Source organism: Lonchura striata, chromosome 1, assembly GCF_050655825.1.
Source record: "Lonchura striata isolate lonStrDom1 chromosome 1, ASM5065582v1, whole genome shotgun sequence".
Classification (NCBI taxonomy): domain Eukaryota; kingdom Metazoa; phylum Chordata; class Aves; order Passeriformes; family Estrildidae; genus Lonchura; species Lonchura striata.
The window spans coordinates 45305427-45420628 of NC_140703.1; the positions used below are offsets into that span (position 1 = coordinate 45305427).

The 115202-nt window shown below is 38.2% G+C and overlaps 3 protein-coding genes across 12 annotated transcripts; 1 reads left to right on the forward strand and 2 right to left on the reverse strand.

The window, feature by feature from the left end:
- Positions 1-1819: 1819 nt before the first annotated feature.
- On the reverse strand, positions 1820-9875 carry MSANTD4 (Myb/SANT DNA binding domain containing 4 with coiled-coils). Of its 3 annotated transcripts, none has more exons than XM_021529351.4 (4): positions 9847-9875; positions 6817-6929; positions 5491-6119; positions 1820-3736 (listed from the first exon to the last, which is right to left on the reverse strand). In XM_021529351.4, the coding sequence occupies exons 3-4, from the start codon at positions 5950-5952 to the stop codon at positions 3161-3163; spliced, it is 1038 nt and encodes a 345-aa protein (XP_021385026.1). In that variant the 5' UTR covers positions 5953-6119; positions 6817-6929; positions 9847-9875; the 3' UTR covers positions 1820-3160. The 3 variants fall into 3 exon arrangements, with proteins under 3 accessions (XP_021385026.1, XP_085449623.1, XP_021385027.1); XM_085593497.1 differs by having other exon boundaries at positions 8284-9875; XM_021529352.4 differs by lacking the exon at positions 6817-6929.
- A 1338-nt stretch (positions 9876-11213) lies between these two features.
- Positions 11214-27981, reverse strand: KBTBD3 (kelch repeat and BTB domain containing 3). 7 transcript variants are annotated; one of them, XM_085593431.1, is made up of 5 exons: positions 27842-27966; positions 26900-26975; positions 21069-21201; positions 19550-19791; positions 11214-16819 (listed from the first exon to the last, which is right to left on the reverse strand). In XM_085593431.1, exons 4-5 carry the CDS (start codon positions 19771-19773, stop codon positions 15199-15201), a joined length of 1845 nt encoding a protein of 614 aa, XP_085449557.1. In that variant the 5' UTR covers positions 19774-19791; positions 21069-21201; positions 26900-26975; positions 27842-27966; the 3' UTR covers positions 11214-15198. The 7 variants fall into 7 exon arrangements, with proteins under 7 accessions (XP_085449557.1, XP_021385031.1, XP_085449569.1 ...); XM_021529356.4 differs by lacking the exon at positions 21069-21201; XM_085593443.1 differs by lacking the exons at positions 26900-26975; positions 27842-27966 and adding an exon at positions 27081-27460.
- AASDHPPT (aminoadipate-semialdehyde dehydrogenase-phosphopantetheinyl transferase) lies at positions 27839-60850 on the forward strand. Of its 2 annotated transcripts, none has more exons than XM_077781344.2 (6): positions 27839-27974; positions 29130-29355; positions 45399-45520; positions 46191-46352; positions 52625-52702; positions 57376-60850. In XM_077781344.2, exons 2-6 carry the CDS (start codon positions 29145-29147, stop codon positions 57532-57534), a joined length of 732 nt encoding a protein of 243 aa, XP_077637470.2. In that variant the 5' UTR covers positions 27839-27974; positions 29130-29144; the 3' UTR covers positions 57535-60850. The 2 variants fall into 2 exon arrangements, with proteins under 2 accessions (XP_077637470.2, XP_021385033.3); XM_021529358.3 differs by lacking the exon at positions 27839-27974 and adding an exon at positions 28177-28344.
- Positions 60851-115202: the final 54352 nt, after the last annotated feature.

Here is a 115202-nt window from a genome sequence, read left to right on the forward strand (position 1 = left end):
GCTAAATGGAGTAATTCACAAAGACAGAGGTGCTGGGATCAAGCAGCAGCTCAAATACCTGTCAAAATGGGTTGGACTCTATGATCTTTAAGGTCTCTTCCAACCTAGTCACTCTGAATTCTGTGAAAACAAGAGCCAGAATCCACATCTGCTCCCTCCTGGCAAAACACATCTTCCAGATAAGATTGTAGGAACATTCTCTCTCTTCTGGTTTGGTCCTTCTGGTCAGTAACACTTGCAGAGGTGGCTATGTTGCCCCTTATTCCTACTCTGACCCTGTTTGGCAGTCAGAATATTTATCTAGAAAATTGGTCACCTCAGGGCACACAATCATAAAATCCATGCTATCCCACTATCTTGGTCAATGTTCTATGCACTAGACACCTGACTAACACTGCCTCTTTCATGCTTTAAAAGGAAAAGGTAAGTATTTTCTCCAAATCACAGAAAGTTACTTTTAATATCAATTTGCATGATGCATATCAGAGAGTTGCCAATTTGTCCCTTTATTTTGGTGTATTGGATTTGTGAGGCAATGTCTTGGTAGCAGGAGGGACTACAGGAGCGGCTGCTGAGAGAAAGTGCCAACAGAGCCAATCCCTGAGGGCTCCAAGATGAACCTGTTCTTGATCATGGCCAAGTCCATCAGTGATGGTGCTAGTGACACTGAGATAATGTATTTAACATGGGGAAAATGCACAGAGGAAATGCAGCCAAAGAATGACAATATGCAAGCAAAAAAAGCCCCAGACACCAAGGTCAGTGCACAAGGAGGGGCAGAGGCACCCCAGGTGCTGGAGCCGAGGTTTCCCTGCAGCCCATGCTGCAGACCATGGCAAGGCAGATGTGCCCCTGCAGCCTGTGGGGGAGCAGAGATCCACCTGCAGCCCATGGAGGAGCCCATGCTGGAGCATGTGGAAACATCTCAAGGAGGCTGTGACTCTGGGGAAAGCCTGCACTGGAGCAGGCTCCTGGCAGGACTTGTGGAGAGAGGAGCTCACACTGCAGCAGGTTTGCTGGCAAGACTTGAGACTCCACAGGGTACCCACACTGCAGCAGCCTGCTCCTCAAGAACTGCACCCTGTAGGAACCACACCAGGACATTTCAGAAAAAACTGCTGCATGTGGGAAGGACTCCTGTTACAAAAACTAACGGAAGACTGTCTCCCAAGGGAAGAACCCCATGCTGGAGTAGGGGAAGAGTGTGAGGAGTCCTCCCCATGAGGAAGAAGGGGAAGAGGCAGTGGGTGCCGAAGTGACCACAGTCCCCATTCTCCATCCTCCTGCACCACTTGCAGGGAGAGGTAGAGAAAATCAGGAGTGAAGTTAAGCCTGGGAAGATGGGAATGCTGTGGGAAAGGCGGTTAGATTGGGTTTTATTTCTCATTACTATACTCTTAACTGATTGATAGCAAACTAATTTCCAGTTTTGCTCATGACTGTAATTGCTGAGTGATCTCTCCCTGCTCTTATCTCCACCCCTTAACCTTTTGTTATGTCTCTCTCCTGTCCAGAAGAAGAGTGATGGAACAATACTGGTGTGCATCTGGAATCCCATTGAGCTCAGCCCACATTTAGGAAGAAAAGTTCAGGGAAACTTTCCCCAGGGCATTTTTATCTAACTGATTGGTATTTCCCTCCTTTTTCCTTACTCAAGTAATTCCCAGGTGATTTAAGTCCAGCTCTGAGATGCCTCATCTTTTTGACTGACTACACAGGGAATACAGGCATCACCAACTTTGGGGTGCTGCAGCATTCAGTATCCAGGTTTGTCTTCAGATGTAGCCTAGTTCCTCTGTCAAGAAAGCCTCAAGAGCCATTTTGGAGTGTAGTAGTCAAATTTATTTCCACTGTAGAAGCACACTTGTTTCAGTAATAAAAAAATAATCTTTGCAGAATAAAAGTAAACCTGTAGTGGTATAAATATTATTTACTTGCACACGAATTAATCTAAGTCACTCAACATATGTTTAGACTTAGTATTCCCACAGTTCTACATTTCCAATGGAGTTAAAAAGACAGTTATTTGCAGAAAGATGAGAAAGGCGAAGTCTGGCTCAGTTGGGATTTAAACATATATGAAATAATAGAAAGCTTCTTTCCTTGGCTGGTTGTTTTGGTTTGGTGGGTTTTTTTTGTTTTGTTTTGTTTTATTGTTATATGACTACATTGCCTATGAAAAATACTAACAGCCTTCAGCACTGACCATTTCTGTTTGTCTAATTAAAATATATTACATAGAGAGACAAAGAAGCCTCTTCTGGCTGCCTTGCAGACATGACCTTGGCACTGGCCAGGCAGAACCAGCAATGAGTGTAGCAGAGGTTCTTAGGTTGTGCTCAGTCTCCATGTCTCCATTTCTGAGATTCTTATCAGCAGCTGCTGCCTACCAAGAACAAACAAGGTCTAGCAATTTCCTTCAGGGGGTCATCACAGACTCATTAGACAGAATGCTGGATCAATCAGTAAATACCCTGTGCTATGCTAACACAAGTGCTCTACTCCATAAAGCATTATTGATGGCCTGGTGAAACCAACAGGCCAGCTTATAGCAAACCTATTTTCTGCATTCCCATTCAGTTCAAGCCATGGAACAATAGTAAACACAACTGCAACAAATTTAACTTGCACTTTAACTTCTAGATAACTCTTTCAACTGCTATTCTCACTTGTGGGAGTGGAGAAAAAAAGCAGGGGGCAATAAAATTTAATGAATTACTCTCATGACTCTGTATTCCTGTGCTCTGCCAAAATTACACTTCCTTACCATATAGCCTATTGTCAGCACCATGTCCTCACAGCAAACACTGATTTATTCTGTTCCTTCCTTCCTGCTAGTACAGTGACAAATACAAGGTTCAGCCTGGATTATTTTCAAGGCCTCTATGAGAGGAGGACACTGAACTAATACAGCACAATACTGAAGACAAGAGAATATAACACGTAAGTTCTGATACACTGAAAGGCAATTTCACACATAAGATCATTTATAGTGTAGGCACACTGACATATGGAGCACCATTTTTTTTTCAGTTTAACATCAACATTCAACTGTGAACAGAAGAATGTTAAGCCTCTAGGCCAGTTTCAGTATCAAGGAAAGAACTACTTCTAATTTAGAAACATCAAAACACTAACGTTGACACCTTAGCTGAGACATTTACTGCAAGTGACCCTCTCTCTGAATTCGAAGGCGCTCCTTCTCTACTTGTAAGCGCTCCTTCTCAATCTGCAGCTTTTCTGACTCAAACTTCAGGAACTGCAGCCTCTCTTTCTCTAACTGCAAACGTTCTTTTTCAAGTTTTAACTTTTCAGTTTCTAGATCCAGAGGCTGCATGATGGGTTTTTCAGTTTGGGTGAGGTCATTTTCCAGAGCAGGTTTTTCAGCATGCAGAGTCTCTAGCCTGAGTTTCTCCCACTCTATCTGAAGTCGCTCCTTCTCAATCTGAAGCCGCTCACGCTCCAAGTCAACGTGCCGCAAGCGCTCCTTCTCAATCTGCAGGCGCTCCTTCTCCACTTGCAACCTTTCAGCTTCAATGTCCAGTCGCTGTTTCTCCAGCTCCACCTTTTGCTTCTCCAGATTCATGAGCAAGTGAGAATCTTCATAGGCTAGCCTAGCTTGAGCAGAGCTCAGATTTCCAAATTCTTCAATGTGGGGGAAGTCTGGTAGGTCATTTTCCTTTTTTGAATCTGGCAGAACTGATGACAATATTTCTTCTTCTTCCTCAATAGGAAACTGCAGAGAGGAATGCAACAGGCAAGAATGACATTCCAGTCATTACGCCAGAATAAATTTTTTGCATATAACTTTACTGAACAGAACATACTGCATTTTTTCATCATCTTTAAAGCTATTCAAAAGTGTTTAACTTGTATGTTGTGAAATAACCATGCTACATCGGAAGATTTTTTTATCATTACACAGGAAGAGAAACAGGTTTTATCTGCAAGTTAATATCTGGTAAGGAAATATAAAAAATCTTGTCTGGAAAAACATCCAGAAAATACAGCAGAGTAGTTATTACAGATCATTCAGAACAACTGACAGAAAACTGGATCTAGAAGACCATATGTTGTTCTTACCTTTCATAGAGCTGAGTGACATTTATGTAAGCCACCAGGCATTTGTTGTGACTAATTATTTATCAGAGCAGATGGATCCATAGGCTATGTGTTATGTAAGCTAGCCTAACCTTCAATAACTTGGGCTATTCCATTCCTAAAAAACATTTTAACACTGACATTTTTCACATGCTCCTAACTCTTCCAACTCTATTAAGTGGGTCAATAAGCAGGATTTCTTTAACCATTTTGTATTATCACATTTGCTGTAAAGCTATTTGTGACACATGATGAGGTGGTTAGGACCACTGCTCTCAGCAGACTGTACTATTTTGTGTAGTATCACAGCCCTTACAAATTCATAGTACAAAAGAGATAAATTGTCTTCCAATAGGTATGCTGCAAGAGAAAGGCAAACTGAGGAAGGTTAAGTGTTCAGAAAAACCTTAGGACCAGGAAAGTCATTGCCAGTCCTCTAGCATTAGAGAAGACACACACTGTTCTTCAGCTCTGTCTGACAGTAGTTCTCACTGCCATCTAACAGCTTACACTGGTTTTCTCCCAGCATATGTATCTGCCATCTAACAGCTTGCACTGGTTTTCTCCCAGCATATATATCAACAGAGTTAAGACAGGAGTTGCCTCCCCACTCCTCCTACTCAAAAAAAAAACCCCAAAAATCAACAAAAATCTCCCCCCAAAAAACCCAAAGCAATAAAATACCCCAAACAAAACTGTTTGAGTACTCCTTTCGGAAAAGAGAACTATAAACCCCTTTTGTTTAAAGAGGAACAGCAAAACTATTCCAACATTTGACTGTACTCCAGCTGGTTGCCTATCCCAAGACTGTCACAGTACTACTAAGAGTATCAACTTGTCTAAATAATCCGCTACTGCTTGTCAAATTCACACTAAAATTCTGACAAAGAGGAAAAGCTGACTAATTAAAGTAATGTTTTTGTCTCCTCTCGGTTAATTTCAAGAAATGCAGGCAGTATATTTCTTTCTGTATTCTATTTCTTTCTGTACCTGCACGTAACATTTACTTTCATTTGTTAAAGATGTGCACTTTTCCATTCATCCATCGAGGCACTCTGAATACTAAAATGACCAATTTCCTTCAACAGCATATTTTCCTTGCATTGACTCAACTAATTCTTATCTGTGGCACATGCAAATGGAAAATGCATGTGTAAAGACATACTCAAAGTTTAGGGGTATCAAACCAGTAATCAACATCCAAGACCTTACAGACAATTCCAAATTGCTAGAGTTGAATACCATGTCTGAATTATATTTATTTCTACAGCTTAATTCACACATTCAGAAAAAAACAGAAACATATGCTATGAAGAAACAGTAAAAAGCCTTATCCTGAAATGAAGCAAAGGTCATATTGCATATAGTTCATATATATCAGTCACTCACTTCAAAATTCTGCGGATCTTCCTCTTCCTCCTCTACTTTGATTTCTGTTAAAGATCCACCGGCTTCTCTGAAGTCAGTGATATTTTGCCACTCAAAACTAGATTCAATTGCAAATCCCATTTTCTCATCCATGTCTTCATTGAGAGAGTCATCTAAATTGGATGAAGGAAGGTGAAACCCAGCACCTACTACTTTGATGTTTGCATTCAGACGTTTTCTCTTCATGAGTGCTCTCCAGTCAAGGTATCGCCTTTTCACTTCTGTCCCCGTTCTCTGCTCTCCTTCACCTACAGCATTGACACACTCTGCTATTTCCTCCCAAGCTTTCCGCTTCATCTCATTAATTGTTGTATTAAGTTGCTTTGAAAAGAGTACTTCTCTCCTTTTTCTGATTTCCTTAAGGAGAGTCTGAGTTTCCTGAACACTAAAATTGCTTTTTCTTTTTCTTTTTAACTGTTTCATTTTTTCCAGGCTTAACCTAGTAATTTTACCACAGCAGACTACAAAGATGATCTGACACTAATCAGCTACTAATATAAATAAATTTAAAAGCAAATGAAAGCAGAGTTCAGTTCTCATGAAATGAATTTTCTCTTCACTTTGTTGTATTTTTCTATTTGTCAGGCTTCCTAAGAGAAAAAGAGCAAACAAGATAAATCTCCAGTATACACCAGATATTTTCATTTAACAACTTAACTCCTAAGTCATCATTTAAGGAATGCACAGTTTGAACTGTTATTTGATAAAGGAAAGCCATTTTGTTAAACTTTCAATACCAAGTAGTCAGATACTTCCTCTAATCTCCAATAAATTATAAAACATAGATATATGAATATATCCAAGTCATGAACTGTTAAGGTTGATTTAGTATTTCCTTTACAAAAGTACAGACATTTTCCTTTAGCTCTTAAGAGTTTTGTCAATCAGGATTTCCTTACAACTGAAATTTGACACACATATTTCAGTTTGAATGTTTAAGTATTTACAAAAGAAGCAAAAGAAGCTGAAATTATTACATCATTGCTTCAAAAATATCTAATGTTTGGGGTACTGAAATTTCTGAGACACGTATTAAGTAAGAAACCATTTTCATTTTAAAAAAAGTAAACTAATATGAAAAGTTTATATTTTCAAGGGTCTTCTAATTTAACATAATCATAAAGTAAAGGAACTGAAGCAATCTTGTTGAATGTCATAAAATAACTACTAAAACAAATGTCATTCATTAGAGAGATTTTAACAGGAAATAGATTTAAGTCATTTTACATGCCCATGGTAAAACCCTCCCGTATCCTTCTCAGGCTGCTGAACATCTCATGTTCTTACCATGGCAGCTTTACAGTTCATCCAGTGCTCTACCCTCAGCACCAGCTGGTCCCATGCCTGATGCTGAAGAGAACATGAATCTCCATAATTCACCTGACAGAATGTGTGCAACTCTGCAGGAGTGGAGAGTGAGGGGACTATTATCACAGTAATGAATATTATTATTGCACTAGTAACAGATCATGTTACAAAAAAAAAAACCAAAAAACCACCAGAACAACCCACCAAATCTGGGAAGCAAAGACTAAGAATCAAAAATGGTTCTTGGTTGCAGACTGCTGGGCAATAGGTTCAATTTAGGATTATTCTGATCAGTCTTTTGTACCATGTTACCTACCACTGCAGGTAGGTTTAAAAGGCTTTAAGTCAAGTGGGCCAGGGATTCACTATACATTACAGATAGCTTCAAGCTGCTGTTTGTTCACTGTTCATGCAGTAAAGAAATTTGTCCACATGAAGGGAAATGGCTTCCAGATTTTAGATTCAATTGTTACTAACTAATGGGCTTAATTCTTAGATAACTCCCTCCCAGCTATACAGGATTCTTAAATTAGTAAGTATTTTCCCTCCTATTATTCTCCCTACATTTGGTTAAAGCATACACATCAGCACACTGCACTACAACTCCCCACTTGGGGAATAATGTCTGGTAGTTTAGACATTGTTCTTCACCTCCAATACACTACTGACTGTAAATAAGTGGCTCATTTGCAATTTTCCATGTCAAGCAACATTCTTTCATAGACAACAAACACAGAAAAACAAACAAAAATAAACTGGGCTTTCAAGTCAAATTTTCATCGTCTTCCAAATACAATTCTACATCAATATGGAAAATGCTGACAGATAAGCTTCCTCCTTAGGTCTGGAGAGGGATGAGAGTTAAAACATGCAAATGCCAGGCCACCCTGTGGGCCAGCCCACTGTTCTTTGCACCAGTGCTCCACATCACCTGACTGACCTGCCCAGCCATGCTTGTTAAGTGTCTCATCTTGGTTTTGGATCTTATGCCATAAGGCAAGGACATAACCTTTAAGAACTACAATACTAACTTTGAAGCTATTGGTATATAATTCCTTTACTAGGTAAAATTTTCTTTTAGACTTTAAAATTTTTGCTAGAACACATCTGATTTTCCCAGTCAAACATCAGTAAAACCTATATATTTTAAAACTCATGACTACCAACTTCCAATTGGTAAGGACACTGTGCCTCTTTAACTCATTGCTTTTTGAAAGCACATTGCTTTGTTAAGGACAACTCCTTTCCAATTAATACATATGGAGTTAGTGAATTGTCTTAACAGTGCATTTACTCCCAAAGATAGTTCTGTGTATCTATCTGATATATTAGCTAAGAAGAATTATTATCTAACTAAAGCTGAGGCTTTGGATATTCTGTTCTTAGCCATTGCCAGATGTCTCCAGGATATTACTCTTTAATGAGGAAATATGAGCTGTTACATACCTAATATTCCAAACCTCAGCAGCTGGGATAGCGTTAATGCTCATCCTAGTAGCTGGGACAACGCTGTTTTTTGGATTAGCATGCCAATGTTGGCTACACACCAATGTGTTGGTTGTGGTTAGGCAGTGCTTACTTTAAACCAAGGACTTCTCAGTTTCCACCAATGAAGAGATGCACAAGAAACTGGGGAGAACTGCACTGAAAAATGCATACTTTGACAGTTTGGGTAGAAATGTAAAGTGCTCGCTAAAAAAAAAAAACAATTCTGATGACATCATAAAGACTTCAAGGTCTTCCACAAAAGATGGCAACATGGAGCTTTGACTTTGGGCCTGTCAGGCCAAAAGCAACCTGTGATCAAGAAGGCTCTCATCACCGCACTAAACAAACTGTTGGGGTTGAAAAGAAACAAGTACTGTAAAACTAAGCTGGAAAATCCATAAACAGAATGTGCATACACTGAATACCTTTGGCATAGTTAAAAACAGGAGCATCCTCATTCTGCCTCTATCTTCTGTTTCCTTTGCTCACACTTTATTGTCGGACCAACAAAAAAATATTATCGAATGCTCCAACCAAAGAGTGAGGCAAACAAAAAAATCCCTGCATTCACCAGGAGTGAAAAACTGTTTCTTTCTTTTTACAAAAGATGACGTCTTGATTTTATTTTAAAAAAGCATTTAGGGCTTATGCTTGAATAAAAAAACCCCCCTACAACATTCAAATTAAAGGATCTGCTATCTCTAAGTTTTCTTAAATTTTCTTAATTATATAAAATTCTTCTAAATTTTCTTAGAGTCTTGAGTATCTTCTGCCTAAGGCTTTCTAGAAAACTTTTTTGTGATTCCTAACAGATGGGTACATTGGCTTGGAGCAACTTATGCTTTTGTACAAAGGTTTTTAGTACAGGAGGATCTGGGCGCTGCACAATACATCATCCAGCACAGAACCGCAAGAAGCCCGCGATTTACACAAACGAAAAAGCAGGCACAGCAGGGAACCAAAGGATAATTCAACGAAGCAGGGAGAAAGCGCGGAAGATGGGAAGCAGCTGAGGATGCAGGCAATTGAAGCACAGAGGTACCAGGCCGAAGCTCCCCTTCCCCGGGACGAGCCACGGCCACGGGGGGAACAGAGGGCCTCGGCCCTGCGCGGGCAGCGCGCCTGGAGCCGGGAGGGCGGGCCCACCCGAGCGCCTCAGGGAAAGCAAGGCAGCAACAAAGAGAGGCGGGGACACGGCCGGCCGCGCGGCCAGCACAGCCCGAGGCCCAGCGCGCAGATGGGCCCCTGGGCCCTGCCCAAGCCAGGGTCGCTCCGGCCGGCAGAGCGCTGCGACCCTCCCGGGAGAAGGAGAAATGAGAACAGGACCTCCCCGTGGGGGGATAAGAGGGTGGGCAATCGCCTCATCACCCCCAGGGGCCGAGGGCGGCGCAGCCCCACCGCTGAAGCCCCGCCAGGACGGCGGGGGCTGCCCGCACGCCGCGGGGGCAGCGGCCGCCCCATCCCCGGGCCGCTCCCGCCGCCCGCCCCGCCCGGTCCCCGGGGGCCGCGCGCGCGACTCACCTGCGCCCGGCGCTCCCCTCCGGGCCGCCGGCCCTTTAACGGCCACCGCTCTCCCATTGGGCGAGCTACCTGCCTGTCACTCTTCTCCTCACGCCTATTGGTGCTCCGCGTCCGCCGCTTCCCCCGCCCCGCCCCTCCGCCGGGCGGCCATTGGCTGCAGCCGCCGCTTGTCTGCCGCAGACGCGCCGGTGATTGGCTGCGGGCTGCCGCGGCCCGCCCCCTCTGCGCGGGACCGTCCGCGGGGCGGGCGCGGCGCGGGGGGTGCGCGGTGCCGCTGGGGGCGGCCTGCCAGGGAGGGATGGATGGAGGGAGGAGCGCGGGCAGCCCGAACGTGCGGGATAACCCGGGGTGAGCCACCGGTTTGGCCGCCAGGTTTGCGATGCTGCTGCCCAGAGCGAGCTCTGAACTGCGCGGGTTCTGATTAAAGTGGAGAAGTGACGTTTATTACATCCTGTCATTAAAGAAGTAAAAATAAACCATATGGTCTGCATCAGACGCAAACTGTTTTAAATCCGTGGTGAATTCCTTGGGTCTGTAGAACACACATGTACAATGTCCTTCTGATTGTGCACAGGGTTACACAACTTAAACTCTCAGATTTGGTCTGTGAATCGCTTCATTGTTCAGTATAACTTTTTAATATTGTGAATGTTGCTGGAATGCTTTGTACATGTCTCCAAAAGGCTTTTGCTAGCTGAAAGGATTTTGGGGCAAAGGCCTTGGAGTGTTGGAAAGTTAATTTGTATTGGCATAACTTTATCTCTAGAAGAGTCTCGGGGTTAGAGAATTTTAAGTTTTGGAAGGACACGAGACAACACTGGGCTCCGTCACTTTGTATCGATGCCACTTATGCAAGCCTTGGCATGCAATTTTGGACTTTGTAGCTTTTATCTACTTCTATATAAATCTCTTTCTACTAGTATGGAAGGTCCATTTCAATAACAATAAACACCCAATCATTTGCAATACTTCAACTGTTAAAAAACCCTGTGTATCAATCTGACCTAATTTTTAAAAAATATACCAATTTAAATATACCTTACCATGGTAAACTTAAGAACTTTTCAGCAGACAATTAAAATTAGCATGGGAACAGTAATTCAGTATGCAAATTATATACAAATGCAAGGTCCAAGGATAATTATAAACCCCCCTCACTCCAGTTTTCATCTATGCTAACTGCATTCTTGGGTTATGGCATTCAAAATGTTCTCCAATTGAAAAAAAAAAAACCAAACCAACAAACCCCAAGTGATTACCTGCATTAGAAACTTAGAAACACTGTAGTCCCTGCAGTTCTGCAGTTTGAAACTCACTGAGGAAAAAAGAAAAAAAAAAAAAAGAAAAAAAAAGAGACCCAAGAAGGATTCAGTTGCTCAGTGCTTTATTTCACAAAAGAATGAACATCTCAGCAAACGTGAAGTATTGTACTTTCCACATATCAGCAGAGCCCAGGCAGCAGTGAAATGTTACTGTTCTCTATGCTTTACTGGGTGTTAGAAGGAAAAAAGTAAATTGAGCATAATGTTCAACTATAAATATTGTCAAATACATCCCTGTTTTCAGTCTATTTTAATTAAAATAGATCTTATGCTGCCTCCTGTTGGTCACCTACAAACAGAAACATCTAAAATTAACCTCCACATTAGGAACTGCAGTCAGCACACTCTATAGCTATACCTTACCTACTACCCTATACTAACCAGAGGAGCTAAACAGTTAGAAAACTGTTTATCACAGAATAATACTATAAATAAATCTGACCCAGAAAATGCACCCCATTTTGTGAATATAACAAATTTTTAACAGTAGTAAACTTACTACAAATGTACTTAGACTATATGAAACAAATTAATTAGTCCTTAAATAATAATCATCAGGTTTGTGCAAACATAATCAATAAACACCCGAATAAGTGATATTTATTGTAACAACTAAACCAGTATGATAATATTACCAAAGTGCCATAATGTTTTGATAGCATTCTTTAAAAATTGAGATTATCCAATATAATCATCACTGGATATTAAAATCCCACATACAATATATATTATCTTTGTGTATATTATACTGGTCATGCTTATAATGTATTGTGTGACATAAAATAGAATACTATTAGAAATGTTTTGGTTACATCATTTAAGTGCAAATAGTAGATTATAATTTTACATGCATTTTGTATGTTTAAACATCACTGTATTTCAGTGAGAACATACATAATCATTAATCTAGTTACTATTTTTAGAGGAAGGTACTTTTTCATAAAGCTTTGATTCAAAGAGCTTTGAAAAGTCATAAAAGATTAAAAAACTCACTTTGCATTAATTTTGTGACTTTTGTTTTTAAATGCATAAATGCTCTGTAGACTGAAAAATCTGTTTGATCCAGACTACAACAGTTACTCATGCAAGTCATTCATACTCTTTTGTGTAGTTCACTGAGATTTCTTACATCTTTAGCAATTAATAACACGGTTTGGAACATAGGTCCTTTCTTCTATCATAAAGCCTTGTTTTTAACCATGACTTTCTAACACTTCTGCTTCTTCTGCATTCAGTTCTGCTACCAGATTTAATACTTTGTATGTGAAGATGTGGCAAATGATCCGTTTTCTTTCTGTGAGAGCTGTAGTAGAGGCTTATCTGCCTAACTGCAGAAGAACAGTACCACTTCACAGTAACTTTTGTGTAAGCAAAGCTAGGAAGTAACTGACATTACTACATTATTTCCTGATCACTGAGTAAGAGCTCAGCTCCCTGTGAAATCCATGAATGATTTGTCAGACTGGGAACTGACATTAGTTCCTGCACAAGTATAGTGTAGAATATTAAAGAAGCATGTCCATTTTCCCAATTCAGCTTCAGTCAGTTTTCACTGTATACTGAAGAATTTCTCACATACGTCATTGCTCTGTCTGATGTCAGATGCCAGAGTCTTATAGCAAGTAGCTGGGTGGAAGACTGCCAAAAAATCTGCTGTAGGGAAAAACTTAGAGGAAAGAGCATCACCTCCATGACTCACTCACTTGCTGTTTATGTAAGCCAGCAATTTGATCCTGACAGTGGCAATTAAAACACCCTTGCAATTCTCTGGTATCTTCCAATTTGCATAGCTGTTTATACCCATGTACTATGGGCATGTTTCTTTTCTCAATGCATAAATTGCATACTCATGTACTCAGGTATAAGCACAACACAAATACACAAGCAAAGGTGAATTGGGCCTTGTATTCCAATGATGTGACAAGTTGCCATAATTAATGGTTAATGAAGTCTCTATGCTACCCTGAGTAGCTTCATTAAAACTAAAACTACCATTTTCCTATGTGTTTGGTTTTTTCCTATTGTTTCAGTAAGAGGACTAGTATTCTTCCTCTCTCTACTCAATACATTTGCTTTGCACTAACAAAAAGTAGTTGTGTCCCAATATAGAAGTACTTGTATTTTTGCAAGGTGATTGTAAAGGTTACCTAGCTATGTTTAGTTAAAATATGATTTGGAGTCTTACTATGAAGAAAAAAAAAAAAAAAGTGGAAGTTGCCTGAAATATTGTAGCAAGCTACTTACTTCTACAGAACTGATATACATATTAATATACAGAAATTACTGAGTGGAAGGGTCTTGCTCTAGTAACATCTTCTCCAAATGTACATGATTTTATTTTACATACTTATGAAAATTGTTATGATGAATATTATCTAAATTTGTAAAGATATCTGATAACAAATTATAGTCAGTCACAGAACTTGAACCTTCCATTGTTTACTGTTTAAAACAAAAGCCTGTTCTAGGCAATATTAAGATCTAAGCATTAATATTCAGCTTGGGTTTTGCAAAAAGTACATGCAGTAGTGATGTGACAATGAACTTACCAGTTGTCTCAAGACATATGAAAGATGTCTCTGATGCCTCACTACATTTTATTCATTATTTAAACTACTTGACAAGATGTGATTAAATGTTTAGAACTATTATTCTGTGTGGCAAAAGACAACCTTACTGCTTTCACAATACTTATATGGAACATAAGGGCTCTCATTGTCTTATCTGGATACCTGGTAAGCAAGGAAATTCTCAGGCTGTGGAAGATTACAAATCAATTTATGAAACCTAGCTGGTTTCAGTGTCCTCCTGTCAGAAAGAAGACTGACTTTGTAAGCATGAGATCAAATTTACTGCAGAACGTACGGCTAGACTAATATTAGCACTAAAAGTCCATTACAATTTTAACATTATCATAGCTGACTATTTAAATTTTACCAAGCAATATATTGTGTAGTGTTTGCTGCATAATATTTTAACATCTAAAAATACAATGACGTTCAAGATGAAGTGTTTTAATTAATTTCAACCACAGATGATTGATGACCTCAGAAATACTATTTACTATTGACTTTTAATATGGAGGTGTAGTTTTGTAACTTTGTATGTGATGTATGACAAGCTACAAACTTTTCCCATAGTTAACAGAAGCAACAGCAATGGTTCAGTTTACAGCTTGCTGCTATAAGCAGCCTAGTGACTGCTTAGTAGGTAGCACTGAAAACTTCAGAGATGAAGACTTCTGTTAGAAAACATCCTGAAGTGTTTTTTCTTCAGTTGAAGAAAACATATGACTGATGCAAAAATATCACATGAAGCATCTGTCCTGTATAAATCTTACTTACCCTGCAGTATTTTATTGAAATTTACTTTGCCACAGTTAATGGGATGGAAACACAAACTAAAGCTACTACTAAGGCACAAGGATGGAGAAAAACTGGTAAAACTGAAGAGCTGAAGTAAGATGACAGGAATTATCAGTCTCTTCAAATTAGATACCTGGTTTTAATACTGTGAAGGTCACTTTGGCTCTTGTCCTTGCTAAGGTCATTGTGATAAGATAAAGCTGACAATTAATTCCTCTTACAGGTTTGTTTATGAACACAGAAAATCTAAATAACACTAGCAAAAATGTCTTTTAAACTTCAGTAACATAAGGAAAACAGTATCACAGTCAGTTTTCTCATTTAGCAATTTGTCTGTTAGGACAACTGAATAGTTACGGAAATAATGACACATACTACAAAACTAATTCCTCATTAATATTCTTTTTGGAAAATTAATATAATTTGGAAAATTATTCTGATAATTACATAGAAGAGTTGTATATAAAATTAAATATAGAATACTGTCTATGTAACGACTAGCATGAATGACATTTTAATGGAGTCTTCCAAAAGCAATCCTACAGCATTTTTAATCTGAACTGAAAATTTAAACAAACAAGTACGTATTTCTCCATCTGTAAACTAATACTTAAAAACTGTTTTACAATTTGTGCATTTCAATAGACTTTTTTGACTTGGGAGTTTCAAATTTCTCCAGAGCAAATTGTCAGTACAGGTGACCAGGGGTCCCTATATCTATTAAACTGAATGACCTGACAGTAAAACTCAGTTAAGGCTCTTGGCATTGGTGAAACTTCTTCCCACTCAGACCTGCTACTGTGGTAGACTTGAACTTCATCTGTGATTTCTTCTGGAGCATAATCACCACCTAGTATATAAATTTTGTCTTCTGTCCCAACTGCCCCTGCATTAAAGCCAGCACACTCAAAAGACCCTTCTCCTTTCCAAACACAGGTTTCTGGGCAAAAACTGTAAACCTTGTAGGTGGAGAGATCACATATGTACAATGTACAGTTCACTGGAACAGCTTTGATTAGAGTCGCATGGAAAAACTGCCCAAATTCTGCTACAAGCTCAGACCATTGATCAGTCACAGCGTTATACTTAAAGAAACAGTCAAGGGATGGATTAAAGGCATCAGTAATCTCTACTTCTGAGCCAAGGACATAAATTATATTCTGGCATGCACTTGCTTCTGGATAGTAGATACCTCTTGGTAACTGGCTTACAGATTTCCAGTCTTTGGAAAGAGGGTTATAGGATTCTACATCCAAAAGACTCCGAGTCTCTTGAGCTCCTCTGGTCTTTCCACCTATTACAAAGAGCTGATTTAAGGTTACAACAGATGTGTGCATTGTCCTCGGTTTTTTCATAGCTGACACTATGGAGAATTCATTGCTGACTGGACAGTAGCACCAGGTTTGGTCAGTGGCATCATGAAATGGCTCAGCAATATGAAGCCTGACAGTTCTGTAGCAATTACCCTTGCATCCTCCAGTTATAAATATTTTTTCTCCATAGCTAGACAAACTTGACCCTGGCAGATCAATCATATGAGTATGTGGTAGCTCTTTCCATTTATCTGTTTTGATGTTGTAGCAGAATGTATGTCTGTTTTCTCCATCTTCATCAGTTTTATGAACAAATATATATTTTTCTGTTGTTGAAGGACGTGCATCTGGAAACAATCCACTGAAGTTCTGCACACTTTGAACTGCATCATTGATTATTACTGAGCAATTAGCACTCTTAAGTAAATGTTCTTCAGAATGCAGAAAGTCCTGCAAAGTCTTTTCAGGTAACTGGTGTAATCTCACTTTTTTCATCAAATTAGGCAGGTATTTCTGCCGTGTCTCTAGGTTGTGTTTGGTCCATTGGAGGACAGCTTTCAACACTGATTCTTCCTCAGGGACATTTAGTTCATCAGCCTCGAGACATTTTTGTAATATCTCAAAATTAATCTCCAAGAAGTCACTTGATCTGAGCAGCAATGAAAAGTGGTGTTGTACAAAATCTAGTGCATGATCAAACAAGCGGACAGACCCGTAACTTTCTGATAGAGAAAGCAACTGTAAGCAATTCACAAGATCAATACTTTTTATTAGGAAGTCACTGCAAGCTTTGGAAAGGAGTGAAACTTGAAGAAATGATGACAGTTGGAAGAGCATTTCCACATTATCATTGGTTATCTCTGTTTTTCCTGTGTAAGCATAATCAAGAAAAGCTTTCACTGCCTTGGGTGATAGATTACTAATAGTAACATTGCCATCATCCCGTTCTTTCATATTAACTTCAAACATGGCTCTGTGAATAGAATACAGAAGATATACACACAAATTAAAGATTTAGCAAACAGATGAGAATGCTGATGTGGAAGGAGACAATTAGGGGCATGTAATAATGTGGGCTGGTCTAAAATAGGTCTAAAATGTGGAAGTTCTTATATGAACAATGAATTTACTTGGTGTGTTTGAAAAAAAAAAGATTGGTGATAAGAACATATTCAAAGTGATGGCTTAACTAAATCATAGCATCACCTGTGTTTTGTATGGATTTTCACAAATGGTGATGAAATCTGCAGCTCTCAGTGTGACAGAAAATGTGAAAATTTTCAGGACAGCATCAGTTCCAACTTCAGGTAAGAAAGCCTGATTTAAAAAAATACATAGTAAAAAAGCCCCATGAGTTAGGTCATGCAATGTGGATGAGTACATAAAATTATGTGAAAAAAAAAACCCTTCCAAATTGCAGGCTGAGCAAGTGGCCAGACATGATGGGTGTAGTCCTCAGAAATAAAAGTAGGTAAGGGATAAATGAGGAGAAAAAAACACAAGGAAACTTAATTCTTGCTTTAGAGTTGACAGAGAGAGGTATAAGTACAGGCCAATGTCAGAGAAAAAATGAGATTTTTATATGATTGCATGACACAATGAAACTGTGCAGAAAGTAGAATATGACTGAATAAAAGATGATGGTTGAAATTGGGGAATGAGCTACTGACCAGGAGATTTGTGGAAATTTTATTACAACTTTAACTGCTTTATTCTAACTATGTAATAACATTTAACTCTTTCACACAATCTAACATGGCAAGATAAAATAATTAAAGTTTTATAAGTGGGTAAGTGCTGGCAACAGAACAGTGCTGCAATATCTCTTGCCCTGCCCTCCCAGAAACTAAGCCTCAAGCTAGGATAGCAGTGGCTTCTGAATAAGACACAATATAATAGTGGAGGAAGAGTCATATAAATCATCAAATGGGAAGTAGAAAATGTGGATATTAATACATCATAGTTAATTCATATTTAAAAAAGTCTTATATCATAGCTCAGTTATGCCACTTAGTATCTTTGTGGTATGGGATTTTGAAAATATCATCCTTTTCTGAAGCCAAAGAGGAAAAAACCCATCCCTGTGTACAGCACATACTCTTTGGGATGTGAACATCTGGTAAAGCAGGAACTTGTCTGACTTCCCAAACAAGAACCTAAAATTACAATAAAACACCTGTGTCCCAAAGACCTCTTTGCATACTAAGGGATGACCCTTATAATTCTTTCATCATTAACCCATGAGCTATGAAATCTCTAATTAGGGAGTAAAATAGCAACTGAACAATACTAGTAGAAGAGCAATGTAGGCAAAGGTTTTGACTCTGAAAGCTAACAAGTGAGGATCAAAATTTTGCTGATTCTTTCATTTCCACAATGAAGCCAAAACTAAGAGAAGTCCAAAGGCCAAGGAAGACAAAAGGTGCTCAATTTCAAATGTATGTAGTGGACCTAGGTACTTTTTACTCCTTGAACTCTTTGCATTCCAGGACAACTTTTGAATCTGATGGCTGCTATTATACGCCACATCAACTGTTAGGAGCAGGGAGAGACCTCTCCCAGCAGATTTTAATCTTAAGAGTCTGTAGGTAATGAAAAGGACACATGCATTTCCATGTGCTTAACTTCAGTTCTAAAAATTACCACTGGAAGTTATTTCATCCGAGTATTTCTTCCTACCAGTTCATCTCGGTGCTGTCAAGCAGTTAAAGAAATGAAAGTAGTCCTGTGTGTCAGAGAAAAAAAAACAAATCTGCTCCTACAGTGGAGCAAGTGCTCATTTCATCTGCATTTCTTCTTTTTTCAGTAACTCTAAGAACACATCTAGCTATCTTCTGTCATATATGGCAGATTCACTTAGACCATGGGATCTTCCAGGACATTTGAAAATAACATTCACCTATGTATGGGCAACTGAATTGAGGCTATTAACTCGTTCCCAAGAGTCCATTTTTTCATTGTTAGAGTCTTAGCTTTGTTTTGAGTAAACTCTATTCAGAAACACTTTCAGTGTGGAACTGTAAGTTTGAACCTGTCTAAAAAGGTTAGCAAGTCTTATTTATATTAATATTCTGTATGTGAATGAAAGCTGTCCCTTAAAAACACAAGCTTTAAGCACAAGGAGGAAGATCCATTTCATGCTGAAAGATTGAAATCTGTAGTTTAGGAAAAGTATGCATATCTGTTTAAATACCTCTGAAGCCAATCTCTACTATACTGACCACTCTTCCTGGACAAGCAAAAACTAGTTCCATTCCAAAGTTATGTATAGTTTATCCACAACTGCTCAGTACAAGATGTATTTGTAATCTGTTACGTTTCACAATATAAATGTGTCAAAGTACATAGACTATCATATTAAAAGTCAAGCAATATCCTTGCAGACCTTCAAGTAGTGATACAGTAGGCAACAGGTAACTCTTATAACCTGTGTCAGCTCAACCTAACAGCAAAACCACACATTTATAACTTGAAACTTGTATTTCAGAGTCTCCACTGCTGTCATAATCTGATTCATAAAGTCTTCATAACAAGGAGCTGTATCTGGCATACCCTTAAAATGATGTTTGAATGCTGTGCTCAAAACTCTGCAGATATATGTAAATTGTGATAATTTTTTAACTTTTTATAATCCTGTTCTTCTCCTCCCTCCGAGAGAACTTAGAATGTATTTCCTGCAAACTCATGCCAAAATTAGGTTTACCTGAAAAAATCACTGCATGCAGCCAGTACGCAACGATGACAGGGAATTATTTCATCTTTCACACGAATTTTAAAATCAAAAAATATATTTTGTTCTCTGAACTTTTGTAGTACTTTTAGAATTTGTTGTCCATGACCTTCAGCCACTAAGGAATTGATTTTATTTTCAGGAACAGAAATTCCGTTGCAAATAGGTCTGCTAATGTAATCCCGTTGATTGGCCATGTTTTCTTCAATCTATTCCTGAAATGGAAAAATAAGTAATTGATTCTACAGTCTTATTATTAAAAAAGCCAAACAAAATCAATACACCACAAAGAAGTTCCCAGCATTGAATTTAGTTTGTGTATCATATGCACAGTTAGAAATTTGTGTTACAAGTGACTTTTACACTGAATTTGATACTACTACTGTGTAAAATATATTCACATGGCAAATTTTGTAAAGTAAATTATCTGCCATATATCAGAGAACAATTCTACAGATAATACCCACCTGTAGGAATTTTTTCAGTAAAGTCCACAGCACATCAAGGAGTGTGTTTAATTGTCATTTATGAGAAAGACTAGTCCTAGGCTTACCCTCAAAAACCCCCAAATTCTTATTATTTTATGTAAAATTAAGATAAAAAAAGAAAACTTTGTTACATATTTTACATTCCAAAAGGCTGATCACTCTACATCTTGTAGTGGAAGGGAGACACGGGCTATTAGACTGCATCCTAAGTGGATTCCCATGAGGGACTCTGGACTGCAATAATGGAATACAAACAACACCAACAGCTTGGCTGAATAACAGGATTGCTAGGGCTTACCAAACAGGGTCATGTAGAGACAGTTTGGTGACAATACACCTTTGAGTGTTTAATCAATTGAAACTGATTTTGTCATGTACCTTTAGTCTTGTTAGGAAGCTTTATGTTTGCCCACCTGAGTTTCACTTACAATGGCATAAATTAACTGGCTTTAGAACACATTTAAATTTCCATCTCCCTTTCAGCAGCCAAGTTTTTTTTCTGACGAAAACCCCTACACTGAAGTGTGTTTTTTTCTACAGTAAATTGGTTTGAACTATTTTTTACAATGAAAATATTTTATTCCATTAGTCAATATAAAGAAACTTTAAACATGAGTATATTTTATTTAGACCTATTTAAAGAGCTAGTTATACATTGCAGATGCATAAACTGCCCTTACTGCAAATCTGAGTCAAGATTGCCTATTTTAAAGCTTAAAGATACATTCCATTTTTTTTTATTCCAGGATTTTGCTTCTGCAATTCCAGTTAAAATCAGCAACAGATAATGGCCCACCTGAATTGACAGGGGACAAAAAATTCCAAACAAAACCCAGAAACAAGAAAATACTGGTTTTGGTTTTTAATTTTCTGAAAAGGCTCATCTGATGACACAACACATTCAAAGGAAACTAAACCATCAGGCAGTCTTCTTCATGTGAGTTACTTTCACAGCAGACTGATCTATACTTTAGCTAGTCAGGTAGCTCCAACAACAAATAGACCTCCATGTCTCCTGGAAGAGAAGAGATCCAGTGATCTTGCTGCCAGCACTGGCACGCTTGGAGCAGGCATCTTCTCCTTCCCATGGCCAGACAATCTCAACGTATTCACTCTTTCCATTCTAAGCCTGAGGAACTAGGAAAATACAGAAGAACAAGACCACCATTTATTCTGATAATGTATGGCCTCATAATCCCCAACTTCCATAAATCATGAAACTTTTTGGTATGCCAGAATACTCTAGAATACCCTTTTCTTATTAATTTAAAAGCCTGCTCCTCAAAAGGCTGAATCTTCAAAACCAGAGTTGCTTCAATAACATTAGTTTCCCATATTTGAATGATACTTTTTTTAAAAAATAAATTAATTTCAAAGTTTATTTGGCATCACATCAAATAATACTTCTTCGATATTAGACATCTTTCTCCACTTACATGTAATTTCTATAGCAAGCTCCAAACTACAATGTGCTTTCTGATGACAAAATTACTAATTTCAGTCATACCTGTATTTGTATTATGAACATGGAAACATCTACTTTAATCAAGTCAAACTATGCTATTTTAGGCAAGACATCATATGATCACTTTCATACAAGCAATCAATGTTTCAGAAAGTTTTCTTTTACCATGCTATTACCACAAAAACTCTATTCCAGTACATGGTGCAGAGATTGTAAACCTCTTAATTACACATCAATTTATTAATGCTTACATATACTTGTTTTTCTCTTAAAATTGTTATTTGACTTAATTTTCCTTTGTATATTTATTCATTCTTAAAATTATCAAGAGTGTTGATATCCTCTCTCAACTGTCATTAGAATGAATAATTGGTAAACTTTCCAAGGACCACTTGATAAGGCTGAGTTTCTGGTTTTCCTTATTATTCCTTGCAGTTTTCTCTTTACTCTAGTTTGATCCTCAATTTCTTTCACTGATACAAGATTTGTTGTACAACATTTATGGTTCAGACCTCATCACTGTCACACTAGACCGATTTCCAAGTCATCTAGTGCTCCTAATCCTAATCTCTAATAGCAGTATCTCACTATTTTCTTAAAAGCAAAATTCAGCAATGTATCTTTAATGTTTTTGTCCACAATTAAGGAACATAGTAATGAACACTGTGCAATGACTTAGTTGAATTAACCCTTCTCTCCATTAAAAAAATACATATTAAAAAATTCAATTTCCAGCTGTCTTGTAGTCAATTCCTGATTTACTTTATAATTTTGGTATTAATGCACCGCTTCACTGAATCTGTTGATGATTTTATAGCCCTCCAAAGTCTCTTAACAATTCAGCTAAAACTTGGTATGTTAAACAAGGCATTTATAATTATTTCATGCATTCTTCTACAAAGCCATATTATCAGTAGGGGTTTTTATAAATATTTGATTAACTCTGACAAAAGGGTAACAAATGTAGGGGGTGTGGATATATGTTGAAGAGCTCTGCAGTTCAGGAATACTGGGGAACACCCCTCCTTTTATTTGCTCCATAAACTCCCAAAGGATTCCAATTACAAAGCCTGTCTTTATGTGGATTACTAAGAACCAAGTTCCAGTAAATGGTTCATTAGAACTTGGATCTCTTACTTTTGCTTTTTAAGACACATCTGTGTGCTGTTCAGCAACCAGCCTTGCAGCCTCTCCTGGTAAATGACACAAGTACTGTCGTTCATGATCCAATCTCTCACCACCTGACAAAACCTCCCTGCTCATGTACTGGACCTTTACAATCTTACACTGGCAAATGCCCCCGTAGCTATTAGCCTGCTTTTCTGAAAAAAAAAAACAAAAAAACCCAAAAATCAACAAAGCAACAACTGGTTGACAAAGACAACTGAAAACTATTCCAAAACTAAACTCCCCTAAAGTTAAACATTTGCCTTGGCTTTTTTCTATTGTAAGACACCTCAAACACAAGGCCAGTTGGCTGCTACAGTGAAAACTCGTAAAAACTTTACAGTTATTAAGGTCAACCTCATATAACACGTTTGGAGAACATATATGTACCTCTCAAAACTATCTGTACAGGTCTCCAGTTGAGAGGCCAGGCATTCTGCATGCCTGACAGTCAAGTGGCAAGCAATGGCCAGTCTGTGTAGGGCCACAGAGCAGCCAGCGGTTGAACAGAAGGCTAGGGATAGTAAGTTACTTTGGTCATTATGGTGGATGAAATAAGGGACCACCTGGGAGCTCGGACGTTAAGAGCATTCCTATGATCTGTCACAAAATCCAGTAATAAGGGCCCAGACCTCATTAGTTGTACTGTTTTATAAGACCCCTCTGCTGTAGAAGCATAGAGTGGTTTGGGTTGGAAGGGCCCAATTGGGTTTGCATCCCCAATTAGGGATCAGCTAATTACAAACCTTTGCCACTTTCAACACTGTCCTTTTTCCAGGACACTAAGGGACAGAGTAATCTAAAACATAATGAGTTAATTGACCTGGATGCCAGGTAACTACACTGAGAACACTGTTAAGACAATAGTCAAAATATGAGATATACACATGTTCTTCTTAGTATCTAAGCATTTGTAAAAACTACAAGAAAGTGTTTAACTGACCTTGATTCTATGCAAACAGCTGTCAAAATCTCACTGAATTTCTAGTGGAACTTTCCACATCACCAATCCTAATGCTCCCTTTCCAAAGATATATGGAGGATGTAACATATTTATGATTGTCTTTTAGTTAGCACCATCAACAATCCTTCTTAAGTGTTCTTATAATTCTGGACTTAGAAGATACCAAAATGTGTAATTAATTTTCTTATACTTTTTCTTTGGGAAGTTCAAATTACCTTTAGACATTAATTTAATAATCTGGATATATGTTGAATCCTAGATATTATATTAGGAGACTATAAACACAGCATACTGTTAAACTCATAAAGGAGACCAAAAACATCCAGGACAGACATTTTCAGAACATACAGGCATACACTAAAATCATAACCACTGCAATACGCCTCCTAAAAATGACTTTCACATCCATTCCACCAGATCTGAAACAGTAAAGTAAATAGAAGTGTGAAGTGACCTTTGGGCAAAGATGAACTTTTGTTTGTGCAGAATCTGTTGTAGTTTCTACCAAAGCACTGATGTGAACATACTCACATAATGTACATATATTAATAAACACTTCTGCTGAAAAGAGAGCCTTGGCTGCTACAACTGATAAATAAAATGGTTACAGAAGCTTAAATATGATAATGAAGTCGAGAATGGTGGAAGATGTGCACTTATTTTTTGGTGAATAACCAAGTAAAAGATACGAACTAGGGAAAAAATGTGTAATAACAGTGAAGCATGAACACCCAAATGAGGGTAGAGAAAGATAGTGGTAAAGACACCAAACTGTTTGATCACTTTATAATAGTGAGATAAAAATATACATACAAATATGTGTAACTTTTTAATAGCCTAGGGAATTCTGTTTTGTGGAAGTACTGAGCACACATAAGTATCACACATAGCTCAGCTCCTGCTTAGCCAGGAAAAGCCCCTAAGGGCTGTGTCTGCCTGACAATAAACAGAACCAAACCCTTGGAATGGGACTGAGGCTCAAGACTGTACCCAGCACAAGGGAGTGGCCATTCCAAAATGACAAGTAACACTGTGCAGGTAGACATTCTCTCCTCTTCCAACACAGCCAGCAAAACCAGTCTAAACTCAACCCTGATTTGGTAGTTTATTATTTACAACCAATTGTAAAACAATCTATCTGCTTTTATCTGAAAGCACAATACAGCTGTGCTACAGCACTCACCAATTGAAAAAAAATTAATCTTTGAACTTCATAGCAGGTAACTTATGAGAAATAAATCGTTCTTTAATGGAACATGATATTTATTGCATGGCCTTCTCCCAGCTTGGATACCATGTCTTACTAGGGACCAGGATTTTACAAAAGGGAAATCCAGGACTTATTTTACAGAACACTTTAGGTACCTAGGATGAAAGACTCAAGCACAATGAAGACGAAGAAATTGTATAGATTTCACTAGAGAACTTTCTAGAAGATCAGCATTCTAAGATTTAATATTAAAAGTACTATATTATTGAGTCTAGTGTATACCCATTAAGATGATTTCCTATTCTCATTCCTTGCCTATTCAAAATGAAATTGATGACTTGTTAATAAGTTTTAAAGACACCACTCAACACTATGCATCTAATTTAACATTCATTAAGATGAGTATGTGTAGAACACATATCTGTAGGATTTGGTGACACTTCTAATTACTGACTAAAAAGACAAGGGTGGTTTAAAATGTAATTAAACTATAAATACTGAGTTCAAGTTCTGTGCTTTTATATTTCATTAATGCGTTGATTGTCACTGATTGCCTAAGATTGAAAACACTAAGAGAATTCCAAGTTCCTGCCTGGAAATTTCAATGCAACTGAGTCTCACAGGTTTTTCAAAAATAACTGAACTTCAGAGAAAAATAATATACAGTCAATCATTTTAGGACAAGCAAAAAAAGAATGCTCAGAATATTTTGAGACATTTAATCCACAAAAATGACATTTATCAATAATAGATGTTAAGACAGTATTCTCAGATTGAAAGGTGACAGAGTCTTTAAAGCTTTGTGCTCTTTAGAAGTGATTAAAAAAAAAAATCAACATGGAAAGAAACCTAGCATGGTATCAGTAGGAAGTAAGGAAATTGCAGTAATTCCTGGAGGCATTCCCAAAATGGAAGATTCCCATTCTTCAAGCAGTGATCATTAAATGCATGTCCCCATAAAGATAAAACAGTAATCACGTAAAACAAGTAAAACTGGCTGGATTTTCTCTTAAAATTAAATTTCTCCAATTCACCAAGTTACTTTGCAAATTATTTCCTTAGCCAAAAAAGATCAAGAACTGTAATCTTAATTTTCATTTAAAAAAAGGAAATAAAATGACACACTGTACTTCTGCTGAAAATAACTGCAAATTTTGTAGAAGAAAATGACAGCTTTTAATGGTTTCTGCAGTCTGTCACTTTTGCATATGAATAAAATGTGGGTTTTCTTCAAAACATGCATGCAATTTTGAGCATCTTTAGAGAATGATTTAGCATGCCTTATTATAAGATCATGTTTTACTTAAAAAGTGTGGGTTTATATTGAATACATCCATAATTACATTACATATCATACAATGCATCTTGAGTTTCAGTTTGCATTTACACACAAAGCTCATTAAAAAAAAAAAAAATAATCCACTAGTGAAAAGTGCTACATGTTTAAATCTCTTAAGTAGAGAGTATGGACAAGCTAAACCTTTCAATCAAACCAGAGGCGTTTTTCTGGAACTAGGTAAGATCCACAGTCCATTAGTATTGTCATCTATCAGTAACTAAATATATAAATGCCACAATTTTCTCTTCAAAGTGCAGAGAACACAAAGTTTGAAATGTAAGCCTCAGCTACAGTTTGATATTGGTGAAGAGCATTTTCCTGGGATTTTTTCCTGACTGTGTTAAATCCTCCTCTGCTGTCAGTTAACATTGTCTATGGTTTGCATAATGCATAAGATTATGCCATTCCTTGCTTCATTAAATCATAGAGGAAAATAGGAATACTATTTTGAAGTAAGTCAAATACCCAATTGATTCCTTGATTAAACATTATTAATAATAATAATAAACAATAAAATTATTCAATGTTACTTCTGTGTTTTAAATATTTTGCAAAGATCAATCTATACTCAGCTATAACAGACTTATTGTGCACAAAAAGACTTTCTGGCCTGTGGAGAAACAGCAGTTTTCCATATTAACAGCGAGTTAGCAATGCTAAACAACAAAAAAGGAGGATTGCAATAAATACCTGAAATAATAAAATTTTCAGCATTTTTCCATCATTTGTACATAGTCAATAGAGGATGGATTTTCATTGTGTATTTCTAAAGGCAAGCAACAGAAAGATGGGTTTTAAATTTTCAAATAGGTGCTTTGGCTCAACTCTAGAACCATAGGGCAAGCAAATTTATTACCTTCTGAGGACTTACTGATAGCTTATAATTGAGAAAAATAGGAATCCTGTTGACAGCTATTGGAATTCTTAACAGAACAATCAGCACGGGATACAAGAGGCTTTTGTTTGCACAGATCCTTTGGAGCCAGAACCCTGCTAGGGTAATGCAGCACTCTGCATCTGCTCTCGGGACTATCAGCTCCTCTTTATAGTCAATAACAGGCAAACAGAGCCCAGCCCGCTGCGACAGCTCTGCCAGGGGCCCGAACGGCTCTGCGGCAGGATGGATGCGCTGAGGGCAGCACCTCAGCAGGATGCGCTGAGGGCACAGATGGGCCGCGCATCACCTGTCCGCAACGCGGCGCGCTGCCACGAACCACCTCCCCCGGCCCCCGCTCGAGGGTGTAACCCCTCCCAGTGCTCACAGAGCCGAGAGGGGCAGAACTTAGCGGGCATCTCCGCCCCGTGCCACGGCCAGGTTACCGGCCGCCCCCAGCCTCCCCAGGCCCAGCCCCGCAGCGGCGGCGCCATCGCCCCGCCCCGCCCGCCGCGGGAGGGCAGCGCCGTCCCGCCCCGACTGCGCATGCTCATGCCGCCGCGCCTGCGCCCCGCGGCGCCCCGTTCATTCTAAGGGAGGACTAATTGTGACGGGCGGGCGGGATGGGGCAAAGGGATCCCCTTCCCTCACGGCGCGACCCGGCCGCGGCACGCGGCGCTCCCTGCCACTGCCGCCTCTCCGCAGGCGGCGAAGCGCTAGTCCCCCCTGAGCGCTCGCTCCGAGCAGCGCACACCCACCTGCAGCCAACACCCGCAGCTCACCGACCGGTCTGGCCCACCCTCCGCAGCAGCCGCGCCGGCAGATTGGCTCCTTCCGGCGTCATTCTCCTGCTCCGCGCACTCGGAATGGCCCCGCCGGCCGCCACTCCAGGTGAGAGCCCGCCCGTCTGTCCCCGCTGACGACAGCGCGGGCGCCGCTCCGCCGCAGGCGCCGCCTTTCCCCTGATAGGCCGCTACCTGGCGCATTGCGCTGTCACTCACTGGGCACTCTGACAGCGGATAGGTTGTTGCGCTCGGGGGCGGGGCCCTCCGTGCGTCCCGCACGCCGATAGGCTGCCGCCAGGGCGAAGGGCGGGCGCGGGGAGCGCGGCCGGGCCATGGGCAGCGTGCGCTGGGCCTTCCCCTGCGGGGCATGGCGGCCCCGCCGCCCCGAGTGGCTGCTGGCCGCGCAGCTGGTGCAGCCCGAGGAGAAGGAGCGCATCGGCCAGTTCGTGTTTGCCCGCGATGCCAAAGCCGCCTTGGTACATGGGGAGCCGGGACGCGGTTGTCTCTCTGCACAGTCAGCGCTGCCCTGGTTCCTGATTTGTCAGGAAAACATGCCGTGCGAGGGCGTTTCAGGGATGTAAGGCTAGAGGATAAGGGCTGTATAAAAGTATGAAGCTCTCACTGAGAGGCCAAGAGGGACGGCAGGCTGCTGTCAGTAGCTACTCTGAAAGACTTCACAACTTCTAAATCGTGATACCAAGTCAGGAGACAAAATCAGCGTACCCTGAGGGACTGTACCTAGGACATCGGGGTAACGACTAGGAGAATAAAGCTGTTTTACAGGATCCAGGGTCTAAATATCGCTTAATAATACAGTAATACGTGTCTGCTCACTAGTCTGGAAGGAGTTACTCATCGCTTTTAGGTCTTCAGTGTGTCATTTAGCACCTAGGTAGTGAACGGATGTACTGAAAGGAAGGCTGTTGAGATAATGTTACTACTGGGGTGGTGTAAAAAGTATTTATTTGTGCCATAAAGTATCATAAATAAGTTACTAAGATAGAAAAGAACTACTGTGATTTGTCTAGGCTGGGACTTGTGTTAATTGTGCTAATAGTGACAATGTATTTGATACTCTGATGGACTTTACGTCTTAAACTTACTTGACACAGCTTTTACAAAAGGGAGAAATTTAAATTATTTTGCTAAAATACATGACTTGATATCAACAGTAATAAACCAACATTTTTTAGGCAGGTGATTTCTTAGCAACCACGTAGCACAATAGTTCTGTATGAATTATTTCCATTTTATTTCATAGGCTGGTCGCCTACTGATGAGGAAATTAATTGCAGAAGAGCTGTGCATACCTTGGAATGAAGTACACTTGCAAAGGACACCAAAAGGAAAACCTTTCCTGGCCAGTAACTTACTCAGCATCAACTCAAATTACAACTTCAATATCTCTCATCAAGGAGATTATGCAGTCCTTGCAGCTGAGCCTGAGCTTCAAGTTGGCATTGATATTATGAAGACTGATTTACCAGGTAATTCATTATGGTGACTAAAGCAGATTCTGCTGTGTTTGAGTACTGGACATTTTCACATTTCCCAGAGAACCAATCTGTGTCCTAGAAATTCAGTGTAATTAGAAGAGAGTGTATGAATGTATTGTGTGTTTGGGATTTCTAGCTGTAAAATGCACTCCTCATTGTTTATTTTGGGGTGCATTGTAGGACAGATATGGATATATTTCTCATTTAGAGAAGTAGAACCCTGGGAAAATAAAATCATTAACCATTCTATCATATGGGCACTACCAGCATCTGCAGATACTTTAATTATGGATTTGCTGTGTGTGAGGCAGAAGGAGGGACATCTTCCCAAACAGGGACAATGGGCTCCATCCCCATGAGAACTCCACAGACTGTGTTACTCAGTTATCCCATATGTATGTCCCACATTTTATGTGTCAGGCAACTGGCAACACAGATTCACTGTGAATATGCTCTAATCCTCACTGAGAGGGGATCATGAGGAGGGAACATGTTATCGGCTTATTTATTTGCATTAAATGATTAGTGAACTAAAGGGTCAAAATTAGGATTGTAGCAAAGTGTATTTTTAAATACAGTTTTATGGAGATGATTTAGTTTTCAAGTGTTCACTAGAGCACAACTGGGTTCAAGGAGAAATATATGAGAACTTACGATTCACTGGAACTCTGTTTTTTATAGAATCATCCTTTAACGTTTAACCAGATATGACAGTAGTAGTTGTGTTCTTAGAGAATGTTTCTTCACAGTTTTTGGAGTTACCCAGCATTTTATGCTGCAAAGTATGTTGTGTTGTGAGAGATTCAGGTGAACCCTGACTGGATAACTTTCTGTCTGATCACTTTATATCTTTTTAACAGCAACTACAAGTGTACAGTTTTGGATTATCATGTTTAGCTAGGATGCACAGAAGCTTTACTGCAACCAGAAGTTCTTTCCTGTGACTCACACCTGCTGTAGATTCTCACTCTGAACACAGTGGTCAGCATATGGAGCCACAGGACAACCTTAGGAGGGTCCTGCACCAGAGCTGTTGTGTGTTTTGTGACAGGAATATCATAACTCTCTCAGGCAAGGCAAGCAAGGTGATGTCCCAGCTGTGTCTCCTCACAGCATCTGGCACACCCTCTGCCCGTTTGCTGGGGGAGCAGAGTTACAGAGAAGGCCTTGATGCCATGCAAACACTGCTGATACCAGTGTGGTATCAACACTGGGTTAGGCATAGACCTAAAACACAGCACTCCACAGGCTGCCATGGAAAAGGTAATACCTGGACCCAGTACCCATGGAAACACTCTGGTTGGCCTGCCTCTGGCCTTACCACAGGACGCACTCATTTTAATTCCTCATTCCAAAACGTTTCAAGTTTCAGTGGGTAAATAGTGAAAACCAAAACATTCAAGCACTTGTATTTGAAGCTTTTCTTTGGAACTGTAAAATTCAAATTTATACAGAAAAAACAAAAAATTTATATGTGGAAGTAGGGATATCTTACATCCTCTGCTGGTATTTTATGCAGGTGTAAATGTAGCTGGCATTTTAAAGGCATATTGTCAATGTCTAGCTGACAAGCTTTATGAAGCATGTTAAGTTTTATCTCTGAAGTCTAAAGACTTAAGTAATACTTTGAGATCTGATACAGTCAGGCTTTAGTGTTTTTGGGAGATGGTGATTCCAAAAACTGAACAGTGGCAGGTGACTCTGTGTCTTCCTTTTTGTAATTATAATTTATATTTTTGGAAAATGAAATAAGATACTAATGGAAATGTAATTTCATGTACCTTCAACTCGTTTTTGTTGCTGGGCTATGAATAGGTAACACAGACTTTAGCAGTATTATTTTCTCTGATAGTTCCACTGAGTGGTGCTCTTGTTCTGCACTTGCCAAGTACGTTATATTTCTGAAGGTGGACCCACTATAAATCTCTTTCCTTGGAACAGCTAGAAGGACAAAGAGTTCCCTATGAACAAAGTACATTTGAGTCGGTTTGTTTGTTTTCTTCAAGCACTTGTTTAAATACAGAGTTCTTCATCTTGGGGTGTTCTCCAACAGCATCTTGATTGACGTCTCTAGTATTGTAGCTCTTATATTCCTTTATTGTTCAACCAGTGAGCATACAAAATCTGCAGTGTAGATATACATGAGTATCATGCAGCTGAAAGTTTTGAGAAGTCTGCTGTTTGTGTGCTACTATGTAACGAGGAGTCCTGGTGCACGTAAACATTTTATGTCACTTCTTCATCCACCCTATGTATGTTTGTTTTACTTTATGTTCGTAAGATGCTGCTTCTTTCCATATTACTTGTGCTTCCTTATTAAAATCTGAGAAATGAAATTACTGCAAGACACGGCCTTCTTTAAAGGTCACGCTAAAAGCTCTTCTTACCACTGCAAAAAGCAGCAGTTCTATAGAAGTTCCACAGGTGTGCTACAGTTTATCACCTTTTTTCCTCTATTTAAATAATGAAGTAAATACTGTAGTGATGGTAAAAAAGGAAAATATCCTCTTCAGGTATTGTGTGTTGCTGCCTTTTGGTTATCTGGCAGGTTATTGTAGATTTAAATCAGTCTTTCAGTCTATTTTTGAAGAATTACTGAGATCAATTATTATTTTTCTTCACTTTAGATCAGTTTAAGATGAACTCTTGAGTCATTTAGAAAAATGCACGCTGTAAATTTGTTTGTCCTATAAATTTGTTTGTAGAAGTGTCTGGACATTATTTGGCCAGGTAAAGTGTATGAATTTATTTTAAGCCTTTCAAAAAAGAAATGAGAAGGATTCTCACAGTACTCTTATCTCCTCTGGAAAAAACTGAGCTTGTGTTTGATTTTTTAGCTTATGGAAAAGAAATTCTGCAACAAGTGTTGACTTGGTTTGAGTGGTATGTTGATTGACCAGTCACGTAAGCTCTGTAAAGTAGAATGTTTTCAGAGACTTAGGAAATAATTATAGCTTAATAAAGATTTCCTTGAGCATTTGAAAAAAGTTTAGATCTTAGGCTCAAGAGCTTTCCAGCTGTGCAAGTGCATTTCTTTTCACTAATGAATTTTTTTAACAGCTCATTCCATATCTTTGAAAATCATTCTGAAATCTTTCTTACATATCCCACTATATTGACTTTGATCCAGGAGTCTCCAATATCAATTCCAGAGTTAAATATTTGACATGCAGTAGAATTAGCTTTTCTCATTAATATTTGATTTTATGCTAGGCTTGCTTGCTAAAAAACACAAAAGGGTAAATTTTCTGCATGTGACTTTCACAGAAAAAGTAATTTGATCTAAAAATACTCAAACAAATCCTTTTTTAAGAAAATAGGCTATTATGTGTAAACACCTAATTATTTGAAACTAGTTTTCTCTGAGGCAAGGAAATATAAAAAGAACTTGGCTTATTTTTCTCTTTTTATTCTCATTATTGCATTATTGAGGTGAGGTAATGCAGATGATAGAGTTCTTCAAATCAGAGACATGTCTAATGTCTATAGAAATCCCACATGAAGAAGCTAAATACCATACTTCAGTCCAGCTAGTGGAGGAAAGCTCTCTCCAAATAGTTTTGAAATTTGTGTTGTTAATTTTGGTGTATCCCTGAGCCTAATTGAGTTAGGCTCACCTACATCATAGTTCAGATATTTGGCATGTCTTTTAGCTAGCAGCCATGTTCAATTTTTTTGAATTGCAATCCTTATTTAATTGCTTCATTTCAGCTTTTCAATAAAAATTTCCTGACCTAGAAACAAATTCCAAATCAGATTGTACTTTAGAGTGCTCTTGTCCTTAAGGTGATTTACCTTTACCTTAAACAAAGTTTTTACTGTTTTTAGTTTTATTGTTGTATTTCAGTATATCTTGTAGCAGCAATCAGTGTCTAATCTTTTACTGCTAGAGGACACCGAAACACCAAATTGTTAGCTAATGGTGCAGCTTTAGGTGTGTAGGTGCACTGCTTGGAATGAAGAAATTAACAAAGGGTTTGATTTAAATGTTACTTCTTACAAATCAAAGAAGTTGTAATTTATACTTATGTAAGAACATCATTTTTAGATGTGAAGGATGTTAAAACAGCTGATACCCTTGTTGAGCTAAAGAATCACAGGGATGTTTTGCACTTAACACTGAGTAAACAGGGAGGCATTTCTTTGTTCTTGCTCTGTTTGCAACTGGGAAGAAACAGCCATCTTAAATGCATTCTTAAAGAATGTATAATATATAGCAATTTCATTGCTGTGATTTATTCATGTTTCTAGCACAGTTTTAAGTGAGAATTACACAATTCTGTAATTGATAAAGCACCAATGCTTGAAAAACTGTGAAAGAAAGTTGATATTGTGATTAAATCTCCTCTTTAAAGGAAAATTTCTTTATTTTCCAAAGCAACACTAATAATCTTTTATGACTATTTCCTTAATAGAAAAATGTAAAACCATTTGGATTAAAATATAAACTGATGGCAAAATGCAGAACTATAAAATTTGGCTGTGAAGAATATATGCTTAAAATGAGGAAAAAACTAGCAATTAGGAAAAGAAAAATCCTAAACTAGGAGCTTTTATTAAAAATAATGGTTGTAATAAAGAGTAACTATAAAAATGCTGGTCAGATTGTTTTGGTGTTGTGTTTTTTTTTTTCCGCTGCTCTGCACGTTGAATTTACAATAAACACAATTTATTGCTAAATAGGTGTTTTGGGAAATTAAGTTAAACAGTCACAAAGAGCAGCTACATAGAACTGATTTTTTTAAAAAAACCTAAAAGTGCTTCTCAGCCTTGGGCAGTTAGCTTTGGCTTTCCAAATTAAGACAGTGTAGCAGAAAAATCTGATCCAAAGACTAAGGTTATGTAATTACTATGTAGGTGTTTAAAAATTGCCTTTTGAGGAGTTTCTTGCTACCACTGCCCAGTTCCAATAGCTTCAGCTCTACAGATACATGTATTTGTTCCAAGACTGCAACATAGAAGTCAATTTTATTTTGTGTTGTCAGAAGTTTATTTGGATGTTGACTGTGCAGGTGTTAGGATTTGGAGTCCTTACTGGTTTCAAAGTTGTGAGAAAATCTTTTAGAGACAGACTTGCAGATTTTTTTTATACTGACTTATGAAATGCTAGTAACTTATCTTAAATATGTCAACTTTTCTCAATAACTGTAATATAAATAGGCTCAGCTGTATCTTCCTGATGTATTTTCTTTCTAAGAGAAATTCTGATTTTCAACAAGGCAAATATTTTTTATATTTCCTAAATAAAGATGACAGATTGCTTGTCAGGTTTTCAGGAGCTTTTAGGATTGGGAGACATTTGGTAGTTCCAAAGGTAGATGTTTTATTGCCATTTATTGGTTTGGTGTTGGGAAATCTAAGCATTCATAGCCATTATGTGCTCTGTTATATTTTGATAGAAAATCAAATTTTATAGTGTATTAAAAAGTTATTACTTGCCCTGCACAGTTTTCCGGTTTGTTCATCAGACTTGTTGGGCTCTGTGTTAAGCATGTATATCTTCCTTTTTCTTTCTTAGTAAAAACAAATTTAATAAAAGCAAAGCAGACACTTGGAGATTATATCCACAAGAGTAGATACAGCTGATACAGGTGAATAGACTATTGAAGGTCATCGGTTTTTCATCTGTGAGCCTCTGCTTTTGCCATGATGCAGCACATTTATCTTCCACTTGTATCTTTCCTTGTATATTTTGGCTGGATAAAAGACAGCTCCTGTAGAGGCTAAATTTAGTTTGTGTGATGTTAAGGGGAGGGATATGGGGGGACAACATGCCAGTGACCAGTTGACTGCTGTCTTTTCTCTGTGGGAACACCAAACAAAGCAAAACATGCTGGGTTTTAGCTGTCAAGTGGGACAAACAGTCTTTCATCTGCTGGCAAGCCAAACAAATGGCTTTATAAGGTTTTGGTTTCTTTGGATTTTTGTTCATTTGTTTTTAAAGAATGTCTTTATGTAGGAGAGATTGATTCCCAAATTTAAATAATACTACTTAAGTCATCATGTGGGGTTTTTAGGACTTCATTATGAAGGAGGAAAAGAGGGAAGGATGGTGTACAGACAGATGTGGGAAAGTTTTAAGTGTGAAAATAAGAGATATTTTTACTGCATTTGGCTGTGCAATTCATTTTCTGAGATAGACTTCTGTGCAGTGTCTTGACTTCTACTATTAAAGAGCAACTCTATTGTTCATTGGATGCATTTTCTACATAGGAGATCATGAGGTTGAAGGACAATCCCAGAGTATGTGTCTCAATACTGAGGACTATTTTCACATCAAATTTAGAGGAGATATCTCTCATCAGACCCTTTCAGGGAAACCAGCTCAGTTTGAATCAGCTTGTGCTTTCTAAGGTTGCAGAGCTTCCCAGGAAAAATTTGCATTAGTCAGATGAAAGAGGTGTTAGAAAGTGTGAATCATGTAGTAAAATTCAAGTGGAAGATGAGGATGACTTAGGTACTGAGAATTGGCTACCTCCCCACCCCTTTTATCCAGTATAGTATTTTATATACCAAGTACCATCTGGATTCCAGTGCAGCCCCAGCTTCTGCAGTGGTGTTAGTTTCTTAAAGACAGGTTTGCATTCCCTATAATTACACTCATTAAATACCTAACTTTTCCTGCTTGACGAACTGTGAAATGGTGATCTGCTATTGTGATTTTTTTTTTTTTTTGCTTGTCTATTTTCTTGGACTAGTAAATGATATTAAGTTGTAAGTTTAATTAAATGATATTAAGTTGTTTCAGTATTTCTGAATGTGCAGAAAGACATTCTAGTATATTACTTCATCAACTGTAATAAAACTTCTCAGAGATCTGGTGGCTTGGTAGTACAATGTAGTGTAAGGCTGTAGATGGTCAGACACCTCCTCTTTTTTTTTTTTTTTTACATCTGTAGTTGTTCGCATCACTTGCTTTATTAAGGAAAGTGTATTTTTATGTTTATTTAGATTTTGGGGGTTGTGTGATGCAGCATAACTTCCTAACTGTTGAAAGGAAGTAGAGTTCCTGCTGTTCTGGCAAGGCAGTGATTGCTGTAACTGTTTGATATATGTTCTATAATGAAAAATTGATTAAAATGTCTTTTTTGTGGGGTCATTTTTGTTTTGGTTGAAATATTATGGCTACCAAGAGCTCTGCTAGCTGTGGTCATACAATTTCTTCTAAAGAGCTTATGCGAGTAAAACACACTTGACAAACACAAGTTAAGAAACTTACTTTTTTTATTACTGTTTGTTTTCTTGTTTATCACTATCACTATTTAGTTGTAAGTGCATTTTTCTCAAAGAATTTGAGGTCCCTGAGTCATCTTAGTGATTAATACTTTTTGTATTTAAAATGCTTTTTTATTTTCTCTACTCAGAGGTAAGATAAAACTATGAGTTTGCATCCAGGTGTGTTTGACTGAAAGCTCTTCAATAGCAAGAGTATATTTCAGCTGAATGTTTGGCATGGAAAGAACATGTAGAAATAATCTGGAGTCTGAACAAAATTTGAGAGGATCAGGAATTTTTTTTTAATTTTCAAAAATAAATTACAAAAAGCATGAATATGTTGCAGACAGTGTCCTACCTGTCTTTAAATTGATCAGCTATGAGGTATGCTGTTAACAGCTTTTAATTTTATTTTGGGTTTTTTTAACCAAGTCATAGCTACTATTTTTCCATTTAAGTTTTAGAGCTATCTAAGCCATTATGACTCTTCTTTTTGTTTTACATTGACTATCAAGGCAGCTTGCTTAAATCTTCATCACTGCTGTTAGACCCAACTACATTAATGCAATTGAAACCTTAGCAGTTTCTCTAATATTGCAGAGATTTAATGATGCTATCTGCAGAGAAAATATCAAACATTATCAAATTATTTCAGTCTCTTTATGATTGAATTTTCCAGGTTGACATTTTTATAATCTGGAAAATATTGAGTAACTTGTAGGAGGCAATGTCAAGTTTTCAGTCATTTAAGAGTTAGTGCTTCTCTGGAGTATGCCAAAATAAAACACATCAACGTTAACATGACGAGAATAGATGTTTAACATACATGTAATTGGGAAAATTGTGGGATACTGACAGGAAGTGTGGAGGTCAGAGAATGTAAATCCAATTTCCAATTCACACGAAAGCTGTGTGAGCTAGTAGATTGAGAAAACCTCCATTGTTAATGTTCTATCTGGTTCTTGTAAGTTAGTAATTTATCTCACTAATTATTTGCCTTGTGTTGTTTCTAAACGTCTGTACAAGGGTTAGTTGGTATTAATAAACAGGGCTTGGGAATCTGTTGCAGAAGAAATGTTTTCTCTGTATCAGGTTACTTTGGTTTCCTTTAGAGATGTAAAATGTGATCAAATATGGCCCTACACCAAAAGAATTGTCAGCCCAAGAGTCCAGGACTTGAAACATTGATCCAATACAGTTGGTTCGTTTAGAAGCTTCATAGCTATCTTGTGTTTCACATTATTAGGTAGATTGAGCTGTTCATGCTTCAGTTGTTTAGTTTGCTATGAATGAGGTGTCACACTGCCATGTTTTCCATCTGAAAGTGAGCTGATTGTATTGATTAGGTATTAGTTCTTAATCACTGACCTGTTTCTTTTATGCAGTTCAAGTTGATGAGGAGGCTGTTTGCATTTTGATATTTGTTTCATATTTTTGTTTTGAGTGTTTGTTTGGGTTTGGTTTTGTTTGTTTGTTGTGTTTTTTCAGGAGGTTAGTTGATCAATGAGCTGGCAGGAGTAACTTTATAAGCTAGTTTGTTTGTATCTGACCAAGCCAAGTTGAAGACTGTAAACTCATAAAACCTGAAGTGAAGCTGGCCAGTCATCTACTCTTCTCATTGTTTTGAGAAGAGTATGCTTGGCATGGTTCTAATAATTTTTGGTACAAGTTTGTACCCTGCCTTTGTGAAGTATACACTGTATTACCAAAGCTGACTTATGATTAACCTGATGTTTGTAAAAATGTAAAAAATTTCTATACTAGCCTTATAGGTAGTAATTTTCACTATTAATAGTATCAGAGTTTACATGGATCATAATTCTGATTGCCTTTATCTTCCTACAGCTGCAGCTTGTTGGAATTCTTTAGCAGGTAGAAAAATGGGGGGAAATTATGGTATATTTATGTACTATTTCTACAGTGCATTTGCAAACAGGACTAGAGAATATAGTCTGTTTTCTTATTTTTCACTCCTGCCTCTTTTTAAAATCAGTCTTTTATATCTGGTCTGTAGCATTACTGTTCTACAGGGAAAATGCAAAGCATTTTTTTGCCTAATGTTTAAAAAAATTAAACAAAAACCTACTTGTCATTGCAGTGGAAAACATGGCATTATCTATTAATGTAAATAGCTCATGCAAAAATTCCAAAATGCAGACACATATGCACACATAGGAACACACACACTTACCCGTATATAGCGTGTTTACTTTCCAGGGTTAATATCGGAGTCTTTTTTTCCAGTATCACTTACTATTTCCTCTCATCACTCTTCCTGAAATTTCCAGGCTGTTGTGTGCTTTTAATTTAATGAAGAAGCTTAACTTTGGGTTTAGGTTTTATTTTTAATGACTAGAATGCAATTTTTGAAAGATTATTCAGTTGATATTCTTAAGGATATGATGTACTTAGAAGTTTATTAACAAGACATGTATTTTAAAATCAGAGTCAGCAATATAATTAATGCTCAGCATTAAAAGGAATTAGTTTGTTATTTTGAAGAACTGTATTTCCTGACATAGGCAAATAAGAAGTACTTACTTAAAAAGTCAGTTTATTTATGAAACAAGTTGACAAGGGAAATGCAAATGCAAATTTAAATAAATAAATAAAATAATTAATTGCTATATGGACTTGTTCCAGTTCTTTCAAAGGAAGTTTTTTATAAATTGTGGCAAGTAGTTGACCACAACTTGAGGCTGGTTTTTTTTTTTAATCAAACTAAAAGCAAAATACATAGCATTTAAACAGAAACTTTATGCTGCTTCTAGTTTTGTCTCCTTCATATGTCCTATGTCATGAGAGACATGGGAAAATTGAAGGAGGTTTAGCAAGGGGACACCAAGGTGATTAGAGGGTTGGGGAACTTTACTAATGTAAAAATGCTGGTGGAGCTGGGTTTGTTGAACCTGAAGAGGTGAAAGTTCTAAAGAAGGGAATCTAATCTAAAAGGCAGCAGGCTCAGGTTTCTTCAAGGAGAGTTCTGTCTCTGTAGAACAAGTCTGCACCATGAGATCAGCAGAATACTGGACTGGGTTCCCCAGAGAAGGGGTGAAATACTCTGCTTGACAGAGTCCTGGGTAACCCAACATAAGGCTCTGTTTTTCAACAGAAGGTTAGACCAGGTGGTCTCCAAAGGTCTTTTTCAACCTACATTTTCCCCATGGTTCTGTAAATCTGTCTTTCTCTGATAGTGAAGCAAATATGGGGAAATGGACTAGGCAGGCTGTGGTACTGCAGGTAACTTGTGGAGAACAGGAATCCTAAGTCCTGATCTGTTCCTCAGAGCAGAGCAACTGTACTGCCTTAAGGAAATGGGGAGTGAGTGCACTTAAGGACAAAGTGATGCCTGAGATTTTCAAAGGAGGAACTTGACAAATGATGGGAGCAGAGGGGAAAGCACTATGTGAATTTGAACATGAGTGTTGAGAAGGGTAGCTGAACAGTTGAAGAAACTTAGGACAAGAAAAGGGGTGAACAATGAGGAAGAAAGCAGTAGCATATGGGTTTGATATGCACTCGGTGTACTAAATGGTTTAAGCATCAAGTGTATTCACCACATGTGATAAAGCTGGGATAGTGGGACTGACAACACAGGAGCCTTTATGTTCCTCTACATGTTGAATGTGGTGTAGTGTGAGTAGTCTTGGCAGTTTTTCTCTGGTAGTCCTGGGATATAGAGAGGAGGAGGGCTCTCTGCAAGTAATAGAGGAGGAAGGGTACACCAGGACATTATGCAATGTTGTAGTTAAAATTACACGAAAAGGCTGGAGCATTACCACTGTTGTTTTAAATATTAAAGAAAAGAGAGAAGGGGGAAAAATTTATTGTCTAGAGCAAATATTAATGTAGTTATTTGACTGTAAAATAGGCCATACCAACACAGAGGTGAAAGAAAATACCTTTCTCCAAGTCCAACGTTTTTTTTTCTTTTTTTTTTTTTTTGTTTTTTTTTTTTTGTTTCAGGGATGCTGGATTGTGTAAGTAGATGGATATGGAATTTGCTCTGGTAATTCATCAAAGCAACATTGTGGTTGCTTTTTTCTTCTATTGTTATTTTCTCCAGAGGAGAGTTAGTCCTGTCCTTAGACTGTTCTGGATCATTCCATTAGCTAAGTGCTGCAACTGTCTCCAAATTCTGCAATTGAGGGCAGCTCTGAAGTGTCACTGCCACGTCTTGTGGGACATGTATGTCAGACTTTGCAGTATGGTTGAATGTGTGCTTTAGTGTAATATTGGTTTGTTTAGATCAGTTATTACTGCTGCCAGTACCTGTTTTTATTTACTGCTTAGATATCTATAGAAGAGTGCGGTGGTGTGTTTTTCTTTCATTTGATATTTGTTTAATATCTGTTTCCCCCCCCCCAATCCTCCCTGCCCCTTTCCCTAGAACCTTCCCTGTCATTCATTCTAGCCCCCTCCTCAGCTTCCAGATGTTAGTTCTGCCCTAAACTCCTCCCCTGCTATTCCCTCATTGGTTACTGTTCCTACACCCGTCCTCCTGAGTTCTGTATAAAACCTTTGCCCCCCCGCCCGCCGGGGTCTTGGGGCTCATGGAATAAAACCATCTCGTTCCCCCCCAAGTCCCGTGTCGCCTTCGTCTGTCCCCGCGCGCCACGAACTGAGAACTGCAGAGCTTGCGGGGGAAAGCGGCCGCCCGTTCTCTTCCCTCACCGCCCAGCACGGCACGGCTCGGAGTGCCGCGGCGAGAGGAGCGCATGCCGCGCCACAACATATGGTAGCAGAGGATGGTTCCCTCCTTCGTCTTGTAAAAAAAAACGGGCAAATTTGTGGGGGCGCCCGCCTCACAGAAGAAGAAGGAGGGAAGAGGAACATCTACGGCCGTAAAAGCTCTGCCTGATGGTATGAGGAGCTGAGCGCCGAGCGAAAAAGATTGAGGCTCCGGGACCTCTTTGTTCTCGCCATCTTCCCGCACGGGAAGCAGCCGCGCTGCACGGGCAGCCGGGCTGCAGAGCTTTTTGGCGGGCAGACTTACCCGAGGACACAGAGAGCGGTTTTGGCAGCGGCTCGGGGGAGCCTGAAGAGGGACTGACCGAGAAGAGGTTCCTCGGTCAGCATCTGCAGCGAGACCACCGGAGGCTGATAGTGGCCGAAACCAAAGCTTCGGGGACGAGTCTTGGTTTAACGGGAACACCCAGGCTTCCGGAAGGGCCAAACCGAAAGAAAAGGAACATCCCCAGTTTTCAGCGCGACTTTTCCATCGAGTCGAGGAGAAGATCCAAGCCATCTCCGTCCGAGCCTGCAAGGTAAGGTGGGCTATACGGGTGCGGGGTCGCCCCGACGGACGGCTGAGTCTGCCACTTTTTTTTTCTCGCGTTTTAACCCCCGTCTGCGCCCAGACTGGGGCTGTAGCCTTGCATGTCCCTGGCAAGCGGGTGGGTTTTCTTTTTCTGGGGGAAGCTAGCACTGAGTGCTATTCTTCGCCTAGTCTTCTGTGGGGACCTAGATTAGATCGCTTTTTCTTCTCCTCGAAAAAGTTGTCTTCTCTATCCTCCCCTCCCCATTCTGGGCTGGACGGAGGGGGTAGAAAAGACACCAGTAGGGATCAGCTAAGAGGGCGACACGTTAGCTATAGGAGAGTTGTTAAAAGGGGCCCTTTACACCCACGCATTGCGCCGACATCCAGCTGCGTCGGGTGGCCCCCCCCCCCTCCTATAAATTTCCCCTTTTTGCTTCTGTGAAGCTCCCTATATCCCCATCCCCTCGGACTTTCCTAAAACCCTTTCCTATCCTCCCTTGGGGATTGCTGTGGCCGAGCCGCCCCAAGTGCCCTGCCGGACACTGCTCAGGCCAAGTGCAGTGTATCTGGCACCCCCTCCCAAGATGGCGCTGGCCACGCCGCTCGAGACCCGCTTTCCCACCTTGACCCTTCTTTTCCGCCCCTGGCTTCCCGCCAGTCCCATCTCTCTCCCAATAGCCCTGCACCGTCCCTGCACGAGGCTAGTCCCTGTTGGGGGAGGCGGGGTTGGATATTCCCCCATCCTTCTTCGGGCTCGTCCTCCGGGGGGAAGGTCGGGAGGGATCTTCTCCCGAGGAAATGGAGCCGAAACCCGGGACTGGGGATCCGTCATTTTGTCTTCCCCCTGAAATGGCGGCGCCCCGGTCCACCCCTTACCGATACCCCCTGTTAATCATGGCAATCACTAATTAAGTGATTGTCTGATTCCCCTATCCTATTCCTTAATGTACCCTACCCAATACTCCTTTTTATTTAACTACGAATTCCTCTTTTTGCTTTTGATTATTTTTGAATAATCTGTTTGTTGAGTTATATTTTATAGAAAAAAAAATCATCCCAGTTAATTATTACTCAAGATATTATGCCCACCTCTCAAACGGACATTCAAATTGAACAAACCACATCGCTATCCGCTGACTCTGCTTTAAAACAAGCACCGTTATCCGCTGACTCTGCTTTAAGAATTTGAGAAGCTAAACATCGCAAGCGCCGCGACGAAGCAAATTCTAAATCAGATGAAGTCACAAATCCTGCTGTGCTTTGTACCCTTAATTTGGACTTTCATTTAAGTCAATTTTATATATTCCAGATGAAGTTTTTATATATTTCATATGTTGTAATCACAATTAGTTTATCATTTTTTAATGTCTTTCAATTTATGTTTTTTTAATAATATGTAATGTTACAATTTGATTTTATATTAAGTTGTTTTGTTGTAATTATAATTAATTCAGTCTTTTCTGATATTTTTTAACTTAAAGGCTGTGTTTAACCATTATTGCTACAGGAATCACTCAGCTACTATATCGCTTCAGGCTTGCTGCATTGCTGCGAAATTTAAAAATTTATTAGTTATATTTAGTTGATCTTTTATTATATTTAATTCCAATAATTCCATTTAATTATTTTATTCAAATTAGATAGTTGTAATTTTAATCATTCTAATTAAATTTTTTAGTTTAATTTCTGTCAATTATTTCATTCTATTTCAATTATTTACATTATTTACATTATTTTAGATTGTTACTCAGAGCAGCAAAACAGCAAGTTTTGTGCAGTCTTGTGTCTAATTTAAGCTGTTACTACTCTTCCTGCCCTATAAATGCAATAATGTGTCTTTCATGTCCTTTAAGTAATTTACAATGTTATCATATGATTTTATATTATTTGCATGTTTTATTAATTTGCTTAAACCACAAAATTCTCCTTCTTTTTGTAAAGGAAAAGAGGGAGATGCGGTGGTGTGTTTTTCTTTCATTTGATATTTGTTTAATATCTGTTTCCCCCCCCCCCAATCCTCCCTGCCCCTTTCCCTAGAACCTTCCCTGTCATTCATTCTAGCCCCCTCCTCAGCTTCCAGATGTTAGTTCTGCCCTAAACTCCTCCCCTGCTATTCCCTCATTGGTTACTGTTCCTACACCCGTCCTCCTGAGTTCTGTATAAAACCTTTGCCCCCCCGCCCGCCGGGGTCTTGGGGCTCATGGAATAAAACCATCCCGTTCCCCCCCAAGTCCCGTGTCGCCTTCGTCTGTCCCCGCGTGCCACGAACTGAACTGCAGAGCTTGCAGGGGAAAGCGGCCGCCCGTTCTCTTCCCTCACCGCCCAGCACGGCACCGCTCGGGGTGCCGCGGCGAGGAGCGCATGCCGCGCCACAACAGAAGAGGAACCACTTTTATAGAGAAGGCTTGATGTCTTTACCCCTGGTTTAGGATGGGGAACATGAGCATAGAAAAGGAAAGTACCTTGCCCAGTCAACTCAAAGAATTACTGGCACAACTACAGTTAGAATCTGCATCTTAAGAAATTATTTACTGAGTGGATTCTGCAAAGTAACGTGGTATTGGGAGGGGGAAAATGTTTTGGATTAAATATGACTGATGTTGTATTTTTAGTAAGAACATTGAGTAACCTATCAAAGAAATTGTCTCAATATATGGAATTGTCTCTATCCAGAATTTTTATTATCCCTGCTAGAGAAAAGGGGTTATTTTCTGCCATTGTCTCTTTAGCCACCTGTAAGCCCAGCTGGACTTGGATGCTTGCATGAGATACTGATTAACATAGGCTATGGGTAGCCAAGCTTGTAACAAGGTCCATAGATTTCAAGGTACTATAGAAATGCCATTGGTCAATATAACCACACATTGTAGTGTCTTGTAAATTTAGACTAGTGGGGAAAAGTGGTGTAGCCCCCAAAGAGCTGCTGCAGTGTCACAGAGCTGTGATTATTTTTAGAGGAAGCTTAAATTTAATCTAAGGATTTGAAGGTTTGGTGGTTTGAGGCTGGGTTTTTTGGAGAATTTTTTTTCCATTGGTATATTTCTTACTGTTATCATGGGCACCTCTCTACCCACATTTTTCTTCCAGAATAAATCAAATCCAAATAGCTTAATATGTATGTGATAAATTCAGAAAACTGTGCTTCTATAAGTGCTTAAAAAAGTGTTTCTTCTGTATTCCAGCATCCAAAGGTGGGAGGCAGAATAGCTTAATAAATTTTGACAAACAGAATGCTATTTTATAAAATGTTACTAGATCAAGCTGTCAGATGCCAGATACTATATATCCTACTTTAGTAGTTGAATATAATTTTTTTATGTTTATATAAAATTATCTTTGGTTAAATACTTTGCCTTTTAGTGAATGCTGGAAGTACTGCATCCTGAACAGCCATTAGCTCACTGCTTTGAGGCTGTATAAATTCAAATTGTGGAGCAGAGTTGGTTCATAATTTTTTTTTACTTATGAGTTTTTTCTAGAGCAATAATGTGAGGTAATTAATTTGCTTGTTATTACTACTCTGTTACAATTTCTGTAAATATCTCTGTCTGATTTGTAGGTAGTAGCTCAATTCCAAATTTCTTTCACATAATGAAGCGACAGTTTACTGAAACAGAGTGGGATGTAATCAAGTCAATGAGTAATGAATGGATGCAGCTGGATATGTTTTATCGGCACTGGGTAATACTTCTTTTTTTATTCAAAGTCCTATTCAAAGAATGCTCACATTCTTTTCTGATATATTTTTTTATTTTCATTACAGTAAAAATGTAATATTTCCGTAGTTCCATAGAAATGGTTTAGGTTGGAAAGGACATCTAAAATTACCAAATCTACCACTGAACTATGTCTCTAAACACCATCTCTATCCATATTTTAAATAATTTCAGGATGACTCAACCACTGCCCTGGGCAGCTTGTTCCAGTGCTTGAAAACCTATTTGATGAGGAAGTTTCTCCCATTATCCAATCTAAGCCCACCTGGTTCTACCTGATACTATTTCAGGTGAAGATATTCTTGGACTTTATATTTCAGTGATTATTTTAATATCGGAACAACTTTGAGAACCATGGTACAGCTGATATTTCCAGTGGGATTTATTAGTAGTTTTAAACACATTCTTTGAATTGCATATTTATTTTAATGCAGCAGGTTAGGCTGGGTATAAATGATGCTGATAACTTTTTTTCTTGGTAATTTCATCAGTCTACCGTGACATTTAGTAGTATAAGTCTTAAATTTATTTTGTCTGCAATGTGTTCTCAGAAGTAATGTTTGTAGAACAGTAAATAGCAGTTTAAAAAACAGTTTGTAGCCAGTATAAATAAAATGCATTTTTATGTCTTTTAGGCCTTAAAAGAAAGCTTCTTAAAGGCCATTGGAGTTGGAATTGGCTTTAACTTGCAAAGAATTGAATTTAATGTGTCTCCATTGCAACTGGAAATAGGGAAGGTGTATAAGGATACAAAAATGCTTCTGGATGGAGAAAAAGAAGAGGAGTGGACATTTGAGGTAAAGAACATGTTTTCATTAGTGATAAGCAGTCTCAACTCCTTATCGTTGCATTACATGTTTGATTTTTTTTTAATTGCAATTTCACTTCTTTCTTTTGTATAACCCGATTGAGCTTATATTAATCAAAACTTAAGATATAAATCTACAGCATTTTAAAGATTTTTTTTTTTAAGATTGGAAGCACACCCCATATATGGATTTGTTATGTCTTTTCATTTTTCCTGTGCCTGGAATATATTTCCTGCGGAAGGTCATTCTAAGGTATGCAGGAAGTTCACAGAAATATTTTCGGACCTGATTTCTTGAATTTGTCTAAGATTTTAAAGTTCTTCATCAGTTGGTCTAGAATTGTTGATCTCAATAATCTGAGTCTTGGGGTTTGGGCTTGTGTTTTCCTTCTTCAAAGTTATTGGGACTTACCACTAAAACATCTAGCCTTCCAGATTTGGTAAGAAATTATCAGTATCATCTTGTGTAGTTTAAAGGATACAGAGGGAAAAAACTGATAGGGACATGTTTACTGATGGACCTGGCAGTGCTTGGTTAATAGTTGGAACTTGCTGGTGTTGAAGGTGTTTTCCAGCTGATATGATTCTGATTCATAATGATCTCAAATTATTTAATTACCTAAAAAACAAGCTTTAAAACCAAATTAAATTACAATCCCATTTCTCTACACCCCAGAGGCATGTTTGTTCAATCCCTTTAAACAAAGCAAAAAATGGAACTGTCAAGTGCACTTTTCTCAATTCCTATATAGTATAGCAATATTAGTATCCCATGAAATTCACTAGTTGGAATTGCACTGGCAAAGGAAGTTATTGGGAAAGCCTGTGATATGTCTTGTACCAGAAAACTTTCTGTGTTACTGCAGTGTCCCATGGCCAGTGGAGCATCTGGTCTTCACTGAATGGTGGAACTCCTAATTTTGGTCTTTGATTTGCCTCTGGTTGATTGACAGAAATAGTCTGAAGATGATGATGCAGATAGCTCCCTGTATACTTAAATGCTTTCTAATTGTTTGGATTTTCCTTGTTACTTAGTAATTACTGCTAGAACACTCATGCAGTTTTTGAGGAATGTCTCCACTCCCACGCTTGCCCACCTGCTTCCCAAAAATGCAGCATTAAAATGAGGCAGATTCTTGTATTTCAAGGAGAGGGCTTAATGTCCAGTTTCCTTTAAATAAAGCTCAAGTGGGATATAATTTCATTTAAATATCAACATTCATTAAAATTAAATAAATGTTTTTCAGTTACCAGTCTCTGGAGAGTTTAAAATTAAGCATTGCTTTACTATTTTGTCTTTCCTATTTTTTTTTTAAATTTTATGTCCATTTTCATACTTAGAAAAGTCTTTTTTTTTTCTCATCAGATTTTTGAAATAACTTTTTAGTTGAAAACACTAATTTTGAGAAACCTGAAAGAGTTACTTGTAAGACTACATTTTTTCTGATACAGTCTTTTCCTTAGTTTCCCTGTTGTGCCAATTTTACTTTAGAGAGCTTTTTCTATCAAATAATAAAATATAATGTCTCACTTCTACATTTCAGGACTGACTATATCTTTAGTGAAAGGAAACAATCAAAGAGAGCAAGACTGTTTAAAATTCAATTATCACATTTTTGATTGATTCATTTCAGTTTTAAGAAGAAGAAAAATTACTAAAAATAGAGGTGAGAAATTAAGGGGATTTTTATCCATTTAAATTGCACAAAATATTCTGAAATCTTCAGAAAATACCATGTAATATGAAAAAGATAACTTTAAATTCATAAAGATAAAGAAAAGATCCTCCACCTTATACTTGTCATGACTAAAAGGTCAAGAGAAATACTAATGAATCAGAACAAATCAAAGTTGGCACTATTTAGACACCCTGTAACTGTTCACAGTCAGAACAAAGCCAATTCAAATTGGAGATAGAATTTTCTGTGAACAGTGCAAAAAGGTTTCTCCTATTTAATTGTAAATCCAAATTAACTACTTTGTTTTGTAGTTGACTGTGTGTGGTCCTTCTACCAAGGATTTATTTTTGCTTGAAGTATCTTTGCCCTCATTCACACCCCACATTTTTTGGCTTGAATGGAAGGCAGTTGATCAGAAACAAGTTTGGTCTTGATGGAAAGATTTAGCTTTAGGGTCTTGTTTATTATTTGTATATTACTTTAGAGATTGCTACACAGATTCCCTTCAGCTGTTTTGGAAGGAGTTGGAGGAAAAAAGCTTTGTTTAAAAGCATCAATTTAATTTTAAGGTATGTCTGCTATATATGTTGACTGTGCTTTATTCATGTAGACAGTACATGCTTTCCTCATTTTAAAAAGGTGACTTTGTTTGGCAATAACTAAAGGACAGTTAGCCCAGTAAAGAGTGATAACAGTATTTTGTCAGGGTGTTGATTTAGGATGGAGTCATTGTGATGATGGTGATGATGATTATTATTATGAGTAATTCTATATGCTCCATTTACTTGCTTTGAAGAACATAAACTTGTAAAATTGTCCTAGTTTCATCTCTGATACAGTTAATTTTCTTCTTAGTAGCAGGCATAGTGCTGTGTTTTGAATTCAGGATGAGAATAGTGCTCTTAACACATTGAAACAAAGTCAAGGACTCTAGTTTCTCATAGTGCCCTGCCAGTGAGGAGGCTGTGTGGTATGAGCTGCCTACTACTATGACAAGAATGAAATAATAGTTAATTCTAGTAAAAATTAAAGAAGTTGATTGAAAACAGTTATGACAAGTTCTATCATTTAAAGAGATCAAAGTAAGTTTATAAGATAGATAGATTTGTTGCAGATCTTAAATATGGAAAAATATATTGGCACTGGAACTATATTGGCTCAGGAAAAGGTTTCCCAAAGAAGTTGTGGATGTCCCATCCCTGGAAGTGTGTAAGGCTAGATTGGATGGGCCCTAGGCAACCTGGTCTAGTGGAAGGTGTCCCTGAGATGATTTTTGAGGTCCCTTCCAATATAAGCCATTCTATGAGATTATGAGAAATAAATTCCTAGTTAGTGATTTGCAAAATGATTAATATATTTGTGAGCCTTTTCTTATTAGTCCCAGTTGTGTACAATTGATCAGGAAGAATAACTGGATAGTACTTACTGGAATCAATGTTAAAGAAGAATCTTAAATGAGGCATAACACATTTGTCTTTGTACCCACCTCAACTTTGGATACAATTGTTTTATACAGGAAACACATGATTTATCTTAAACCTTGCTCTGGGATTAAGAATCACCTGACAGGACTGCTGTTGCACAGATAACTTTTTGCATTTTTTCACAACAAATATTTGCTTGATTTTTTTATATGCAAATAAATTATTTCCAGACATGAATTTTAAAGAGTGATTATCTGGGTCAATTTGAAACATATTTAGTAATTACTGTGTGCAACTGTAGTTGGCATCTTTCACTCTCAGTAAGGGAAGTTAATCCTGTTGCATTGTCAGGAATAAATTTCTAAGACTTTCTAGACATTTCTAAGACTAGCTAATCCAACTGGATTCACTCATCAATCAGTTCTGCTGGCTGGAAAGGTGCAGTTTCATCATAAGCAGTCTGCTGTTGACTGAATTCATAATTATTTGAATTCCAGACACATCATTCTGCCGAGTCTTTGGAATGAGATCATTGTAAATCTCCATGTGTTCTAGCAACACTTTTGTTCTGTGCAGACCAAAACAAATTTTAGTCCATTATTTGTCTTCTGGTTTATAGAGAGGAATCTTAACAAAACAAACTCTCTACCCTGAAGGAATTCTGTAGGATTGTCCTCTCTTTGTTAATCATCTATTTCCATTTAAGATACTAATTATATAAGCTGGTGTAGCAATATATCCAGGGATATCTTTTATAGTTTCAGTATGTTTCATTAATTCCATTGCTTAAGGTTTTTGCTGGCCACTAGTACAGGCCAGGAAAGATGTTTCTTTCTGTATTTCATTTGGATTTGCATTGTTGTGAAACAGCAAAGATAGATGAAGGGCATAGCTTATGTTTTATTGTAAGATGCTGAAAAGTCTCTTGTGACCACAGAGGATATATGAAATAAATGAAATGGAACCTTTTTCATTCACTGTTCATTGGGCAGGGTCTCTGCAGGGAAGATCTATCTAAACAATCACTGCCTGTTAAATGCAGCTTTGAAATGAAAAAAACATTTTGCTAACAATATGTGAAACAGTGTCTATAGTATGTTTTTAGTTGAACAAACAAGAAGGAATATAATTTGACCTCACAAAAAGAAAATTCTGTGCTTAAAGCTGTTTGCAGATTTCTGATGACAGGTGTAAGCCACTGCTGAATATGCTGTACTGTGTCCTCTGTTCTGATCTGTCTTTGACCTCTTGAGCATGCAAAAAAATGAAAGAAGGGTGGGAAATGAAGTGATTAAACTGGGATATACTAATTTTTCCATCTAGAAGAATACAAAACACTGCCACCCCAGAACTATAGAAATGGTTTAGCAACACCTGATCAAACATTTGATATTCATAGGCTTTCTTATTTCTGAGGAAGTTAAGGAAATGTTCACACTGAGTACAAGTGGTTACCTCTGAGATAGCATTCTTTATGCTTGACTTACTTTCAGTTTGGTATCCTAGTGAAGGAGTGGAAAACCCAGTAAAATACCCCATAGGAAGTACATTCTTGCAGTCATGTGTAAAGTACTCTTATGCTGTAGGTTTATTCATTTTTCTTATATTAAATATTTTCTTAATCTAGACAGAACCTAAATATTTCTTACTAGCACTCCACAAAAAGTTATGACAATGTGAGTTTGATGGGCTTTTTTTTTAAGTAGGTGAGGGTTCTAAACTTCACTGCTAACGCTGTCAAATAGGCACAGTTTTGGTGCTGAAGAGATTAAAGGCACAGTTCTATTTCCTCACCAGCACCTCTCAGCTGAGGCATACATGTTTGTTAGAAGCATTCCCCAACTTTACAGTTGTCCTGGTGCTACACATGCCTGGAGCAGCTCCTACCTTGGCTGAACTGGGCTGAGTAGATTTGATCTGAACAGTTTGGCTTATATATGTATATATTGGCTTATATATATATATATATATATATATATATAGGCTAATACATATATATATAGGCTTATATATATAATATATATATATTATGTATTTATTTATATATATATATGCACAGGGCTGTTTTGGAATCACAGAAATGGTATCCTGGCAACTAAAGCCTTTGAAAAGCCTGATGTACACTGAAACCATTGTTCTGAAAGACATTCTCCTTAGATTAAATGGGGTAAAAAATGAGGCAACCAACAACCTGTGAGAGGAAACAGGAGGAAATCATGGTGCTTTGTTTATATTATAATATAGTGCAGTTAGACTATTTCCCAAGGAAGCCAAAATTGGAGATTCAGTCTTAAGTTCCAGGAGAATATCTGAATGACTTCTAAATTGCGGATTAATGGTAATATTGGATCATCTTCCTAGGTAAAATTCTTGTTATTCTTGAGTTCTGGATTAGAAAGTGCAGGAATTACATTAAAACTTTAAAATAAATAAGCAGAGAAATTTTTATTTCATCCCCTTTTTAAAAGTCAATGGATTTATGACTTGGCTATAGAATAAGCATTATTCAGAAACAGTAAAAATCTTCGGGATTCTTTTTCTTGAAATTGTTTAGGATAAATTTTTAGCCCTTCTGGAAGAAAACACTTTCAAACCAAACTATTAAATCGGTAAAAAACTGTATTACTAAATATATAGTTATGCACCTAAAAATGTTGATTTGTATTTACACATAGCATTACTCAGACTATGTCAGGAATTCAAAGTTGTGCACTTACATGCTGCCTGAAACCAAGAGGGAGAGTCAATGTTTTAAATTTACACTGACATCACTCTTTTTCAGAATACCTTCTTGAGGTTCACAGTTCATCTCACTGGAAAGGGATAACTAAGATGGGTTATGTGGTTTGAGGCTTAGAAGGGACTGATAAAGGAATGCTCAGGTCACAAGCTTCAACACAAATATCTCCAAATGGATAAGGTGGTGGTAACCTATAGTAATCTGTCCTCAGCCCTGTGAACATTTTAATGTGTCTGCATCATTGAGCTCTTCAGCAAAACTGCTAAAATACTATTGCTTTTTGAATGTCATTATTTTAAAGTATTTTATATTATCTTGTGCTATTGTTCTGAACCATACTCTAAACACTTACATAGTCTATACTCTGGAAACAGAGTAAAGAAAATGCATTTACATTGCCATTTTTCATCTTTACTAGGAAACCCGCTTGGATGATAATCATCATGTTGCAGTGGCACTTGGAAAACAGGAGGGATTTGTACAGAAGGATTCTGATGTAAGGAATTGTGAAGCAATTTCATCTCTTGGTGATCACTTGAATATAAACTTATGCTGTAGCTGAAAGTGTGTCATCTCATATATGAGGCCAAGAAGAAGGCTTATCTTCGGCACAGCATTAACCAGAACCATGCAGTACTACTAAATGTTTCCTCTAGTTCTCTTGTGCCAATTTCAGGAGAAGACTGTGAAGGAGAAATAGATTCATAGGACAGCAACAGATAATGTCAAGTCTGTAGTACATGTATTCTATGTGTTCATTCAAGAGCAGATTAAGTGATTTTTGTCACAGCCTTCTAGTACTCATGTGGGAAAGATTGTTTTCACAGAGAGAAATGGAAACAGTGAACCAGTGTGGACTGCTAAACTTGTGTGACACCTCACCAAGTTGATTTTAGTGGGCAACTGTCAGTGCTTGTATCCCAGAGCAGATCCATCACTCAAACACCATTATGACAAGATAACCCTTGAGAGAAGCAGCAACAACCAACAGATGGGAAGAACAGCAGTGTTACTCTTCATTCCATGTGGTGTGTCTATAGAGAGAAAGAGAAAAGCAACTTAGAAGCTTTTCATGATTTTCTGTGTAATTTTAAAAATACCTCAGTCATTAAAATAGCAATAAAAGGAAATTTAAGGGACAGGCAGATTGGCAAGTTGCAGCCAAAACAGCCTGACAGTCAGCAAATGAGAGTGTGACAGATTGCCAGATTTTTCTCTGGTGTTCTAGAGAAAATTGGTTAGATGTTTTCTGTTATTTAGATACAAAGATTCTACCAGGAACTAGAAAAAAAAAGAAAATCGGTATAGGAATGGATAAAAGCATGAAAGTGGTAATGCACACTATCTGTCATGGTAACAAAGTCTATGTTCATGGATAACAAAGGGAGGCAGACCTTTTAACTAGTCTTGGGTTGATTGAGAAAAAGAGGTATTAAACTCCCTTTGCAGATTTACTGTGATAAATCAGTGGACAAACATTTTTAAGAAATTATGTGCATTTTTTTTGGCAGGACATGCTTAAGTTAATTACCCAAGTATTCTGCGGGAATCCAGGATTTTTAAGTATTGACCTTCACCATCATGGCTGCTTACCTTAAACGTATCATAAAAAAAATAGTCATGATATCAAAGGTTATGATGAAGTCTTTGAATCAAGAGTCTCAAAGGCTTACTTGTCCTCTGACTAAATTTATGATGACCTAAATTTCATTATCTCACTTCAATGAAGAAAGGTCATTTTAAGCAGAACAAGGGAGCATTCTGTGACTCCCCAGTAAGGAAATTAAGTAAAAAATTATGTACTGTTGCATTGTGCCTTTTTAGGCCTCCTTCTAACAGGAACATGGAGGAAATTAACATTACCTTCTGTCTTTTTAAAAGAACCATAAAAATTATTCTATTTATTGCTAGATGTGTCAACTGAAAGTTGTTCATTCTAGCTTAACATGTGTGTAAATGTTACCCACTTGGTTTAGGATGACAGTGTTTGTGTCTGTTCCCTCTCTGTAATCACATGACTAATTCATTATGGCCTGCTTGCAGAGCATCTATTTGCAGCTTTCTTCACAAAATGAGAGCATATACCTACAATTCCCAGGAAAGACCAATTGTTATGTCAATGTACTGTAATTAAAAATCTAGTGTCAAGAGTCTTATCAAAATGCTAGTGATTGCTATATACTTGAGGAAACAGTACACTTATCTGTGCTGTTAACCTAGATCTAGACATTAATCTGATGCTAGTCTCAATAAAAGATGGCTGAGTTTAAAATTCTTTATAAATCCTGTGTAGGATATAAGGTGTCTTCTGTCGATTGCTTGCTGTACTTCACAAGAGTTGTGATGCATTCAGTCAGGACACACTTCCTTCAGACAAGCATGTGCTGAAGTTCAGACTATATCTGTTAACAACTGCTTAGCTCAGAGGCTTGGTTCATATTTGGTATGCATCTGTAATGTCACTTGTGTGGCTTTAGGCACCACTCCTGCAGCTTTACCTCATCTCCAAAATGTCAGATGAGCAGAAAGGTCTCAACATCATGTCGCTTGTGTAAGAACATAAAGTGAGAGGCAGCTCAATCTTTTTGCTCTCAGTCTGCATTGACAGCTAAGAGTTCTTCTGTGTTGTTACAGCACCACAAACCATTTTGTTGTCTCTACATTTATTCTTAATAGTAGCCTACTGCTCAAGTAGTGAAGTGGAGAGTTTTTGCTTTTTGCCTATTTACTGACCTACCTTCACTGACGTGACAGAAAGAGATAACAAAATCCTCAAAATTGACATTGGACTGAGTCATCTCCAGCACTTGGATGTAAGCAAGGAAGGGTCTACAAGGCACAGTTATGAACAAATTCCCCAAATCTTCTCCTGAATCTCAACTTGCTGGAGTGCCTCTGAACTGCCTGTACACCAGTGCACTCGGGATGAGGAATAAACATGATGAGTCACAGATCTGTCTGTGGCTGCAGGGTTCCAAGATCATGAGATGGTGCAGTTCAGGATCCTAGGGTAGTGAGGACTCACAACCCATAACAGGAGGAGAGCAAACTTTCTCCTCCTCAAAGGGCAAAGAGGGGTCCTGTGGGATAAAGCCTCAGAGGAAAGCTGAGCCCAAGAAAGCTGCTGAACATTCAAGGAACATCTCAAAAAGAGATTTCCATCTCACTGTGTATGAAGTCAGGTAAAAAGGCCAGGAGATCTCCATGGATGAAGGGGGCTAGGGAGCTCCTAGCCAAACTTGGACGTAGAAAGGGAAGCATACAGAGGGTGAGAGCAATAATGCATAACATGAGAAGAAAATAGAAACATCTGAGCATCCAGGCGTGAAGTTTAAAAAGCTAAAGCCCAAATCTGACCAGGGATATTCAAAGCAACAAGAAGCACTTCTGTAAGTACAAAGAAGCCAAAGGGGAAGGGTTTTACTCAAAAAGACAAATGTTGAAAGAGGCGGAGGTGCTGAATGCCACCTTTGCATCAGTATTTATTAGCAAGGCTGGACATCAGGAATCCCAGGTTGCAGGGATGAAAGAGGAAGGAGAAAGGAAGATGCACCCTTGGAGGAAGAGGATTAGGTCAGGAAATGCTTGAGCAAACTGGATGGGTGTAAGTCAGTAATATTTATGGGATACAGCTGGCATTGCAAGGCCCCTCTCAATAGTCATTGGTTGATCATGGGGACTGGGAGAAGTGCCTGAAGACTGGAAGAAAACATGGAAAAAGGAGGACCCAGGTAATTACAGATCTGACAGCTTCACCATGATTGCTGGAGACGTGACAGAACATCTTATTCTGAACACCATTTCCAGGCACAGCCAGGACAAAGAAATCATCAGGACTAGTCAGTATAGCTTTGCCAAGCAAAGTCATCCTTGATGAACTTCATACATTTCTGCCATGAAATGACTGACCTGGTAGATGAGGTTAGAGGAGGGCATAATTGTCTACCTGTATTTCAGTACCTTCTGTCTCTGGCACTGTCTCTCCTAAGATCCTCCTAGAAAAATACTGAGCTGGCTATGCAAACAGTGAGGTGTATTGGAAACTGGCTTAACGTTTGGGCCCAGGGTAAGGTGATAGAGCTACAAAGTCTGTTTGGAGGGCAGCTACCAGTGATCAGTACTGGGTCCAGTCCTGTGTAACATCTTCATTAATGAGCTGGATGATGGTGCAGTGCACCCTCAGCAGGTTTGCTGGTGACAGCAAAACTGGGAGGAGTGGCTGATAGACCAGAGGGCTGTAGTGTCACACAGAGAGAGCCTGATAGGCTCATCAAAAATGAGACAGCTTGTCTGATGTACTGAGTAACACCACTGCAGAGGAGCCCTACTGAATTTAATGAAATATTAAACAATAAGAATAGGTTGCTCCAGCAAATGCACATTTAGAAGACTCAGCTGTATTTATGTTTGATTCATGCAAGCTGTACTATCTGCCCTGCTGTCTGCAAACAATTACATTTGGAGATGGCATACAGCAGGCTGCACAGTAGTGTGCTCAAAAAAAAAGCCAACCAAATATTTTTCTTCTTTGAAATGTGATTTTGTTTTTTTCTTGGAGTGATGAAACTAACTGGAGACTGTGACACTGTCATCTCTAATATCTCAGTCCACATTTAATTGGTTTTAATATGGATAATTGCAGGTTGATTGTGTCCACTTTCATATTTAAGTAGCACTTGAGTCTGAGACAAGCATGTAAAACATCAGTGACTACTTGTATTAAAATGAGTACAAATAGGCACACCTAGTGGAATAAATCTTTGCACAGTTGTTTCAAGTAATATCTCCTGAAGAAGGAAGTACAATTTGTTTGATGGTGGTCTTTACTGGACTTAAACAATCATTCTGTCATACTTGCAGCATTCTATAGCCCTTGTTCATCAGTTTTGTGAACTGTGTAAAAATTTATGTACTGTTGCATTGTGCCTTTTTAGGCCTCCTTCTAACAGGAACATTTTTTTTCAACAAAAAGCTCAATTTTTCTGTGTGGCCTGTTACGTGCTTCTAATAGTTACTGCATAGCCTAAATGAGGGGAAGTGACATTAGTCTCAAATATAGACTGTCTTCTTCTTCAATAAGCAACGTGTAGTTTAAACGTGACAGAGAATTTTACAGGTAGAAAATTGATATTTATTGATTTATGTTATGCTAATATGTATTTTCTTTAGGTCTGTTCTGTGGAGCCTAACCAACCACAATTTACATTATTGACTTTTGAAGATTTAGTTGCATCTGGTATTCCTGTCACACCTGAGGATTCTGCATATTGGGACAATTTCTGTTCAAAGCAGGAAGGTCCAATGAAACAGAGTTCGCATTCAAGATAAGACTGTGTATAAGAAAAAGAAATTCATCAGACTTCTTATGCCGTTATCCTGTTTAATTTGAAGTATGGGAATAAGTGCATATATGTAAATTAAATGTATCTTTCCTTATTTAAGCTGACAACCTGATTCTCATGACACTTCATTGGAATTGTAAGGAAGACGTTTCCTTACATGAAGGAATTCTGAATCAGAAGCCTAAACCAACATGCTTTTTTGCATCTCCTTGCCTGTGGTTCTTACACTTCAGTAATTCTGCAAGCTAGGAACAGAAAGCAGTTGTATAATAATGTTGTTTATTAGTCCACAAGTGTTTAGTATATAAAAAGTGTTTCCATACTCATTTATGATGAAGCTTAAATTATGATAGTGCTTTTTCTCTTACAAAAATTATTCATTTATTCTCAGATGGATGAATAAAAAAATGCTGCAAATTCTTAGGTGACCAACACTTGGTGTTTGTGTAATGCCAGACTGAAAAGGTCTGTAGTAGTCTTGGAGCTACATGTGTGCAAAAATAGTTTGAGACAGGGAATTAACTTACAAATATTTCATAGACTTTTCACTTCTTATCTTTGTTAATTAAAGCTTCCTATACACAACTTAGTATTTGTCTTTTAACAGTTCTTTTTTTTAATCTTCAGCAATAGATGCAAGCCAAGCAGCATTTCAATTTTCCTGTACTTGCATTTGCATCAGTCAAAATCAGAAAAAAAAGAAAGCTATTTACTTTTTTCCAAATAGTCTTGTAACATCTGATGACAGAACATTTTACTGAAGGTTTCTGGAGATGTGTAGATCTTGAATACACATCTGGAATATTTTGTCTTCTTTTTCAAAATACATCCTGTTTTGTACCATTACCTCTCACTCTTCTTTCTAGAAATCATGGATAAAATGTGGTCCATCTAAATTTATGAAAACATACTGAACAGAATGATCTTTGCACAAAATTAATTACCTTCTGTCCTACAGTTAAACATAGATTTTCATTGAATTTGGGGCTGTGTACAATTATGCTGCACCTTGTATTCACAAGTATTGGATCCCTGAACTCCATTGAATAATTCTGAATTCAAACATGCTGCTAAACTTTCCCGCTTCTAATGCTGTTGAATATTTTTTTTCCATTTCTATGACTCTCATCCTGCATGCTAATCATAGTTTTTAATGTTTTGGGTTTTTTATCCCGTCCAAAACTGCAAGTCATTGAAGAAATGACTCTTCCCTCCAGTCTCCACAGGGGCTAAATTAGATGTTCAGTAACTTCAAATCTGAAGTTTAAAAAAACACAGAATATTTTATATACAAATTCTAAGTCATGCATTCCAGATTGTTTGTGTCTTAGAAAAATGAAATTCAACTTGCAATAAATAATTTGCAATCCACAGAGGTCCAGTATATACCTGTCAGTCACTGGACCCATCAATTGCAACTTTGCCAGACAATTTGAATTTGCCAGCTTTTTTGTTAGGACAATGAATCAAACTGCAAATATGGAATGAGCTGAATAGAAGAAATTCCAATCTAGATTTCTGGGGATAAGAGAATTAATTTCATAATAGAGATTAGTTATTTTTGCATGGAAGCAGTGTCTCAAACCAGAAATTTTCTTTCACTGGAAAGAGTTTTAAAAGTATTAATGAAATTATTTTTAATATTGTGCTTGCATGTAAGTAGAGGACAAGACAATTTTGTTAAATTAGAAAATTGTGCTTGGTTTTCTTGCAAGGAATACGATAATTTTCAATGCAGTATCTAATCAGAAAGAGTTTGTTTAGTTAGTTCTCCATGATGTAAAATCTTAGTTTAGAGTGGTTATAAAGAATTTTCTAGAAGACTGCAGTTTCTTATGGTGTGATTTTTTTCTCTTTTAATTTACACTGAACTACTGGAAAAATAAGGTTAATCTAGTTTTTAATTTTAATAACAGTAAGGCTAGGTGATGGTAATGCCTTTTGAAGAGCCACTTGAATCAGGTTGATTCATGTCAGTGCAAATGGACATAATTGTTATACTTGTTTATACATCAGTGGGAAAGAGCAGCTGGATCATTATGGAATTTTTGGCTAAAAGCATGCCACTAAAAGGCCAGCAGGACATTCTGAGTCCTTATGAATGTGAATGATCCTTCTTAAAGTCAGAAGTAAGTTTTTCTGACTATCTGTGCTGTGGAGGCACATACTGAAATAAGTGTTGTTAGTGTGTACAAATAAATTAATGTAATTTCACAGTTCTAAGATAAATTTCTTTTTTAATTCACCATCACACCGGGTAGACTTTTCCCCTATGGAACAGCATTGACCCATCCTCTCATTTCTCAAATTCTCTGATTTTGGTCTTAGATCTGCTGTCCTAGGTGGCATATCAACACAGTGTTTTTGAGAAATATTTATTAATAGTCTCTGACCAAAAAATAAATTTTAAAAGTTTTGGTTTCAATGAAAAGTTTCAATGAAAATATTGTTAAAAGTGAATGGATGTGATTTAGTTTGGATTTGTTCAAAACTTTTTGTATCTTACATCAAAATTGGTTAAGTGGCTTAGGAACTTCAGGGGGCAAAACTGGGTTCAAGGCAGTTAGCACCTGTGTGACAAGAGACGGGTGCCATTTGATGTGAAAATCTGTAACTGAAAAGTGGATCATGTGAGTTCCCTCAGCCTTTTACAGGGTCAGTAAACTTACACAGGATGTAGATTGTTGCTATCTTACAGGATCGAGTCCACTGATGTTAATTAAGTATGCTCATCTTAGACAAGAAATCAGAGATGTATCAACAGAGGTAGTGTATATATGGTGGTTATATGTGTGATCTGGGAAACATCCAGGCAACAGCTCAACTTTAAACAACCATCTTTACCCAAGACACTGCAATAAGAAGATGATTTGCAAAAAAGTTGAAAGGGTGGTTATGCAAGTCAGCATAGAGTGCCCTTTGTGGGAGTTTTACAGGATTATAGTGCTACATTCTACAAAGAAGATAAGGGGTTCTTGGCAGTATTGATGCAACTATGTATAAAACATCAATTGAGACTGTCATCCTTAACTGCTGTCTGATTCTGCAGGTGTGCTTCATTATCCTCCAGATTCAGTTCATTTTGATTACTTTGCTCTTTGTAGAAAATGTAAGCATGAAAATAAATGAATTTTCAAGAGAGACAGCATTTGAAATAAGGGGGTTTTTTTTCAAAAAGTCATTTTTTGTAACATGTTATTTTCTTGCTCTGAATAAAAATGCAGATGTTTATGGCCAGACACTGTATATGAATCCTGTTTCTTCTAAGATTTCTTTACTGCAATAAAATATGGACTATTTTGTGTTTGTGGTTATTATTTTATCTTGCTATTATCAAGACAGAGGTAAGATTACTGAAACACTTGTCTAGCACTCCTTTTTTGCTATTTTGGAAACAAATTATGGGACCATGAAACTATACACTCTTCATGACATCCTTTAGATGAATCAAGAAGCCAAGGTCTGGACCAGTTCTCTACTACTTAGCTTCTTCCAATTTTAATTTTATAATGTGCAACCCAGTTTCTGACAAATAAGGTGCAATATTGGTGCATTCCATGCTGGAGTATTTTTTATCTTGTGGTTGAAACTGGCATAGTGTGAAGTTTAACACTATTAGGAAGATGAACATTTTCAAATACAAGATTACAGTGCTGCCCAGTGTTGCTTAAAATGAAATTTCTGAAGATTTGATTTTTAATTAGGACATGGAACACAAAGGGGTTTAGGCTGTAGTAGGAGCTTCTTCACACAGAAAAAAAGCTCTTTTACTTACACAAGACTTTTCTTTAAAACGTGAAAGCCTGTTTTGTACTTTTAAATTATTTAAACAGTAAGAAAGTGTGTGTTTCAATTGAAATGCATCTTCTGTTTTCCAGCAGCTAGAGTACTTCAAAGGTTTACCAGAATGCTTGCCAGATATGTCCTAGGGATTTAGTGATGCCTTTTGACATCTGGGGCAGGAACACCAAGGTTCCCAGCATAACCAAGATGCAATGCTAGACCAATAGGCAACACCAGAACTTGGGAGGACTTAAAGAGCTTTTATAAATGGTAATGCTATACTTAACAAATGGCAATGCTCTGAAGGGGCTGTATAAGTTTTCTTCAGTTTTCTTTCTTTCATACTTATAAAGTTGTATAAAAGTCTCACTTTGGACTTGGTAATTACCTCATAAACATAGGCATTTAAGTCTAGTCGGATATTCCACAAGAGCAGAGATTTTCATTGCTAACTTGTCCCTTTTTGTTAAAACACCTGAGTAGACAGGTGCCTCATTTCTCTGCTGTTTCTGTGTGTGTTGGTGTGCCTCGTGCAGTGCCCTTAGTACCATAGGACCTCTAACACACCCTCCCGAGGTGCTTTTGCTAAAACAACTTTCAATGGGGCTAGTCCCAGCATGCCAATAATTCCTGCTGGTAAGGTTGTCTTTGAGCTGAGAAGAAAATGTATTGATATTGTTACCAAACTCTAGTAAATTAATGGAAGATATGAGTAAAGAAATTGCATGTAAAGACTTTAATGCTGTAATGCAAATAATGAAAAGTAAGTGTAAAAGAAAAGGTGCTAGAACTCAGAGAAGTTCTTAGTTTTGCTTTGTTCTAAGATCTCAAGGCAGCTGAACTTGCTTCAGTCCTTTTATTTGGGTTTCTGGGATTTTTTGCCCTTAATGTTAAATAGTAGCATCTGTATTACAACTTCAAAGTCCCAGTTAAGATTTCCCAACTGTGACTTTCTCTTGTCCCTGTAACTTAATGTTTCCAGACTTGGTTCAGTGTTCTAAAAAACTGCCTTCCTTTAATCATGAAATAGGCTGAAGTTCACCCAAGTAGCCAGTCACATCCACTTAATCCCTGGGAAACTTTGTGCAGAGACAGAAATCAGGAGCTCGGTGTGCCCTGCTTCAGCAGCCTGGTGGTGCTGCTTGAGCAGGCAGTGGTTTCTCAGCTGTTGGGTGTGACGCTGCTGCAGGGCTCTAAAGCTGCCTCCTGGTTTCTGGAATTACCTCACTCAGCTGAGTGATATTGCTACTTGGTGTCATTGAATATCAAACTCTCCATGTGGTTACTGTTTTGATTTTTCATTTTGCGGTGTTGGAGGTAAACATTCTGCCCCATGCATTTGCTACCCCTCGTTTTCACCACTGTTTTCAGTTTTTGCCTTTATATCAATAGACTGCTGGTTTTGGCTTTAAGGTATCATAGAGAGCAATCTTAATAACTAGTGCAGAAGGTAAATGCAATAAGACCAGGAAAAATATTAATAATCTTTATAAAAATAATTACAGATTTTATTTGTGTCATTGTATGTTATATTTAGTAAGCTGTATATGTAATATTTTACAACAATAATTTAATTAATGTATTTTATATTTTAAAAAGTGGACTTCTATATATATGCACACACTACAGTATCTTATCTTTTAATTAAACACAGGTCTGTTTTCCTCTGCAAAAAAAGTATTCATTTGTTACATTTGCTGTTTACACAAACACTCATTTATTGCTTTTCATTGTACGGGTGTTTTGATATATTTAAATGATTCCCTATTGAAATTACTTGGGTTTACATTTAAAACAGCACATGGGCAAAAATGAAAAAAATACTGCCTTGAAAATATTTTCTCTTTAAAATGAATACCCTATGTTTTCTCAGCTTCAGCAGGAAAGCTTTCAGTAATTTATCACAGCTGCCATCAGGTGAGTGGATTCTCAATCCTTGTATCTGTTGATTGTACAATGTGCTCCTCATCCTAATTGAGAGCTTTTGTGAAAGGCACAGTGAACTTTTTATTGAGTGAGGTCACTGGTCTCTTTGTTAGAGAAATTAATTTTCCTGCAGTTAAGTTCAAACACTGTTTACTGAGTAGAATAATATTCTGAGCAAGAAGTGTTTACTACCTGCATAAAAGCATTTTTTAAATCTTGTGATGGTTACATGGTCTACAATTAATTAGCTGCCTGTACAACATTAGGAAAATGTATTAGATTAATTTTGTATAGTAAAACTGTGTGGGTAGAGGTTGTACTCTAGTTTTGCATTTCCACATACCATAATTACTGTTCTCATGTGAGTGAAAAGAGTGTATTACAAAGAGACTGATCTTTCTGATATCATTGTTTCTGCCTAATTGCTTGTTAGGAACTTTAGATTATTTGCTTTGTTAATTTAGAATGTTTTCTCTGGAGTGCAATAGGATATTTATTTGCATTTTAACTCTAGCAGTCAGACAGCAACTGTTTGCAGAAATCATTGTTATCGCTTGGTCACCTTTTGGGATAAAACCAGAAAATAGGAAATTGCTGATTGCAGTGGAAGCACACTGGTTTCAATTGGATTGGATAAAGTCAGATGTGCTGGCCATACAGCAATGTAGAACTGTTTGTGTAAATGCCTTTAAGAATCAGAAAATACTTTTAATCTCTGAGGTTAGCCTTCAGTTAAAAGAAGGAAGGAAGTAATGTCAGATGAAGGCAATAAGTTCTCCTAATTTCTCCACTCTTTCTGCTGAAAGAGTGAGGACCCCTGGATGTGTTAGGAATTCTAGAACACATATGTTTTATTTATAGAAGCCAACCTGGGGACTTCAGAAGTCTTCTAATAGAATGATTATGGTTTTGGTTTTGTTGGGGTTTTCTTTGAGTGCAGCAGTCTGAGTGCAGCATTGATTGGATTGAGTTGTTTAGTTTGTATAAACAGGCTTTTAAAAGGCAAATGAAAATCCAATTGCATTAAAATTTAAATATGTTGGTGCAAGTATCTGCTATGTTGACACAGTTATGTAGAGTACACACATATGCATATATATATACACACACATACTCAGCTTTACAAGAACTAGAAACCAACCCTGTCTTTATTAACTCTGTAACCAGGAAGTGTCAGAGAAATGCTTCAAGAGTGGGTAATACAAATGGATACAAATAATTTGGGCTGATGCAAGAGAAATTTAAGATCCAGCAACTGAGAAATAAAAAATGGTGCCTTGAACAAATAGGAGAAGGAGCAGATTAAGATGCAATTTTTTTTGTCAGTTGGAAGGTTTTATTAAAAATACATGAGTTAAAATACTGTGAAAACAAGCAAATATAGTAGGTAAATATGTATTTTCTTGATCATTTGATGATTGGTACTTTGTATGAAGGAAGCCAACAGGAACTGAAGGAACTGCATTGAATTTATTTTGCTTTAATCCACTGCTCTTGTGGGCTTTCCTAGTTCAACATTTAGTGGGACACGGGAAAAATCCATGGTACCTTTACAGTACATGCTTGCAATGTTTTTGGAAAGCAGAGACCAGATGCAACTGTTTCAGAAAACAAATGCTTCTGAGAAAGAGAAGCTCATGGTGGTGTCATGGTGGGTTGGCAGATAGAAAAACACCTGTTAATTAGAAAAACTGGTAGGCACATCACAGTCAAATAACTACAGTGTCTTGCTTTGAAGAGGTGGTTTCATGGTGCTGGTGTAAGACAGCGTATTGGAAATGCTGCCTTCATCTTCTTTGTGCAGTACAGGTCCTTAGGACTTAGACAAACCTGCTCTTGGTGTCTGTAAAATAACATTATTGGTAAAAGAGTAATCAAGAGTATAAGTGTTAATGGAAGTCTGTATCTCAACTCTTGTGAATTCTTCAAACCTGAGCTTCTGAGAATGGACACCTGTTATCTTTTATGCATTATGATTCCCCAGCTCTGAAGTATCCCATTTCTACCATAGGAACTGAGTCAGATGTTTGTCCATTACAGCATGCAGGGCTTGCCTCCTGGGTTTGGGAGGGTCTTGAGAACTCAAATAAGTTGGGGAAATTTGGTGAGAAAACTGAATCAGGCCAAGTACTGCAAACCAGTCTAGCACCTGAGCTGACATCAAAAAAGGCTTTGGAAGAAGAATATTTAATTCTTAAAGTACAAAAGCAGCTAAAACTGGAATCTCTGGTGTGCTATTTGTGGTGAAAACTACTGTTCTAGGATTTATAGGATCTAAGATAAGAGCCCCAATCTGTCAGTTTCTCATTCATGTATGCCAAAGCATGCACTTTCAATTACAAAGAGTACAGGACAATAGCACAATGAGGAGATAAGAATTAAGGAGCTTCCAATTCTGGTCATAAAATATTTTTTAAGGAGTCTTCCAATCCTGGTGGTAAAATGTTTTTTTCTATTTCTTTAGCTTCCAAAGTGTAATATTTCTGCATGTCTAACATACTTTTCTTGTTATTATCATATATGGCTTTATTTTATTGGTATAAAATTGTCTTTCTTCTATTTTACCTATTGATGGGCATGTGGTTATGTTTTAACTGGATGTCTTGGAATATAAAAGTGTCATTTTAGAATTAGTGTCTGCCTGCTGCCTGTATTTCTTGTTGCCTCTGTTTTCTCTGTCTGTGTATCATCAGCTGAAACCACAAAGCCCTTTTGAGAAAGAAACTGTCTCCCAGTAAAACGGAAGCTTGGCCCCAGCTGCAGCCCCTTTGCATTACTCTTACATAAATACTGCAGGAGTAATTGAATCCCACCAATAGCAAACCTAATAACCCAACAGCAGCTCCTTCAAGCTCAGATGATGTTGTTGTGCATGGGGATCATCCTGAGCTGCTGTGCTGATACAAGAATGATGTTTGTCTGCTGATACACTAAAGAGATGGGCAGAGACCTTATGTAACTCCTTTGAGTGAAGACATTGCTGCCACCCAGGAACATTGCATTTCTCTGTCTGAACCAGAGGTGGGTTTCAGATGAAATTTCCAGCTGGTTTCATGCCTGCCTGCTCCTCCATTTGAATTAGTAAGTCTGTAATGGAATTATGGAATATCTGTGCCAGTAATGTTTATACAGCAGGCAGTATGCCAAAGGCTTGACAATATCATAACTTAATTAAATGTGAGTGTATGTATGAACAAAAAGATAATTCAGTTGTGCTTAGGGTATATGGCTTCTGCTTGTCAGGCTTTCCTGCTTAACCTACAACTTCTTGGACAGGATATTTTTATCTTCTGCAGTCCAAGGTCTCTTTTGTGATTCTGCTTGCAGTCCAAGCCAGTTCATGAACACTTTGTAATCACAACACATTTCCAGCACTCTCTTACTCCTGTTCCTATCCTTTTACCCATTTCAGTTTAATTTCCCTCTATGGGGGACTGAGTCTGAGTTCCTCTTACAGTGGAGATTTTCCTTCCCTTGACTGCAAAGGCATTCTGAGAAATTGACTCCCATTTTGTACAAGTGTAATTGAATACCTGCAGAGTGAGTCTGGATATTTTCCCTCCCACTTGTATAATTTCCCTTTCTTCTTTCTCAGTTCCTTTTTTTTCTTTGGATATGTTTTCCTCTTCTTCTATCTAAAGCCTGTTCTATTTTTTCTCATTAAAAAAATCCATATTTTACTTCCCAGTTTGCTCCCTCTTCACGGCCTGAACATCTCGCACTGCTCTGTGCTGGCTACAGAGGTGGTGAAGGTGAATTGAGTTAGACTGCCTCAGTCTGCCCTGTGGCATTTTCAGGCAGGAGCAGAGTCTTCCAGCTTCTGGCATAGATGATGCAATTGCTGTTCACTCTTTTTGAACAGCAGTCAGACTGGGGTTATGTTGATTTAATAAATATTTTTATTTTATCTTTTTGGGGCAGGACTTGAATCTATAATGAGGCAAGGATGGTGTATGGGTTTGTGCCACATGGGTCTCACTGGCATTGTTTTCCTGTTTACGTGGGACCTGCATCAAGTTATCATTGCATTTGCTTCCTCACATGTAAAATGGGCTGGGACATTTCTATTATCCAGTGTTTTGATTTGTTTAGTGCCTCAGAGCCTTTAGATTCAAGCTTTTAAAGAGATGAAAATGTCCTACAAAATTGTTATTCCAGATGGGTTTTGGAAAGACATCAATGCATTTTAGAGGCTTTGGTAGCTGTGTTCAAGCAGAAATCAGCATAATCCACTGTGAAGGTTCTTGAGTGCATCCACAGACACTACAAGCAGAATAGCATTAAGTTTTAGACTATACCTGAATAGATTTAGGTGGCAGCCTACTGCTTTCTTTACCTCTAGCAGTACAGGTAGAGCCAAAAAAAACAACCACACAGCCTCTGTGAGCCCTCTGGGATGCAGTGAGCCACTGCTGCTTCTTTGCACCTTCCAGGCTGGTCTAGTTTGGCATCAAGTCAATTAAACCAAAAGTGTTCAAATTATTGGTTTGATGGAAAGGATGAAATCACACGCAAGACAGTTAAGCCTCCTCACTGAGGTGGTTGATACTAGCCAAAAGATTGCAAAAAGCAGATTATTACCCCACCAAAAGACTTAAAAAAGAGATATCCCAACAATGCAGCAAGTCAAAAGAGAACATTGGTTTCCTGTGGTTTGTGTGAGCAGTCTGAATGCAAGTGGAATTTTTTATGAGATCATTTGCATAAGGGACATATAAAGTTTCATTTTAAGTCTTAAGGTATTTAGAAGTTTATAAGGATAAAATTATTTCTCAGAGGTATCAAAATGTAGTAGATAGCTGGAAGTCACACAGCTAAGCCGTAGGAATTGGATAAATGTTCATTTAATGTGACGAGTGAATAATTTTATGTTAGCTTAATGTTTTCAAAAGCTTGTTTTATATTTTAATTGCTTATCAATGATTTATGTTGCACACCACAGGAACAGAAACAGTGGCTAGCTTAATTATGCACAAAAAGTAAAATGCTTATGAGTTTATTATTTTCTGCAGTACATAATAAGTTTTCTATTATTTCCCCGTGAGAGAAATATAAATATTTCAGTATATTTGAATATATTATCCAATAAATATAAACTGAGCTGTTGCTTCTCTTCAATCTTTGTCCAACAGGCTTATGAGGTCCAAATCACTCATTATGTAATCTGTGATAGAGAATCATGTATCTGGACATTCACCTTCAGGCTGCTGACTTGTATTGGACAATGAGCAAAGCTGCAATCAAAGCAGCATTTAAACTTGATATATAACTAATTTGCTGCTTCTCTTCCACTGGATGTGAAAGTCATAAGAAATGAAGAAGATAGTGATTGTGGGAATAGCATGAAGTAATCTAGAAAAAATGCCTTTGAGGATTTAAAGTACCAGCCATTTTGATAGGTTTTAAATATCGTGGAGCAACTTCAAAAAGTTCTCAGGAACAGCCATGTCCAAAAGGTATGTATGAGCCAGTGAAGGGAATCTGCAACACAGAAGCCTTTAAATAGCTCTTCTCAATAGAAGAGATTTTGGGCCCAGGTGTATATAAACAGTGAAAGAAGAAGCAGTATCTTCTCATTCCTGGAGGACGGACAGACAACGGGACAATATATGAGATGGAATTCCATCACTATAGGTGACAAAACCCAAGAGGCAGAGACCCCAGACCTTTTATGTCCACAAATATTTCAGAAATAAGAGCAGTAGAGGCAAGACAGAACATCCCATGTGCCTCTGGGCACCCACTGAATTTCATAAACTGTTACAGGTTACAGGATGATGGGTTTGAAATTCTGTATTACATTCATTTAGTATTATGTTAATTTTTTAATTCTTAATATTATGTCTGACTAGGGAAGGAAGATGTAATAAGCTCTGTCTTTGAACTCTAGTAAGAGCTGGGTGGTACCATACAGTGGTAGCTCATCAGTAACAGACCTCAGACTCCTCGAAAGGTAATGCCCTGTACAGCAATGGAGGCAAAATCAAATTTTGCCACAAAAAGGATGAAAACAAAATGATGAGAATACACTGCCTGGGCTAGAAAATGTGTCATTAACATGCAGAGAAGGTGAGATGAAGAGAATATGGTTACCCTGTGCTTCCCTCTCTTTATTCTGCTCTATGTCCAATGTAAAGACAGTCCTCTATGCTGACCTTCTCCCTCTGTTTCAGGGGTGGTACATAGACAGTCACTGGGTGAGATATGCAACAGGGTGGCCCAGCTGTCACTGGGACTGGGGATGTCCTTAAATGGATTCACACAGAAGTGGTGCCTCCCCCTGCCTCTTTGCTGGCAATGACAGCTGAATTACCTGCCTGTGCCTAAAGGCAGCTGGGACTTGTGTGATCGCTGAGCACTGCTGCAGCCAGGGAAACTTGATAGGCACATGGGATCAAAAGCTTGTGCTGGCTATTGATGCTGCTGAACCTGTTCTGCAAGTGCCTCACTGTCCCACATTTACAGGATCAACATCCAGCTCAGCCTATGGTCAGTCCCAGCTGGATGCAGCAGAGTATCAGAGCCAGCAGAGCAAAGTGAAACAAGAGGAATGTTTGTATCTGGTGCCTATGGGTGGTTTTTCTGCAGACACTGACTGACAGATGGGACAGGAGAGAGTCAGACCCCTCCCTGTGAGCTGTGCTGAATTATGAGAGCAAATGGGACTTTCCCCTTCTTGATTCCAGGCACTGGAAATATCCAGAAAGAATCGGAAAGCAAAGTTCACTCATCAGCTTCTTTCTTTACCCTCTCTGCGACTTGTCTCAGCAGTTCCAAAAAGATGAAACCATTTTAAAATTGTTATTTAGGCTTCTGCTGTAGTTTTTGGTTTGAACTAACAGGCTTATCCTCTCCCTCAAGTCAGATGTAAGCATAAAAGGGTAGAGAAGTTCAAATAGTGTTTGGGAAGGCTTTCTGGAGAAAAGCATTTCCTGGTTTCTCTTCTCTAGTCCACATAATAGGCTTCTGATTACTTTTAAATTTGTTTTTTATCCATGATTTTTTGTTTATAAAAATTGTGCCAAATTTGACCAGACCAAATTTCTTCTCTAACTTTCCTTACTTCAATGCCACATATTTTATTCTTGAATTTGAAACAACTTACAGAATATGATGAAGGAAGAACTATTCATATAAATCAGCCTTGGCTGAATGGCCAATATAAATTTACCTTTAAATTATTTCTATAACATAATTATTATTTAAACTATTGCAGGAGAACACATTTCTAGTGCCATTGCCAGACAGATTTGTTGGCTGTAAATGTGGATGAGTTTACCCTGAATCAGCAAGGGCAGATATGTGGGCAGGCCTCTCTGCCACTGAGGTGTGTCAGGCTCAGAGGCTGCCAGTGGAAACACTGGGTTTGAATTTCCAAAGGATCTGGAGCTGTGCCTAGGAAGAGCAGGGGCTGTATCCACTCCTTCTAGTTACATGGGCTGTATTTCACTTTTTATTTCAAATTTATTTTCAAGTTGCATCTTTTGTACAATTGTTTCAAAATACTCCAGCCTATTTCCACCAGATTATAGTTTGGCCCAATATTCTGGAAATAATGATCCAATTCAAAATCCACACCCTTCCTGATGTTTTCAAGGCTGGCCGTGGTTTGAATGTAGAAGTACAGGGTGTCTAATGCAAATCTAGTGATGTACAGAAAGTAGCTATTTAAGCTAAGTGGAGCATAGCATTTACAACTAGAAGCCATTTAAGTATTCTCAGAATTGCTACTACTTAAGCTGTGTTTATAATCTTTATCTAAATGCAAATGAGAACACTATTGTTCATATCTATGTCATTTTGTCTCAGTTTGTCAGGAAAAGAGCTTTGATAAATTTTTTGAAAAGAATACTTACAACTTTCTTAAATAAAACTTTGGTTGGTGCAAGAAACAGATGTGGAGGTTTTTTAAATCACTCCTTGCTTCAAAACACTTCTGAAGTTTTAAATAAATGTTTTCTGTATTAGGTGTTTAGAACATGTCCTGTACCTTGGTATATTGCAAAATAATAAATAAAGCTAAATCAATAGAGGTTCATCCAGTTTGCCTCTCTTTGCTGTAAAAGACCTTCATCCTGCTCATGATTCACATGCTTAGGATACTGTCCCCTTTTCACTACTGCAATCCATCAAGCAAAAGGTTGAATTTGTCACAATGCTGAAGAACTGAAGTGCAATGAATGCTACCTCTAAAAGGTACTGTTTGACAGCACAAGCCAAACACAAAGCATGTGTTGTTTAGGCATCCTCTAGAGAAGCCTGTGGACTTCTGAGGCACAATTTCAGCTAGCTCAGTTCCCTTCACTGACCTGCACACCACAGCTCCAGCACTGGCACCTGGGAGGGAAGGTTGAGTGCCAGAGGGCAGGGCATGTAGAACAGTCTCAATCACAGCCTCTAACTGCTTCATTTATCTTCTGCAGGCTTCCATATTACATAAAGTCCCATTTTTAAAGGTCAGCATTTATTTCAGCATGAAACAGTGGTGAGATATCCCTGCCTTCTACCTCATCACTTACCTCTTTTCACGTTGTGAAAAGAATACTGGTGGAGACCAAGGGTTCACGCTGAAGCCCCACAGTTATTGATGGGCTGATGTCTTGCTCTCCACACGGATGACAAAAATTTTGCCTGAATTCTGGCATGGGGGATGCTCCTTATGGGGAGCAGAGTCTGTGTACCTGCTCGGCCCAGGAGTGGGTGGTGACTGCAGTGCCCTCAACCTGCTCTGTGGCTTGTGGGAAACAACCAACTATGACTGAAGCTGAGGGATTAAACCCATGCTTCACCTTTTACAAGGTATGTTTCCAGCAGTGGATTTGGCTTTTCTTGGTACTGGGGCACAGATTCCAGAGAGGAGGAATGGGTTTGAAATGTCAGTGAGGTACCTTTATATTCAGAAGTGCTGAGCACATGTGTGTCTTTGGGGAAAGACATACATCATTACATGGAGTCTGTTGGTGTCACTGCAAGGGATCTGGCTGGGTAATAAGTTACATAGACTCCATGCATTTACAGAAGGCTGATTATTTTTATTAAGAAACCCATTGCTCTTTTATATCCTAGTTCACTACCCATGCATCTAATTGGTCCTTTACTTAAAGCACCATCATCACTGGCTAATCAAGAAACCACCCTTTGGTAAACGAATCTGCATAATACATTCCACATGTTCACAATACCACGTGTAGCAAAGTTAAGAATTTTTTTCTCATTCTTTTCTCTGATTTTCTCACATATTTTCCCCAGAATGATGCCTGGGAAAGTTGTGATTCTCTCTGTGGCCAGAGAGCTGCTGCCACATATTGGTGTCCAGCACTGGGGAGTTAAGTGCTTTGCTGGGCTTTAAATGCTGCAGTTTGTGCTGTCCAACATGAGAGGAGTGGCTGTAATTTACTGCCTGCTTTCCTCATAGATGGTGAAAGAAGGCTAATTATTTGGCCAGATTTATTGGTATTTGGGGCTTTATCATAAAGCCAAGTTATGTTTCCTCAGGGGACAAGCAATTTGTAGGAGTTCCTTTTGAGTATCTCCCATTCCCTATCTACCACTCCCCACCCCAAAATCACACACTCTCTCTTAGTACTCAGTTGTCTATCAGCCCAGGAGCAGCACCACCTCCCAGGTTACTCTGCCTTTTATATAGCTCAGTTTCTAGCTATATTAACGTGCAATGTGCTTTTTGAGCAAAGGCTCCTCTCATTTCTTGGAGGCACTTAGCTGCTTTTCAGTTTTACTCTGAGTGAAAGGTGAATGCTGACTTTGGGGGTCTTCATCCACCCTCCTGATTAAAATATTTAATAATTACTTACCTAAACAAGGTGGTGCCTTCTGAGCAATTAACGATTAAGAGCTTGCACAAGATATGGAATATATAAAAGCCTTAACATCAGCAACAAATTGGGAAAACAGTAATTTCAAAATTATTTTAAAACTAAAGTATTTAAGTGACTTGCAGTACATTAAAATCTATAATATCATATTATACATGATCAAAAACCCCCCTAAGAAACACAACAGATGTAAAGGTCACTGTACCATCATTGTAATTTTAAGAAGCATTTTTATGCTTTGTGCTTTGCACAATGCTGCATTGGTGACAACAGAGAATTACTTAAAGAATGCAATTTCATTTGTGTCAATGGCAATTGCTTTGGTGAGTATGTACTGACTTCAGTGAGAATGGCAACTTAAATCCAGCCTAATGTGGAGTCAGAACTGGTGCTGATATAGAGAGCAGGTGTTTATTTTGCTGTCTGTCCCCAGTGCAGATACCTGATGGTCTGAGGTGCCTGCAACTGAGGAGTCTTCCTCAGAGAATATATAGTATTTTTTTCTTTATTTCTGTAGCCTATTTCAGAAGTCTATCTAAAAATGGCAGAAAGCAGAACAGTAACTTGACTTGTCTTAGATTGGCATTCTCCAGGAGAAGAGAAATACCAGACTAATAATTACTAACTTTTTCTGCAAAACTGCTTGACTAAATAGCTATAGCCATTATAAGTCACTATTAAGCCCCATGACCAAGTGTTGCTGAGGAAAAAGCATTTCTTAAAAATCTTGCATAACTGTTTTCCATTCATGTTTAAACAATCATATGTGATTACTTCAATTTTCAAGATGCAATGTACAGAGAGAGCCCTGAAACTCATTGCTTTTCACTGTTCAAAGCTTATGCAGCTAAACCTGTTAGAGTAAAATCATATAAGAATGTACAAAGTAGATAAGGGGTGATTTTTTCTTTTTGATAGAAGTGGAGGAATTTTTAGTAAACCACTTCAATTCAGCATTTGTAGGTGAAATTGCAGAGGTTAATATGTACTGTTAAGATAGAGCTTCTGAAAAAATTGTTTCTTGATAGTTATTTGGAAGCTATTAGCTACAACCCGAACCATTAAAAATGTTACTGTTTGCAGTAGGAGTTTTCCATTTCATGAACATTATTGGCAACTTCTAAAAAGTGGTCCAAAAAAATTTTTGAGAGTGTCAGCAGAAGAAGCCAAAAAGGATGAAGGCAGTCCAGAGATTTATATGTTTCTCAGAAAAAAATTGCTCTCTTCTATGCAAGCAAGAGTCACTTCAGAAAGTATGAGACATTGAAAAAAGAAAATTTTAAAAAGAAATTAAAATCTAGTGTGATATCTTTTGGAAAATAGTAAAGATGGAAACCAACTGAATTTGCTGAGTTATAAACAATTTCTCCAACTGGCTGTATGACAAATGAATAGCAATGCCACTTGAATCAGCATGGAAATTCTGCAGCACTTCATGCCAGATAGTAAATGGGGCAGACTGCTTGTTATCTCTGCAGCATTTCAAAACTGTAGAAAATGAACTAAATTGCCTATCAAAAATAAATCCCCAATATAAAAAAGTTGTGCACTCGGACATGAATTTTCCCATCTGGAGAAGAGTGACTGTCAACAGCCAGATGATGCTTAAAAGACAAGCCAGAGCATGCAATGTGTCTGTTGCTTTGAGTTTAGGGGCCATCTGAAGGTGAACAAGACCCAAGGGCAGTATCCAGGTTACAGAGTTTTTGCAAATTTTCATGAAAGAGACTGTTTATACTAATTAGAATAAATATTAAAATAATTGCCATAACCATATAGAAGAAAAAGACCACATCTGCAGAAACACTTATTGAGCCAAATACAGAAAGTAGAAAAGGGCAAAGGGACAAAAATCAAGATATTTTTCTAATTAATTCATCTGTTTTTGATAGGAACATCAGCACAGCAAATGCATGGTCTCACTTTGAAGTTTCCAAGGGGAAAAAAAAGGAAAGATGAACCCTCTGTGTGTTGATGGCTCTTCACCCAGGGCTAGTGTCCAGGCTCCTGCTCCTCAGTGCTGACCAGCTCATCCCTTGGCTGCTGAGAGCAGCCCCAGTCACTGCCTGGGAAAAGCTCTGCAGAGTGAAATAAATATAAGAGGTTGAATAAGTTGAGTAAACTAAAACCAATTTATCCTTTTTATTTTTATTCTCCTTTTTAACAACAGAATATATGATTTCTAATTGGTGGCAACTGCAGCAAATCCCAAAAACTTTAAGCCTGAATGAAGGATTAGCATTTGTTGTTTTTAGCCCATATGCTACTGAAAGGTATGGTCCTTTATCAAATACGCTGTGCCTAAGACATTCAGGTAGAGTTTGTATTCTGGCATTACTGTTATTAGGAAATACTCCAAATGTTGGTTTTTTTTTTTTTTTTTCTCCTAAGACGCTGGGGAAATAATTGCATATCTTAGAATAACAGTAAATAGCATAGATGGTGTGACCTCTCTGTGTTAAGTAGATATTTTGTGAATGATCTTTAATTCAACTGTCTATAAATTATCTTATGGGTTCTTCTCACAACTAACATTTCCAAGGAAATCCATTTGGTTAAAGCAGGAATTAAACCTTCTAGAAACTACACACAAGCAAACAATTCCCTCTAGCAACAGTTTGCAGATAATAGTTTTGAAAGCAGTGGCAGGTGTGGGGACCATGCACAGAGTTTCTCCTTCTTGGAGAGTCTCTGTTTTGTACTAAGGTCACACTGGTGACAGTCACTCAGCTGTATTGTCAACCTTCCACCCATGTATCCTTTGGGAAAGGCAATATTTGTCTGCTGGAGTCCTGAGGAGATCTGTATCTGCAGAATTGGTTTTTCAGTCCACTTTGTTGGATGTGATCTGCTGTCTCATCACCTTATCCTTAATTGCTGATTTTTGAAGATTGAAATTGGAACAAATAGCAACTATTTGTATTAAAGGTTTTTAAATCTACTGTTTTATTCTAACTTCCATTAACTCTCAAGACTGCTGTGAACAGTATTTCAAACAATATTTGAAATGTCACTACAAAATATAATTATAGAAATAGCTGATTTTCATGCAAAATTAGCAAAAGGGATAAACTGAATTTGAAGAAAAACATTTTAGCAAACCTAGTTTAAATATTTTAAAATTTACTTTATGAATTAATGAGCTATATTTAATGTTCCGTGCATATCTTAACATCTTCTTTAAGTTTTTCACAATGCTTAGTTTCCAAATTTCAGAACAGAAGAACTTAGGCAGATTTTGATGTGGATTTTCAAGAAAGACAGGAAATAGATCTTTCTTAGCCTTGAAAGCAGTCGTCACTTCCCTGTTGGCACAATTCTCTCCATGTACAGAGTTGTAAACATCCCTGACACATAGACATTTGCAGCCTGCAACATTTGCTCACAAAATTGCAACTGTGCAAACTTTTTATCTGAAATTCTTTCAGTGAACTGGGCACTGACTGAAAATCATGTTTTTTAAAGTGATCTGACCCTGTGACTAGAATATGCAATGTTTGAACAGAGGGAGAATAAAAAATATAATTGCAACAGAGTTGAACTCTGCAAAGACCCATTTAAAGATGCTGGGTCAGTGAAAAGTTTTCTAACCTACAGTTCCCTCTGGGATATACAGTGGTGCAAATTGTTTGTACCAGCCTCAGGAGCACAACCTCTCCAGCACCTGGTACAGGTTTAATGGTGGTGTCTCAGTTCTACAGATTCATGCAAAGCATTTTAGTTTTGTCTCACAAAGGAAGAATGATCATCCAATCCCTTCTCCCACCAATATTTTTTTCTGAAACTCAAATTTTTCTTTTGAACTGGGGCAGAGACTGTTACTGTCTAGAGAAGGTGTTAAAAAAACCCCATGTTTGGTCTGAGTTGTCATCTTCTTTCCACCCTAGCAAAGTGCTCGCCCTCAGGTCCATCTGCTGTGGCACAGCCCATAAGGGAACCCAATGGCAACACTGCAAAATGTTGCACTTTCTGATTTCAGTAACAGCAGAATTTGTGTGCCAGTCATGAGGTGCAGGAATTCTCCTTTCATTTCTCTCCCAGTTCCCCATCTCTTTGGACCCAGCAGGCAGCCAGGGAATGTAGCACACTTTCTTTCTCTGCCCTTAACAACCTGATGCTGTTCTTTCGTGCAAGGTGGACAGATGAGAAAAAAATCCCAATCCCAAGGGTTGTTTCCCTCCTTATGAGCACAGACAGATTTTAAACCTCTGTATGTGCCTTTCCTAATGCAAATACATTCACAGGTTCTTTTAAGTATAATAGATTAAAAATTTAAAAAGAAGTTTGGAATGGAACTGCCAACCTGAATTTGCTTTTGTCAGTGTGTTGCATAGCAGCCTGGATGACAGGTTTCTTTTAAGAGCATGTTTTAATTGAAGAATTCTTTTTTTTTTTAGTGCATAACACAAAGGATGCAGGTTTGATTTCTTTGTAGTATTTTTGCTTGCTTATCAGTTTCTGTAGCAGTGTATGATCACACCCATTCTTGGAAGGAACACTGCAGCACAGAGTATTTGTTTGCATTAGGTTATCAGAAATGTGGTTCAGTCAGAGCTTAAAAAAAAGAAAAAGAATTAATTACAAGTCTCTTGAGATACAATAACTCAGTTCAGCACTTCAGTTTTATATATGGAGGGCAGGAGAATAAATCAAAACTACACAGATAATCCTACTCTTCTTAATTCTTGAAGTGCTTTATCCTCCTGAGATAGTTCCTTCAACCTATCTTTTTTTGTGCATAATGTATGTAAGTATTTATATATAGCCTGCTTCTTCACCTACTGTTTCAAAAATTTCAGGTGATAAGAGAAAAAGAGACTTTTTAAAAACCTGACATAAAATTGGTGCAGTGCAGGGGAATGGTAAATAGGAAAGAAAAGCAGCAGTATAGTAATATTGACAGTCAAAGCCTGTAACACATAACCTTTGGGCTGGCAGCTTGGCATGCACAGCCAGTCTGGCATTAGCATTGCCTCCAGGGAGGCCTTGGTCTCTTTGACCTTGAGAGTCTTTGAATGAGCAGAAAATGGGATAATACTGAGGTAATGCCTTCTCTCCTGAGGGATATGCCATTTATTAGCCGCTTTTACATGTTGTTACTTCGTTTATCATGGAAAATAGTCTCAGAAAGAGCAGGTTGCCTCAGTTCCTGAGCTCAGTTATGTGTTAAGGGGCTGTGGGAACATCGAGTCAGGAGAAGCAGACACTGAAAATAAAGGAGAGCATTAAAGGCACAGCTGACACAAAAGCTGAGCAGAGCTTCTCCAAACATGCCACAGTGAGGTGTGGGGGTCCTGATATTTCCCACCACAAACATCCTGCTGTCCTGCCCAAGCAGCTTGATCCACTTTCCCAAGGTCAGAGACCCTCAAGGGTTTTCTGGTTAAACAGTTCCCTGTTGGAAAGGGCCACCTCAGTGAGGCTGAAATATGTAGTCAATTGTGACACAATTGCTTTGACAAAAGCTTTGGTTTTACCTTGAAAAGAAACCTGTTGGTTTTGAATGTGACAAATAAAACATTTCTTCAGTGATGCTTTCCTTTACCACTTCTGAATTACTTTTTATTTTTATAGTGCTTTCTGGCTTCCAATTTGTTGTCTCAGAGTTGTATGTATAACTAAATCAGACATTAAATACAATCAGTGATAATTTAAAAATAATATTTAACAGGAATTTTCACAAATTTGCCCTTAATTTTAAGGATAAACCATTGTAATAATCTGGAGACCAATTCTAGATTGATATGCTTCAGATTTTCTTCTGGACATTTTAGTTTTGACTCCAGTGGAATAGGAATCCTCTCTTAGTACAACACCATTACACATCTGTACAGCCACTGCTGAGTTCTCTGGAACACAGTGTTTGGTTGTGCATTTTTCATTGAAAAAAAAAAGTGGGAGTTATGCATGACCATTCTGCTCAGCTAATACAAACTGCACTCTTACAATATCAACTACAAATTCATTGGAACACTATGAACCTAGAGAAGCACATAAGATAATTAAAGAAGCAGCATCTGTAATATAATAAGTAGACATAAGGTAGGTAGGTAGGTACTCTAAAACTACAGCAGTCCAGTCACCCAATAAATTTATGCAGAAATGAAAATTTTGATAATACAGTGCATCTAACTAGGTTATACCACCATTAAGGGATGCTCTGAGTACATCAGTACAGTAATTTACCATAAAGAAGCAAGCAATCTGTTTTCCTTACAGGAAAAAATAGAGTATGACAACACCTGTCAGACAGATTTATAAACGGATTTTTCAAAGGAGTTTGACAGATAGCCATCCATTTTCCTATTATAATCTAATTGGATGTCTGATTTTCTCTGTTTTGTTTCAAAATACCAGAAAAAAACGTACTTGTTTTCATCATATAACTGTATATTTGAGTAAAACATTATTTGCTTGGCTATAGCATATTTCCCCAAAAGACATCAATATCTTCACCTGGAGGTAACATAAATCTTCAGCTGAGGACAGCAAAGGGTGGAAAACTCCTCACCTTCTCAGGTGCCTTATCAATCACCGTTGTTCATATCACATTTTTCATGGTATGCATGATTTCATTATTGCTCATGTCATTGCTCACATCAGGCTTCATCATTCCTCATCTGCATGTTTTCCCTGCTGGACATCTGATAACTACTTTGAGATTATGGATTACAAACATTCCAAGTTGATGGTCTTTGTTTTGATTCCTGTGAGCGTCTAACAGGCATGCTTATACACCACAAGCAGTTTAGGCATGAAATCACCACCAGGTGACCTTGCTCATCATATTTTTACATTCAAACAATATTTTTTCTCTTTTCAAATTTTGTTGTGATGCTGTCTTGGAAAAGCAAAGTACATTCTTTTGCTCCAGCAGTTCAAGATGTTTTTCAACATTTATATATTGACATACTGTTTGACATAGATGTTCATTATTCATTTTTACTCTGAAGTTCTGAAATCACACTACTCAAAAATATTGCTTCTGGGGCAATAGCTATTTCCCAACTCTGATCAAAAAAAAATTTATAATCGGTGTTTACATTAGAGTTACCCTCTTACTATAGGCATGTAAAACTAGTAATAACAAAAAAACTGGGCTTGTGTATAATTTTGAAAACAAGAGGTCTATGAACCTGCTCTATCTAAGACTTCCCAAATGTGGATTAAACACATCCACAAAGTGTCAGTAAACCTTTATACCAGCTCCAGTTCAGAAAAGTGTCACAAAATGTCTAACATTACTAACAGTAAGTTTTGAAAATGCTAAAAAATATGATCTCCTGATGTTGAATTTTTCTTTTCAACAGCTGGATTTCAATGCTTGGTTCCAGTTTGTCGAAACTGCTCAGAATTGCCATTCCTCTGAGGAACATACTCCCACACATAAGCAGCCTTGGATGTCATGGTGTCATTTGGGTGCCAAGCAAACTTTGGACAATGTGATATGAGTATGTTTTAAATTGACAGGTCCCAGAATAACAAGCTTGAATTCCAACTGGAGAGGTGTTGGATTGAAAAGGATTTCATATGCAGCCAACAGATAAAAAAGCTGGGAAACAAGCGACTAGCCATATTGCCACAGGTGCACAATAATGAAATATTGATTTTAAACTTGAGCAGTTTTGGCATATAGAACAGTGATGAAGAAAATGTGTGTCTACTTATTAGACCTAATTCAGATAAAAATGAATTCAATGCAAATCTTTTCAACAAACTGATAAACAGTCTTGAAAGGCAAATATGCTACTGGCAGCCCATGGAGTAATGCTCATTTTTCAGTTTTAGAAAGAAAATGCAGGAACAATAGAAATACTAATTTCTGAATGCTTTATGTACTTGAAATTAAAAATCCTCTACAGACTTTGAAATTGTTTGCACCATCTGCTTGTCAGAGAGCAGCAGCTGCGTGCTGCTTCATGGAAGAAGGTGGTTTAGGAGCCAAGGGTGACAGCTACAGTAACATGGCTGTCCCCATTCCGCCAAGGTGCCGTGCTCCATGGCACTCAGACAACAAGGACAGAGCAGGTGCTGTGTCCACAACCCCAGCCCAGTGATTGCCAGCCAGGTCTGCAGTGGCAAGGCAGGACCATGGCCAAGCCAGGAATTCAGGTCACCAGGAAGGGCCAGGGAAAGTGTGGTACAATGCTGGATGCAGGCACCCCTGCAACGAAGCTCAGGCAAGGACTGAGGCCATTAACTCAGCTCCTCAGTGAGGAAGTGAGGCCCCAAAATCTCCCAGCTCTTGTGCTGCATGTCTGAGGCAAGGTCATCCAGCCACGCTGTATCAGGGCAGGCTTGGAACACAGAGGCAGCCAAATCCACAGCAGAGGGGAAGCACTTTCAGAGCCTCAGTGCAGTCAGAGCCCCGACACTGCTTTGGGTAATGCAGTTGAAGTCCTGGGCTAACAGCACTTACAAACTTTCAGAGACCTGGAAACTTTCAAAGATCCTTGACAGCCTGTGGTCACTGCCCTATCAAGAAAATGCTATGAGTCAAATTATTTTCTGGTACCTCGCTGTTGGTAGGTTTTTAACATTGGAATATTCTACTGGAGCAAGTCATTCTCCAGCAGATAAGACAGAAGTGGAAAACATTTGGATAACCTAGTCCATCTAGGTTTTAGTGAAAGAATAGCAACTAAATACAAGTTATAATGTGCTATTTAGCAAATATAAAAGCTATCTGAGCTGTACAGAATCCACAGACCTGATTTTTCTCACTGGTGTTTTGGAGAAACAAAAGTAGAATTTTATGAAAACAAAAAGTTCTGCAGAGCTGTTTATTCAAAGCAAGCAGTTTTAGCAATATCCAACAAATAGCAGCAAAAAGAAAGTCAACAACATCTCAGGGCACTCTGTGCTTCCATTCACATCAACCTTCTGCACCTTGATTAGCCACTGTCTTTTTACTCATAGATCATCAACACAGTGAAGAGATATCTTAGTCTGCCAGCATGGTCTACTTTCAATTCTTACAGGAGAAGGATGGTTGAATGTTGCAGAAAACAGGTTCTGTTCTAATGAGTCCAACAAAATGACTGCCAATAACTTTCTGCTTGTGGTGAGTGCAAACATTGAAGTACCACTGCAAAGTGTGAGTTGCATCTGCTCTTCTTTGGTGTGAAGATAGCTCAAGTGTTAGATTTCTAGGAATGTATGTCAAAAATAACCCTTCTAATGTGCTTTTGTACTAACTAGCTGGCTCAGCCCGGTTGCACATGGTTATATAATTCTCCAATCTGCATCTCATGAATGCTGTTCATCTCATTTTATTTGTCACAGAGAGCTGATTGGTGTGTGGTTCTCTTTCATTCTGTTTGACACATGAAAATGTTTCTGTCTTAACAGTTGCTGGTGTTAAGCATATGTGTTCATCACAGGGATACAACTCATTAACTACTAAGGAAATTCCAAACTATCATTTGTCTTCCACTTGAGGTCTTTCAAATAATCCCTGTGGTGTAAGACTGAACACAGATAATCTAGAGTCAGTTTGATGAGCAATATGTTCCTCACCAGGAACAAGAGAAAGATTCAGCAGTCCTACAGTCTAGAATAAAAACTCTTCAATGGCACCAGCTGAACAGATTACAAACTGGCCAGTTTGCAATCAGCTTAAAACTCATCTTCGCAGGGGTGGCTGCTTTATTTGCAGAAATAAAGAGCTGCAAATAAAGAAGACAGAAAGCAGACTACTCTTAGGAATGGTGGCATTCCTCAGCATGACTAAGCACACAGGGAGCTGATGTTGGACTTGACACGAGGAATGTGTTTGTTGAATGGCCAGGCTCTGTAGAAGACAGAGTTTTGCAATTCTTTGTCTGCAACTGTTCATTCTTGCAGAACTTTTGAAGTTGCCACCATGATGGACAATTCTGCCTCCATCATTACCTGTGTGACCATAACACAAGGGTTCTGCCTTCTGCCTTGGATGGATCCTAATGAGATCAGGACTTAATTGTATATCCAGCCCCAAGGACTAATTGTTGTTAAACACTTCCAATTTAAAAAGTTACAAACTTCTGAAGCCTGGCAATTTTTTGAAGTTAATACACCTGAGCTGACTTTGGGGATTTTCTAGTTTGGATAAAGGGAGGCTTAATGGCAACCTAATTTCACTTCTGACTCACTCACTTCCTGAGAGGAAGTAAAGAGGGAGGTGCTGAGCTCTTCTCCCTGGCATCCAGTGTCAGGCTGTGTGGGAATGGTTCAGCTCTGCAGTAGGGAAGTTTCAGACAGAACATTAAGAAATATTTTTTTACCTAGATGGAATATTTATTTACCAGTGGTCAAACACTGATCAGGCTTCCTGGAAAGGTGGTCAGTGTCCCTAGCCTGTTGGTGTTTAAGAGAAATTTGGACAATGCCCTTAATGCAGTTGGACTGGAACTCTTCTGGCAATGGCAGCTTCATTTTAAAGTTAACTCAGTAACAGGGACATGCTTGCACAGATGTGTAGGGCATGAGCAATAAGTTAATTGCTGCACAGTAGTAATGGATCTGCTGTTTTCTCAGGTGGCCACTGATTTAATGCATTTGAAATATTTTTTAGGAGCATGGTATGTTCTGGACACAAAAGGCTATCAGGGAATTTTAATTTTAAAAATTAAATTGGATCATTTTGTCTCTATAATTTAATAACTTTATATAGTTTATGAATAATAATCTGATCTAAATGTACAACATTCACTATTAAAACTGTTCACTGTATTCCATTCTGAATTTGATTTACTTCAAATTCAAGCTATTTTACATTGTTATGTTCTTAACTGCCAGATTAGAGTCCACTAATGTATTTGTGTACTGTACTAGAAAAGGAGCTGGAGAACAAATTTGAAGATCAAAGAAGATTAGACAGATATAGCTGCTTAATTCAACCATTTGAATTTATCATTAAAACGTATGTTGCTTTGGTCTAGATACTGAAGTTTTAATCACTGTTGATTTTCAGCTCTCAGAATTAAAATTGATCAGGATTTTCCATTATAAGAAAGGATTTCTTATTTAGAATAAACTCAAGATCAGAAGTCCTATGGCTATATTTTGCAAGGAGCATCTGTATGTTCGCTTCCAGAGAACAAAAAACCCTCTAGGATGTGCTGTATACAGAAAAGATAGTTGCTTACAAATAATGCTTCAGGAGAGCCTGTGAAGACTTACAGTCCCAAGAGGCAATTCCTATATTAAAAAATAATTTCTTACTCCTTCAGATGCTTAATAGCAGCATGTCACATAACACTGTCAGAGTTAATGGCTGGAACTGTTATTTTTTTATTCCACTGAGCTTGCCAGTGAGGTAATGCATGGCCACAAAAATCAAATGATGGGGAAAAAAATCCAGCAATATCAAATCAGTCTCTGAATAGTTTCAGAATTTTAGTCAGGCAATTGAATAAATTGTCATTTGTGCCCAGTTCCCTCCTCCTGAGTGTGTTAAAATGTACTACTTTTAATTGCATAGGAACAAATATTTCCCTAATTTCAGGTGATGATGACAAGGACAGCCGACACAATCAGTGAAAATATCAAAGGCTCTGATTTGTTCTGCTCCATGCCAGAGGGTTAGAGGCTGAAGTACAGGTACACACACAGTCTCTTGGCTCTGATGGACAAAGGGAGTCCCACAGCACCTGCACCCACCTGGCTGTGGTTACAGAGCAAGTCAAAGGTACATGGGACAATCCTGTTCCTACATCTGTGCAGCCTTATAAACAACAAATATTGCAGGATTAATGAAGAATGAAAGGAACTACAGCCCTGAATCACTTTTTTGGAAGTCTAAATGTTAAGCCTCCTGTTTTAAGAAGTAGTTATATCAAAGCAATAATCAAAGCCAGACTCCCCATTTGCAAAGAGCTCCGCATAGAATGCTGGGTTACAAACATGGCCTTTTGAAGTAAATTAGTATAGTGTCTACTCCAATTTGCTGGCGCAGCTTGAGAGACAATTCTGACCTGCCAGAGTAGGCTGCAATGCATAGGCTTGTCCAGCATGGCCATGGAATGGTCACTGTCTTGTGCTCACATTGGCTTCCCCTGGGAGCAGCATGGTGCAATGTATTCTGCCACCTGCACAGTGCCAGATGTGCCGCTTTAAACCTCATTGTAGAGGCTTGCAGCCCCCTGCACGGCTGAGGAGGGCTGACTTGAAAAGATCTGACCACACTGGCCACAGCTGCTGCCACTTGGATTTGGAACTCAATGTCTTGCATTTTCCCAGGAGCATCCTCTCTGGGAGCTATGTAATAGTATGGGATTCAGCACTGAGAAAGCTGAGTATATCATTATATATGGGTATCTTTCCCAAACAATAACACTAGGAAATTTCCTTCCTCCATGTATTGAACAATGTAAGCATTTTGATCATTACTTAGGGAAATTTGAGAATAAGTTCCTATAGATCCTAATTTCAAAAGCAATTACTGCATTGCCTTCAACTCTGCATTGCATTCCTCTCTGAATCAGAACATGAGACTGCTCTGTGCTGTATCTTCTGGTAGCATCATGTGGCAGACCTCCAAGGACTTCTGCATGGCTCTGCTGACTTTGCAACACCCCTCGTGATGAATAAGACAGGGGATCTGTAACAAATGTCATGGAGAAGAATGATGTTTTCATCAACTTTTTGGCATCAGTTTTCACTGGCAATTGCTTTTCCCACATCTCTTGAGTCCCTGAATCTCCAAAAAGGAAAAAAGTGAAATGTAGGCCAAGCAATAGACAAGACTTCTTGATCAGGATAATGCCCTTAAGTGCATCAGAGACAACTAAAGTTGGAAGCAGAAGAACATAAAATTAACATTATTTTAGTTGTAACTTCAGCAACTTCATACAAAAGTTTTTTTCCTTCAGGCATCTGAATAGCAACAGACATTCCCAGAAGCACCTTGCTTCTCTGAATGCATAAATCATCAAAACACACAATGAGAAGGAAAGAAAGCAAGAAAAACAAGAGAAGAGGGAGCAAGTGAGAGGCAAACCTCAAAACTGACTTCCTCTTCTCTAACGTCCAACCTCAAAGAATAAAAAATACCTCAGGGCAAAAGAAGTCCAGGTGAGTCCTTAGAGATTTGAAGGGTTATGTGGGAAACCTTCTAGGGAAAGAACTCCTGCTGGTTTCAAGAGGAGGCATTTCTTTCTTCAGTGCATCAAGAACAGAAGTAAAAGCTTTTTGTAAATGACAAATTCATCATCTGTCTGTTCAGTTTCCAAATGTGGGCAGAGTTCTCACATTCATCTTCCCCATGTGCAACACTCAAAGCTACTAGGAGGAGGAAGAGAAGAAGAAGCAGCAGGAAAGTTAGCTAACACAAATAAAGGTTTTAAAACTTATATTATCATGATGTGCCTTTGTTCCTGAAACCTCCAGGCAGAAGAAGCAAGGAGAGTCTTCTAGCAACATCAGCAATGGGCAACAATGGGCAAGCAGAGCAGAGTGTGCATAGGGAAAGCCTTTCCTGTCACATGGTCCTGGATTCCAGTTGCACCCCAGGTTTGGTGCTATGTACCATCTTGATGAGGGGGGAATTCTGTCTCTTCCTACAGATAATTGATAGACATGTGTTATTCCCCTCGTTCTTGGCCTACAGAAGGAGTACAGCCCGTTAAATACTGCTCTCCACCTATCAAAATTATCTTCTTGTCCGCCTTCCAGACCATCACGTCCTCACATGCATCCAAAGATATTATGGGAGACACTGCTCTCCTTTCATCCCAAACACAATCATTTTGTTAGAGAAGGCCACTGAGACAGGTGTGTCCCATCTCTCTGCACTTCTCCTATACTCAAACAGGGTCTTGTGGTTTTAAGGGCCCTGTCAACCAAACATTAGCCATGGAGCTGGCTGTGGACCTGCAACATCTACATCACCTTCTCCTCCACCTTCCCTCTCAGGCAGGACCAGGCAGAAACCAGCCATATTGTTGGTGCCCATTTGGAGGAGCATTGTGAGTTATAATCCAAGGACTGCATGAACCTCAGCAGTCTTTCTCCTGGCCTGTACACCTTAGCTAAGCCTCTTTCCTTGATTCTGGCTGGGAGAGTTGTGACTTTGCCTCTTTCCCCCCCAAAAAATTACTGTAAAGAAAGCCATCTGTATAATGACACTTCTCCCCTAGAACTCACATCAAGCATTCACCATTTATTATGAGAACCTGCCAGTCTCCAAAGATGCTAAAAGTATTGATTTGTGTTTGATTTGTTCGGCACAGGGTTGTTTTTTGTTTTGTTTTTTTTTTTTTGGGGGGGGGGATTTTCTTTGTTTTGGGGTTTTTTGTTTCTTTGTGGGGGTTTTTGTTTTTGGTTTTTTGTTGCTTCTGTTTAGTTTTTTTTTTTTTTGTCCTGAAACCAGCTTGTAGCAAGATTTCACAGCTCACACCCATCTAGTATATGCATTATATAGAAATAAGGAAACCTGAAAAAAAATAGAAGACCCTATCTTCTCTGAACCATTCAGTAAAGACATAAAGCATCTAAATTCAACAAAAATAATTGCAGCAAATAAGTCATACAACTCTGCAAGGGAGAGCACTGCATTATTTGCTTTGCTCTCTGATCTAACTCATGGGTTGTTCTGTCAGTCTGTCTTCTAGAGTGAGTTGTGCTGCCTTGTCCCCAGTGTGTTCAGGAATTTGCCACAGTAGGATTTCAGTCAGATCATTTAGAGAAGATCCATTTTTATCCCTAAGAATATATCTTCTGTTGTTCACAAGCTGCAAAATTTTTTCATTAAGTGATGTCAACAGCAGAAGGAGATTATTTCTTACCTGCATAAGAAACACACCCTGGTGCCCTGGTTGTGCTTTTTAACTTGTGGCAGGGAAGGATTTTTTTTTTGTTTTTTGTTTTTTCCTCACTCCTAAGGGACAGAGACCATATACCAGCTGTCAGTTCCCTTCTCATCAGTTGAAAAATACTCAGAGTTTTCTATAGGGCAAATTTATCAGCTGAGAATCTGGTCTGAGGATCAGACTGAGACTGCTGTTAGTCAGGGCAAATGGGCCCTTCTTCCCTTGTCTGGGCATGTAGGGGCAGTTTTGTTTCTAGAACAACCCAAGTTCAGTTTTAAGAGTTCACATCTCTCAGTTGTGCTCAGACTCCTCCTGAGACATTGCAGGACTATGGGCTCACCAGGACAGAATAATCCTAAGCAATTGCTGCTCCTACTCCACTTCTCAAAACAAAACTCCACTTCTCAAAACAGAACCATCAATTCGTCTTTGAATTTGCAAGAATATGCCTGAACATGGAGCAAATGCCCCATACTGGATGGGAAAGACAAATCCCTTTGCAGATCTGACTCTTTTTACTTTACTGACTGTTTCTGTCTTCATTAGAGCTAATGAAAACAGCACAAGATCGTACGAAATTTAGTATGTGAGTTGTAAATAATTGCAATGGCCATTAAGCATGCTGAACAAAAAGTGAATGTTTCAATGGAACTCTTTCAGGTGGGTCTGAGCCTCACAGAGAAGAGCACACTCTTACATAGCCAGCTGGAAATGCTTGACAGTGAGGAAAGACAGCATCTGGGAAGCATTCCTCAGACAGGGTCCTCATTACAAAATTCAGTGTGAGGGGCCTAAAAACTCAGAGATCTTTTTCGGCTGTTTTTTACCTATGTTTATTTTGTCTGTGTAAGAGGGAAGGTAGTTTCATGGAACAAGGAGCCACCTTGGCATACGTTCAACGAGGTCTTGTTTTAGGCTCTAATTCTAGTTTTACACCATTTATAGTATCACTCTGTTTATAATTCCACTGAGAGTATTACGGATTAAATCAAAAACTGGCTGGGATTACTCCTGATATACACCAGAGGATGTTAGAGCAAGTTCACTGACTGCTTATTCTCATGTACTTTAATCAGTATTTTTTAATACTATTCAATGCTCTGAAATCTTTGTTTGAGGGACTGACACACGCCCAAGACACAGGCTGTTAAGTACCTTCCATAAACAATGTCCTTGTGGAACATCTGAAGCCCCTCCTGCTTCCCAGGATTCCCTGAGCTTACTTGGAGAAGAGTTGTTGTTTTACATTGGTTTTATTTTTGGCTGGTTTCTTTGATACAATTTCTATGTGTTTTGTCTGAGCATATCAGCATTTCCATTACACAAAAATTGATCTGCAAATGAAGAAATTCTAATTTTACTTTGTGTTTGGTTGCCACAGAAGGATTTCACTGAGCCCAAAGTTTAGAGGTAGATGAGATGAAATGGAAGGTCTGGGTCACAAAAAGTCCAAAGAAGGGCTTGATAACAACACTTCAAAGGGATAAGAGTTTTCTCTTCAGGAGAAGAAAGCTTTAAAATGCATATTTGAACAACATTATTAGGAATAATCTGTCATTCTTTACCTTTTATGCTTCAGATTAGCATTTTTGACAGAATACATTTTCAATCCAGTCTACAGCGTTTCAACACATTTTCTAGTACAGTCTACATTTTAAAAGTTCAGGGGCACATTAACATTTACAGAAAGTCTTAATCAAAGTTTGAATGACAAAATCACTGTGGGATTAATTAATTAATATTTTGAAAACACTTTGTAGAAGAAAAGCGCAAAAGGAACATATACTTTCTTATTTTTGATGTAAATTACATTTCCATAGTGCAACTTTTTCATTTAACTCAATGCCAAAAAGGTCCCAATACAGGACTCAGCTCAGTCATGTTTTAGCAAACTGTTGAATAGAATGCTAAGAAACAGCTCAATGATGTCCTGTATGAGAACCATGCTATAGAAAGAGAGCAGCATGCAGAAATTGTCCTCCTGGACCAGTAAAGCCAATGACAACAGAACAAGAAATTCCAGACTTTCACTGTGAAACATTCATAAATGCATTGTCTTGTCTTTTAGTACCCTGATGATGATTGTCAAATGAAACAGACTGCCTCTGTCTCCAGAGTTATAGAAATTTTCTGCATGAAATAAACTGACTGAGATGAAATGCAAAAAGGCAGCAAAAAATAAGAAATACCTGGAAGGATCCACAGTTCCATGTTTGCCTTGGCTAATTTGGATGGGCTGATGAAAATTTCCTTTCAATGCCCTGAGGATGGCAGTGAGGGACCAGCCTGCATTAGGGGATAGTAAATAGCTCTGAAACGGTGGATTAAAAGAACAGAAATGTTTACTCTTTGTGTTGAAAGCTTTTGTCCAAAACATGTGTTCTTTGCCTTAGGTGTCTTGTTCACTAGCTCTGTGAGAGCAGAGGACCAGCAACCACACCATACCTACTGGGGGATCACAGTAATGGACAGGAGGAAGAAAAGGTGCCTGGGATGAGGAGAAGGGCACAGGATACATCCCAGAGGGGTCAGAGCTGGAGGAGCAGCATTTGTACTGAGGCTTCAGAAAACTATAAAGGAAGAGATTGCCATTTCCATTTTAGCTTGGCTTGTGACAAGAGCTCTTGAATCTAGCAAATGAAGGACTACAAACTCTAGTGATTGAAAGCTGGAATTAGATAAATTCATGTTATAAATAAAGGGAGGGTGGCAGATAAATTCAGGTTATAAATAAAGCTCTCTTTTCCAAAGGGAGGGTAGCCACCAGCCAGGCAGCTTGCCAGTATGCTTGGTGCAGTCTCCATCATCAGTATAATGGTCTGTTGGGAAGCCATGAAGTGAATTCAGAGCAGGGCCCTCCTCTACAGGGTGTCACACTAAAGAGTCTGTCCTTTTATTAGCTAGAACTTCAATTCTGTCTTCCAACATTTTGAGGAGGGTTTATTCGTAATGCTTCCCTCAGGTCTTCTTTTCACTATTTATTTCTGTTGCCAATCACAACCAGTCTGAGTTATCACCTGACAATAAACTCTGTGGCAGAGGTTTCTGAATATCCCTCAGAGGTTTCTAAATCTTTCTCCATATAAATCTCAATAATTTTTGTTTGTAAAATGACAGTCCAAAATCCTTGGTCACCTTTCAATTTCTCAGCATTTATTTTTAAGTGCAATGCAATTCGTAAGTGTTCAGTACTGAGAAACACTTCTTCCTCCAATATCACTATCTGGTAAAAAACTGAACTACAGAGAAATTTTCAGTTTAGCTTTTAACTTTCTTTTCCTTCTCTTTAATCATTCCCTTTAAAAACCTCTTCCAGAAAATATGTTACTGCAGTATTAAGGGAAGTGAAACACTGCTGAAATTTAATAGCGGCCAATAAGAAATGAGCTGTTTCAATGTGTTATTAGCACACTAGTATTGTTCTTAACTTTTAGAAAAATCAATCTATCTTCAATTATGCATAGCAAATCATGTAAGCCTGCAGGACTAGACTAATAACTTGCCTACCAAGGATCCCCAAAGGCATCTGTATCCTTGCCATCAGTCTCTGATGCGGTACATTAAAAACTGAATTCTTCCACCCATTGGCCCACCATTAGGTTTTCCTTCATGCTGGTAATCTCTTTGAAATAGAAAATATAAAGTTTATAAAAAGAGCAAGAAAGAAAAATGAGTTCCTTTATAACACAGTAAGTAAGCAAGACTCGTGAGCATCAGTGCCTCATGAATTGCAGTGCATTGAAATAACCACTAAAAACTGACTTTGTCAGAAGACACTGCACAAAATTTAAAAACGAGAGACTCAAGAGTTTGGGCAGATACTCAAGTAGATGTTTGAAGAAGTGAGTTTGAGATTTGTGGCTACATTTTGCTGGTATAAAAATCTTGTCCAAAATTTAGGCACTAAATTTTTCATTCTGCCTTTTGGAACAACAGTTGCATCTTATATGCAGTTTAAGATCCTAGAACTGAAGCCTGTTTCAGACTGCATGTGACAAACCTTACCATAGCCAGTCCACATTCTGCATTCTGCAATGCAGAGGATGAGATATAACCCAGACAAATCTGCCCTGCTACCCAGTCTGACAGGGTTAAATTCCTTTGCAAAAGGAGGTACATGTAGTTCTATAAAAACTCCAAAGCTGCAATGAAAAACATGAGTATGACAAAGCTTTCCTATGTTAGGTCTTCAGGGGTTGTTTTTACTTTTTTTTTTTTTTTTGAATGGTGCATACATAATAATTAGGGTTAATTATAAATAATATTTGAGCTTGTCAGACTAAGGCAAAAAAATGTAATACAGGATAATAAATACCAATGAGTAGCGAATCATATACTTACATATATTTTTCTTTTCCATGAACTTTTTAAAAATGGTGTAATAAATAAGACTGAAAAAGAAGCATTTATACAACATTTATGGAATAGACATTGTAGACCATTAGGATATTTAAGTTTTTGATCTCTATGTCTCTTGTCAAGATTTGCAATGGCTTGTTCTACACCTTCTTAGCTAGACTGTCACTGCAGTCTCCATTTAGATATTTAACCTCCATTAAAAGCACTGCAGTGCTCTTATTAAACTCAGCTTTTTGTTTAGTTGTGGATAAAGTTGATGCCCAATCTGATTCAGTTCAAGCAGCATAGATAAAAGTTTTCAGGTGTCTCAGATCTGGGTCTGTCATTCATAAGCATCCCTCATGTGTTTTTTTTTTCTGCCTGTACCCCCTGTGACCTTCAGAGGCATGGGGAGGTAGAATGCTGCTGCTCAGCTCTGCCACTTTGGTTCCTAAAATCTGACCTTGAAAGGGAAAGAAAAGGAAAGCTAAAAATTGCACCAAAGTATCACAGTCACCAATACTAAGATAAATTGAGGCAAAAGACAAAGATGTGAGCGAGTAAAATGCATATGAACTTGCCAGCAGAGCTCAAATCTGAAAAAGGTTGGAGGCCAAAAATTGACAAAAACCACTAAGACAGCAATTCTAAAGCTTGTGTCTCTGCTTTGTATGCAGGATATGAGGTACAGGTGTATAAAAATCCTGTGAGCTGTCTCCAGACATCCATCAAAAAACAAATCTTTATGTGTTAAAAAAGGAATTTCTTAAAAATAGATTTAAGTAAAGGAAATAATAAAATGATTGGAAATTTATTTAATGAGACAGTTTCTGATGTACAGCACAAAACAAAGATTATATAATGGGTGTCAAGATGATAAATTGTACTCAAATTCTTCTCACACTTCTGAGTCATTTAGCCTGCTGTCCTTTCGAGCTGTCACTTGAACAAAGCAGCTGAAATGAACTAATATTCCTTTTCTCCACAAGTCTCTAAAAGCAGGCTAAAAGGAGAGACAAATGTAAGTGAAAATGCCAGTTGGAAAGACAGTTAGGTCTTTTCATTAGCTGAAAATTTGAGATGTCTATTCTAGGCATATTTGGTGTGTACACCAGGTCTCTGATACTCAGCTCATAATTTAAAGAAAACTAATGGAAATTATCTTTCTTATTGGAGAGTCTGAGAATCCAACAACACAGCTACAACACAACAAGAATACAGCACAACTTCATCATTGTGAAAGAACACCCAAACTCCCCCAGCTATCAGAAGCCATACAGACGCCTTAGCAGGACTCACCCCTGAGCACATGGACAAATTGCAGACCCAGTTGGTCCATCTTCGTGTGCCTGCCCACAAATAATGTCATTATTTCCAGTCCTCTGACCACTGAGGCTGGACATGTGCTGAGGCCACCAATATTCTCTTGCTGAGGCTCCTGGTGCTATGTATCAGAAATAGATAACAACTACAACTAATATGCCTAATGAGATCTCTTTGAAGGCATAGGGAGGATGCCAGGCTCACCCACCTCGGTGTGCCTGTCTGAACAAATGCATGCCTCTTAACCCACCTGTGAGGTTATCTTTTCTTGCATTCTTAGAGAATCCACAATCACATCTCATTTTTCAAAAATTTTTTGCTGTTCTTCTCTTAGCAATCACCAGGATTAAGACAGACACTTAAAGGGAATTTACTAAGGCTTGCTTCATTACCCAGCTTGGATACATTCATGCTTCCAGCATTCTGAAAAGATTTAAGAGATTGAGACATGTATGAAAATTGCATGAAGCCCTAAACTTCAATGGGATTTTTCAGAGGGGATGTCAATGTGTCAAACTCTTTAACAAACAAGTGGACCTGGAGCTCAGCAGAATAGATTTACTTTGGAATAAAACTGAAAACAGGCTTATGTGTGGGGAAATATCTAGAAGCTGGACTAAGGTGCTCTGAAATGTAGTATGCCTTAAACCAGTCAAAATGAATCTAGTGGCTAATTTAAGAACTCACAGAAATATATAGAGATTATTTCACAGAATTATCATCCACAGAAAGAGACAGGGAAAACTAAGTAACGATATTCTCAAACATTGTTGCCATCATTCAGTATATTAACATGAAACAAGAAATTTATTTCTTTAACTTTGGTGCTCATGCTATTCTGTAGTACCTCCGCTGCTTTATCTCTCTCTCTTTTTCTTTTTGGCATTTATGAATATTTCACATTTTCCATATGGCTGGGGAGAAAAGTCATTGGATTGTAATTCTCTAAGACTTAAAAAGCACAAGGCAAATGAGTCTTTAAACTTTTTTTTAATTAATATCTTCAATTTAAATAGAAGCTGGTTTATTTTTTTGAGCCAGTATAATGATTTTTTTGAATACTTATAATACTTTTTATGGATTTTTTGTAATTCTGACAGAAATTATAGAGTGCTGGACTACAGCACAAATGTACTAAACCACTCAAGTCTATTTCCACACAAAAAATTAAAACATGGATGAACAAAAGTGAAAATTAGAGCAGAGAACAAGGGAAAAGCTAGCAGGAACAAAGATACTTCAATATATGTGTTAATATTAGGGATTGTCTCACTTTATGACAAGCATGGGTGAATAACAGCTACTTCAATAGCAATAAATAGAAAAATTATATGATAGGTAGGAGAGACACCTAATACAAAGGAACTTAACAGACAGCCAAGATAGTAAAAATAAATCTTAGGAAGTTAATCTGATGAAGAACAAGGTAATATAAAAAGAAAAACCAATATTTTAGGGTGGGATTAATCTTGCCTAATTTAAACCATTTGAAATGTTAACTGTTTAAACTTTAAGCATCTAATTTCAGTATAATTGTCTAGTTTCTTGTGTAGCCAGTGGAAGGAAATATGTTACAACAAAATTTAATTAATATCACCTATCTTGAACAGTGCTTTAAGGTGGCTACCTTGAGAAGATCTGGGCTCTCTTTTTAACTGCAAGTGAATTTGGAGCCACTGCCTTTGGAACTACATACTGGTTAAGTAACAAATTAATCTAGTAATTAAGATTAATTGAGATGAATTTCACTCTTACATGGGGGAAAACTGTAAGAAAAAAAAAGCCAATACAGATTTAAGAATGGTGGGAAGATAAAAAACAAATCAAAGATATAAAATTACATAAAATATTTTCTTACAATTTTTAAATTATATTTGAAGATTTTTAGTCTGTGTTTTAATTAATACCCTAGTAATGCAGACAAGCTTGTCCTCAGAAGAATTTCTAAAATGTCTTCTTTTTTCCTCTGCATGGTGGGAATCTACCCATATTTAGGAGAACTAATTAATTAAAATTTGGAAGCCCAATTCAGGTGTTTAAATTTGAAGAATGAATTTGATTGTACAGCTTTGAAACAAATTTTGATAGAAACAATTTCAAAAGACACAGGGGTAAATAAATAAATGCAATATGGATTTGTCAAAGTTAAGTTCTGTCAAAATATTACTAATTTTCTTTAAAAATTAAAATTATTTTTAAAATTAAATATTGGCATTTAAAAGTTGGCATTTTACATTAAGAAAATCATAGTGAGACTGAAGAACAAGACAGCTAATTGTCATGTGGTTAATGCATTAGTGTAACTACTTTAAGGTGGGTAGGGAAGTACACAAAGACAAAATGAAAATTGTGTTCTCCAGATGGTAAGTCACCAGGGAAAGGTAAAAATGAGGATCCTCAAAAATTGCTCATGAGATTAATTTATTAGTATTTTTATCAACTGTCTTAGCTCAAAAGCAAGTATGCTATGATAGAACTCACTGCTATCATCACTTTCCCAGCAGCTAGGCAGGCTAGGAAGAAGAGCATGATATTGGAGACTGCAGTATTGGAAGTGGAATTAAATTTAATGGTGTATAAAATGAAAGACCATGTGCTTAAGAATTTCTGCATTAATAAGGAATTCATCAGTTGAATGAGGCAGAGAAATGGTGTTATGTGAGCACAGGTATCTTCTGAGATACCATGGGGAAGTGGACATAAAAAAGTAAGAGCTTTCCTCAGATGTTTTGAAAGGGATATTTCCAGCAGAGGCTACTTGTCTGTTTTACCTGCATGGCAGACTGAAGTTCAGTGCAGGTAAAAAAATACTAATGGTTCTTGAGAGAAGTGTTAATGCTTTTTGTGAGACTTCTGCTGTTCTGCAAACCCATGTTCCCCCCTGTGTGCACTCCTTTGCAGTTCCATAGGAAAATGTGGCATATAATAAGGGACAAGCACATTACATGAAGAGATATTTAAACCAAAGCACAGTACTACAACAGAAGGGAGGAAGAGAAAAAAACTATCCTGGAAAACAACCCTTCGTAAACTTCAAAACCGATGTATACTGAGCAGAAATGCTTTTAGGCTCAAAATAATAAAAATATTTCCTTATCATCATTGCATGCAATTAATGACACTTTCAATACCAGGCATCTAAGTAGTTTCAAGATAAAACTCAATTGTCTTCTGGAAAAAAATGATACAGTAATTATGCAATTCAAGCAGGGGACTGGAGTCACTGATTTAAGAGCTTCCTTGCAGTTTTCTGTCGCAAACACATGCAGCATTGACAGAAAACAGTGCAGAACAACCAGTTCAGGAGTAACAGGCTCTTTTCGAGAATATTTTGCTGCAAGATTTTAAAGGATTCTACAAAGAAAAGAAGAGTGTCTTTATTTCCATTTGTGGAAGAATAATATGAGGCATATGAAGGTAAAATGTCTTTCCTTAATTACATACCAGGTTTGTGGAGAATAGAATAATGCTCTTTAATTCCTGTGTAACTTCCTACTTCTGGAAATGTGTGTGAAAGGAGGGGGTTTTTCTGTTAAAAATAGCTATTTGTAAGCAATAAGTTTATAATTAGAAATGAATACACACCATGGCAGTTTTCCTTTTGGTAGTGATTATAAAAGAGTAAGGCTCTTTCCAAGGAAATAGGACATTTTTGCATTTGGGTATGGCTCCAGGTGTTGTTTGGAGAGTAATAAATTAAAAGAGTTCTAAGCTCCTCAATTCCCATGGGAAGATGTAGTCTTGCAACTAACTCACTCTCAGACTTGGGTTGTGTTTAGTGTGGTCCTGCCCATGCTCAATCCAAGGAACTCTGTGTCTTGGTAGCTCGATACCGGGGTGTCTGCCCTGGGGACCCCCAGATGTCCAGGTCTGCAGTCAGCATGGGTGGGGCTATGTGTAAACACAGCCTTAGAACAATCCCAGACCACAATGACACCTTATCAACATGACTTTGACCTTTTTTGCAAGATGAATTTGGATAATTCAAACTATCTGTTCTAATTTTTTAAAAGTTTGCTTTAGCATGCTAGGCTGACAGTGAAGAAAGGAAAGATCAGTCACAAGATGAACAGAAGTTATTTGCTCTGAATTTTTTGTGTAGATGTGCTGTCTATTCAGATTAGCTGAAATGTAATTACCTCTAATTCCATTTCATCACTGTTTTCAAAATGGTGTTCATTCCAATAGACCTTTCTCATTTTCAGTGACAGACTTATATAAAGCTATTTCTGTTTACCAAACAAATGGAACTTTGTAATAAATTACTTTATTACATTTTTAGAAAGAAGATGCCAGAGAATTATTCAGTAGGGTATGTGTTAGATGCTGCTCATTGGCTCTCACACTTGATAGATTTACAGATTTAGAAAATAATTACTTTTACTGAATAAAATAAAAATATTTACAAATAGAACAAAGCATTGATCTGCAGCCTGAGAATTTTAAATTATCTTTACAGTTCTGGGACATGAAACATATAGTATGTATATTATTTACACAGGCAGGTTGGATTAGATAATTTTAAAATCCTGTATTTTTAACTGCATTAATTTTTTGATATGAATAAACCAAACAAATTACTAACAAAGTAATTTCAATAATGTTAATGCTTTATCCCTCCAACAGTCTTATGTGGACAATTCTTGTATTTTCAGTTGCATACATTATCTATTTATTTGTCTTTGTAACAGTGTTGAAAAGTCACTCTATGCCATGGCACTCACACCAGGAATTTATTCATTCTGTGTTAGGGTTATGGAAGGTCCAGCAAATGGCAGGTTGTGGGACTCAGAATAACTCACTGAGAGAAAATGGGCAGAGTAATTCTCTCTCTTTCACTGTTATATGACCTTTTCCAATGCCCGTGGTCCTCTGGCTTCAGAGCATATAGGAGTAGTGTCAGGCAACTATGGCTGAGAAATCTATTCTAGGGAGTTAGTAATTGCCTAACCCATCCCTGACTGACTGGAAAAAGCTGAGGCAGTTGTAAAACGTCATGGAATAGCAGTTAAAAAGAACAATACCTTGAAAATCTGAATAATGTCTTCTATCCACTATTCTCCTAGTCCTTTACCCTCCCTGTGAACTTAAATATATTGCACTTTTGTGACTTATCATCCAGATTTTGCATCTAGTTTTTTGCTTGCTTTCCTTTAATATTAACTTAAATGTTTGTTTGCATGTAAATTGTATCATATCTAATATTAATACACAGCACAAATTCAGTAATTTTGTTCTCAAAATTTGATCAGAAACTGCAAATTTCATAGGGGATAATTTGTGGTAGAAATTGTCAGCCAACATTAAAATGCATTTGAATGAAGAATAGGGACATGCTATCAATAAATATATAAGGAATACACAAATATGTTCGATTTTATATGCAAATGCTGTCACAACTCTGAGCCCTACTTATAAATATACAATGATAATTGTGACTATGAACATCTTGCATTTCACTCATATTCCCAAATGCAAAATCTCAGCACTCAGGAAAACTGTTATGAATTTATAACTCTGCCTAAAAAAACGTCAAGTCTGTGAATAAATAAATGGAGCTTCTGTAAAGAATCCATTATTTTTCCAAAGGATTTTTCTTGGAAAGTATCTTTTTATACATTTTTACCAGGTACCTTCAACCAGAGAATAAGCTTTCTTATTTCTTTTACAGTAAAAATTTGTAGCCATTCACTTGCTGCCACAGACCCACCAAAACTCACAAATAATCTTTATGGAACTATTTAATATTCATTGCTGCACCTTGTAGTGATTTTTACTCCATCCCACAGTCAGTCCCTGAGCAGAAGTGTTCCTGTATGTGTCTCAGGACGTAGGAGGGCCCTAATACAAAGGGGCATCCCAAAAATAAACATCATAGTTTATATTGCTGTCCAGATTACTATTTCACATTTATATAAACAGCTGTAAGGTGAAATCTACCCAAACCCAGCAAGAGAGAGAAAATAATCTTTTCATTTTTAAGTGTTCTGTTTAGGCATAAAAGTATTGGTAAGATTATCAGTGGCATATTGGATATCTGTGTCTGTCATATTTTGGCTAGATTGTTTGAAATCCAGAGTTACAGCTGAAGAGTCTTCCTCTGTGTTTGAGACAGCTCTTGGACTCCTTTCACATGAGTATAAAAGGTGTTTTAGGCTGCTTACTTGCCTGTAGGATCCTGGGCTTTGTCAAGCTGTCTCAGAAAATACAGACCTTCTGTAAGTAGTAAAAAAGTGTGTTTTCCCCAGCAGTCTGGTGGTCATGACCACAAAAAAGCCATCTCTGTGCAGCAGTAAGATCACATGGAAGTGCTTGTTTCTCATTCTCACCTCCATCCCCCGGGTCATGGGGATTCATCAGCCATCAGGATGCCCTCAGTTCTTCAAGAAGCTTGTGTTGAAGTCTGACCAGCAGGTCTGGCTGCCCTGAGCACCAGGGTGTGCTCTGCATCTGCTGTTGTGCCATGTAATTCCCATATCGTCCTGGGCTCGTACAGGTTTGTGTTGTTCCTTGTCTGCTGAGAAAAACTGAACTAAAGTGGCTCATATCTCATAAAATTGGCATAATGGAGCAGCTAAGCACAGGTTAGTCATCTCCCAGAGATCTTGTGTGACTAAGCAGCTCTTTACAAAAAATCACTCCAGAAAAACTTTACAGCACAGTGACAACAGCAAATGAAAACATCTGAAAACAATGGTATCGAGGGCAATTTACTCCAGAGGAAGAAATGAAGTATGGTCTCTACCAGGAATTATTTCCAGAGGACTGTGAGCAGCAATGATACTCATGCAGGGAATGAGAAGCAAAACCACCCTTGGTAGGGATTAACCAGCTCAGGAAAGCGTGGCAGTGAATAACTGGTGCATCTCCATGACAGGGACTCAGGTATATGAAATGAGACATTTAAAATTGACATTTTGGTCATAGAAATGGTCAATATAAGATAACATGCTCTGAAACATTTGAGGAAATCTGAGAAAAAAGGTAGCAGCACTTCTGTCTAGACTGGTTATGCTTGCTCTGAGGACAGAAATTGCCACACAGCAACTCTGGGCAGAGACCAGGGCAAAATGGTGAGAGGACTCGAAGAGAAGGCTGTGACACAGACACCAGCGACGGGGACAACAGGGGTAAGGGGCAGGTCGGGCACGTTCTGCTGAAGCCACTGCTGGAATATTGTGTTTGTAGCCTATAAAAGTCACTGTTCTCTCTTGCTATTCACCTCACAAAATGAAGCAAAAAAGAGCAGTAAGGGCCAACTATTGATTTTCCTTTCTCTGGAAATTGCCTCTGGTAGAGCAATTCTAGGGCTTTGCCTAGATGTCTAAAGAAAATCGGTGAAATTAAGAGCTGAAATAGTTTTCAGCAATAGGATAAATAAAGAGCATAAATACAAAATCTCATTTGTGCTCACAACAAGGACTGTTACGTATTTTACACTGTAGAACTTGGATTTTTTAAGACTTGCTTTTAAAAAAAAATTAAAATTTATTACTTTTCTTTTTTAAAATAAGTTATATTTAACTTATATATTTACCTAAATTTAGTTGATAAGAAAATGTAAATTTTCATTAAAATAATGGGAAACTTTTAATGCGGAAACAGAATTTCTATTATTTTCATCGTATTTGAACTTAAACTTGTTATACTTTGATTAATATAATGATAAAAATTCTGTTATTTGTTCAAATTTAACATAAAATTGAATGTGTGAAGGATGGTTGGGCTTTTTTACTTTTTTGAGACCATACGGCAGTCAAGTATTATTTTCCTGAAAGCCAGATCTTTTCTATCACATCTAGGTACCTTTCAAAGTATTCTCCTGATCAACTTTGTCAAGCAATTTGACTGTATGCATTTAGACTTTGGTTTCTCAACTGCCTTCTGCAAATTTGTCTTGTTCTGTTTTCTCTGGTTTCTTCTACAGATATATTGAAATTATTTTTCCCAATAAAACCCATTAATATCTATTTTTTTTTTCATTCTCCCTTCTCAGATCTTTCTCTTAATTTTGATCAGGTAAGAGCAGGATGAACAGAAAATATTTGGATCCATTTGCTCACTATTTGCTATCTCAGAGCTTTAGCAGAATTAATTCACCTATGTCTTCCTTGAGGGAATTAGCATCCCCTTAGCTATGGTCTCTCACTTTTACTGGAATGAGAACTGTTTCATAATGCATAAATGACTCAATATTAACTGGTCCAGAAGCTGACTTCAGTCTCAGTTGTCAGGGCATAACTTTTGACAGAGCAATTGCTGTTAGATCCCACATTCACCAAGACTGCATTGTGGTGGGTTTGGGTACCCTCACAAGGGGGGTTGCCTGGATGACCTTTGAGGGCCCCTTCCAACCCAAGCTACTCCATGACTCAATGATAATGCTGATCTGTCTGAAATTTCTACTGTTCTGGGCAGAAGAGTCACATAAAACCACACTCTGTTTTCAGTTTCTGCTACTCAGGATCTAAACAGTGAAGCTGCCTCTGGTATTCCAAAGGGCAGGCTGGTGATTCTGTCTTTAGCTCTGCGGGGTTCTTTAGAAGAACATATTTTTAGGTATTCTAACCACCAAAAGTGCTTTTGAATGTGCTAATCAAGGAAAGGAACACAAAGTCCCAGATGCTTCTTAGGACAATATTTGAGAGCATAATGTGTCTCTTCTGCACTGCCTGCTCTCAGTATCTGATGTCAATAGCAGAAACAGGAGATATCAGTACCCCAATAAGAGAAACAAGAATGCATGAAAATAAAGATGGTGCATATTTAAAACACTTAGCCACTACTCCCGATGCAGTCATTCATTCCAACATGTGCTTAGATATGGAACATTATAAACACCATGGACACATCCAGATGTATTTTACCTTGGCCTTGAAGGAGTTTTTCCTCACATTGCTGAGCAACTATCATGCTTTGGAAGCTCCAAAGCTCAGCAAATAATGAGATTACCCAATATTTTTTTTAATTGTCTGCCTTCCCTGACATGTCAGGCTGGATATCTGCCCATGTGTAAGAGATTATCAGCACCCAAGCATCCACAAGAGTGATGGGTCTGGGGTGATGGCACAGACACTGGCTGATACTGTCTGCTGTGAGACAATCTGCACAACACTGGAAGAACTGAGCTGTGGCTTCTTAAACACTGCCTCATGTGCCCTGCTCCTATTTCTATTCCTGTGCAGAGAAATGAAAAATGGGTAGGCACTTCCTCAAGAAGAGAAGTCAAGAACACCCATGTGAACTTCACTGAATACCTCAGAGGTCATGAAAGACAAGCAATGAAGGTTGTACAGCTGCAAGACATTTCACCAAAATCAGTGGAGTTCTAGTTAGTGCAGTGACCCGGGCCAGCAGCATACCCTGCGGGCTCAGCACCTTGCTTAGGCAAGATTACCATGGATTTGTCCATGCTACCACAGGTTTTCAAAGCAGGTGATGAATGAAACTGTTCGGCAGGGTTCAAAAATTAACAAAAGAAAGCCTAATGTCCAAGCCATCATGCTTCAGTCCCTCATGCTTCTGGAGCTGTCATTCACTGTTGGCAAGAGATCCAATAGGGAGCCACATGTGGCACATTACATGGATAAAGCCTTTTTGATATTTCTCCTCAGTCCCAGGAACCTTCCTCACGTGTAGACTCTGTTTTTGTGTCTCTTGATGAACGGCAGCAGCGATTGTGATGTGTGATCCCCTTATGATCTGAATTTATATTGACTCATGTTACAGATGTTTGGGGGTTGTATGCATGTAAAGACATTTTATGAGTAATATTTGAATATTACTTCATATTGTTACTTCATTTGCACTTCAGTGTTTCCCACAAGTTAAGCATTAGTTAAAGTCCACCTTGTTATGTGCTAACTCATCAGTAAGCAAATACCTATCCAGTAGTGGATAGGGTTTATCAGTTATCTTTTCCTATGATTTGTGGGTTTGAATGTTGGAAAGGAGTAGCTTAATTTTGGTGCTTTTTCATAAAGGTGTTCTAAACATTTTATGTATTAATTAGGACAGGTAATCTTGAGAAAGATAGAGTCACTTCTCTTTTAAATTACTTCAAGCAATTAATGTCCACTGGACAATCCACTGCACTTCTAGGTAGTGGTTCTAGTCATCAGTAATCCTCTCTCTTAAAGATATATAATGCATTTGCTACACATCTAGCTATTTAATTTCATTATGTTTATATGGGCAAGACTGGAACCCTCACAACCCTTTGCTCCCTTTTGTCCTATCTCTTTAGAGATAGGACTTAGTCACTGTTTTTTTCCCCTGCTTGATAACTGAGGTTCTGCTTTTGCATCCTAATGAAGCTCAAGGTCAAAAAGTTGAGGCAGCAGGAAGGGCTCTAAGCTGCAGGGAGTCATTTTCCCCTCAGGCTAAGGAAGGGAACAGGTCCATCTCCATCTCATGTTGCCCAATGGCTGAGCAGGTCTATCCATGTCACTGGGATGAGCAATATTGCAGTGCTGCCCCCAGTTCTGAAGAGGATGGATCACAAGGTGGCAAATGCTGGGGATTCTAAAGGCACAGTGGTGCTATTGGGTTTTCACTATTATGACAACAAATGATAAGAAGGGTAAGAAATTTTTATATTTTGGTAGAGTATTACCAGTATTAAGGAAAAGTTAACTAACAGTAATATTACCTTTTCCTTTTCCCTGATGTGAAAAGGAAGATACAAGAAGCAGCATCTTAGAACTGAGGTCATCACACTCAACTTGAAATTAGCTGTAATTTTTTATTTTCTGTAAACTTCCAATTACAGAGATTACATAGAGAAATGATATGTTTTCCATTGCACTGGAGTCTTCAAAATGAGATTAGGTGTCCTGAAAAGAATACAGAATTCTTTAATTTGACTTCTATGAAACAAATACATATATAGAATACATGTAGAGGAAATGAAATAAGATATTTGGAACAACTTTATGTCAGGTCATTCCAAATGACATAGGTCATTCCACCTATTTACAATTCCACGTATTCCACGCATTTACAATTTTTTAAGAAGTCAGAAGTCAGAAGTGGTAGTGTAAGTAGCATCCAAGAGACAATCCAACCGTGTTTGGAGCTGTTAAGCTATCTTTAATTTATTCTTAATTCAGATTTCAGTGATGTTGGAGATACCTGTAGAACAAAAATTTGTTTTGACTTTAGTGCTTGTGATACCATAATAGACTGACCTACTTTTTAAAGAAAAATGACATAATTATTATTTACAATAAATTTTCCTTGTTATTACTTCAGAGCATATACTTAAATTTCTTTAATTGCAGGATTACATAGTAATACACATTATTATGTTAAATTTTACATTTAAAAATAATGACTGTTTAAGGAAAATTACTGTATTCTTGACACCTGTATATACCTGACACTACTGGTACATAGTCTCAACCTTTTAAGTGTTTTTTTCTATATTGGTTTCTTTTTCACAATTACATCTTACTGCAGATACACAGGAAAAGTAGGTTGTGAAAATTTCTGTACCTGATCTAGTAGTTTTCTTTTAAAATAAATCAAATATAGAACGGACAGTGTAGTAGTGCACTACTCTGTATTCAGAACTGATCCATGAAGGCAGTGCAGACAAATTTTAATTGCTATTTAAGAAGAAAACAGAAGAGTTGCCCTGTTTCAGGAGTCTAATTTGAGGGCCTAATTAGTAGTCAGATAGTTTGCCCAAGTGCCACTGAAATGCAATTCCCTTTTACAAATCCATTTTCCTCCTCAACTAATGTCAGAGGCATGGAAGCCCTTCTTGCTTCTCAGTGACCCCTAAATAGCAATGTTCTGTGTAAGAAAACATAATTCTGTGTCTCAGTTCCCTAAATTTCATGTAAAGCTTTTTAATTTCTTTCTTTTTCCCCTCTTTGCTCAAAAGTGTACTGTTGTAATAGCCTGCGCCTGTTCTACAAGTTAAAGATTCATGTCACTCAAAGTTTCTTCTGCCCTTTGAAAACCAGACATCCAGTCTTTGGCAAAATCATCTGTCTGCAAGGTGCAACATCTACAGCAAGCCCTCAATTTTCAAAATGCTATGTAGCCTTTTACCATAGCATATCCGTTAAAATCAATTCCTGAACCAAAACCATGCTCTTATTGTCAGGAAATCTGTCTCCTTGAGTGATTATTCTGGATACACCAAACTGCTACTCTGATCCTGCTGTTTGATGCATCTGTATTGAATCACCTGTAAATGATAGTGCACTCACTGAATGTATTATTTTCCTGTCTCCTTTCTCTCAACACAAAGTGTTTCTTACTTAGTTTCATCTATACCTTTTAAGACTGCTCCTAATATTTGATATTATTATGAATAATAAATAAATTAAAAATATATGGTTGTAAAAGTCACGCACACACACACACTCAGATATATGTATGTAAAAATGTGACCTGACTTCAAAACCAAAAGGCTAACTCTCCTTGATTGTGACTGCTTAAGGGCTTCAAGTGTTCATCGCAACAGATTTTTGATGAAACCTTGATGTTCAGTGCCTGCTGTGCCAGCACTGAAATTTAACACACTGAAATGTCAGATCCTGCACCTGGAACAGAGTAACGCTGGGCTCATGTGCAGCTGGGAGAGGAGTGGCTGGAGAGCCCTTGGGAGAGGGGCCTGGGGGAGCTGCTGGGCAGCAGCTCAGAGTGAGCCAGCAGAGAGTCCTGGCAGCCGGGAGGGCAAAGCTCACCCGGGGGCAAAGCCCATCCTGGCGTGCATCAGGCACAACACGTCCAGCCACGGGACAGTCCCAGAAGATGGGATTGTCCCCCTGTGCTCAGCACTCCTGCTGCCTCCCCTCAAGGACCATGTGCAGTTCTATGTCCTCAGTTTCAGAAGGATGTGAAAGCACTTGAATGCATCTGAAGGAGGGCAACAAAGCACGTCAAAGGGCTGCAAGGAATGGCCTGTCAGGAGCAACTCGGGACCTGGGGCTTGTCTAGTTGGAGAAAAGGGGTGTGAGAGGCAACCTCATTGCTCTCCACAGCTTCCTGAGGAGGAGACTTGGAGAGGGAGGTGCTGAGCTCTTCTCCCTGATATACAGTGGCAGGATGTGTGGGAGTGGTTCAAAGCTGCAGCAAGGGAGGTTCGGGATGGATATTAGGAAGAATTTTTGTACCAAAAGGATGGTCAAATACCAGAACAGGTTTTCTGGAGGTTGATCCCCTAAACCTGTTAGTCTTTAAGAGGTATTTGGACAATGCCCTCTATGCCTTAATGCTTTATTGTTTGGTCATCCCTGAAGTGTTCAGGCAGTTGGATTAGATGACTGTTGTAAGTCATTCCCAATTGAAATCTCCTCTCCTCTCCTCTCCTCTCCTCTCCTCTCCTCTCCTCTCCTCTCCTCTCCTCTCCTCTCCTCTCCTCTCCTCTCCTCTCCTCTCCTCTCCTCTCCTCTCCTCTCCTCTCCTCTCCTCTCCTCTCCTCTCCTCTCCTCTCCTCTCCTCTCCTCTCCTCTCCTCTCCTCTCCTCTCCTCTCCTCTCCTCTCCTCTCCTCTCCTCTCCTCTCCTCTCCTCTCCTCTCCTCTCCTCTCCTCTCCCTCTCCTCTCCTGTTGCCATGTAACCACAGTGTGAGTTCTGCATCCTGCACTGTTTCCATGGTCATTTTTGTCTCTGTTACTCTCCTGTGGGACACTTTGCCACACTCACTTGAGGTAAACCTGCCATAGGAGGAGACACAGCCATAAAGGGTGTGGCAAGGATCGCTGGCAAGAGACTGACTTACTGTAACAAATGAGACAATCCTCTATCCTGAACTTGTATTATCAAGGTCAGCCTTTTTTACTGCTCAGAAAATTCAAGCATTTTGATGACATCACTCCTACCTTCCAAATCATGACACTAATTAAGAGAAATTCCATGACGTGAGACCTGCTTCTGCCTCTGGGCGTGTCAGCGATACATCCTCCTCCGCCACCCAATGATGCTTTGCCCATGGCCTGCCACAATTTCCCCACATCAATTCTTCTGTGTTTCTTATTGTTCTTTCAAGGGCAGCACGGAGGAGACTGTAAATAATTTAATCTTCATCCCTCTCTTCCTCCTCTCCATACATCTTCCCTTATGTGCCCAAGTGTGCAGATGAAAGTGAGGCAGGAATTTACAGACTGGCTGTGAGAATGCTGCCCTTCACCTGCATCTTCCATGGTATTAATTGGCCAAAGCCTGAAACTAAGAGAGCATTGAAAATGAAAATGCTGAAAGGAATAAATTTGCTTATTGTGTTTTGACAGGCACAGGCTCAGAAAAATGAATGTACACTCCTGAAAGTACAATTTCTAAAATCAACAGCAAGAATCTGATTGTCTTCAGTGAGCCCTCAGTAATGCCCCTTCTGCCTAGGGATCTGTTATAAAAATAAAATCTCTGCAAATGCATACAAATAAGGTACTTGCATTGTATTGACTTAAAAGCTGTCTCAGAAATATTTCCTTTTGAATCTGAGTCCTGATTATAATTACACTATACTTTCACACTGCATTTATTTCTGGTATAGCATCATTACCATGACAACCACAAATTATGTCAATATATACCCATGTTTGACCTAATTCTTTATTAATTAATAAAAAAAAAGAAAAAATTAATCAAGAACAGGGCTAGAGAGCACTGTCTATGTCATACACACAACAGAACATTTGTACAAACCTCAGAGCATTTTTTCCCAAAATTGCAATAAAGGAAAATGAATTAATTTTTTTTTTTTAATTCAGCCTTTCTTGTTTGATTTAGCTGTAGACCTAGAAGAAAGCTTGGCTCATGTCAGCTGTATTACAGCAGGTTTGGATTTCACTCATGGGGAGCATAATTTTTCCTTTACACTGAGCAATCAAATTTGCTCCCTTTGCCTCCTGCAGCCAGACTTGACCAAGTGCCCTTGCTGCAGTGCCCTTGGTCAAGAAGAGCTAAAGAAAGAAAAGGTCTGAACTCAGCATTTTTGGCTCTGCAGAGATCTAGGAGCTGTCACAAGGAGATGACAAGGAGTTCCCTTTCACCTTTTTGTTCATGTCTTTCTCCCCTCCACCACCAAGGAGCTGCTTCTGTCCCCAGAGATGTCCACAATTCTCCACCGTAAACATCTCTGCCTCTTTGTGCAGATTAGATAAGATGTTATTGGCCATCAATGCTCTTAAGAGCACTCTGGAAAATGAAATTGTATCACCATTCAACTCCTTGCAGGACCAGCTGTGAGAAGGGCTTTTGTGCAAAACTGGATGAAGCAGTAGTTTTAATCTTGGTGTAGGTTTCTGGGGGCTATCTAGCAGTCTTGCACACCTCTCTGACTCTTCACAGAACAGAGAAAAACATCTATTTCATTATTATGATTATTATAGTGATAATAAATATTATAAGTTATTAATAATAATGATGCAGTCAAAATATTATAAAGGTTGCTTTTATTGATCTGCAAAAATTAAAACACTGACCTTTTCCTCAGTCTGATTTTGTAAAAGCCAGCTTTATTTGCCTCAATAAAGTCTCTAAACAGCAAGTAGGGGATGGTAACTACACAAAAATGGGAGGAAAAATCAAATGTCAGATAAGTATTGCCTGAACAAAAGAACTAAAAACCATCTTTTAAGTCATTTAAAGAGACAAAGTAAAGTGGTGAAGGAAACCTTTACATTGATTTTCTTTTTTTTTTGTTGTTTTTTTTTTTTATTATGAATTTAGCCTCCTCTTTATGTCAAAATCAATGGGAATTTTGAGTCCTAGCAATTATTCTGTGGTTTTTGTCTTCTTTTTTTTTGTCTCTGTTCATTTGATATAATAGAATGTGAGCATACCTTTCTGATCATTTATGCCATATACAGGGAAAATGATAAGGTTAAAGCAAAAAGACGTCTCGACAGTCATTTAAGGGTAGAGAAGCTCATAAAATAGGGAAGCATGACAGCCTGTCTCTATGGCTCTGAATAACACCCTTGCCAAGATAAACCCATATTGATTAGACTGATTGTAGATAGCTGGCTTTTCAGCACCATCTGCATGCTGTGGCAGTCTATGGCTCTAATTATTTGGGGTTGCTATTCAGGCTGATAAATTGTATGAAGGATTTTGTTTTCCATCAAGTCATTCTTCATTCAGCACTGATAGCATCATAATTAAGTAGCAGTCAGTGGCTCTGAATGTGGATGATTCACATGAATTATTTCTAATAAACAAAACACATAGAAGGTATTAAAAACCATCCATAAAACAGAATCTCTTGCCTGTGTGCTGCATCCACTCCCTCTGACACACCTTAATCAGACCAAAAGCAGAGAAGGTTCACAGACCATGTTTCAGCTTTCCTGTTCTGTGAGCTTTGTTAGGGGTGTGAAACATACCAAGCTAAGATGCCTGTTCCCTCTTAACAAAGAAGTTAAGTGCTCCAGGAACACATGGACAGAAGGAAACAAAGAGGTGTCAGAGCCATAAACTAGCAGTAAGTCAGTATCAGTTTATCATGAACATACACTGAAATTCAGCAATCGCTTTGTGATTGTTTACCACAAAATGTATTAGCTTATTCAATGCCAAGTGCACAAAGGACTATTAGTTCCATTCATCCTCCAAGGGCACAGTAAATAACTGGGAAGTCCAGAACTGACCAGTTGCCATCTCCCAGTCATGAAAGTACCAAGCATGAGGAAATTAAAGTTATAAAAGACCTTCTACATGCACCATGTCACAATAATTGCACTCAGCTTTCAATTACCATTTAACAATCTTTCTTATAAGGTAAATATTGGTGTTTTCTGCAAACCTGGACAGACACTGTGAGATGATGTAAAACGGTCTTGTTGGCCTATAGGATCTATGAACTCTCAAATTGGATGGTAGTATTTTTCTGCAGGGGGTTGTTAACACAAAATTTCACTTTAAGACCCATATGTGCAAGACTGGCTTTTAGGAACTTTATAGCAATAGTGGATTTACTGACTTTTTCAATCTTGAATACTTCCTGGCTTCAAAATCTATAACTCACTAAGAATAAGACAATATCCCTTTGGAGAATGTATAGCCTAGGCTCCTGTACCCTTTCAGTCTAAGTAAATGTAATGCTTCTAAATTTTGCTCTGGTTATAAGTATTTGACTCAGTAGCACATATGCATAGGATGTTTTTGTCCTTGATTGAATCTAGAAGCAGTTTAGGGCAATGAGTTGTGTCCATATTTGTCATATTTACATTTATTCAGTTAATTCCACTGGAGAAAATGTTTTCTGTATTTAGCCCTTCTATTTAAATTTCATCAAACTGAATAATACTGGATATTATGTGGTTATATGGGTTCACTGTAAGGCTATTAAATATAATGTATTAGATTACTGAACAACTGCAGCAAGCAGATTTGAATCTTACCATTGTAAATTGTGTACAATTTTTTTTTTTTTACATTGTATTAAATGAGAACAGCTTCTTTCTTTATGTAGGTGTAGCTATTTTTGGACCTGATGCTTATCCCCTGCCCTGACATAAAAAAAAAAAAAAAAAAAAAAAAAGGGGAGTTTAATTTCTTTCTTATTTGTATCTTTTCTTCCACACAGGTAGTTTGGGACTTCAAACCATAGACTGTGTCATCAGCTAACTTTCATCTCATTAAGCAGGTTCTCAAAGGATTGCTTTGTTCTGCAGAACACATCCCATTTTCCACCTTCATTAGCAAACTGTTAAATATTCTACTTTGTCACAAGACTGGAATGCATAAACAGTTGCTTCTTTCTTTCTTCCTGACTGTCTCTTCCAAATATGTTCTGGTAATCCTCAAGGAAAAGATGGATTTCATTCATTTGTTACTGATGATTGGCAGAGATTTACAATAAGGAAAAGAGAAAACAAATTATTTTAAAGCAAGAGCTTGTATGTGTGTGTAAATATTGCATTTAGAAGGGGGGGAAAGCAAGCCACAGTGACAGTTCACCATGACTTTAGTAGTGTTCGAGGTCTGCAAGAGTTTCTCTGAATCATCATGAAGAAAGTTCCTCTTTTTCCTGTGGGATGTTCAACATACTCTCTTGCACTGTGACACTTTCCCCTGCAGTACAAAACATCTCCTGACAAGTTTCAGTTCTGCAGGTAAACAGGAGTTTTGCCAGACTTATTTTACATATGAAATGAGGCAATGAATTAAAAGCCCGGACATCCTCCATTTTTAAATTAAGGGAAGCACCTCCATTTATTTTAATGGAATATAGATCAGGCTTCTTTTTTTTTAAACGAAAAGAGTTTTCCCCTCACTGAAAGTCAAAATTACCGTATCGAGTGTGATTAATGCCAAAGTCTGTGTCTGCTGGAAGGGATTCAATGTCTGACAAAGCATAGTACTTGATGGAAGGGTAGCTCTTTGCTGGTGGGTCTGGGTGGATGATGTGTTCCAGTTTCCAGGTGGGACCCACTATTAACTCTTGGTCTGGTGGCACTGGGAAAAGGGCAGCATTTAAAGGATGCAATATTAAATAAAAAACGGTAGAGTATAATAAAATAATAAGAAAAATATCTTGTTTGCATTGTTCAGTAGCCTTCCAAATTTTGTGGCCACAGAGACAGCTTAAAGGATCTGTAAAATAAAGACAATGCTTATGCCTTTTGAGTACTTTTAATACTTTTTTAATACCCTAAGTTTCTCATAGCCATATGTCCTTTGGATGCACATCACTGACATTGCACATCCAACTGCACATTGCCCTGCATTTGCAATTATTGCCCAATACCCTCCATAGGTGAAATTCCTGGCACTTAAATCTGACAGAAACAAGGCTTGATGCTTATCTGTCTCTTCTTGCTTAACCAGAAGGTTTCTGAAACTTCTCCTGGACATCTGATAAACAGAGGTGGTTTCTGCACTTGCTACCCAAGCAGCTTGTGTGTCTGTGAGCAGCCTGACTGGACAAAGGGGTGCTGGACATTATTACTCCATTGCAGGGCTGGAAGGCATAACTATGGGTCCCAAGAACAAACACAGATAACCACAGAAAATTAGGAGAATGAGCTGTGTGAAGTATAATAAATGTTTCCATTTATTCCTTTATTTAGCAAGCTCTTGGGAAATTCTTTTTGATTGCTTGAGGCTGCCACTTGATTCGAGAAAGTCCTCTGAGCCTTTTACTATCAGGTTCATTTTAAAAAGGATTTTACTTCAACAGTACTCCAAACGCTTTATTATCCATTTTTATTAAGCATTACAATGAGAAGGTAGAGATGATTACACCTCTCCCATGCACTGCAGATTGGCTTGGCCTCGTGCATTTTAATGGGCTCATTGTGCCGACCTTGCGTGGTGGCACCAGCTCCACCAGCACGGGGAGCAGGCCCTGCAACTTTTCCTTCTATTTGCAGATTGATCTGCTTTGTAACTGAAAGCTGGGATGATGCTTGTTGTGAAAAGGGGACACCACTCAGGAGATGGGTATGTTACTACAAGCCAAATATGTTAAGTGTCAGACTACTATCCTTACAGCAGGGGATTTTAAATATTTCTGCCTGAAAGTTAAAAAACCAGCACGGCTGACTCTCCACTGATATTCATAGCACCTGTGACCCTCCAGATAAAACATGCTTTTACTGCAAGGAGAACCATCCCACAGTCCCATTATTCCATCAATTCCAAAGCAATAAAAGCAAAAAACCAAAACAACCATCAGTGAAAGTGATTAATACTTGGAATAACTTTTTCAAGAGTCAGTTTTGACAAATTTTATCTTCAAATCATGTCTCTTTTTTGCTCCCCATTGATGATCTGCAAATCTTCAAATCAAGAGATTTGGGGATTGCCTAGCTGCAGCCCAGGCATATTCAATGGGAAGTGGTCCTTCTCAGGATGCAGAGAAATGGATGTCAGGTCTGTCTGCAATGGCCTTATGTGTGTGTAGCTGCACTGCAGCTTGTAACGCAGCTCAGAGAAGGGGAGATTTAGTAAAAATTGTGAATAGGAAAATGTCCTCTGTGAGTGCAGAAAGAATGCACACAAGTAGGACACAGGCTGCACTGATTGTTATGAGAGCAGTGTGCCAAACTTTCTTCATCTCCTTTTTTATTAAGAAATAAAAATGCTGCTTTCATTACTACAAGATTGTAATTTCCCAAAGCAACCACAAGAGGGTGTTTTCTTTTGGTTCTGTATTTTCTGTAGCTGCTAATACAATTCCTTTTTCTCAGGTAAACCCTCATATATTCTTTGTAATGTTAGAAAAATATTTTCTACAAGCCTTTCGATCAGAATCAAGTGAATGAGGTAATATCTCGTTACCATATTTCTCATTGTTCTTTGGTGCATTGTTGGATCCAATTTTTGTAGCAAATCAGTCAAGTTCACCATATTTAGGCTCCATTTACATGCATTCTCTGAGACATTTCCTCTCAAAGGACTTAAAGGCAAAACTCTTTTGGAAGTCTGAGGTAGATACACAGCTTTCAGACCAGAATTCTTTTTCATTAGTATCTTAATAGTTTATAGATGTGGCATACCTGATAGGCCTTCATGTTAAACTTGTGCCTTTGTATCCAACAGAGGGTATTTTCTTCCCCTCTGTCCTTTGCCTTAGCTCATACCACTTTCTTGACCTGCTGAATGAAGTCAGTGTTTCAGTGCCATATACTCAGACCAGTATTTATCATCTCCAATTTGGTATCCCCTCTTTCCATACAATATGACTGCTCCCATTTGACCATGACATCTCATTTAATTTTGTATATTCAATTTATCAAATGCCATTTTATTTTAATCACATTTTGTGCTCCAGTCTAATACATTCTGAGTTTATCTGTTGTTCAAAAACTAATTTTGAATATATTTTGTTTCAAAACATTGTGTGCTATACGTCTTGCGTAGAGTACTTTCATAATTCTTCAGAAAATTCAATATAAAGCAATGTGTTTTAAAAGCCAGTCTCTTACATTCTCTTCAGCTGTTTCTCAGTGGAGATGCCGATTGAAATTGAATATGCAATATGAGCTAAAAGGCAAAACAAACATCTCATATTCTAGCTGTAGATATTTTCCTATTGTGTTTAGTAAGGAACAGAGGAGGAGAGTACAATCCAGTGTGTTTGACTGTGTTGGGGGGGAACATAATGAGACCTGGTGACCAGTAGCAGGGGAATATCTACTGCTCTTGTTGGCTTTTGTTCACACCATTGTGGTCAGAGTCTTCTGACCTGTGAGCAGTATAGGAAAAAAACCCCAAAATTTTCTGGTCCAATCTGAAGTTTGCTGACAGCACCTCAACACATAAGTTAAATTATTATTATTATTTCTTCTGCTATGTGAGCTGGGGTTCAACTTTGGCTAATCTGGAGTAATTTTGGTCTTTCCTTTCACAGAAAACCGTAATAGGAGTTGCTCAGACACCTGGAGCCATCACCTGAAGTCATTCAGCACTCCCTCTGCTCTGCCACACACCCCTGAGGCCAGTCCCTGCTGCCACGCTTTGGAAAGCACTCAACAGCTTACACTTATTCAAGTAAGTCTAGCACTGGAGAGCTCCAAATATGTTTAACTTGCAATGTATACTAAAGTGCTTTTCCTAGAAACTTTGGACATCTGTTATTCTTGGTGGAAAGACCTAGGTTAGGATATTGCTGAACAGAATTAATTTTTGTTCCAAAGTTTGGTTTATAGGGAAAATATGTCCCAAAGGTAAATTTCCATAATATTTTTGGGCAAA

Coding starts and splice junctions, on each gene's coding strand:
- MSANTD4 (XM_021529352.4), bottom strand. CDS start 5,952: ATGAAACAGTTAAAAAGAAAAAGAAAAAGCAATTTTAGTGTTCAGGAA. Junction 3,737..5,490: donor AAGATCCGCAGAATTTTGAA/GTGAGTGACTGA, acceptor TCCTCTCTGCAG/TTTCCTATTGAGGAAGAAGA.
- AASDHPPT (XM_021529358.3), top strand. CDS start 28,201: ATGGGCAGCGTGCGCTGGGCCTTCCCCTGCGGGGCATGGCGGCCCCGC. Junction 28,345..29,129: donor GCGATGCCAAAGCCGCCTTG/GTACATGGGGAG, acceptor TTTATTTCATAG/GCTGGTCGCCTACTGATGAG. Junction 45,521..46,190: donor ATATGTTTTATCGGCACTGG/GTAATACTTCTT, acceptor TATGTCTTTTAG/GCCTTAAAAGAAAGCTTCTT.
- KBTBD3 (XM_021529353.4), bottom strand. CDS start 19,773: ATGGCCAATCAACGGGATTACATTAGCAGACCTATTTGCAACGGAATT. Junction 16,820..19,549: donor GCATGCAGTGATTTTTTCAG/GTAAACCTAATT, acceptor TTCTATTCACAG/AGCCATGTTTGAAGTTAATA.